Source organism: Acomys minous (assembly GCF_964271855.1).
Source record: "Acomys minous genome assembly, chromosome: 7".
Lineage (NCBI taxonomy): Eukaryota > Metazoa > Chordata > Mammalia > Rodentia > Muridae > Acomys > Acomys minous.
Window position 1 is genome coordinate 33610533 of NC_140488.1, and position 143053 is coordinate 33753585.

The window sequence follows — 143053 nt, forward strand, 5'->3', positions numbered from 1 at the left end:
AACTCCATGAATAGTTGCCTATTGCATGAGGCACTGTGTGCTGACAGTACAGGGTGGAATAGAAAGAGGCAACATTTACTAAATGCTTACTTTACACTCTAGAGGAGTTATGTACACTAACTGATAACCTGGGAGACAGGTGATGTTTTCCAAATGTAACAAAGGAAGGAACCGAGGCAGAGTGAAAAAGAAGTCACTTCTCGCGGACTTGGCTAAACATTAGATCGATACTAGGCTACGCGGCTTCAAATCCTGTCACCCTAGTAACCACAGCCAATTCTTTTTTTCTTTTCTTTTTTTTTTTTTTTAAATAAGGCGCGCTCTCCCACGGTCAATTCTTGCTCCCCAAAACGATGACTATTGCGATGACTAGCATTTTGGTTCCAGGCCAGGGAGTACTGGGAGAAACACCCTCTTGTCGCCACAGGGGTACCAATACATTGGAGTGGGTTAGTGAAATGATCCAAAAATCTACAGCAAGCTCAGAACAACTGTCTCTCCCACTCTGGAAGTTTCCACGCCCAGTAGGCAGAACAAGGAGGAGCGTGTGGGTGGGGCTAACACACGCACGCCCCTTGGGCCATCCTATTGGCTACAGTCCAGCGTGCGGGTTACGTCAGATCTGAACGGCGTGGGGCGGGCCCTTTCCGCGTTACGTCAGATCTGAACGGCAAGGGGCGGGCCTTTTCCGCGTCTGGCGGAGCCCGTTCCCACCCCCACCCCCGTCAGCTTCCTGTGCCGTCCCAGCGTTAAAGAAACCAACGAGAGGAAACCGCCTGCGTCTAGAGCAGCCTCGCCGGGACCGTAACTGAGTGGCCGGTGGACGTGAGAGGAAAGCCCACGTAAGGCTGTGCTTTCCTGCCTTCGAGCCATTCTAGATGCGGTGAGTGCCAAGACCTCGGCCCCAGGCTCCAGCGCAACCCGTAGCGGCTGCTCCTCTCCCTCCCCTGGGGAAGGCCTGGGCTCTAGCTCATTCCCAGCATGCCTCACTCGGGATGCCTTGGCAGGTGCTGCTGGAGGAGCCAGTGGGAGTGGTGGAAAGCAGCCTTCTTAGAAGCGCTCCCTTGGCCCCTCAGTGGGATCTTGAAATACTCAAGTCCATCCTGGTACCCAGTCTCCATTTTAATCTCCATCCACTTTCTCCTAAACAAAGAGAAAGTGTGTCTCAAAAACACAGTTTTCTACGTTCTCTATGTGTGCAGTTTAAATTCCCTTCCCTTCTGCTCTATACAAAATATCCTATCATGTGAATCGCTGGTGTTACTTTTTTTTTTTTCCTAACGGAGGAAAACTGTTAGGATAATTGGTGCAAATAATTTCCTGTAAAATTTGTAGACGTTTTCCGTTTTAATAGTATTTTTGCCGCTAGGAGGAATATCCCTGTCAGGAAGAATCTGACACAAACTCAAACGAAGGGACTTACCTAGATTGTTGTGTATTGGCCAGAAATAATCATTGTATGATAAGAACTGCAATTATACTAATTAATATTAAGATGCACCCAACAATACTGTTTTGAGGCATAGCTTTCCTGTTGTCTCACCTTTCCTATGGCTACTGTTTATTGACCAACTTCTCTGGATTACACAAGGAAACTACCATCGTGCCCCTCTCCACCTACCTCCCTAAACACTCTCAGAAGTTGTACCTGCTCATCCCAGAAGTCAAAGGTCAATTCTCACCCCCCCCAAAAAAAAAAAAAACAGCAGGAACCAGAAGTGGTGCCACACACGAGTAATACAGGCACATGGGCAAGTTAAGTAGGAGAATCACAAGTTCAAGACCAGCTGGAGCTACATAGTGAGACAACAAAGTCTCAAAAAAAAGGAGGGAAAGAAAGAAAACTGTCAATGTAGTATCCTTGTAGCATTATCTTGTAATTTGGTGCAAGCGCCCATGCTGCTTAGTATATCCACATTTCTCTTCCATCGGTCACTTCTACCACTGATAGCCTTTGTGACTTGTGGTCAGTTAGTTAACATTTATGTTCCTTCATTTTCCTGTTTAAAAGAAATACATGTGTGGCATTAGAGGAGTTCACAGTTGAGTAGGAGGGCCAAGTAAGGACAGACTTCAGGTATCCTGCTCTGTCAGGCTCCTCTTTACTCTCCCAAAACCAGAAAACATGCTGAAGGCCAGCAGACCCCAGTGATCTGTTTGCAACCCCACAGTGCTGGGGTTACAGATGCTCCCAGCCTTGCCCAGCTGTTTTTGTTTGTTGGTTTTGTTTTGTTTTGTTTGAGACAAGGTTTCTCTCCATGTAGCCTTGACTAGCCTGGACTCACTTTGTAGACCAAGCTGTCCTTGAACTCACAGAGATCCCCCTGCCTCTGCCTCCCGAGTGCTGGGATTAAAGGCATGCACCACCACCACCACCACCACCACCACCACCCAGCCTGTCTTTTTGGTTTTCAAGACAAGGTTTCCTCTGTGTAGCTTTGGCTGTCCTGGACTTACTTTGTAGACCAGGCTGGCCTCAAACTCGCAGAGATCCGCCTGCCTCTACACCCCCCCCCCCCGCCCCCCCAGTGCTGGGATTACAGGAGTGTTACCACCACACCCAGCTTTTCTGTCTTGGATTCTTTATCCAAACAACTTTCCATTGTGGGCCTTTATTACAGCAATAGGTGATATACTGTATTGTAAGCCATTTAGTCTTAGGGGCAGAATGATAATTGATAACATATGATATTAGCCACATGAAATGTGATGTAGATTGCTTCAAATACATCAGAACATTAACCACCAGTTAAATAAAGCACTAGATTGAAATGAGAAATTTGAGACTGGTGGTGTCGGTAGCTGTGGTAGCTGTGGCGGCTGTGGCAGCAGCGGCCTGGCAGTGGGATGCCTTTAATCCCAGCACTCTGGAGGCAGAAGCAAGTGGATGTCTATGAGTTTGAGGCTATAGAGTGGTCTATAGAGTGAGTCCAGGAAGCTAGGGCCACATAGAGAAACACTGTCTTGAAAAACCCAAAAGAAAGAAAGAAAGAGAAATTTGAGTTTAAATTGAGTATATATTCAACTTAAAGTCTGGATCTAAGAACTCTTTTATAATGGCCAGAGGTACTTAATAACAGTGCAAGTTTGCCATATAAATTTTTTAGAGAATGATGGAAAAACAATATTTATAACATTACTTTCTAGGCTATGCTTTTTTTTTTTTTTTTAGTTTTTCAAGACAGGGTTTCCCTGTGTAGCCTTGGCTGTCCTGGACTCACTTTGTAGACCAGGCTGGCCTCGAACTCACAGCGATCTGCCTGCCTCTGCCTCCCGAGTGCTGGGATTAAAGGCCACCACACCCAGCTGGACCTTTTGTTTTTAAACACTAAGAGCAACTGTAAGTATATAAGAAAGTAACAAGTGAAATTGTTAGACTATGTATCTGAAAAGTCTTTTTCTTTGCAGGAAAAATGCTATCAGAAAGCAGTTCGTTTTTGAAGGGTGTGATGCTTGGAAGCATCTTCTGTGCCTTGATCACTATGCTAGGCCACATTAGGATTGGAAACAGAGTGCACCAGCATGAGCATCACCATCTGCAAGCTCCTAACAAAGACGATATCTCGAAAATCTCAGAGGCTGAACGCATGGAGCTCAGTAAGAGTTTCCGGGTATACTGTATAGTTCTCGTAAAGCCCAAAGATGTGAGTCTTTGGGCTGCGGTGAAGGAGACTTGGACCAAACACTGCGACAAATCAGAATTCTTCAGTTCTGAAAATGTTAAAGTGTTTGAGTCCATTAATATGGACACAAATGACATGTGGTTGATGATGAGGAAAGCTTACAAATATGCCTATGATAAATACAAGGACCAGTACAACTGGTTCTTCCTTGCACGCCCCACTACTTTTGCTATTATTGAAAACCTCAAATATTTTCTGTTAAAAAAGGATCCGTCACAACCTTTCTATCTCGGACACGCTGTAAAATCTGGAGACCTTGAATATGTGAGTGTGGATGGAGGAATTGTCTTAAGCATAGAGTCAATGAGAAGACTCAACGGCCTTCTCGGTGTTCCTGAGAAGTGTCCTGAACAAGGAGGAATGATTTGGAAGCTCTCTGAAGATAAGCAGCTAGCAGTCTGCCTGAAATATGCTGGAGTATTTGCAGAAAATGCAGAAGACGCCTATGGAAAAGATGTGTTTAATACCAAGTCTGTTGGGCTTTTCATTAAAGAGGCAATGGCTAGCCACCCAAAGCAGGTAGTAGAAGGGTGCTGTTCTGATATGGCTGTTACTTTCAATGGACTGACTCCTAATCAGATGCATGTGATGATGTACGGGGTGTACCGGCTTAGGGCATTTGGACATGTTTTCAGTGATGCACTGGTTTTCTTACCTCCAAATGGTTCTGAGAATGACTGACAAAAAGCAAGAGTATGCATTTGGTAACCACGTTAAGACAGGCTATCATGGTTGCTAATTGATAACACATCTAACACAGTAGTGTGTTTCTTTTTCTTATCTGGTCACACTGGTATAATCATGCATCGAAGTCTTACTTGTACTTTGTCGAGTGGAATGGTATTTTTCCCTTAAATTGTTTGTGAGAAATTCTAATGTGTTAAAAATAAAATTTAAGAATAGAAATTTTGCAAATACTATATTTGTAAGTATTATATATTATGTGATAAAGACTAAATTATAGACATGAAAATATTTGGTTATTGGTTTAAATTTTTATGTATCTTTTTAGCCTTCTGATATATGCAAATGAGCTCTCTAGTGAGGTTGTGGTTAAAATGATACTTTTAGCCCTGTGTTTCTTTTACTTTTCTGTGGGAACAGAGATGCTTGAGAAAGACAGCAACAGGTACTCACTGTGTAGTCCAAGCTGGCCTAGAGCTGGCAGTTCTCCTTAGCTTCCTGAGTGCTAGATTTAATGCTGTGTGCCACTATGCTCAATTGTTTCCTCTACTTGTGATGCACTCTGTACTCTAAGGCACACCAGTACCAATGGATTTACTCTACAGAACATACAGGAAGTGTCCATTACTACCATTAAGACTTCAATTCTGAGCTGGAGACGTGGGGGGGGGGGCGCGCGGAGGGAGGGAGGGAGAGGGAGAGAGAGAGAGAGAGAGAGAGAGAGAGAGAGAGAGAGAGAGATTGACTTCAATTCTAAGCCAGGCGCAGTGGTGCACACCTGTAATCCCAGCACTCAAGCAGAGGCAGGCAGATCTCTGTGAGTCCGAGGCCAGCCAGGCCTTTCTGAGAAACCTTGTCTCAAAAAACAAACAAACAAAGAACAAATTATTTACATAGGTTAAGTAATAGTCCTGAAAGTTAATTAAGTGGCATTCCCAAGCATTCATGGTTTCCATTAACTCTGTACTTCAGCATTCAGATCATGCATTTAGAATGGTGTCTGTGAAAAAAATGTCATTTAACTGGCTTCCCCCTTAAGCTCTGAGCTACAGCTCAGATTAAATATATAATCTGTGATTTATTCATGCCTACTGGGCAGTGAGTTCTATGCAGATCACCTTTGAAGGGCACATGCCTTTAATCCCAGTACTCGGGAAGCAGAGGCTGGTGGTTCGATGTGAGTTCGAGGCCAGCCTGGTCTACAAAGTGAGTCCAGGACAGCCAGGGCTACACAGAGAGACCCTGTCTCAAAAAACAAAAAAAGAAAAGAAAAGAAAGAAAGAAAGAGAAAGAAAAACTTGGTTTTGTTCATCTGGGTGATTCACTTACCTAAGTTAAATTTGGGGTGCTGTTGTTTTGGTTTTGGTTACTTGTACAAGTTCTGAGATTTTTTTCCCCCCAGATCCGTGACTCTATCACAACAGGTTTGGTTTGGTTTCAGTTTTTGGTGGATATATATATATATGTATGTATTTGAGTTTTCAAGACAGGGTTTCTCTGTGGAGCCTTGGCTGCTTGGCTGTCCTGGACTCACTCTGTGGACCAGGCTGGCCTTGAACTCACAGAGATCCACCTGCCTCTGCCTCCCAAGTGCTGGGATTAAAGGCGTGCGCCACCACGTCTAGCTGACAAGATTGTTTTTTAAATTTAGTTATCAGTAGTTGTTTTTTGGAAATAGGCCAGTAATACAGAGAAGAATATTTACTGCTAGTTTTAAAAATACACATATAGGGCTGGGGAGATGGCCCAGCTGTTAAAGGCTAGGCTCACAACCAAAAATATAACCTCCAAGCCATCTCTCCAGCCAACTTGGGGTGCTTTAATGTTTTTAATCACGTTTCGTTTGTGTGCATGGATGTGCAAGTTCTTGCCACAGCACCTGTGTGGAGGTCAGAGGAAACCACCCTGTTTACTCTCCTTCCACCATATGAGTTCCTGGGATCCTGCTGGGGTCTTCAGGCTTAGCAGCAAGCACCTTTATTTACCTGCTGAGCCATCACCTCTCCAGCATTGTTTGGGTCCTTTGCTCTTGTTTATTTTTATTTATTTATTTATTTACTCTGTGTTAGCCTTGGCCTGGACTCACTCGCTTTGTAGACCAGGCTGGCCTTGAACTCACAGAGATCCGCCTGCCTCTGCCTTCCCGAGTGCTGGAATTAAAGGTGTGCGCCACCACCGCTTGGTGGAAACTGATTTTTATTTGGCTCTAGGCCACCACCTTGTATGAGTTCAATCCCAGGATCATCTTCTTCAAAATGAAATCATTGTATTTGAAGAAAAACATTAATTAGACATCTCAACTTTCCCGCTTATATAAATGAACCCAAACTACTCAGTAACTTTAATCATTAATATTTTCTCCTAGCTATCGTCAAAGCAATTGTTAGGCTTGCCCATGCATGTTGTACACTTCTCTAGTTGCCGTGCTTTTTTTTTTTTATGACATGGTTTCTCTGTGTAGTCCTGTAGCTGTCCTGGACTGTTTGCAGACCAGCCTGGCCTCAAATTTACAAAGTTCTGCCTGCCTCTGCCTCCCAAGTGCTGAGATTAAAGGCATATGCCATCACGCCTGGCAAAGTTGTTTTTTTTTTTCCAAGACAGGGGTTCTCTGTCCTGAACTCACTTTGTAGACCAGACTGGCCTGGAACTCACAGAGATCCACCTGCCTCTGCCTACAGAGTGCAATACACCACCACCACTGGCTTGTTGCTGTGCTTTTTTAAAGGCAGTCAGTGAAACCAGGTGTGGTGGCCCAAATCCCAGCAGGAGGATCTCTGTGAGTTTGAGGCCAGCCTGGTCTACAAAGAGAGTCCAGGGCAGCTAAGGCTACACAGAGAAACCATGTCTCAAAAAATCTTAAAAAAATAATAATAATAATAAAATAAAGGCAGTCAGTGAATAACTTGGGCTGGCCTCACGTGGGAGTGTTGGAATTGCTCCCACATAACTAGCTATCCCCTTGTATCTTGTTTAAAGCATCCAGGAAAAGCCTCTAGATGTCATAACCTCTATATGGCCAGGAATCGCCGGGTTTCAAGGTGATCAAGGAGTAGGAATAGCTCAACTCTCAGAACTGAGGTCAATTTCAAAGGATTCTAGTACATCCTGCTATTGAAGAGGACAAGAACAGCCCTTCAGCAGTGTAAACAATTGTGTATCCATGAGCCTCATACAAACCCCAGCCACCGTTATCCCACTTCTCTCTCATGAGCCACCAAGATGATTCAAGTGTGGACCAAGACTAGAGTTTTATGGAATGTCATACGGAAGGTTTTTTTTTTTTTTAATTTATTCACCTTTATTTCATGTGCATTGGTGTTTTGCTTGCATGTATGTTTATATGAGAATGTCAGATTTTGGAGTTATAGACAATTGTGAGCTGCCATGTGGGTGTCGAGATTTGAACCTGGGTCCTCTGGAAGAGTGGTTAAGAGTGCCCTTAACCACTGAGCCATCTTTCCAGCCCCGGGGGGAAGTTTTTTTTTTTTTTTTTTTTTTTTTGCAGAACACATACAGGGTTTGCAGTTAAGGGAACCTACGTTCAGATTCCACTTCTGCCATTTACTAGCCACGTATGTTCAGATAAGTTAAATAACCTCCGAGCATTAGTGTTCTCATCTGTAAAAATCAAACATACAAGCTTCCCCACCCCCTCCAGCCCCTGAATCCAAAAGATTAACAAAAATATGTAAGAAGAGCTTGTGCATTGTGGGCACCTGGGGAATGCTATGTCCCCTTTCCTCTTACCTATTTGGACAGTTTAGTACTCAAGTTGATTATCAATCCTGTGCATTAACTATCTTTATGGTAAAATATTAAACTACCGATTTGAATAAGAGCTGGTATTGCATATTCAAACTAACAAGGGAACTAATAGTTTTCAGATAGTAATCTGTATAATTAATCTGTATAAAATAGCTGTTCCTGAAAGTTTTTAAACAAGTATTTTTAGCAGGAAGCCATGAATTCCTTTTAAAACATAAGCTTAGATTATGTTTCCCTTTCACAGTAAATTAGATACTACTGAAGACTAAATTGCTTAAATTGATGTGGCTCTTATTTCTCCCACTCTAATCAAGAGGTTTCTGTGCACACTGGAGAAAAGTGCTGCGTAAATGAGACTCCTTCATCTTTATAAATGCTTCTGAGTGGCTGGTACTTGGGAGAGAATGGTTTGGCAACATGCAAAGGGTAATAAAGCCATGTGCCTCTCCTCAGACCTCATTCAGGAGCAAGAAAGAATTACTGTGTGAATTTCTTTCTGTATATTTAAAAAAATAACTTTAGCCGGGCAGTGGTGGCGCACGCCTTTAATCCCAGCACTTGGGGAGGCAGAGGTAGGCGGATCTCTGTGACTTCGAGGTCAGCCTGGTCTACAAAGCAAGGCTACACAAAGAAACCCTGTTTTGGGGCTAGAGAGATGGCTCAGTGGTTAAGAGCACTGCCTGCTCTTCCAAAGGACCCGGGTTCAATTCCCAGCACCCACATGGCAGCTCACAACTGTCTGTAACTCCAAGATCTGACACTCCCACATGAACGGACATAAATTAAAATTAAACAAAATATTTTTTTAAAAACCCTGTTTTGAAAAAACAAAACAAAACAAAAAACTTTAACCTTGTAAAATTCAAGTATAAGTACCCAAGTTTCTAATATATTTTATCTTGTACTGTTAAAAAAAATAAAGCAGTATCTGAAAAATGCATTGTAGTCATGTTTCAAAGCTATTTAGTAGATGCCATTATCATGCTAATTAAAATCTGTATTCACAAGCTATTTTAAATCTGTATTGTAGCATATTTAATTAAAAAACAATAGACTTTTTTTTTCTTTTGGTTTTTCCAGACAGCGTCTCTCTGTGTAGCCTTGATTGTCCTGGACTCACTTTGTAGACCAGGCTGGCCTCGAACTCACAGCGATCCACCTGCCTCTGCCTCCTGAGTGCTGGGATTAAAGGCATGCGCCACCACCGCCTGGTTAAAAAACAATAATCTTAAAGATGAATTTTCTTTTTTTCTTTTTCTTTTTTTTTTTTTAAACCAGAGCATTTGTTTTATGACTGATTGAAATCCTCAAGATGAACTGGCTGCTGCACCAGCTGCCCTCTTGGGTTGAGGCGTTGTTCCTTCACGGAATCCATGTCTGAATCTTCGGTAGACAATTTTTAGGTGTCTCATCCGCCCAGTCCCGGTTGTGTTTTGCCTCTTAGCGGTGGCACTCCAGTTATACTTTCTCTTGCGCTTGGCAGGGTAGCCACCACATTTGCCTGCCACAGGTGGCCTTCTGAAGGTGTAGGCCTTAGAGCCACAGCGGTGGCACAACGTGTGTGTCTTATTGTGACGCTTTCCAAAGGATGACGTCCCTTTCGTCATCTTGCTTCTGCCACTGAGGCCAAAGAGACCGGAAGAGCAAGATGAATTTTCTTAAGTCTAAATGCTTACACAAACTTCAAAAAATCTTCAGACATTGGGATGCAGCTTAGTTGGAACAGTGCCTGCCTACTGCAGGAAGGCCTGAGTTTGAGCCCCAGTGCTGCTTTAGAACTGCGCCTAGTGGTGCACACCTAGAGTGCCAGCACTTAGGACGTGGAGAAATTCAAGGCCACCCTCCCTACACGGCGTAAGTTCCATGCTAGCCTGGCCTCTAAGAGGCTCCATGGAAAGGGAAAGGCAAAGGGAGATAAAGGGAAATGGAGGAAAGAAAGGGAAGAACGCAGTCTCGGTAGGTTAACGTCAAGAAAGCTGTCCCGAAGGTATAGGACAGAAAATATTCCTCATCATGAGCAATTAAGGGCAGATGTATACGTGAAATGATTTTTTTTTTGCTATTAAAATTAAATTTTAATAGAAGAGCAGTTTCAAAACTTTTTTTTTAATTTTTACATTTACTTATTTAGTGCATGCATGTCACCACCTGCATGTGGTGGCCAGAGGTCAACTAGAGTCATTTTCCTCCTTCCAAGTGGGTCCTAGGACCTGAACTCAGGTTGTCAGCCTTGGCAGCAAGTGCCCTTACCTGCCAAGCCATCGGGCCAAGCCCCTGGAGCACCAACTGAACAGGTGAAAACCGTTATACACAGGAAATGTTTCACATCATGAGAAACATTAGAATGTCAATATACAAACAGAAGCTGTAAGCCCTAAAGAATAAGCAAGCAAAACTAAACAAACACTTTTTTTAACGTGTCAGGTTGGGTAGAGTGCCTCCAGGCTGTTATCCTTAACTCTGCAGGCAAGATGCTCATGAAGTCAAGGGTAGCCCACACTATATAGCAGCCCTGACTGCCCCACCGATGCCGAGGGGCTAGGGATGAATCTGTAACAAAATGTTGCCAAGTGTGGGTGAGGCCCTGGTTGAGAGCTTTAGGTTTGATTCTCAACACCATGAAAAAGTTTTCTAGGGATGGAGACATGGCTCTGAGGTTAAGGGCACCGACTGCTCCTCCAGAGGTCCTGAGTTCAATTCCTAGCAACTACATGGTGGCTAACAACCATCTAGAACGTGATCTGATGCCCTTGTCTGGCCTGCAGATGTACATGCAGGCAGAGCAGTGTATACATAATAAATAAATAAATAAATAAATCTTCAAAAAAAAAGAAAAAGTTTTCTAAATTAAGGGCTCAAGGACTATTAACGTACACTGCCCAACAAACATGCAGTTTCCTTCCTTCCTTCTTTCTTTCTTTCTTTCTTTCTTTCTTTCTTTTCCTGACCTCGAATTCACAGTGATACCTGCCTCTGCCTCCCAAGTGCTGTTGTACACTACCACCACCCGGCGAGACAGTCTCAATATTAAGGAACCTAAATAAAAATAAAATGTTTACCACATGTTTTGGGGCATACCTTCATCTCATATTTCCGTTAATACATAATCATTGTGTTTATGTTACCATGACAAACAAAAAGAATGAAATATCTTGCCATGCATGGTGTCGCACACCTTTAATCCCAGCACTTGGGAGGCAGAGGCAGAGGCAGGCAGATCTCTGTGAGTTCGAGGCCAGCCTGGTCTACAAAGTGAGTCCAGGACAGCCAGGGCTGCACAGAGAGACCCTATCTCAAAAAACAAAAACAAAATAGAATGAAATACCTCTGCTAAAGCACCATACCTAGAAATCCTCAGTTATGATGTATACAGATGGAGAACTCATCTGCATAGAATTATTATTCAACTAATATCATATGGTCTCTATTTGGGGTCCCCAAATCCCTCAATTTGGAAATGTTCATGACTACTCTTGGGATAAATCCAGCTGGTTTTGTTTGAAGTTAGTTTTTGTTGTTGTTGTTTGTTTGTTTTTTTTTAAGAGAGATAAAAGAAAACCTAACCAGGACCTAAAGTCCTAGCTTCTTGGGAGGCTTATGCTTCAGGATCACAAGTTCAAGGACTGTTGGGTTACAGAGTGAGTTCAAGGCAAGCTTAGGTAACTTAGTGAGCCCCTGTCTTATAAAGACTAGGGCTCTAACCCAGTGTGAGAGCACTTGCTTAGTGTATACAAAGTCTCGGGTTCAACCTCCAGTACCAGGGATGGGGTGGGGCAGCTGCTACCAGAGCGTCAAAACACGAGTCAACTAAAGAGGACTGATTGCTCAAGCTTTAAGCCACAGACCTGTGGGACAACCATCAAACTTGGAATGGTGAACTGTTACAACTCCAAAGCATATGGATTTTAAAAATATTTTAATCTATTATGTGTGTAGGTACTTCGCATGCATGTGTATCTATGCACCATGTATATCCTTGGTACCCATGGAGGCTCTTCTGGATCCCCTGGAGAGTTACAGACAGTTGTGAGCCACCACGTAGTTCCTGGGAACCTAGCCCTAGCCCTCTGCAATAGTAGCCTGTGCTCTTTTTCTATTTCTTTTATTTTTAGTTTTTCAAGACAGGGTTTCTCTGTGTAACCTTGGCTGACCTAGACTCTCTTTGTAGACCAGGCGGGCCTCGAAGATCCAACTGCCTCTGCTTCCCAAGTGCTGGGATTAAAGGCGTGTGCCACCATGCCCAGCTGTAGCCTGTGCTCTTAACCAGCGAGCTATCTCTCTATTCCCACATTTGGATTTTCTTTAAAACAACAACTAAAATTGGAAAAGTATTATAACTAATACTAAATTTATAAACCAGTCTTGGGGCAATCACTATTGCCCATTTTTTTTTTCAAGAAAATTTCTATACCCACTACACTACAAAGGGTTCTTGTGCCGGGCAGTGGTGGCGCATGCCTTTAATCCCAGCACTAGGGAGGCAGAGGCAGGTGGATCGCTGTGAGTTCGAGGCCAGCCTGGTCTACAAAGGGAGTCCGGGACAGCCAAGGCTACACAGAGAAACTCTGTCTCGAAAAAACAAAACAAACAAAAAAAGGGTTCTTGTATATGTTCTCCTTTGTGCCTTTTTTTTTTTTAAGATTTATTTCTTTATTATGTATACAGTGTTCTGACCGCATGCCAGAAGAGGGCACCAGATCTCATACATGTCTGTGAGCCACCATGTAGTGCTGGGAATTGAACTCAGGACCTTTGGAAGAACAGTGTTCTCCCCACCCACCCACCCACCCTTTTTGTTTTTTTGTTTGTTTTTCTTTTGGTTTTTCCAGGCAGATTTTCTCTGTGTAGCCTTGGCTGTCTATAAGCCTTCCACTGCCCCTTTGAGCTCAGATATTCTCAACTACTTTTTCTTTTGTATTTTTGAGACAAAGTTTCTCTTTGCAGCCTTGGCTACATAGTCCTGGACTCCCTTGTAGACTAGGCTGGCCTTGGATTTAAGGAGCTGTCGGTATCAAAATGGGTGCTTCTGCCTCAAAATTGAAGACACGTGAATTTGAAATCAGTAAGTCAGCACAAATGAAGACTTGGTTTTTTTGAGACAGGATCTCACTATGCAACCCTGACTGGCCAGATCAGGCTGGCCCCAAACTCAGAACTTCCAGACTGAGTGCTGGGATAAAAGGCATGAACCACCAGACCCAGCAAGCTTTTTTTTTTTCTTAGAAAGCTCCCTTGAAAGATGATTTCTAAACTGTTGAGAATATTTATACTTTTGTTGTTGTTGTTGTTTTTCTAGACAGGGTCGCTCTGTTAGCCTTGTCTGTCCTAGACTGCTTTGTAGAACAGGCTGACCTCGAACTCACAGTGACCCACGTGCCTCTGCCTCCCGAGTGCTGAGATTAAAGGCGTGCACCACCATGCCCAGCTTATATCTAATATTTTAAGGAGGAAATCTCCAAGTCTTTTTTTTCCCTTTGTTAATTTATTCTTGTTACATCTCAATGGTTATCCCATCCCTTGTATCCTCCCATTCTTCCCTCCCTCCCATTTTCCCCTTATTCCCCTCCCCTATGACTGTTCCTGAGGGGGATTACCTCCCCCTGTATATGTTCATAGGGTATCAAGTCTCTTCTTGGTAACCTGCTGTCCTTCCTCTGAGTGCCACCAGGTCTCCCCCTCCAGGGGACATGGTCAAAGGTGAGGCACCAGAGTATGAGAGAAAGTAATATCCCACTCTCCACTCTACTGTGGAGAGTGTTCTGTCCCTTGGCTAGATCTGGGTAGGGGTTTAAAGTTTACCGCCTGTATTGTCCTTGGCTGGTGCCTTAGTTTGAGCGGGACCCCTGGGCCCAAATCTGCCTATCATAATGTTCTACTTGTAGGCTTCTAGGACCCTCTGGATCCTTCTACTTTGCCATTCTCCCATGCTTCTCTCATCTAGAGTCCCACTAGAATGTCCTCCCCTCTGTCTCAGTTTCCTGGTAAGTGAAGGCTTTCGTGGGACATGCCCCTTGGGCTAATATGCAGATATAAGTGAGTATATACCATTTGAGTCTTTCTGCTTCTGGGTTAACTCACTCATTATGATCATTTCTAGCTCAATCCATTTATCCACAAATTTTGGGAATTCCTTGTTTTTAATAGCTGAGTAGTATTCCAGAAATCTCCAAGTCTTACAAGGTCCACCAGTAAAGGATGGTTTGCCAATCTGAGGGTCAGATCTTCTATGCTGATTCACCTCTGTTATGTCCTGGGAGGCCCAGCTAAACCAGCCAGCAGCTGAATGATCTCTCTCTCTCCCTCTCTCTCCCCTATCCACCCTCCAACTCCTAAATGTAACAGGAAGAGAGATAGCTGAGACACTAGCATAACAAGGTCACTGGGAAGAAAGGCCTTTATTACTAAACTCACAGGCATTCTTTTTTTTCCCCACAGGCATTCTTTTAACTCCCAAACAGATGACTGTTCTATCAGTGGCCATGACCCTCAGGTTGGGAGATAGAGACATTTTGAAGGAAATATAATAGAACCCAAATCTAAAAGTTTTAAGTATCTCATGGCATAATTTGACTTAAGAAACCACAAATGAACCTTAATTTGAAGAAACCCGGTTTTTACAGGAATATACATATACTGTATATTCCCATATAAAAAGGGCAGTGATACAGTGAAAAAAATAGAATGTGTAAACTTCATAAGACAGAACTACTAGGGCTGGAAAGATGGCTTAGCAGCTAAGAGCACTGTCTGCTCTCCAGAGGTCCTGAGTTCAATTCCCAGCAACCACTTGGTGGCTCACAACCATCTATAATGAGATCTGGTGCCTTCTTCTGGTCTGTAGGCATATATGCAGGCAGAACACTGTATATATAATAAATAAAATATTTTTACAAAACTGAACCCCCCAAAAAAAAACCTGAACCACCAACAAAAAGACAGAACTACTGTCCAAAAAACAAACAAAAATGATAACTACATTTATTTATTTATATATAATTTTTTTTCTGAGACAGGGTTTCTCTGTGTAGCCTTGGCTGTCCTGGACTATGTAGACCATGCTGGCCTCCAACTCGCAGCGATCCACCTGCCTCTGCCTCCTGAGTTCTGGGATTACAGGGGAGTGCCATATCACCCAGCAGAACATTTCTTAAATGATTTTTAAAAAAATATAAAAGGGGCCAGGTGTTGGCGGCGCACACCTTTAATCCCAGCACTTGGAAGGCAGAAGCAGGTGAACTGCTGTGAATTCAAGGCCAGTCTGGTTTACACAGGAGTTCCAGGACAGCCAGAGCTGTTACACAGAGAAACCCTGTCTCGAAAAACAAAACAAAAACAAAAAAAACACACACACTAATAAAAGTGTTTGTTTCTCTTAGCTTATTTCTTAACCTGGCTATCACACAAATAATTGAGACTCCATATTTCTTTAAATATAAGCTTCACAGGGCAGGCGGTGGTGGTGCACACCTTTAATCCCAGGACATGAGGAGGCCAGCCTGGTCTACAAAGTGAGTCAAGGACAGCCAAGGCCACACAGAGAAACTCTGTCTCAAAAAAAAAAAAGCTTCACAACAACAATCTTGACCATATTCTGTTCTTAACCCTCTATGCTACCCTGTCTTACTCCCAGCAAACATCCCAACATTAGTTGCACCTTTGTAGCTTTCCTCGGCTCCAGCTCTTCCTCCTGATCTTTGGACCTCTACCTGTGGCTCAGTCCTCTGGCTGAATCCTAACTCCTTCTCCCCTGGCTGGCAGGAATACACCCCATTCTCTCCCCTACTCAACAACTGGCTATAAGCAGCTTTACTGACATTATCAGGGGACCAATAGGGGAGCAGAGTATAACATTTAGATAGGAAATCAGAATTTAAACTACACAATAACCTTATGCCTACAGTCGTAACAGGAACCTACCAGATGCCTTTTAATGTCCAATTGCTACCCAATTATAATTTGTAGTTAAGAAAAGTTAAAATAATTTCTGAAGCTAACAGACTTTTAGCATTTGCAGACTTTATTCAGCATAACCGTAGGGGCATTGTCTTCATGCTGCCACACACAGACACAAACACAGATATGTCACAATATCCATATTTGGCCCAGCACATTCCTTTGGAGGCTCATTTGTATGTTTTCATATGCCACAGCCCATCATTTAAGTAATGGATATTTTCAATGCCAATTCCTTTGTTGACTTTCTCACTGTAGAAAGAAAAAAACAGATATGCAGGTTTAGTGAATTTTATAGGCTTGTTCATTCACGATAAACACAATCCAAAGTGTCTTGCTGCTTCATAATCATTGAGCGACATATAGGAAATTTATTGCTGTTATTGTTGAAATTAAACTACAGTACTCTGCAGCAGTTCCTGGGGTTTGGTGGTTTGCTTGGTCTGATTTTTCTTTTAGTTGGCTATTTGTTTTTGTGGTACTACAGAATCAAACCCAGGGCCTCATGCATGCTACACAAACACTCCACCACTAAGTCATGAATATGAAATTCATATTTAAAGGGATTCTAAAGCTGGGTGTGGTAGCACACACCTGTAATCCCAACACTGCAGACAGATCAGGAATTCAGGGTCATCCTTAGCCGCATAGTGAGTTTTAGGTGAACCTGGGATACAAGAGACTCTGTCTCAAAAACCCAAAAATTAGCCAGGAGGTGATGGCAACTCCCTGTAATGCCAGCACTCGGGAAGCAGAGGCAGGCAGATATCTGTGAGTTTGAAGCTAGCCTGGTCTGCAGAATGAGTTCCAGGACAGCCAGGGCTACACAGAGAAACATTGTCCCAAAAAGCAAAAGCAAAAAACTCCCCAAGGTGAATGTAAATACTGAGTTTAGCATTCTAGCAAGCAAATACAACAATACCAGCAGAATAGGCAAATATCAACATACTAAATCCCAAAGCAAAATTAATAGACTTTTGGTTATCTATTTTGGAAACATGCTACATTTCTTCTGTCACCACATCAGACTGTGAAACAGTATAGGGTGCTGAACTCTATCATTGTTTTTAAGACAATCTCACTTTGCAGTTCCAGGGAGCCTCAAGCTCACAATCCCCCTGCCTCTACCCACAAGCGCTAGGATTATAGTCATGTGCTATTACATCCAGTTTATATGTGTGTATTATATTTTTGTTTGTGAGCCTAGCCTTTAACAGCTGGGCCATCTCTCCAGCCCTATATGTGTATTTTTAAAAAACTAGCAGCAAATATCCTTCTCTGTATTACTGGACTATTTCAGAAAAACAACTACTGATAACTTTAAAAAAAAGTCTTGCCAGCTGGATTTGGTAGCCCACGCCTGAAATCCCAGCACTTGGGAGGGGCAAAAGTAGGTGCATCTCTGTGAGTTCGAAGCCAGCCTGGTCTACAGAGTGAGTTCAGGACAGCCAGGGCTCTTGCTATACAGAGAAACCCTGTCCGAAAAACCAAAAACTAAAAAAAAACAAAAAACAAAAAAAAACCCCACAAAAACCTAGCAGTAAAATCTACACCCTCTATCACCAATTTAAATCTTGATACTAAAAAGAAAATCTTAAAGCATCACATACATGGGTATAAAACACCTCACATGCACGCTTCATTTCACGATGCTTCCAGATGTAACCCTGAAGACAACCATGGGTTGCGGTGGCTTCCTGAGTGTTAGGCCAAATAAGAACCGAGCCACTTGGCTTCGATGTTTTGAAGCAAACTTCCCCTGTAAGCAATGCTTCCTGAGCTACCACTGCTACTTCAGCTAAGAGGAGCTAAGGCGCAACTTACATATCTCCTGCAGCCATCTTCATCACACCAACACATAAAGCATGCTGCTTTCCTTCTGCCATGATCGCCTGAAAACAAGCTAAGAAAACTATTTCTCAATTTGGGGAAGGGAAGTGTGGGAAACAATGATCGTTTGGCCAGTTGAGCCCATCTCTTGCCCTCTCCTAGACCACTGACTCCTTAGGTGCAGAAACCTATGAGTCTGTGGGCACAATGTAAATATCAAAAAAAAAATCCTAAATATATCAATCACTTTAGTTTCAAGCCAAATATCAGTACTGTCTCTTCATATGTATCAAACCAGGAAGTCAGGCAAAAAGAAAAGTTATTTCGAAGCAGTACTAAAACCTTTGAAATATATAGCAATTGTTTAGTTATTTTTACCACCATCTGGTGGCTTTATTTAAATAATATGTAAGATAATAATTATATTCCCAACTGGGCAAGGTACAAGCTGATAATCATCACTCAGAAAGTTAGGGAAGGAAAACCATAAATTTCAGGAGAGCCTGGGCTACCTAACTAGTTTAAGGCCAGCTCTATGTTATGTACCAAGACATTGTCTCAAAAAAATACTGTATTTCCATTCTATTTTGAAGAGCCCCTCATACCAGTTTCAACCTTTACGCAATGAAACAATGAACTTCATTTGAAGCTTCTATGTTTCATGCTGCAGTGTTTGCTTTTAAGTTAAAATATACACAGAATCTCTTCAAAAGTTCTCACAATTCCTATAAATCTATTATTTCGAATGAGTGAAACCGCATCTCCAAACTAGGAAAATCTTCAGCCAAGGAATACTGCAGAACTAAAAACACAGCACTGCTTAAATCTATAAACACAAAAGGTAACCTTGTCCTCAGAGTACTCTTCTCCGTCGGCTTTCCAGTGATCCTTTCAGTGTAGCACAAATAGCTGAGCACCTCCATGTGACTAGTATCTACGTCAATACAATGTGTGTCTAACATATACAACTTAGTCTATCCTTTAGCTATAAGTGCCACAAAAAGAGAAAGCCTTCCTTTGAGCACAAGGTACAAAACATTTTTTTTTGGTAGTGTCACACTATGTAGCCCAGGCTGATCTAGTACTATAAAGACCTCGATGGTCTTAAATTCAAAAAGACCCTTCTGCATGCTGAGACTAAAAGCACGTACCCACCACTACAGCCTGGTGTTTTTGTTGTTGACTACATAACCCAGCTGGCCTCAAACTAACAAGTCTTCCTGCCTCAGCCTTCCAAGTGCTGGGATTACAGGCATAAGCCACCACATCCAGTTAAGACATACCTTTAAACGCGTTCCAATGGTGTTTTTAACCCAGGCTGATTTCCTTGTCCCCACCAATAACTATTTCTTTTCTCAGCCTGAGGCAAATGGCCACTCTGTCTATGACAAAGCAGATGGACTCCTGTCCGAATGGATAAAGGCTATTTTCTAGATAATATAGATGAAATATTGCTTCAGAACCACTTAGTCCTATTCATGGTATAACTATATCCTTTAAATTGTATGGAACAGGAGTGCGATGGTGCACCTCTGCAATATCAGCACCTGGGAGGCTAGGGCAGGACTGGGAATTCAAAACCAGTGCAGATCTTGAAAGTGGAGAGGGGGTAGACACAGCGGCACACACCTCTAATGCGGCAGTTGCGAAGTAGAGGAAAAAAGATCAAGAGTCTCAGGCCAACCTGGGACATGAGACCCTGTCTCAAAAACAAACAAGTAAAAAAACCGGTTTCCTCCCTAGCAACCCTTTAGACAAAGCAGATAGTAGGAATCATCAGCTCTGATCATGGCTTACAAGACCAGCACGGCCAAATGTGGCGCTGCCCACCTTTACTTCCAGTGCTTAGGAGGCAAAGGCAAGAAGGTCTCTGAATTCGAAGCCAGCCTGGTCTACACAGCAACTTCTATCCCAGCCCGGGCTACCTAGTGAAACCGTCTCAAAAAGAATAAAAGGCCCAACAATACCAAGCTCTGCCATACATGAAGACTGTTCGTTAACTTGAAACTGTCACTAGTTCTCCTATTTCTGGTTTGTTTGTTTTTGAGGCAAAGTCTCCTGCAGTGGCCTTGAACTCATGGCACATATCCGATCTCAGCTTCCCAGGTGGTGGCGCACACCACTACTTACTGCCCCTGGTGCCTTTCTCTAAACAAGTTGAATGGGTTATACTGTTTTTTTTTCCCTGTGGGTATTTCTTTTGTTTGTTTGTGTTTGGTTTAGTTTGGTTTTGAGAGACAGGGTTTCTCTGTGTAACAGTTCTGGCTGTCCTGGACCTTACTCTGTAGACCAAGCTGGCCTGGAACTCACAGAGATCCACCTGCCTCTGCCTCCTAAGTGCTGGGATTAAAGGCATGCGCCACCACTGCCCAGCACTGTGGGTATTTTTCTTTTCTTTTCTTTTTTAAGATTTATTTATTTATTATTATGTGTACAGAGTTCTGCCTGTATGTACACCTGTGGGCCAGAAGAGGGCACCAGGTCACACTATAGATGACAACATGTGGTTGCTGGGAATTGAACTCAGGACCTCCGGAAGAGCAGTCAGTGCTCTTAACCTCTGAGCCATCTCTCCAGCCCACTGTGGGTATTTCTTAAGTAAGCCTCACTTGTTCCTTATTGTTTGAAGCTACATTGCAGTCTCTCTAAATGCATTTATTTGGTCTATTGCAGTCATTATTAGTATCTGCCACCTTTTCTACTGAGACCTGTAATCACACAAACTAAGATAATCAAGTTAGGGGACATTTAGTCCTAATATTGTGAACTCTAAATATAATGAGTTATATTTAAATTAACCACCGTTAGCAGGGAGTGGTGGTACATACTTTAATCCCAACACTTGGGAGGTAGAGGCAGATGGATCCCTGTGAAGTAAGCCTGGTTCCCACATGACTGATAGGACAACCAGGACTATGTAAAAGAGACCCTGTCTCAAAACAAGACAAGTCCTAACCAGGCATGGTGGCTCATGCCTGGGACCTAATATTTGAGAGCTGAAACAGGCAGATGACCAAAAGTTCAAGAGCAGACTCTTCTCAAACACTTCTCCTTCAACATTTCACTTCCCAGTTCTGCATGTGTGTATGTGTGGGGGGGAGTCAGGAGCGGTGCTGCTCACCTGTAACCCCAGAACTACAGAAGCTGAGCCAGGGGGATCTCACCATGAGCTCAAGGCTAGCTCGAGCTGCACACCAAGACTATCTTCAACAATAAAAATAGGAAACAATTTCCCTTGGAGAAAATATGCTCTCCGGTCCAAACCACCACCAAAGAGAGATTTTTTTTTTTTTGGCTGGGTATAGTAATGCATGCTTATAAGCCCAGCACTGGGAGGCTGAGACAGGAGGACGCAGGGCTATCCTCCTGGGCTACCTATTGAGTTCCAGGCTAATCCACACTACATAGCATAAGATACAACCACACACAAATACTAAATTTTTTTTGTTTTGTTTTTTTGAGACAGAGTTTGTCTGTGTAGGCCTGGGGGGTCCTGGAACTCTCAGAGATCTGCCTGCCTACGCCTCTGCCTCCCAAGTGCTGGAACTAACAGCGTGCACCGCTTCCACCCAGATAGCAAAAGTGAAATTTTAAATCATTGAGGACTGCTGGTATTTCTCTTCATACAGAGTTGTTGCGTTAGATATACCTACTGTCTCAATTCAGTTCCCTCTTAAATGCCTTTACTCCACCGTATCTGGAGAATCAAACTAAACGTTAAAGTGGCGAGTTCATGAGCAAGAGAAGGTCCACTCATAGCATGCGTAGCCCTATTCACAATAAACTTTCAGACTGCTTCCTGAGTCTGATAATAGGTCGGAAACAGGCTGCAAGGACACGGGAACTTCTTCAATTTTTCAACTAGTTCCTATGAATGAATCTATGTAAAAGAAAGCATAATTTATCATCAAGAAATAAAAAGGGAGTGCTGGAGAAATGGCTCAGAGGTTAAGAGAGCTGGCTGTTCTTCCAAAGGTTCCGAGTTCAAGTCCCAGCAACCACATGGTAGCTCTTGACCATCTATATTGAAAACTGGTGTCCTCTTGTGGTGTGCAAGTAGAACACTGTAAACATATTAAGTAAATAAATCTTTAAAAAAAAAAAAGAAGAAGAAAGCTGGGCGTGGTGGCGCACGCCTTTAATCCCAGCACTCGGGAGGCAGAGGCAGGCGGATCGCTGTGAGTTCGAGGCCAGCCTGGTCTACAAAGTGAGTCGAGGATGGCCAAGGCTACACAGAGAAACCCTGTCTCGAAAAAAAAACACAAAAAAAAAAGAAGAAGAAGAAAAGAGAGGGCAAGATGGTTTGGAAGGTAGAAGGAAGAAGTGCTTAGATACAATCCTGATGACCTGAATTCTATTCCAAAAACCTAGAGTAGAAAGGATTGACTCCTAAAAGCTGCCCTTTTATTTACACACACACACACACACACACACACACACACACACACACACACACCTTACTTACATAAAAATTTTGAAGAAATAAAATAGGCAGGCGTGGTGGTGCACACCTTTAATCCCAGAGCAAGCAGATGGCTGTGAGTTCGAGGCCAGCCTGGTCTACAAGTGAGTCCAGGACAGCCAGGGCTACACAGGGAAACCCTGTCTGGAAAAAAAAAGTTGAAAGAAATAAAAAAAGTAATCCAGCATGATAGTATATGCCAGGGTTCCCATGACCCATGAATCAGGAATTCAAGACTACCCTTGGCTATATAGTAAATTTGAGGCCAGTTTAAGATAAATAAGACTATGAAAGAATCCGGGTGATGGTGGTGCACCCCTTTAATCCCAGCAGGGAGGCAGATCTCTGTGAGTTCAAGGCCACCCTGGTCTACAGAGTAAGTTCCAGGATAGCCAGGGATAAGCAGAGAAACCCTGTCTCAAAAAAAAGACTGTGAAGGAAAGAGAAGGGGGAGAGGATGGAAGGAAGGAAGAAAAGAAAAGAGGGGGCACTGGGACCAGTGGTACACACCTTTAATTCCGGTACGCAAAAGCCAACGGCAGGATTGTAGCGAAGACAAGGATAGCATGGGGCTACACAGTAAAATCTAAACCAGTCAGACAGACAGACAGACAGACAGACAGACAGACAGACAGACAAAGATCTCCAATCTCAAAAAGATAGCAGGTTACTGTGGCACATACCTTTAAACCCAGCCTTCAGGAGGCAGAGGCAGGCAGATCTTTGTGGGTTTGAGGCCAGCCTGCTCTACATCTGGCTCTAGGCCAGCCAAGGCCACATAGTGAGACTCAGTCTCAAAATAAAAAACATCGAAGAATGTGAATATGATTACAATACATTGTGTACTTGTGTACAGTTGTAAAAAAAAATCACTTGGAAAAAAAAGATTTAAAAGGGGGAGCCAGGCATGGTGATACATGCCTGTAATTACACAACTTGGAAGGAGGGTTCGTTTCCAAAGGATCAGCATCGTTGGCTATAAGCTTAAGGCCATCTGGGCTACATGAGACACTTTCTTTAAAAAAAAAAAAAAAGAAAGAAAGAAAAATAAAAAGTTTGCTTGGTTCCAAATTCGTCTTTTACTTCTTTTCATGCCAAGAAAAAAATGTCTCCTTTACTCCAGCACAGTGGGACTCACCTATAACCTCCACCTTCAGGAAGCACAGGTAGGAGAATTGCCATTAATCTAAGACCAATTTAGAATGCATGGTATGTTCTAAGCCAGCCTGGGCACAGACTGAGTTCGAGGCCAGCCAAGGCTACAAAATAAGACCATGGCACAAACAAACAAACAAATAAATAAAATAAAAAGAAAAAAATTAAAAGTTGGTTGATCTGGTTTCTCATTTTTCACTTTGGCCAAAAGTTAAAGCTCCCTTCAACAGGGTATGGCAGCACATGACTATAACCTCAGCACTCGGGAGACTGAGGCATCAGAATCATAAGCTCAAGGCTAGCCTTGGCTACAAAGTGAGACTCCTGTCTCCGAAATAAATAACACAAATTCAAAGCATATATACTATTCTCTTGGATGATAAATCTCTCAGTAATACTAAGAATACAATGAACAGTTTTCAGCAGTTACACCCAGGGAAGGATACAACAATAGTATCTACTGCAGCAGGGTAGAGCTTAGCTCCAGGAGACGTTAAACCAGGACACATGATATTTGCTCCACTGAGTACAAATTTGATGGCTCCTTTATCAACCTGCTGATGTGGCAAGATAAAAGGATCTACGAAGAAAAGAAATAAATTATATAAATTAATATGATCCAAGACTCAAGATAAAAGCAAAGAACATAAACAACTGTTTTCCAAAATGACAGTACTCTGATGGTTGCAGAAGAAGAGCCAAACCACTCTTCTGTACAAGAAAATTGAAGGCAGGCGTGGTAGCCAGGTCTTTAATCCCAGCATTCCTGAGGAGGAGGCAGGTGGATCACTGTGACTTCTAGGCCAGCCTGGTCTACAAAGCGAGCCCAGAACAGCCAAGACTACACAGAGAAACCCTGTCTCGAAAAACAAAAAAACAAAGAGTTGTTCACTAATTTTAAATTCATATAATTTATCAATGCAAAATTTTAATAAAGAAAACTAAGCAGAGAGCCCAATTTTATTTTTTCTTATAAAGGTTATTTATTTATTTATACTGTTTTTCACATGATGTATGCCTGAACATGAGAAAATGGCACCAGATCTCATTACAGATGGGTGTGAGCCACCATGTGGTTGCTGGGAATTGAACTCAGGACCTCTGGAAGAGCAGTCAGTGCTCTTAACCTCTGAGCCATCTCTCCAGTCCAAGAGCCCAATTTTATTTTATTTTATTTTATTTTATTTTATTTTATTTTATTTTTGGTTTTTCGAGACAGGGTCTCTCTGTGTAACAGACCTGGCTGTCCTCACTTTGTAGACCAGGCTGACCTGGAACTCACAGTGCTCTGCTCCCTGGGGTTAAAGGTATGCACTGCCACCATGCCTGCCCCCTTTCTTCTTTTAAAATTGAGCACTTGCTGGGAGCGGTGGCGCACACCTTTAATCCCAGCACTCGGGAGGCAGAGGCAGGCGGATAACTGTGAGTTCGAGGCCAGCCTGGTCTACAAAGTGAGTCCAGGACATCCAAGGCTACACAGAGAAACCCTGTCTCGAAAAACCAAAAAATAATAAAAATAAAAAAATAATAATAAAAGAAAAAAAAGAAAGAAAGAAAAAAAGCTTGTGTCAATCTCTCGTTTCAGCTTCCCAAGCTCTGTGATTGCATCTGCAAGCCATCATGGCAGGTTTTCACTGAAGAGATGAAGTAATGAATGCTTCTTTGTAGGGGAGGGTTTTCCCTAATACATAAAAGAATCTGCATTTTTCAGACTTACCACAAGATGAGGATCCATTTTTCTTTTATATTCCTTATTACTTGGCACTAATAAATAAATTATCATAAGTCACTTCCCATGACTATAGTTTTCAACCCCTTTTGTGTATTTTTATTTTCCAAAATGTCTATTTCTAACAAGACTTACATTTATGAAGTAATCTTAAGGTTGGATAAAAAGGTCCTTCTCTTTGTCTAAAAAACAGTAACTCTCCATTTACTGTAAGGATTTCTATGTGTTCATGGCTGTAAGACAAATGTCACAAAGAACCAAGTTAGATGTTTTCTTTCAAAATGAATTTAGTCAAACATCCTATAAAAATTACAACATGAAATATACACATACAAAGACACATTAAGCTTATTTTTCCAGTAAAGATCCGACCAAAAAATACCTGCCCAGTAGAGGAAGAGAGGAAATATGACCTGCTACAGCCAATTTCATTCTACATCATATTATTTTAATTCCACTGTCAAGTAGAGAAATAATCTCTCAAGAGCTAACAGAAATAAACCCAATTGTAAATTAAAAACAAGTCTTTGATAAAACACTACACAAAGCCATATTTTCACATATGTAGATAAGATTTGAAAATAAAAATATTGACAAGTTTTACAGTTAATTCTCTCTATTCTCATCATTAGTCTGTCAACTGCTAATGTGGATAATTGCATTTGGAATGAGAACAGTCTACCCGTTGATATTCAGCTATTCTAATCTTTACATGGAGAAAGACAAGGACTTACCACCGGACAATCTTCACAGGATCTTTCTTAGGCATGATTTGATTAAGCCATGGTTCAATACCTGGAAATTGCTCTATCAATTGATTTTTAATACCTTTAATAACCGAGGTTTTCAACTGGATGCAGTTGGACACATTTTCTTTCTCATCAAATCTGGCAAATGATTTTTTTCAGGGGAAGAAAAAAGGGCATTGCTAAGCAGAAAAGTCAGAAAAATCTAAAAGTAAGATTCTAGTTAATCATTTATTCCCAAGCAGCACTCATGCTTAAAATAACTATGAAATAAATTGCCTTTAAAATATCGATTCCTTTTGTCTTATACAAAAAAAAAAAGCGCATTTTAAGACAGTATTAGAATACAGTCATGCATGCTGCAGTTAATGGGGCCAGAGCAATTGTTACGCTAGAATTCATTATCAGTTATACAAATGCCTTTTACTGAAAATTCTTACTCAAAGAAAAAAATACAGAATCCCATCTATAATAATACTCTGAAGATATATACACATATATGCATATATATGAAACCTCACCTACTAAAATACAAAAGACCAACCCAAGCCCAACAAAAGAATGAGCCCCGGCAGGCCACATAGTGTGCTGAGATTTTTTTTTTTTTTTAAGAAATAGTAGGGATCATTTTAAGATCCGTATCCAGCCGGGCGTGGTGGCGCACGCCTTTAATCCCAGCACTCGGGAGGCAGAGTTGGGCGGATCGCTGTGAGTTCGAGGCCAGCCTGGTCTACAAAGTGAGTCCAGAACAGCCAAGGCTACAAAGAGACCCTGACTCGAAAAACCAAAAAAAAAAAAAAAAAAAAAAAAAAAAAAAAAAGATCCGTATCCAGAGCTGCCCAATTTTTCACGCACAAAACCCACCTTCCTTTGCCCATGTTCCCCCTTTGCCTTTTACCGTCTATCAAATCTGGAAGAAAAAAAAAACACTGGAAGGGTTTCCAAGGAATTTTGTCTTCTTTACACTGACTAGCACACTGGGCTAGCACGTTGTTTCCAAGACAAAGTTAATCTGACAGCTAGGCAATAAGCTTGACAGGCCGGCCGCTTGCTTCCTGTCACCCAGACTCCTTGTCCACTGCCATGACCCAGGAAGTCAAGCCTTCCCTTTTTCAGTTCATAACTAATAAACACATGGCAGAGCGTGCAGGGCTCTCCTCTCGCTAAGAAGGATGTGCCACTAAATCACAGTGCAAGGATGGGATTCTTAGAATCTTAGGAATGGAGAGGGCAGAACAGGGCTAAGGAGAAAGAAAATGATTGACGATTAAGAAGTGTTCCAAGTCCGGAATAAGAGCATAGAACTATATTTACACACACATACACACACACACACACACACACACACAGAGATGGGGGAGAGAGAGAGAGGAAAACAAAACCAAAACCACTTAGGGAGTCAGGATGGCAGGGGCGGGGAGAGGACCATTGCTCTCGCCCTCTTCCCCACCCCCACAGCCTTTCTGAGCAGCCGATGGAAGCTACTGCGTGTCCTTACTTCTTGAACATGATCCAAGGTGAAGGGGGCGACGAAAGGGAAGAAGGGTCCGGAATGGGAAGTAAATTGAATTAGCAAAGGTCCGGCACGAGGAAGCCCGGCACGAGGAAGTCCAGCACTAAAAGCAGGAGCTGCTGTCGTTATCCGGAAGGCAAAAATACTATCCGCTTTACGGCCCTTGGTGAAATCTGACTACTTCCGCCGCTCTTAACTCCACGTTGACGCTTTTGTTGGCTCCTTTTGAGAAATAGCGTGCACTCCATTGGAGGTAGCCGAAAGGGCGGGACTTACGAAGGAAGACGTGCCCGAGCAATTCTTTCTGGTTGCTGGAAGAGAATGGAGGAGGGAGAGAATCAATCAAAGCAGCAATTGTGGCAGTTGCGTCACTTACGGGTATCTCAAAGGTTCAAGATTCTTCCATCGTGGTTGCCACCGACTGTTGTACCAAATAGTTTGTAATGTGAATAGTTTTTGCTTCCTATCTGAGGCAGCCAAGTGAATTGGTGCTTATGAAGCAGCATGGACATAGGCGAGCCTCATAGCTTCTTGTTAAAGTAATGGCAAAATTGTCAAGTTCAGCAGACAAATTACAAGACACCTAGTAAAATTTGAATTTCAAATAAAGCGAACACCTTTTTAGTGCAAGTATGTTTCATCTACGTTTTGAACTTGTTTATGCTAACATATCTATTTATCTGAACTTAATTGAACAATCAATTTGTCTTCTGGTAACCCTAATCATTGGACACCGAAGTGCTCTCATCGAATTATTAAGTTGCTCTCCCTAATGCCCTCTGATACTTAAAAGCTTAACTATAAATCAAGAGTGTAACGGGGCACAAGCCTTTAATACCGGCATAGAGGTGGAAATGGGGGGCTCTGAGTTCGAGGCCAGCCTGGTCTACAGAACTAGTTGCAGAACAGCCAAGGTTACGCAGAGAAACCATGTTTCAAAAAACAAAAACAAACAAAAAGTCTAATTTCCTGCCAGGCATAATAATTCATACCCATAATGAGAGCATTTGAAGGGTTGGAAAGAGCTTAAGACCCTATCTCAAAAAGAAAAGAAAACAAAAATGTAAAAAAAGGTCATTTCCTGCAAGAATAAAAAGACCACTGGGCCAGTAATAGTAGTCATAATTTAAACGAAAGAATAAAGAAATACATTTTGCTTGTGTGGTTTTATTTTATTATATTTTATTTTTTGTTTTTCGAGGCAGGGTTTCTCTGCATAGCCTTGGCTGTCCTGGACTTGCTTTGTTTTTTGTTTTTTGGTTTTTGGTTTTGGTTTTTTGAGACAGGGTTTCTCTGTCTAACAGCCTTGGCTGTTCTAAACTCACGTTCTAGACCAAGCTGGCCTTGAACTCAGAGATCCCTGAGCGCTGGGATTAAGGTGTGTGCCACCACACCCGGCTTCCATAGCATTCTTATTTGTTTTGGGCTCCTGGTTTGCAGACTTTTTGTATGTGACTGGTGGTGGTACAAGGTACTAGGCATTGTGTGTGCTAGGCAGGCCCTCCAGCACTGACCTGCATTGTCACTCCTCTTTTTCTATTTTTACAATTTTGAGACAGAGCTTCCCTAAATTGCCCAGGCTAGCCTTGTACTAGAGAGCTTTCTCTCTCAACTTCCTGAGTATCTGGGATTGTAGGCCTATGCTATCAGACAGGGAGTGGGGGCTGTTGCTTGAATGCTTATCCTGTTTATTGTCCTTTTGTGTTGTTGGAGTAAACAGATCCTTACTCCTTAGGGTGACCTGGAACATGACAGTCCTCCTGCTCAGCATCCCAAGTAAGCAGGCATCAACCACCACACAAATCAGTGACACACACAGGACATACCTAGTATGTGTCATGAATGAACACACACACACACACACACACTGTATCATTAGTTACCAAAATGGACTTGAAAGTTTTGTTTCTTTGTTCTGTCCTTGCCCTCTCTGACTGCAATGAATAGGCGGTTTCTATGCATCATCCCAGAAAATAAAAATAGCAAATCAGTTGGGCGTGGTGGCGCACACCTTTAATCCCAGCACTTGGGAGGCAGAGGCAGGTGGATCACTGTGAGTTCCAGGCCAGCCTGGTCTACGAAGTGAGTCCAGGATAGCCAAGATAACACAGAGAATCCCTGTCTCAAAAAACAAAAACAAAACAAAAAAATTAGAGCTAATCCCAGTACTTGGGGAAGCAGAGAGAGAGGAGGGAGAGGGGGGATCTCTGTGAATTTGAACCCAACCCGGTACAAATGGGAGTCTAGCACAGTCAAGGCTACAAACAGAAACCTTGTCTTGAAAAACAAACAGGCCTGGAAAGATGGCTCAGCGGTTAAGAGCACTGACTGCTCTTCCTAGGGGTCCTGAGTTCAATTCCCAGCAACCACATGGTGGCTCACTTACCATGTACAATGTGATCTGATGCCCTCTTCTGGCCTGCAGGTGCACATGCAGACAACACTGTGTACATAATAATAAATAAATAAATCCTTTTTTAAAAAAGAAAAACAAGCCGGGCGTTGGTGGCGCACGCCTTTAATCCCAGCACTCGGGAGGCAGAGGCAGGCGGATCGCTGTGAGTTCGAGGCCAGCCTGGTCTACAAAGCGAGTCCAGGACAGCCAAGGCTACACAGAGAAACCCTGTCTCGAAAAACCAAAATAAATAAATAAATAAATAAATAAATAAAAATAAAATAAAATAAAAAAGAAAAACAAACAAAAAATAACAAAACAGTGTTATATACATTATAATAATGAAATGGATTCTACTTCTCCAAGGTTATGTTTTAGAGTTTGTTCCTGAGAAAGAACTTACCTTTATTATACTTATTATTATGGGTATCTCCATGTGCACAGCAAGGGCATGTGTGGGCAGAGAGCAGCTTGTAGGAGTCAGATCTCCCCTTCTACCATTGAGACCTAGCACTCAAACTCATATGGTCAGGCTTAGCATAAGCATCTTTACCCGTTACACCTGGCCCAGGACCCACCTTTAAATAAATCATACTATAACAAAGCAATGCCACAGAAGATGTATTTCAAAATTCTTCTCTTCAAAAAAATAAAGTTTGAGAGGTGGAGAGATGTCTCAGAGGTTAAGAGCACTGTCTCTTCTTCCAAAAGTCCTGAGTTCAATTCCCAGCAGCCACACGGTGGCTCACAATCATCTACAATGAGATCTGGTGCCCTCTTCTGGCCTGCAGGCACACATTCGGGCAGAATACTGTATAATACCTTTTTTTGGGGGGTGGGGTGAGACAGGGTCTCTCTGTGTAGCCTTGGCTGTCCTGGACTCACTTTGTAGACCAGGCTGGCCTCGAACTCACAGCGATCCACCTGCCTCTGCCTCCCAAGTGCTGGGATTAAAGGCCACCACTATAATACATTTTTTAAAATAAAAATTAAAAAATAAAATAAATAAAAATCGAGCTGGGTGGCAATTGCTCGTGCCTTTAATCCCAGTAGCCAGGAGGCAGAAACAGGTAGATCTCTGAGTTCGAGGCCAGCCTGGTATATACAGAGTGAGTTCCAGGACAGCTAAGGCTACACAGAGAAACCCTGTTTTAACCGGGTGGTAGTGGTGCACGCCTTTAATCCCAGCACTCGGGAGGCAGAGGCAGGCAGATCGCTGTGAGTTCGAGGCCAGCCTGGTCTACAGAGAGAGTCTAAGACAGTTAAGGCTACACAGAGAAACCCTGTTTCGAAAAACAAACAAACAAAACCAAAAAAATTTTTAAAAAATCAAAAAACAAAGACAAACCAAGAAGAAGAAGAAGAAGAAGAAGAAGAAGAAGAAGAAGAAGAAGAAGAAGAAGAAGAAGAAGAAGAAGAAAGAAAGCAAGCAAGCACAGAGAGACCCTGTCTCGAAAAACCAAAAAAAAAAAAGAAAGAAAGAAAGAAAGAAAGAAAGAAAGAAAGAAAGAAAGGAAAAGAAACCCTGTCACGGAAAAAAGTTGAAGTCATGATGATTCACCCCTGTAAGTTCAACACTTGAGAGGTAGAAGGAAGAGGGTCAGGTCTAAGGTCATGAGACTGTCTCAAAAATTCAAAAAGGGCTGGGTGTGGTGGCGCATGCCTTTGATCCCAGCACTCAGGAGGCAGATGCAGGCAGATCACTGTGAGTTCGAGGCCAGCCTGGTCTACAAAGTGAGTCCGGGACAGCCATGGCTACACAGAGAAACCCTGTCTCGGAAAAAAAAAAAACACAACAAAAACAAAAAACAAAAAGAAAATTTTTAAATGAACTTCCAAGCCAGATGGGTGGTGTAGGCCTGTAATCCCAGCACTCAAGGGGATGAAGCCTTTCAAGTTTAAGGCCAGTCTAGGCAGTAAAGTGACGATATCTTAACAAAACAAACAAAAACTAACCCTGAAAATTAAGGTTCATCTATTCATGTCAGAAACAGTTCTAAAGTATTTCATGACCTTTTTGTTGTTTTCTTTCCCTTTTTTGTCCCCATTGAGACAGGGTTTCTCTGTGTAGCCTTGGCTCTCCTAGACTGGCTTTATAGACCAGGCTGGCCTCGAACTCACAGTGATCCACCTGCCTTCTGTGAGTGTTGGGATTAAAGGTATGTGCTACCATGCCCGGCTTTGTTGTTTTCTCAAGACAGGGTTTCTCTGTGTAGCTTTGGCTGAGCTGGACTAGCTTTGTGGACCAGCCTGGCCTCACAGAGATCAGCCTGCCTCCACCCCCGAGTGCTGGAATTACAAGCATGGGTCACCATGCCCAGCGTATTTTATGTTCTTGACACACATGATCGCTGTCCTATAATTTATAGACAAATATTCTCTGTATCTTATTTTACAGGGGTCCCAATGTCCACATAGGACAGGACATAATTCCCAAGCTAATAATGTAGTTTATTAAAAGCTTTAATAAGCATTAAACATGTCATGTTTGTGTTTGTCCACTTAGGATTTTGAAAGTGTTTTTATTAGGGTCATCATGATCCAAGACTCTAAAGGGCAACCCAGGGAAGCTCTTCTTAGGTGGTGAGCATAGCCCCCAAACCCTTCACAGAGTCTGCTGAAGAAAGGTTCCCTTAGGAGACAGGGTACAGGTTTGAACACTGGAGAAGGGGCTTTCACTGCAGGAAAGAATTGGGCCACTGCCAGACCCCTCGCTGGGCCTCCCGGCCTGGAATCTATAGCCTGTGAAGTCTCCTCTCTGGCTCATGTTTCCCACAAACTGCCTCCCAGCCTTCTTCTTTTTGAGACAGCTGCGTCCTAGTGCTTTCTATCTGCTACTAGATCAAAACACACCTAAGAATCACAACGGTCCCCCCCCCAAGTGTCCTCCCCACCTACACACACACACACACACACACACACACACACACACACCCCAATTCTGAAAAGCATAAGTTAGAAAGTACATTGTTAACATCTTGTCCAGCTCTTCCTCTGCCAAGCAGTGCAAGTAGGATCAGTGAGATAAGCAACTCCCACCTCCAGTCTCAAACACAGCTCCCTTTGGAGACTTGAGAGCTCCTATCTGTCAGAAGACTATCAGGACTCTGCAAGCAGCCAGGCTGGGGATGAGCCAAACTCACTGTGCCTCATTCCCACCCCTGGTCTCGCCTATCACTGCCAAACACGAAGGCGCCCACTTTGACTTGTGGAGACTGTGAGCAAGTTGCTCCCTGCCTCCCTTTTTTCTTGGAGAATTTCATACAATGAATTTTGATCATATACCATCCCACCTCCTCTGCCAAACTCCTCCCAGATTCATACCTCCCTCTCTGCCCCCCACCCCCACCAATTTCCTGTCTGCTCTTTTTTTTTAATAGCTAGCTAACTCTTATTTGTATTGCTTGTACTCTTGTGGGCGTGGGACCATCCACTGGAGCATGGTTGATGTATCAGGGGTCACGCCCTTAAAGAAACCTGAGTCTCCCCTAGAAGCTATCAAGTGTCCGTGGGGCTCAGTTACCGGTGAGTCAATTACAGGCACTGTGAGTTCCTTTGTCAGGTCCAGAAGACATGGCTTTGCTCCAGGCCTCCCCAACCTCTGGTTCTTACAATCTTTCTGTCCCTTCTTCCATTACGTTCACTGAGCCTTCTAAAAAAAAAAAAAAAGGTCTAGTATAGATGTCACATTTGTGGCTGAGCATGTCACTGACCAGTACGCTCTATTAAAGCAGTTCTGAGTTTCTGTGTTATCCATGGTTCAATGCACAAAGAAACATCATAGGTGAGATCTAAGAGCTACATTATTCTATGGGTTAAAAAATGAATTTAGCGGGAAGCAGAGCCCAGCCTGGTCTCCAAAGTGAGTCCAGGACAGCCACAGCTACACAGAGGAACCCTAGCTTAAAAAAAAATTAGGGCCAGGTGTGGTGGCACATGCCTTTAATCCCAGCACTCAGGGAGGCAGAGGCAGGCAGATGATCGCTGTGAGTTCAAAGGCAGTCTGGTCTACAAAATGAGTCCAGGACCTTGTCTATGTTTTTTAAAAATGAATTTAGCAGGCTGGAGAGATGGCTCAGTGGTTAAGAACACTGTGGGCTGGAGAGATAGCTCAGTGGTTAAGAGCACTTGCTACTCTTCCAGAGGTCCTGAGTTCAATTCCCGGCACCCACATGGCAGCTCACAACTGTCTATAACCAGTTCCAGAGGATGCGACACCCTCTCACAGACATACATACAGGCAAAACATCAATGCAAATAAATAAATTATTAAAAAAAAAAAGAACACTGTCTGCTCTTCCAGAGATCCTGAGTTCAATTCCCAGCAACCACACGATGACTCACAAACATCTATAATAAGATCTGATGCCTTTTTCTGGTGTGCAGGTGTACATGCAGATAGAACACTCACATACATAAAAATCAAACAATAAATAAATTAACATGAATTTAGAGAGCAGTTTAATATTATGTCCATTTAGCAGGTTCACCCCTGGGGCCTGTGCGTTCCCCAACTGTTGTGGCATGCTGAGGGTGGTTATCTAGGGATACAGCTAAGTTTGGCCTGTGGGATTAACAAAGAATTGTATACCTTTGCAAGAAGTGAAGGGACAGTTGCAATCTCCTAAGGGAAGAGAGTGGGATGGCCCTCAAAGCAAGAAGCAGCCCTCCCTCCCTGCCCCTTTTTAAGATTTATTAGGTAAACAGCATTCTGACTTCTTGCCAGAAGAGGGCACCCTGATGGTGAGCCACCATGTGGTTGCCGGGAATTGAACTCATGACCTTTGGAAGAATAGTCAGTGTTCTTCACCTCTGAGCCATTCCTCCAGCCCGAAGCAGCCCTTCCTAAAGAGGCCAGTCCCTGTTTTCAAAGTAGGCTCCAATTACCCTGACCCTCCTTCACATCTACAGGTTCTTAGCTAGATTTACAGTACCAACCATGTACTTTCTCCAGTGGAGTGGGCCTTACGTCCAATCAGAAAGCAGTTGCTTATCCCTGTGTCTGAGTTAGGATTTATAGTGCATTGATGGAACACCATAACCAAAAGGGCAAGCTGGGGAGGAAAGCGTTTGTTTAGCTAATTCTTCTACTATTATAGTCTCTCAATGAAGGAAGCCAGGGCAGGAACCTGGAGGGAAGAGCTCATACAGAGGTCATAGAGGATTGCTGCTTACTGGCTTGCTTTTTGTTTTGTTTTGTTTTGTTTTGTTTTGTTTTGAGACAAGGTTTCTCAGTGTAGCCCTGGCTGCCCTGGACTCACTCTGTAGACCAGGCTGGCTTTGAACTCACAGCGAGCCACCTGCCTCTGCCTCCCAGAGTGCTGGGATTAAAGAAGTGCTCCACTATGTCTGGCTACTGGCTTGCTCCTTCTGGTTTGCTCAGCCTGCTTTCTTTCTTTTTTTTTTTTTCCTCCAGTTTCTTGAGACAGGGTTTCTCTGTGTAGCCTTGGCTGTCCTAGACTCTCTTTGTAGACCAGGCTGGCCTTGAACTCACAGCGATCTGCCTGCCTCTGTCTCCCAAGTGCTGGGATTGAAGGCGTGCACCACCACGCCTGGCTCAGCCTGCTTTCTTATAGGACCCAGAACCAGCAGCCCAGTGGTGGTCCTACCAACAGTGGGATGTCTCCCACATCAATCACCAATCAAGAAAATGCAGCCGGGTGTGGTGGCGCACGCCTTTAATCCCAGCACTCTGAGAGGCAGAGGTAGGTGGACCTCTGTGAATTCGAGGCCATCCTGGTCTACAAAGTGAGTCCAGGATAGTCAAGGCTACACAGAGAAACCCTGTCTCTCAAAAAACCAAACACACACACACACACACACACACACACACACACACACACACACACACAAATGCTCGACAAGCTCACAGTCCGATTTCATGGAGACATTTTCTCAGTTGAAGCTCTCTCCTCTCAGATGACGCTAGCTTGTGTCATGGTGACATAAAGCTAGCCAGCACATCAGAGAAGGTAAAAACTCTCCATATCTGGCTGTCGGTCTCTGTGTTTGTCCCCATCTGCTGCAGGAGGAAGCTTGTCTGAGGATGACTGAATAAGGCACTGATCTATGACTATAGCAGAATGTCATTATGAGTCATTTTGTCACCAAAGGTTTTTTTTTTCTTTTTTTAGACCAGAAGTACTTGCTTCTACCGTGGGTCCCTTGCTATCTAGTTCTTGGCCACCCAAGCATGTAAGCTATGTGTTTCATCTCACGGGCCTTAGGTCAAATCAGTGATGGGTTAGTTACTCCTACGAGTTCTGTGCCATCATTGCTCTAGCATATCTTGCAGGCTGGACAGATTGGAGGTCAAAGGTTTTGTGGCTGGGTTGATGTTTAAGTTTCTCTTTTGGTAGGCTGCAGAGTGCCTTCCCATACCAAAGACACTAGTATGTGGAGGTGAAGGTTCTGTGTAGGCGACAGCGCAATTTCTCCACGGTCAATTAGTACTATGCGTGATTTCCTCAACAACGAGACACTACTGTCAGTTTGTGGAAAGCAACCCATTGTCTTGGCCACAGCCTCAGTTGTTTGGGGATATCCATAGGAAGACCCTCCTCCCCCATAGCCAAGAATTCAATTGAATGCAGCCCCCAGTCCCAGTACTGGAAGCTTCCTTTGGTGAAAAGAGATGGCCAGTTGAGACTCTGTCTCGTTCATTCTTAGGAGACTTCAGTAGGACTGTCTTCATATATTTTCGAAAGTTTCCAATGCACTAGGTTTCCTTGCCTTCCCTCAAATGCCCCTTAATTCAAGTTGTCTCTCCCCTCATTACCTTTCCTCAGTCCTTCCTCCCCTTCCTCTCTCCTCCCCACCCGCTCCTCCCACTCCTGTTCCCCCTCCAAGCCCCCAATCAACCCATAAAATGCATTCTATTTCCCCCTCCCAGGGAGATCCATATGTCCCTAATAGTCCCTTTTTCCATATCGAACCATACCTGAGTTGTAGGTTGGTTACAATTTACTTAATGGCTAATGTCTTAGTTAGGGTTTGTATTGCTGCAGTGGAGCAAGCACCAGGATCAGAAAGCAACCAGGAGAGGAGAGGGTTTATTTGCCTTACACTTCCACGTTGTAGTCTATCATTTAAGGAAGCCATAATTGGAACTCAAATGGGGTAGGAAGCTGAAGGCAGGAGCTAATGCCGAGGCCTTGGAGGGGTGCTGCTTGCTAATATGCTTCTAGTGGCTTGATTAGCCAGTCTAGGGAATAGCACCACCCATAGTAGGCTGGGCCCTTCACATCAATAACTTATTAAGGAAAATGCCCTACAGCTGGATCTTATAGAAGCATTTTCGCAGTTGAGGCTCCCTCCTTTCAGATGCCTCTGGCTCATGTCAAGTTGACATAAAACTAGCCAGAAAAAAAAACAACAACAACAACAAAGCAAAACAAACAACCAGGCATGGTGGCATATGCCTTTAGTCCCAGCACTGAGGAGGCAGAGGCAGGTGGATCGCTATGAAGTTTGAGGCCAGCCTGGTCTACAAAGTAGGTCCAGGACAGCCAAGGCTTTACGGAGAAACCGTTCCTCAAAAAAGCAGAAACAAGCCGGGTGGTGGTGGCGCACGCCTTTAATCCCAGCACTCAGGAGGCAGAGGCAGGCGGATCGCTGTGAGTTCGAGGCCAGCCTGGTCTACAAAGTGAGTCCAGGACAGCCAAGGCTACACAGAGAGACCCTGTCTCAAGAAAACCAAACCAAAACAAAACAAAAACAAGAGACTAGAGAGATGGCTCAGTGGTGAAGAGCACTGCCTGCTCTTCCAAAGGACCTGGGTTCAGTTCCCAGCACCCATATAGCAGCTCACAACTGTCTGTGGTTCCAGTTTCAGAGGATCTGAAACTCACACAGATATATGCAGGCAAAATACCAGTGCATACAAACAAAACAAAACCAGCCAGGACACTTCAAAACACTCATGCCAGCCGGGTGTGGTGTCGCAAGCCTTTAATCCCAGCACTCTGGAGGCAGACGCAGGCGGATTGCTGTGAGTTCGAGGCCAGCATGGTCTACAAAGTGAGTCTGGGACAGCCAAGGCTACACAGAGAAACCCTGTCTCGAAAAACAAAAACCAAACGACATTCGTGTCACATATGGACCTATCCTGCCACCACCATCATTAGTGCAGTTAACAAGGTTGACAACTGAGTAAAATGGTTGATGACTAGCCCCAAGCCTACATCGCCTTCCAGTACTATAAAAGCTGATTGATAGGAAGGAAGTTTCCTGGTCAGTACCAACACGTTTTTTGTTTTTGTTTTTGGAGACAGGGTCTCTCTGTGTAGCCTTGGCTGTCCTGGACTCACTTTGTAGACCAGGCTGGCCTCGAACTCAGAGTGATCGGCCTGCCTCTGCCTCCGGAGTGCTGGGATTAAAGATGTGTGCCACCATGCCCAGCTTTTTTTTTTGTTTTTGTTTTTGTTTTTTTGTTTTGTTTTGTTTTTTCAAGACAGAGTTTCTCTGTGTAGCCTTGGCTGTCCTGGAACTCACTCTATAGACCAGGCTGGCTTTGAACTCACAGTAAACCCTCCGGAATATTGGGATTAAAGGTGTGTGCCACCACGCCCGGCCAGGTGGTGCTCTTAACCACTGGGCCATTTCTCCAGCCCCGTGTTCTCCACGTCTTATGAGCAATGTGTGTGTTCTCTTCAGCAATAGGGTCTTCCCATCAAGTTCTGGTGAGCAACGAAGAGCAGTAGCAGTAGCCTGTATTGTTTGGGGGAATCCCTTATGATGGAGAGGTACCCCACACCTGACACTGGCCTTTTTATTTGGCAACCTATGGCTTCTGGGAAGAGCATAACGCCCTGTTTATGGTAACTTCAAATAAGCTTCTTGGGGGGCAAGTTACTCGTGGAAATGGACAGGTTACTTCAACTCTGTCATGTCATCTGTAAAGTGGAGTCTCTGTTTTATGAAGACACTAGGAGGACTGTGAAGTGTCCTTCTGCAGGAGATAAGGAAGTTTGGTTCAACATGACTCAGTAGCTAGTGTTGGGTTTTTGTTGTTGTTGTTGTTGTTGTTGTTGTTGTTGTTGTTGTTGTTGTTTTTCTTCAAGACAGGCTTTCTCTGTGCAGCCCTGGCTGTTCTGGGCTCACTCTGTAGGCCGGGCTGCCCTTGCTCCAACTCACAGAGATCTGCCTACCTCTGTCTCCCAAATGCTGGGATTAAAGGTGTGCGATACCACCCCCCTGTTATTTTAGGCTTAGTTAAGCCCAGCACAATTTGGAAAAAGTTTTCTGGTGATAATTAACTCAATCCTATGTGCCCAACCAAGCTTAAAATGTGACTCCATGGAAACTCTTATTAAAAGTACAAGGGGCATATTCCGTAAAGATTGGTTCTATAGACTGAGGATTCAGGCTCAAGTAAACAAGCTCCCGCATGATAAGTGTCGGGGGAGGACTGCACTATAGATTGCCTGAGAAAAACAAGCTCAAGATAAAGGGCTGGGGGGATCTGGTGTGGCCTGGCCACTCAGATAGCACAAAGGTCACCAGGCTAGTAACCACTTCTGTCCTAGGTTTCTGGTCAGAAAACATGTTATACAGCAGCTCTTTGTCTTTGAAGAGACAACCCCGCATGCTTAACATTCCTGGTTTCCCTAGTGCTTGTCTGTGAGCACAAGGACTGACATGTGTCCTACAGAGGTCTGAAGAAGAAGATTCTCTTGCTTGTTTGTTTGTTTGTTTGTTTGTTTGTTTTTTGAGACAGGGTCTCTCTGTGTAGCCTTGGCTGTCCTGGACTCTCTGTGTAGACTAGACTAGCCTCGAACTCACAGCGATCTGCCTGCCTTTGCCTCCCTGAGTGCTGGGATTACAGGCATGCGCCACCACCAAGAAGATTCTTATAAAGTTCTGTTAAACTAGTTAAGTTTTTGTTCCTCCTCTTCCTTGTTCCTTCTTCCCCATTACTACATTGCTCTGTACTTCTCTTTCCTGTACTTGATGCGCCCGACTAGCTTCACTTCCAGGTGCTTCCGCTAGACTGTAAAGGTAATTCGGTAGTAGAGCATTGGGCTAGCATGCATGACTTCCTGGGTTCAATGTCCAGTATCACACTATTTTTAAAAGTGCATCCCAGCCGGGCGTGGTGGCGCACGCCTTTAATCCCAGCACTCGGGAGGCAGAGGCAGGTGGATCGCTGTGAGTTCGAGGCCAGCCTGGTCTACAAAGTGAGTCCAGGATGGCCAAGGCTACACAGAGAAACCCTGTCTCGAAAAACCAAAAAAAAAAAAAAAAAAAAGTGCATCCCAGGCGCCAGGGTTGGTGGCCCACGCTTTTAATCCCAGCACTCCAGAGGCAGAGGCAGGCGGATCGCTGTGAGTTCGAGGCCAGCCTGGTCTACAAAGCAAGTCTAGGACAGCTAAGGCTACACAGGGACACTCTGTCTCGAAAAACAAACAAACAAACAAACAAAAAAGTGCATCCCAGATACATTCCTATAATATATAAGCACTTGAGTGGGGGAGGCTGGAGGATTACAGGATTGATGCCAACAAAAAGATGTCACTGTTGTCTTAAGTACAAAACACATACATACATACACACTCACTCAGGAAAATCCCATCAAACCCTTATACGTGAAAAAACAAAAACACTTCTTTAATCCCAGCACTTGGGAAGCAGAGGCAGACAGATCACTGTGAGTTCAAGGCCAGCCTGGTCTACAAATCGAATCTAGGACAGCCAGGGCTACACAGAGAAACCCCATCTGAAAACAAAAACAAAGACAAAAACAAAGGTGGTGGCTGGCACACACCTTTAATCCCAGCACTGGGGAGGCAGAGGCAGGTAGATGGCTGTGAGTTCGAGGCCAGCCTGGTCTAAAAAGTGAGTCCAGGACAGCCAACAAAAAAACCCTGGCTCGAAAAACTAAAACCAACCAAACAAAAATTGCCCAGTTGCTCCTGATGGACTGCTCCACCACTAACAAACTCTTCTGCATTCTTTTATTTTGTTTTGTTGCTTTTGGTTTTTTGAGACAGGTTTCAAGGACAGCTCTGGCTGTCCTTGATTCGCTGTGTAGACCAGGCTGGCCTCAAACTCAGAGTTCTGCCTGCCTCTGCCTCCTAAGTGCTGTGATTAAAGGCATGCGCCACAATGGCCCGGCCATTCTTGGCTTTTCTTTTTTTTTCTTTTTCTTTTTTTTTCTTCCAGAGCTGAGGACCGAACCCAGGGCCTTGCGCTTGCTAGGCAAGCGCTCATTCTTGGCTTTTCAATGAGTCCCCTTATATCCTTTTCCAACTAAAATGATTTCTAGCAACACCACCACTTATGGTAATCAGTCAGGAAGTGGGGATCCGGAAGTATGGTAAGCATGCTTCTTGCAAGCATCGGTGCTTTCCAGACAATTCACCTCCACCCTTAGGTGAACCCTGCAACCTTCTTCCTGATTCTTGTGACTTTCACAATCATTGGGTGCCCCTTGATTCTGCCCTCCTTGTTGCCCTAAACGGATTCAGCAAAAGACACTGGACCATGCTGCCCAGCCTTCCTCTCCTTTGTAGGCTTGCGAAGCACTGCAAGAGAAAAACTCTCTGCGCAGCTGACTGAGGTAGGGAGACCTCTGTCTTAGCCCTACTATTGTTGCAATGAAACACCACAATCAAAAGCAACTTAGGGAGGAAGGGGTTCACTGGTCTTTTACACTTCTACTCAAACAGGGCAGAACCCTGGGGGCAGGAGCTGATGCAGAGGCCATGGAGGGGTGCTGCTTACTGGCTTGCTTCCCCTCCCTTGCTCAGCCTGCTTTCTCATAGAACCCAGGACCACCAGCCCAGAGATGGCACCATCCACATCGATTACTAATTAATGCTCTACAGCTGGAATTTTAAAATTTTTGTTTTGTTTTGCTTTGTTTTTCGAGACACAGTTTCTCTGTAGCCGTGTCTGTCCTGGACTCGCTTTGTAGTCCAGGGTGGCCTCGAACTCACAGCAATCCACTCACTGCCTCTGCCTCTGCCTCCCGAGTGCTGGGATTAAAGGCGTGCACCACCACACCCAGCTACAGCTGGATTTTTTTTTTTTTTTTTTTTTTTTTTTGGTTTTTCGAGACAGGGTTTCTCTGTGTAGCCTTGGCTGTCCTGGACTCGCTTTGTAGACCAGGCTGGCCTCGAACTCACACTGATCCGCCTGCCTCTGCCTCCGGAGTGCTGGGATTAAAGGCTTGAGCCACCTACAGCTGGATCTTATAGAGGCATTTTTCTCAGTTGAGGTTCCCTCTCTCCTTTCATATAAGTCTAGCTTGTGTCAACTTGACGTAAAACTAGCCAACAGAAACTCTAATGCGCCTTTGTGCTCCTGGACGGTTCCTAGGGCTAAGCCTGACGACCCGAGTGAACTTGATCCCCAGGCCTCCCATGGTAGAAGACGCCTACACGTTGTCCTCTGACCGCCCCTCCCCGACCACCACCTACAGCATGGCAGTGTGTGCAGCCCAGGTGCATACACTCCTACACACCCATACGCCCACAATTCTCTCCTTCTCCCTAATGCTACTTGCCCTTCGCAGCTTCTTACTTTTTAAAGCTCCAGCTGCTCAACTGCCCCAAATACCTCATCCCGGAAAACAAGATGGAAATCTCTAGATGGAAATCCACCTGCTATTATAAAACTAGAACTATACGGAGGACACTCACAGCCACCGGGTCCCACCTCTGAAATGAATGGACTGACTGTGTGCATCCCAGACACACTCAAGGATGGGTCTCCTTCAGAGCTTCAGCCAACTCACTAGTACCTCTCTTGTATTTTTTTCTTCTTTTTGGGAGATAGGGTCTGTGTAACCCTGGCTGGCCTCAAACTCAGAAATCCTTCTGCCTCTACTTTCCAAGTACTGGGGTTACATGCAAGAGCCACCAGGCATGTGCTACCAACACACGGCCTCTTTTTTTTTTTTTTTTTTTTTTTGGTTTTCAAGACAGGGTTTCTCTGTGTAGCCTTGGCTGTCCTGGACTTGCTTTGTAGGACAGGGTGGCCTGGAACTCACAGTGATCCACCTGCCTCTGCTTCCCAAGTGCTGGGATTAAAGGTTTTCACCACCACACTTGGCTTTCTTTTTGTATTATTTTCTACATTTAAAAAGTATTCATGTCGGGGGTGGTGGCGCACGCCTTTAATCCCAGCACTTGGGAGGCAGAGGCAGGCGGATCTCTGTGAGTTCGAGGCCAGCCTGGTCTACAAACTGAGTCCAGGATGGCCAAGGCTCCACAGAGAAACCCTGTCTCGAAAAACTAAAAAAATAAAAAAATAAATAAAAAGTATTCATTTGTAGCCAGGTGTGGTGGCACACACTTTAATCCCAGCACCCTGGAGACAGAGGCAGGCAGATCTTTGTGGATTTGAGGCCAGCCTGGTCTGAAAAGCAGGTGCAGTACAGCTAGGGCTACCTAGAGAAACCCTATCTGGAAAAACAAAAACAGGGCTGGGCGTGATGGCGCACGCCTTTAATCCCAGCAATTCGGAGGCAGAGGCAGGCGGATCGCTGTGAGTTCAAGGCCAGCCTGGTCTACAAAGCTAGTCCAGGACAGCCAAGGCTATACAGAGAAGCCCTGTCTCGAAAAACAAAAAACAAAAAACAAAAACAAAAACAAAAACAAAAAATGTTATTCATGTATGGGTGTGTGGGAATGTTTGGATGTGGCCACACAGTGCCATGTATATGAGTGGGGGTCAGCAGACAACTTGAAGGAGTCACTTTTTCCCCCTTTAAATACAGATTTATTGCAAACCAACACTGAGGAAGGAGTCACTTTTTCCACCATGTGAGGCCCTGGGATCAAACTCACTCGAGTCATCAGGCTAGGCCAACAGGCACCTCTATATGCTGAGTCATCTCGCTGTCTCTTCTGGTTGTTTGTTTGCTTTTTAAGTCTCTTTACTAGATTTTTTCCCCTTTGCATTTTTCAGAGAAAACTGGGGCTATTTGCACATTACCAAAAAATTTGTGCAACACAAAGGTATAATAATGATAATAGCTAAATTCTCAGGCTGAAGAGGTAGTTTAGTAATGGAGCACTTGCTAAAAATGCAAAAGCCCTGGGTTATACGCCCACACTCCAAAACAAAAGAAAACAACAGCTAGTGCTTTTGGAGTAACTGTCCTAAGTGAGGCAAGCACTCATGTATTAGCTCACTTAATCCTAACAGTAGGTATTCATTAGCATCTGACTCCGTGGGGCAAGGAACAGAAGAAATGAAGGCTAAGGAACTTGGCTCTGTTTTCCCCAGCAAGGAATTTCCAGAACTTGGAGTTATAATATATAATTAGAGAGAGGGTCACAACGGGGGAGGGGCAGAGGAGAGAAAAGGAGGGAACCCAGGGCAGAGGGAGAGGAGGGGTGGGGTGAGAGAGGAGACAGGAGGCTCCAGATGGCCAGTGGTTCTTTTCTCCAGAGCACCTGGCGCAGGTGGTGACAAAGGACAACGCCCGGACCCTTAAAACGCCTGAGGGCAGGCCAGTTGAATTGCCTGCATAGCATCTCTAACACCTGGCTTTGAAGCCAAGCAGCTGTAACTTGATCCTATTCAAATTGTATCATTTTAAAGCATACTCCACACTCGTCCATGCTCTGACTTGTAAAGCATAGCTGTAATCCTCCAATTAGTAGGCTGAAACAGGAGGATTGCAAGCCGGGGCGTGGTGGCGCACGCCTTTAATCCCAGCACTCGGGAGGCAGAGGCAGGCGGATTGCTGTGAGTTCGAGGCCAGCCTGGTCTACAAAAGTGAGTCCAGGACAGCCTAGGATACATAGAGAAACCCTGTCTCGAAAAACAACAACAACAAAAAAAAAAAAAAAAAAAAAAAAGAAACAGGAGGATTGCAAATTCTAGGCCAACCTGGCTTATATTGAGCCCTTGTCTTAAAAAGAAAGAGAAACAAACAGAAACACACAAATGAGATCATGTCATACATGTTATTTGCTTTTCTAATTTTTTTGAGATATTAGATCATTTTCACCTTACATTTACTCCCTTCAAACTCTCCCATGTAACCTGTCTTTTGCTTTAAATATATAATATACCAACTTCTCAGTCTGTATAACATTACTTGCATGTATCTGTTCTCAGGGCTCACTATTTGGTATTTGATGACTAGTTGGTGTGTTCTTCCCTGGGGAGAACTATTTTATTTCTCCTGTTCTCAGCATGCCTTAATTGCCTGTTTCCACAGCCATGCTGGTAAGACTTCATGGCTGTAGCTTCTCCTAATTCTAGTAGACATGCTCTCACAGCAAACTCAAATTCTCTGTTCCTCTGGCTCTTTTTTTTTTTTTAAGATTTATTCATTTATTATTATGTATACAGTGTTCTGCCTGCATGTACACCTGTAGGCCAGAAGAGGGCATCAGATCACATTATATATAGTTGTGAGCCCCCTTCCTCTGGCTGTTACAGTATTCTTTTCTTTTTTTTTTTTTTTTTTTTGTTTGTTTTTTGAGACAGGGTCTCTCTGTGTAGCCTTGGCTGTCCTGGACTCACTTTGTAGACCAGGCTGGCCTCGAACTCACAGCGATCTGCCTCTGCCTCCCTGATTGCTGGGATTAAAGGCGTGCGCCACCACCACCAGGCTTCGCTCTTACAGTCTTTCCTTTCCCTCTTTCCCCAGTGACCCCTGAGCATTAGGTACAGAACTTGTGTGCTATAGATGTACCAGTTAGGACTGGATTCCACAGCTCAGAAAAAAAAATGAAGTAATGTGATTTTCAGGTAAATGAAGAAACTAGAAGAGATCGTTGAATGAGGGAACCCAGACCTAAAAAAGCAAGTATCACTTGTTTTCTCTCATCTCAGGTTCCTGGCTCCTCATCTTCAGATGCGAGGATACAGTCTGTATACATTTAAGCAAATCTTCAGGAAACAGGAAAGTAAAGGAAACAGGAAAGTAAAAGCGAGTCCAGGACAGCCAAGGCTACACAGAGAAACCTGGTCTTAAAAAACCAAAAACCAAAAACCAAAAAAAAAAAAAAAAAAAAAGAAAAGAAAAAGAAATCGGAAGAGGGGATATTTGGGGCAAGAAAGGGAGCCAGCAGGAGGAAAGAGGAACTGGTGAGGGTGATGCGGGGTGACCATGGGTGCATGTTATCCATACACATAAGAAAACTAGTCATTTTGTACACTGAATAAAAAAAAGAATAAGGGCCAGGCATGGTGGTGCACACCTTTAATCCCAGCACGTAGGAGGCAGAGGCAGAAGGATTGCTCTGAGTTCAAGACTAGTCTGGTCTACACAGCAAGTCCAGGATAGCAAAGGCTAAACAGAGAAACCTTGTCTCGAAAAACCAAAAACAAGCAAATAAACAAACAAAAGAACAGATGCCTCCATTTAAGTTAGTTACCATAAGAAGTCCCAGGCTCCAAAGCTACCCAAGGTCTAACCCGCATTTCCGTTTGGATCTCTCCATCCTCCACTCTGTCCACATCTCCTATGTTTTCCTAACTGCTGAAATCTTTTCGCTATATCTTCTGGAATTCATATCCATCGTGAACAAAACCTGTATTCTCAGTTTCCTTTCCCTGTGCTCCCTTCATGTTATTCTTTTTATTTTATTTATTGTTTTGGTTTTTCGAGACAGGGTCTCTCTGTGTAGCCTTGGCTGTCCTGGACTCACTTTGTAGACCAGGCTGGCCTTGAACTCAGAGATCCACCTGCCTCTGCCTCCCAAGTGCTGGGACTAAAGGCATGCATCACCACAGCCCTGCTTTCCCTTCATTCTGTTCTTTAAAATACCTGTATACTTCCTGAAGTCAGTGCTTTCTCGGCAGCTGCCAAATGACTGTTGGTTTTCTCTCCCACAGGAAGTGGGGCTAGGGAAATTGGCTTCGTCTTACTGAAACTTACACACTCCCCAGTATTATCACATATATTAATAGGATTTGGATATGGGACATTTAGAAGATATTAAGGATTGGATAAGCTTTAGAAAAGCCGAAAGAAAGCTGGCCAGCACTTGGGAGGCAGAGGCAGGCGGATCTCTGTGAGTTCGAGGCCAGCTTGGTCTCCAAAGTGAGTCCTGTACAGCCAAGGCTACACATAGAAACCCTGTCTCAAAGAAAAAAAAAGGAAAAAAGGAAAAAACAAAACAAAACAAAAAAGCTGGGCAGTGGTGGCTCTCACCTTTAATCCCAGCACTCAGGAGGCAGGCGGATGGAGGCCAGCCTGGTCTAGAGGGCGAGTTCTAGGACAGCCAGGGCTACACAAAGAAACCCTATCTCGAAAAAACAAACAAACAAAAACAAAACAAAAGGCGGAGAGAAAGACCCAGGGGCTCTCTGTGTTAGCCCTGGCTGTCCTGGACTCGCTTTGCAGACCAGGCTGGCCTCGAACTCACAGTGATCTGCCTGCCTCTGCCTCCCTGGTGCTGGGATTAAAGGCATGTGCCACCACATCTGGCTACTAGTGATAAATTTCTATAGTGATAGAAATATTCTATAATCTATGCCACCCAAAACAGTAGCTGTGAGTACATATGGCTATTTATATTTCCTTTCAAATAATTAGGTGGATTTTTTTCCGAGACAGGGTTTTTCTGTGTAGCCAGCCTTGGCTGTCCTGGACTCCCTTTGTATATCAGGCTGGTCTCAAACTCACAGATCCACCTGCCTCTGCCTCCCCAGTGCTGGATTATAGGCCTGCCCCACCTCACCCGGCTTTAAATGGATCTTTTAAATCAATTCCTTAGTAATATTAGCCATATTTCAGCTTAATAGTCACATGTGCCTAGTGGCTATGTGATTAGACAGAGTATTCTAAACAATTTGCTTTTCTACTCTTCTAGCTATTTCTATTGTCCAATGTTGTCCGCAAATTCCTATCTCTTCACCTCCCCACTTAAAGCAGCATCTGCACCCATAAACTCTTGTCTTTTGTTGATATATATATCAACAATATATATATCAACAATATATATATAATATTTGTGCATCATATATGTATGTATGTAGACACACACATACACATCAGTGGTTCTCAAGGTGTGATCTGAGGACTACAGAGTATCCATGAGGTTGATATTTTAGCCCATTTGTGCTATATCTGAGACAAGGTAGTTTATACTTAATAGGAATTCATTTCTCATTTACTTTGATCATTGCTAGTTTGTTACTGTCAGTAAGTGGAAGTCCATTTGTTGGTAGCTAAATAATATCACAAACTGGTAAATTTTTTTTTAAAAAAGACACTTGATTTGGCTCACCGTCCTAGATACCCAAGGACAATAGGATGCATCTGGTGAAGGCCAGGGCATCGCATGTTAGCATATGACAAGAGATGGAGTCTCCCTTTGTAGCCTAGGCTGGCCTTAAAGTCACTGCGCTCCTTTCTCACCTTCCCAGGTGCTGAGATCTAGAGGGTTGAGTCATTTTGCAGGAGACACAGACAGAGGTCCTCGTGCTCACAGATAAACACCAAGGCAACCAGGAATGCTAGGTATGCAGGGTTGCCTCTTCAAAGAGAGAGCTGTATAACCTGTTTTCTGACCAGAAGCCTGGGGAAAGAGGTGGTTAAAAGTCTGGCGACCTCTGTGCTGTCTGTGTGGTTATCCCTCAGGCTCTTTTCTCATTCGGTCCTCATGAACATTGGCTTGAACATGTTTCCTTAGTTAAGTTATAGAACTTTTTTATTTGTTTGTTTTTCGAGATCATTTTTCGAGTCAGTTGTGTTGAACTGGACTTCCGTCTAGAGCCTCACAGAGATAGACATTGTAATGGATACTCCGCAGGCTCTGGTATTTTCAAAGAGGAGCCAAAACCACTGTCTCTTTATGTAAACACATTGGCCGGCTGGGCGTGGCAGCACACACCTTTAATCCCAGCTTTCCTACACTTTCCTCAGGTCCAAAATATATTGAGTTCTTTTTTTTTTTTTTTTTTTTTTTTTTTGTCCTCTGCCAGCTTTTGTTTACATTTAGCTACTACAGTGTAGACCCTGGAACTGCCTCATTCTCACCCCTCCCTTCCCCCTATCCTGGGGTCAGACCTTCCCAGGAGCTGCTGCCTTTAACTGCCTGGACCCACTGGAAGTCCTGTTGCGGCAAAGTAAAGCTTTCCCTCTGTTTCTCCAACTGCTGCTCCTCCGACATCCCAAAAAGGGGATTCATAGCGCTTAATTTCTGCAGTAATACATCTAGCCTTTCCCCCACAGTAGCTGGATTCTCCTCCGGCTCCTCTTTGACCAGCACAGACCCAGAAGTTTAAAGACCACGTTGGACCCATCTAGCAAGGCCAGGTCCTCCTTCGTGATATTCTTTCCTGTTAGCTGTGCCTCAAACTTTGCTCTCTCTGACATGGCTTTACTACACAAGCCCTCCTGCAGCTGTGGCTATTGCGTCACTCTCTCTTCTGATGCCAGCCATGTTGGAATTCAAAGCCTCCAGAATTGGGCTTGTTGGCTCTCAAGATCTGGAAGACACTGAGCTCCCGTTTCTGGCCCTATTCATGCCACACACACTGCCCCCCACCCCCCACCCCGCGCCAGAGTTTCTCTGTGTAGCCCTGGCTGTCCTGGACTCGCTTTGTAGACCAGGCTGGCCTCGCACTCACAGAGATCGGCCGGCCTGAGTGCCACTGTGCCTGGCAGCTCCAGGTTGTTGTTGTTGTTGTTGTTGTTTTTACTCCAAAAAATGTCTCACTATGCAGCTCTGGCCGGCTTGGAACTCCCAGGAACTCGGAGGTCTGTCTGCTTCTGCCTCTGGAACACTAGAACCCAAGACAATCACCACCATTTCTGGCCATGTTTTTTTTTTTTAAGTGCTTGCGTTCACATGCTTGTATTAGGGGTGGGTGTGCACATGTATGCATCATGCTCAGAAATGTCGTGTACCTCCTTTGAGACACGGTCTTTCTTTGGACTGAAGCTTACCTATTGGACTGGACTGGAAGGCCAGAGAGCCCCAGGGCTCCTTCTGTCTCCTCTGCCGGCAACGGGATTACGGGTTTATGCAGTCGGCTTTTTATTTGGGGGGGGGGGGGAGGTGTTTGTTTGTTTTTTGAACAGTGTTTCTCTGTGTAACAGCCTGGCTTTCCTGAATTCACTTTGTAGACCAGGCTGGCCTTGAACTCACAGAAATCTAGCTGCCTCTGCTTCCGGAGTGGTGTGTGCCACCATGCGGGGGTGGGGTGGGGGTGGGGCTTGCACTTCTCTTTCTTTCTTTCTTTCTTTTTTTTTTTTTTGGTTTTTCAAGACAAGGTTTCTCTGTGTAGCCTTGGCTGTCCTGGACTCACTTTGTAGACCAGGCTGGGCTCGAACTCACAGCGATCTGCCTGCCTCTGCCGCCCAAGTGCTGTGTGATTAAAGACATGTGCCACAACGCCTGGCCAACTGTAGGTTTTAACTTTAGAATAATTTAAGGGGAGGAAGGTCAGGTGAGGTGGTTACAGGAGTCACCAACTGGCCTTTCTTTTTCTTTTTTTTTAAATATTTTTTATTTAACTTTAATCTATGTACATTGGTGTGAGGGTGTCCGATCTTGGAGTTACAGACAGTTATGAGTTGCCATGTGGGTGCTGGGAATTGAACCCGGGTCCTTCGGAAGAGCAGGCATTGCTCTTAACCACTGAGCCACCTCTCCAGCCCCGGCCTTTCTTTTCTGAATGCAATTCTGCCTTTAATGTTTTGTTTGCACAGTTAGTTACACATCATAACAGATCTCATCATGATATTTTCCTTTGAGGATGTAATGTATTTTGAGCATATTCATTCTCCACTACCTTCTCTTGTCCCCTCCCCACTCCTGCTGAACCCTTTCTTCCTCTCAGCTGGCCCCTCCACCTCCAGGCTTGGCTTTGGTTTTGTTGCTGTTGTTTTGTTTGGTGACACAGTGAGTTTAATTGAGGTTACTTAGGGCTGGAGAGATGGCTCAGCGGTTAAGAGCACTGGCTGCTCTTCCAGAGGTCCTGAGTTCAATTCCCAGCAACCACATGGTGGCTCACAACTGTCTGTAGCTCCAGTTCCAGAGGATCCGGCACCCTGTCACAGACACATACATGCAGGCAAAACACCAATGTGAATAAGGTAAATACTTCTTTTAAAATTAAGGTTACTTAGAAGACCATGGGTAAGGAGTTCTTTACAGGAATATGATCAACGTACCACTGATTCTGCCACAGAAGAAAATGTCTGCCCGTTCCCTAGCAACCATTCACTGTCTATAGATCCTCAGGAAGGCTTGGGCCTATGGAGCTACGCCACCAGGCAACTGTTAGTTGTCTGTAATTCCTTACAAAGGCATGGGGCTTTGTGAGCCACCACCCTTATGAAGGAGCCTTAACAGGCCCAATCTATTTTTATTTTTTGGTTTTCAAGACAGGGTTTTTCTGTGTAGCGTTGTCTGTCTTGGACTTGCTTTGTAGACCAGGCTGGCCTTGAACTCAATGAGATCCACCTGCCTCTGCCTCCCGAGTGCTGGGATTATAGATGTGTACCCCCCGCTGATAGGTCTAATTTTTTTGTTTGTTTGTTTTTGTATTTTTCGAGACAGATTTTCACTTGAAGTCCTGGCTATCCTGGACTCACTTTGTAGACCTGGCTAGCCTCAAACTCACAGAGATCTAATAGGCCTAATCTTAATGCATGTCTTGTTCAGGTAATCATATTTGCTGAGAGTTCAAGAGTGTGGTTGGTAGTCATGTACTGGGCAGATGGTAGAGATCCACAGGCTCCCAGGCCTTCTTTCTGATTCTTTTTGTTTGTTTTCAATACAGGGTTTTTCTTGTCCTGACTGTCTTGGACTCCATTTGTAGACCGGGATGGCATCGAACTCACAGAGATCTGCCTGCCTCTGTTTTTCCAAGTGCTGGAATTAAAGGCGTGCACCACTATGCCCAGCCTCTTTCTGGTTCTTAAATTGTTTCCTCCTCCTAAGACATTCCCTGAGCCCTGGGGGACAGTCTAGATGTCCCACTTAGGGGGCTGGAGAGATGGCTCAGCCATTAAAGGCTAGTCTTACAACCAAAATTACAAGATGTCCCATTTAGGGCTGATTATATGAAACAATTTAATTATCTGTAGATGCCCCTTGCTTCATTCTGAGATTTTATTTTCTCTGAATTTGCTCACGCAGTTCCCCCTGGTAGGTTTTTATTTACTTGGTTTTTTTGAAACAGGATTTCAGTATGTAACTCTAGCTGTTCTGGAACTCACTATATAGCCCAGGCTGGCCTCAAACTCATAGAGCTCAGCCTGCCTCTGCCTGTGAAGTGCCAGAACTAAAGGCGAGTGCTACCACACCTGGTGTGCTATCACTTTTCACACACTCAAACTAATAATCTGTTACTGTGCTTTTCCCCTAGAGCCCTCTGTCCTACTTGACTATACTGAGTCAGACTGTCTGCTTCCTGGATATCAAATCTTCACCTTCCTTGCTCTGGTCTCTCAGTTTAGTGGAGCATGTCCTCTGGCTACTTCCTGAGTGGTAAAAAAAAAATGGATCTATTTTACCCTAAAATTCAATTGCTATATTGGCTGAATACAGAGTTCTATGTTGGAAATTGCAGTCACTACAGCTTTTTGTTTTTTGTTTTTGTTTTTGTTTTTGTTTTTCGCTGCAGGGTTTCTCTGTTTTAGCCTTAGCTGTCCTGCCTCTGTCTCCTGAGTGCTGGGATTAAACACTACAGCTTTTAAGGCATGGATTCATTGTCTTCCATCTTTACTGATTTCTCTTTAAGAAGTTCAATGTTGGTCTTACTCCCGATTTTGGGGGGAAAGCTTATACTCCTTACCCTCTGTTATTTAACTCTATTAGTCTGAAATTTCACAGTGTGGTTGTTGGTTTTTTTTGTTTTTTGTTTTTGTTTTTTTGAGACAGGGTTTCTCTGTGTAGCCTTGGCTGTCCTGGACTCGCTTTGTAGACCAGGCTGGCCTCGAACTCACAGTGATCCACTGCCTCTGCCTCCGGAGTGCTGGGATTATAGGCGTGTGCCACCACGCCCGGCTACAGTGTGGTGTCTTTATGGACGTCTTTCATGCTCTATGAACACAGCACTTACTCTTATTTCTCTGAGTCTGCTAATTGGAGTAAAAGTCTAGTGACTGTGTTCGCAGGTTCTGGTCCTGCTTTTTTGTTTGTTTGTTTTTGTTTTTGGAGACAGGGTGTAGCCTTGGCTGTCCTGGACTCACTTTGTAGACCAGGCTGGCCTTGAACTCACAGAGGTCCACCTGCCTCTGCCTCCCGAGTGCTGGGATTAAAGGCGTGCGCCACCATAGCTGGCCTGGCTTTGTATGTGTTTCGCCACATTGCCCTTCTTTGTTTAGCTGCTTTAGCCTCTAGCTTTCACATTGGAACTCCTCTTGAATTGTTTCAGACCCTTGACTAAGGTCCTAAACAGTTGACTGGGTGATCAACCTACCAGGGAGAGGGATTGGGCTTTGTTGTACAGAAAGATGGCGGGATGCTTTTTGATTTTTGATTTTAATTCTTTGATAATTTCATACTTCAAATCATTTTTACCCCCAACCCCAGCTCCATCTCATCTCCTCAACCCAACCTCCCACTTCATGCCCTGCTTTAGCATTTGTAATTTTTTACTTTTGGCCCACATGTATATGTTCCACATGTGTGAAGTGCCCACAAAAGCCAGAAGAGTGTCAAATCTCCAAGACTGGCATTATATAGGGTTGTCACTTGAGTTGTAGATGCTGGGAACCAAACCTAGATCTTCTCCAAGAACCACAAGTGCTCTTAACTGCTTGCCATCACTCTAACCCAACTGCTTGTTTTGTTTTAGTTTTTCTGAGACAGGGTTTCTCTGTGTAACAGCCCTGGCAGTTCTAGACTTGCTTTGTAGACCAGGCTGGCCTTGAACTCACAGATTCACCTGCCTCCTGATGGCTTGGATGAAAGGCATGTGCCATCACACCCGGCAGGTTTTTTGTTTGGTTGGTTTTGGGTTTTGTTTTTAATAGTCCATCAACTCTAATTTGTGCTGCCCATATGCTCCTGGAGGTGGTGCCATCCCAGGGATTGATCAACATTTCAGGAGCCATACCTTCAAAGAAAGTTGACACCCTCCTCCCCCAGAAGGTGTCAACTTCCCATAGAGTTTCAGCTAGCAATACAGGCTTCTTCCCCCTTCGTGGTAGCATGTTGACTGGCTTGATCTTGTGTGGGTCTTGTGAAGGTGAATACAGCAGTGATGACCAGTTCATGAATGAGTGCAGCAGGCCAAGCATGTCCAGAAGACATTGTTTCACTGCTGTCCTCCTTGACCTCTGGCTTTCCCTCTTCGGCAATGGCCCTTGAGCCTCGGGGAGGGGGAGGGGGTGTGATACCTATGTCTCATTGTGGCTATTTGCACTCTGTCCAGCTGTTTCTGAAGTAATCATCTTTCTTTTTTAATGATTTATTTATTTTATTAAATTTTATGTGCATTATTGTGAAGGTGTCAGATCCCTTGGAACTGGAGTTATAGACAGTTGTGAGTTGCCATGTGGGCACTAGGACTTGAACCTGGGTCCTTTGGAAGAGCAGCCAGTGGTCTTAACCACTGAGTCATCTCTTCAGCCCCGCTAATCATCTTTCATTGCACAAAGTATATTTTCTATTGATGTCTTAGAGGATGATTAATCTATGGGTGAAGACATGAATTTGTACAATTTAAAAAATATTTATTTATTCATTATTTATACAGTATTCAGAGGGCACCAGATCTCATTACAAATGGTTATGAACCACCATGTGGTTGCTGGGAATTGAACTCAGGACCTTTGGAAGAACAGCTAGTGCTCTTAACCTCTGAGCCATCTCTCCAGCCCCTGAGACATATGAATTTAAAGAAAGTTTGGAACAGGGGTCGGGAGTGGCACAGGACTTTAATCCCAGCACTAGGGAGGCAGAGGCAGGCGGATCACTGTGAGTTCGAGGCCAGCCTGGTCTACAAAGTGAGTCCAGGACAGCCAAGGCTAACATAGAGAGACCGTGTCTCAAAAAACCAAAAAAAAAAAAAAAAAAAAAAAAAAAAGAATGCTTTACTGGTGCTAGCTAATCTCATCAAGTCACCTAATTTTATAAATGGTGATTTTTGTTTTGTTTTGTTTGTTTTTCAAGACAAGGATTCCCTGTGTAGCCTTGGCTGTCCTAGACTCACTTTGTAGACCAGGCTGGCCTTGAACTCACAGTGATCCAGCCGCCTCTGCCTCCCGAGTGCTGGGATTAAAGGTGTGCACCACCACGCCTGGCTAATGGTGATTTATAAATCAATATAAGAGTTGTCTCCTAGTTTCATGGAAGGTAGAGTCTGTGTTCCAGTTTTCCCATTTCCCACTTATTTATGTTTATGAATTTGTTTTCTAAACCCGGATTTCACTATGTAACCTAGCTGCATACTCATTGTGATCAGCCAGCGGTGTCAGCCTCCCAAGTACTAGAATAATAAGCGTGTGGCACTCACTATAGGTAAACTTTTAACTTAGGCTTTTGGGTGTGGTTTTGTACCTCACTGTTCTATTACAGTTTGTATTGTGAGGGATAGGGATCAATCCTCAGCCTTGGGCACACCAAGCAATTGTTCTAATGTTGAGAGACAACTCGAGTTTAAATTTGAGGTAAAACAATGCTCTGGATCCAATGGGAACAGACAAGAATTTCTTATTTGTTTTTGTTTTTTCAAGACAAGGTTTCTCTGTCTAGCCTTGGCTGTCCTGGAACTCACTCTGTAGACCAGGCTGGCCTCGATCTCACACTGATTGGTGTTAATGCCCTGCCGATGCTCTGAAGAGGTCCAGGGTAGGGTCTCTGGTGCTGGATGGGGATGCCCTTCCAGTTTGCTTTACATCTTAGGTGGCCAGAGGTGATGGCTCAGGCAACTGACCACAAGTTTCCTAAGGCTGAGGCAGTAAAAGTGGCTCTGGCTAGAAACTGCACGGGGGGTGGGGGTGGGGTGGGGGGTGGGGGGAGGTGGTGGTGGTGGTGGTGGGGTAGTGGTGGTGGGGGTGGTGGGGGTGGTAAAAGGAGGCTCTTTGATCTATAGATAGGCCTCCTGGCAGAGATCTCCAGTAAGCCAATGCAAATTTAGGCTTATTAGCTTATTAGGCTTACTAGGCCCTGAGTCGGCTAACTTATTTGCAAATCTACAGGGAAATAAGAAATAAGAAAGAGATAGAAAATAAACCACTCACACGCATACATTCAAGAGAAAAGGTGGATGAAACTGGGCATCTCTACTTCAACTGCAGTCAGGTTTTTCCGATCTCCACACATGCATTCAAGAGAAAAGGTTCAAGAGAGAAGGTGGATGAAGTCAGGCATCTTAACTTCAGCTGAAGTTAAGTTTCCCAATTTCAGCACATACATTCAAGAGAAAAGGGTATTACCTCATAGTTGAAAAAAGGCAAATTAATCAGGAAAACAGATGCATTCTAAAATACAACAGGTTACATGTTTTAAATCTAAACATTTCTTATCTAAGTATCCATTTCATAAGTTGACAGTGAGTTCAGAGTGACAAGGCCTAAAAGTTACAAAAATATATGACTTATCAATTAGGACTGACCTAACTATACATTATCCCACTATTTCTTAGTTCATAATGAGATCAGGAAAATAATTTTTATCTGTCTTTCATTCTAAGAAACAGAGTAAATTTAGACATCTTTAGGTAGCGCCATTCTGCCTTGGGTTCATGCGAAGTTTAAACAAACTGCCTATATTTATGGTGAAATACCAGGAATCATGGTGCCATCTGGAGTGGGGGCTTATCTGAAATCACAAATCTGCTACAAGGCTATCCTTAGTGAGGCATCTGGAGGTCCACAAAGGTATTTATTACAGCCATAAACTAACTTTAACTTTTTTTTTTTTTGGTTTTTTGAGACAGGGTTTCTTTGTGTAGCCTTGGCTGTCCTGGACTCACTTTGTAGACCAGGCTGGCCTCGAACTCACAGCGATCCACCTGCCTCTGCCTCCTGAGTGCTGGGATTAAAGGCGTGCTCCATCACCGCCCAGCTAACTTTAACTTTTAAAACCATTTGAATCAAATAAGGAATTCCATAATCAGGGATTAATTCATCTGAATAACAAGCAGTGCATCTTCAACAAAATCCTATAGGAAGTTTGCTCAACCAGAGCTGGTCAATTCCCAGAAAGTAACAGTTCACACCAATGCCAGAATTGTCTCTCCCCACTTTAAAGTATGTATTTTTTAAAAAGCTGTAAGTATAGCACATATATTTGTGTATTATAAAGTATCTCCCATTCTTTAAGGAAAGGAGATTCTTTTGGGTTTTTTGTTGTTGTTTTCTTTCCCCGCCCCCCCCTCCCCCAGGCAAGGTAGCCTTGGATGTCCTGGACTCACTTTATAGACCAGACCTCCCTAAGTCCCCCCACCACTACCTGGCTGTTGTTGTTTTGAGATAGGGTTTCTCTTTGTAACAGCCCTGGTTGTCCTGGAACTTGCTCTGTAGACCAGGCTGGCCTTGGACTCAGATTGCTTGTGTCTGCTTCCCAAGTGCATTAACACTGCACATACTCTGCCTTAGTTTTTGTTTTTAATTCTGGTTCAAGTTTGAGGGATCACGTCTGATGCTGGATAGTGTTATGGCATTAGTCTCCCTTTTGTCTTGTTTTCTAACATTTATTATAAAGCATTTCAAAATGCTGAAAAGATTAGAGTGAACTGATATAACCGTCAACTATTTCTGCTTACAATTTTATTATTCTTTTTTAAAATTTATTATTAAATTTAATTATTCAGATTACATCCCGATTGTTATTCCCTCACTTATATCTTCCCATTTCTCCTTCCCTCCCTCTTTCACCCTATTCCCCATATTCTATTCCAATTGCTTTCCCTTATCCAAGCAATAAGAGAGCACGTATCACATTCTCTGTTTTTAAAAAATATGTATATATAATATACATATATATTATTTATACAGTATTCTGCCCGCATGTATGCCTGCACATCAGAAGAGAACCGAGATCACATTACAGATGGTCGTGAGCCACCATGTGGTTGCTGGGAATTGAACTTAGGGCCTATGGAAGAACAGACAGTGCTCTTAACCTCTGAGCCATCTCTCTAGCCCATTTATCACATTCTCAAGCATGAAAAGGGTGTTCGTGAAACGCTAAAGGCACAGATAAAACTGCGAAAATTCTACTCTTTGTTGACAGAGCACCAGTAACACAGAGAATTTTAGAGCTGATAAGCTTTAGCCAAATGCCATGGAAAGATTTTACACACTCCACTAGTGGATGAGTTGGAGGGCCCTAGACTCGCATTCGTGGAAGTCCGAGACTCCCAGCTATTTGTCTTCCCTCATTTTAGGTCTCAACGGAAACCCTGTAAGGAGCCTGATTTCCCCTCCCCTCTAGCCTGACATTGTGTCTATGGAGCCTAGCTGAGAGTGAAGCCTGTTGTTACCCACCCTGCGGCAATGCGGCCACCTCTCCTCTTGTCTATCAACTTTGCCAAAACAAGGAACAGCTTAGTGCTGTCTTGCTATCCCGTAGGTATCTGGTTGGAGGAGTACAACTCAGGCTTTGGGAATGCACACAATTATCACATCGTTCTGAGAGTTTTTGTGTTTGCTGCTGGCCTTTTGTTTTGTTTTGTTTTGTTTTGTTTTGTTTTGTTTTTAGAGACAAGGACTGTAAGTAACTGATACAGTCTAGGGTGGCCTCAAACTCAACAGCCTGCGGTGCTAGCTTCTCAATGCATGCTGGGATTGCCTCAGGCATGCGGCAAGGCAACCAGCTCATTTTCACTGGATATGACATCACTCAAGTCCTTTGTTGCTCAGCAGTGTCCCTGTATGGATTGGTTAGATCTTCTGTCAGTTATCAGAAAGTTGTTATCGGCCCAGGGGATGGGCGGGGTTTAAAGTAAGGACACCGGTGTTATCAGTGCTGTGGAGGTTACGGTTGACGACGGACATCTCTTCACTGTGATTCTGAAGGTTGGACAACTCCCATCTCATGAACGATAGAGCCAAACACATTCTGTTGATCCTCCGGTGACTGTAAGGTAAAAAGCCTCTGAAAGAGTGAAAAATGTTTCCTTTAGAAATTAGGAAGGTGGGCCAGATTTAGGGCTTCTAAGTGTAGCCTGATTTTGAGGTAACTTTTGATTCTCTCTTTGTACTAAATGTCATCAAATGTTTAAAAGGGGGTATATTATCGCTGGTGTGAAGAAGTTAAGGCGAAACTTGTTAGAATCCGGTAAATGTGTCGTGTGGAGGGAAGTCCCTAGCTAAGGCTCTGGCACAGAAAGACCCTCCCTTACAGCCAGGTCTCGGTATAGTCAGAAGCAGCTTGGGGTAGCCTCGGGGACTGGAGAGAGAGCATCATGAGGAAAGCGTTTTTGGTAAACCCAAATAGGAGAACCTGAGTTTCAGTTGCCTCATTCCCCAAACTCTTCCTTTGGGGAGGTGGAAATTGGAGGATTCCTAGGGCTTCTAGCTAGTGTTCTAGCTCAGGCAGTGAGCTCCGAGTCAGTGAGCGAGCATCGCAGAAAGGTAGGGAAGATGACACTGGAGCCTCCCTGAGGCCCTCCATTTAATTCTGACTCTGGGCTCTCCTTTCCAGGGCCGCCTCACCCCTACTTTCCCAATTTTTTGTGTCCTCACCCTCCACCTCCCTCTCCTCTTCCTTTGTTCCCTCTACTCCACCCCTCTCTTGACCTAAACTTGGTCCTCCTCCACTTCTCTGTTCACATTCCTTCTTCCCCTCCCATCTCGACTTGTTACCTAGGCACTCTGCTCCCTCTCCCAGCCCCTCCTCCTCGCTGCTGGCTCCCTTATCTCTCTGCTATCTACCCTTCTCTTCCCTCCTCCCCTTTTTCCATCCTTCCTCTCCTTCCCTGTTCCTTTCCTATTCCTCCCAACGGCCTTCAGTCTTCCCATCCCCCTTCTCCCCACCCCTACCTCAATCCTCTACCTCCAGCACGCCCACCCCCCTCCCTGCCCTTCCCCCTTCATCCCCACCTTCCCAACCTTCATCCCCATCTTCTACCTTCCCCTCCTCCCTCAACCGCTCTCCTGCCCAGTCTCTCCCTTGCCCATCCCCCAATCCTCTGCTTCCCCACCCTCATCTCTAACCTGCTCCTTGCCCCTCCTCCTCCACTCCACCTCCTCCCTCACCTTCCTCCCTTAACCCCTCCTCCCCTACTCTCAGTCATCCTCCTCCTTCTCCCTCCTCCCTGCTTTATTTCTCCTTCCTCCAACCTCCTCCCTTTCCTCTTCCCCAGCTCTTCTCATAGTCCTCCCTCACTCTGCCCTCCTCCCTCACTCGAAAAGGATTAAGGAAAATCCTCCTTAATCCCCCTTCCCCCTCCTCCCTCAATATCCCCCCCCACCATCCTTAGACCCCCTCCTCTCCATCTCCTTCTTTCACACCCCTTAATCAATGTCCTCCCCTTTTCCTCCTCCATCTCTTACTTCTTAATCTCCCTCCTCCCTCCTCCTCCTTCAGTGTTCCTTCTCTCTCACCCTTCTCCATATCTCCTTTCTCCCTCACATTCCTTCATCAATCTTGAAAAACCTAACCAGAGCCGGGCGTGGTGGCGCACGCCTTTAATCCCAGTACTTGGGAGGCAGAGGCAGGCGGATCACTGTGAGTTCGAGGTCAGCCTGGTCTACAAAGCGAGTCCAGGACAGCCAAGGCTACACACAGAGACCCTGTCTCGAAAAACCAAAAAAAAAAAAAAAAAAAAGAAAAGAAAAGAAAACCCTAACCAGAGCCGGGCGTGGTGGCACACGCCTTTAATCCCAGTACTAGGGAGGCAGAGGCAGGCAGATTGTGAGTTCAAGGCCAGCCTGGTCTAGAGAGTGAGTCCAGGACAGCCAGGGCTACGCAGAGAGACCCTGTGCCTTAAAACTGCCTCACAAGTGAATTCTCTATTTTCTCACAGCCACGAAAGACAGGATGTCACGTTCAACTAGGTCTAGAGAAAGAAGAGAGAATGAAGCCAACCAAGAAGATAACAGTGAGTGAACTAGTAAATAGTAAAACCTCGTTATAGCCACATGATTGTTACCCTTGTCTCTAAACAGTGAATGACTGAGATGACGAAAGAACCAGGTGGAAATGCATTTCCCCACAGGGACCTGGAATCTTGGGAGGACAGTCAAGAGGACACCTCTGCTTTTTATTTTTTAAATACTGGGGATTAACTCGTGTAACATTTTGCAACTGTTTGTTTGTTTGTTTGTTTTGTCTTTCAAGATGGTTTCTTGGTGTAGCTTTGGCTGTCCTAGACTCACTTTGTAGGCCAGACTGGCCCTGAACTCACAGTGGTCCTCCTGCCTTTGCCTCCCCAGTGATGGGACTAAAGGGGTGGGGCACCACGCCCAGCCACTTTAAAGTTTAATAAAATTTTGCATTGGTAAGGGTGTGGGCCAATTAGCAGTCATCAGAAGATGGTGTCATATAGGAACATCTTTCTGAAGAGTTTTATGATAATTTTTCACAAGTTCAAATATACTTGTCACTTGACCAGACTTGACTGTAAATATATCCTGTGGAATTTTAAATTTTTTTTTTTTTTTTTGGTTTTTTGAGACGGCTTCTCTGTGTAACCTTGGCTGTCCTGGACTCACTTGGTAGACCAGGCTGGCCTTGAACTCACAACGATCTGCCTGCCTCTGCCTCCCAAGTGCTGGGATTACACCACCACCACCCAGATGACTTTGGGTTTTTGGTTATTGTTTGTTTGTTTTTGTTTTTCAAGACAGGGTTTCTCTGTGTAGCCTTGGCTATCCTGGACTCACTCTGCAGACCAGGCTGGGCTCAAATTCACAGCGATCCTCCTGCCTCTGCCTCCCTAGTACTGGGATTAAAGGTGTACACCACCATGCCCCACCAATTTAAGGTTTTACTTTTATTTTTTTATTTTATTATTTTTTGGTTTTTCGAGACAGGGTTTCTCTGTGTAGCCTTGGCTGTCCTGTACTCTCTTTGTAGACCAGGCTGGGCTCGAACTCACAGCGATCTGCCTGCCTCTGCCTCCCGAGTGCTGGGATTAAAGGTGTGCGCCAGCACGCCCGGCCCCAATTTAAGGTTTTAATTTATTTCTTTTTTGTTTTTTTGAGACAGGGTTTCTCTGTGTGTACTTAAGGTTTGTTTTGAGACAGGGGTTTGCTCTATATCTCAGGCTGGGTACACTCACTGACCTCCAACCTCTGCTTCTCAAATGTGGTCTTTATTCTCCCTCCTAAAGATTTAGGTGTATATTATGGAAATATGCACCCCTGAAGATGGCTTATCCCCAGTACAAAAAAAAAATTCCTTAGCATTCTTTTTTGTTTTGTTTTGTTTTGTTTTGTTTTATGTTTTCAAGACAGGGTGTCTTGGCTGTCCTGGACTCCCTTTGTAGACCAGGCTGGCCTCACAGCAATCTGCCTGCCTCTGCCTCCTGAGTGCCCTTAGCATTCTTTAAATCACCTCTTTTGTACTACAACCAAATAGTTTCCAAATCTATTTTTAGCCCTTAGTATAGTCAAGTGAGTGGATGAGTGTTTTCAATCTCCAGTTACTGGATATAATTTAGGCTCTCAGTGCCATATGGTCTCTGTCACAACTCTGAACTCTTGTTTTATAGCACAAATGCAGCCACAGAGAATATGCAAAGGAATCAGTATGGCCATGATCTAATACAATTTAATTTGCACAGACAGGAAAAGAGCTGGAAGTGGCCACTGGTCATGGTTTCCCAAACGTTGGTTTTGTTCATCTACAAGTCCCGATTCGTTAATAGCACAGCATTCTGGTTTTATCAGGTCCACCCTTGCTCCTGTCTTCGATGTTTTATCCTCTCTCCTTTGAGGTTCTTAGCTTGATTACTAAACCACTGCAAACTAGAGTAAGGCCACAGCTTCAAGAGCAAGTAGGATTTATGACTAAGGGCTAGTGCTAATGGGCCTGAGAATTGCTTAGCGAACTGGTGACAAGGCTGTTGCCTTGATTCCCTTTTTAGCTCTCCAGGACAACCTAGCTAGGATGGAAAGCTGTGTCCTAGTAACTTGTCTTTTCCTAGGATTTTGGCCTTGCTGTATTCTCTCTCTTTCCGGATTTAAATGTGTTCCCCCCCGCTCCATATTTTTCCTTGGTGCTTCTGGCTCCCTTTCATTCCTGCCTGTCCAGCCCCAAGGCTTTCAACGACTTTCTTTCTCAGAAAGTGGATCTTATCTTTGACTCCTTTTGCCACTTGATCTCACCAGTCTCTGTGACTGTCTCACACATGGCTAGGTGTCTCTGGCCCAGCACTTTTCACCACTGCCTGGTGGTAATTGGCTCCCTCATCCTCTAGGCCAACAGACAACAGTTTGAGAGCAAGGTTGTGTTTTCCGTACTCTGTGACCATATCCTAATAGGTTCTCAGGCAAGGTTTATTTGTTTTGCATTTACCTAAATTTTGCTTGGAAGAGGAGGAAGAGCTGGAGCTGGTTTCTACCTCCTTGATAAAGGTCTACCCGGGGAATGAATTGATTCTGTCGAACCAAATACCATTCCTGGCTGATAATGTGGATTTCTTGCTACGTTCCTTCTTCACAGGAGCCTGAACTGCATGCAAGCTTGATTTTCATGTTAGTTACTGTGCTCATTGCTGTGACAAAACACACACACACACACACACACACACACACACACACACACACACACACCACCCCTGACAGAAGCAGCAGCATGGTTTGGTCTGAGGTACAGTCCATCATGGTAGAACATTCCTTTTGTGCTACTAGGGATGACACTCTACCAGCTCAAGATTTAAAAAACAACAACAAAACGATGAAAAACAAAACAGAACATCCCAGGTGATTCTATTGTGACCGTCAGAGGGAGCAGCTGATTTAAATTTAAACTGGCCTTGCTTGTGTGAGACAAAACCCCTGAACCCAGTATAAGAGCAAACCTGAGAGCGGGGCGTGGTGGGGCGTGGTGGCTCACACCTTTAATCCCAGCACTCGGGAGGCAGAGGCAGGCGGATCGCTGTGAGTTCGAGGCCAGCCTGGTCTACAAAGCAAGTCCAGGACAGCCAAGGCTACACAGAGAAACCCTGTCTCGAAAAAAAAAAAAAAAAGAAAAAGAAAGAAAAGAAAAAGAGCAAACCTGAGAGCTACCAGAGGAGTGCAAGTCTGGCCTGAGAGATTTAGCCAGACCCTGAGGCCACAGTTGCTGAGGGTGGGGCTCAGGAGATTCCTCTCCTCCCTGAGGCCCTGCTGGCAGTTTCTGGTTGCTGGGGAAAGAGTGACAATTAGCAAATACTGTGGGTTATAGTGAAACACAAATTCTTCCCCCAGTCACCTTTCAGGCCTCCAGTTTTTGTCCTTTCATGGTTGTTTTTCTTCTTTCATGGCCCTGGAGCCTACATTCCATTAGAGCTTTTCAGTATGACGTCGTCAACAGCTAGCTAGCACAAAGGTGCTGAACAGTTTTTTTTTTTTTTTTTTCTGAGATAGGGTCTCTTTGGCCTAGTCTGGCCTAGAACTCATGGCAATCCTCCTGCCTCAGCTTCTCAAGTGATAGGATTATAAGTGAACCAACATGCCCAGTTTAAAATGGCAACTTTCCCGGAGAATGTACATGTTAAGGGCTTTTAGAACATAAAGGGGTGGGCTTATTTCTTAGAGAAGTGATATCTGGGGCTGGAGAGATGGCTCAGTGGTTAAGAGCACTGACTGCTCTTCCATAGGACCTGGGTTCAATTCCCAGTACCCACATGGCAGCTCACAACTGTCTTTAACTCCAAGATCTGACACTGTCACATTGACATACATGCAGGCAAAACATCAATGGACAGAAAATAAAAATAAAAATTTTTAAAGGTGATTTTTTTTTTTGCGGTGTTCTTACTCATTTAACATACAAAGCTGCTTTTACTCTATTCACAAGCCTGTTAATTCTCTGTGGATGAAAGCCTAGTTTTCCTCTTTTTTTTTTTGGGGGGGGGGTTTTTCGAGACAGGGTCTCTCTGTGTTAGCCGTGGCTGTCCTGGACTCACTTTGTAGACCAGGCTGGCCTCGAACTCACAGCGATCCGCCTGCCTCTGCCTCCCGAGTGCTGGGATTAAAGGTGTGCGCCACCATGCCTGGCCTGAAAGCCTAGTTTTCTTAGCCTTTCTGTCCACCACTTTTTTTTTTCATGGTAGACATCAAAGTTTAGTGCACCAGGCAATTTTTCTTTGTATAGAGTCTTGTTATGTAGCGTAGACATCGCTTTGAACTCAAACCGGCAATCCTGTCTCTCGTTCCAAAACCCTGGGATTATGTGTAGAGCCACACTGAGGTCCCAGAGACTTTTGAAGCTTCGTTTTTCACACTTCTAGCCTGACATCCGATCTTCTAGTTTACTGCCCTTTACATGGTAAGATAAACAAAAACCTTTTCTAGCCGGGTGGTGGAGGAGGCCCATGCGGCAGGCGGATCTTGGTGAGTTCTAGGGCAGCCTGGTCTACAGGGGACTCACAGAGGACTTCCAGGACACCAAGGCTACACAGAGAAACTCTGACTCGAGAAACCAAACCAACCAACCAAACAAAAAAAATCAAAAAACAAAAACCAAAACCAAATAAAAAACAAATCAAACCAAAAACAAAAACCCTTTCCCAGCTGAGAAATATACTTTCTCCCCCCTTCCTCTCTCTCTCAACTCCCATTTTAAGAAACATCGTAAATATTGTCTTTTTCTTGTCCCGAATATTCCTCATTTGTGCTTTTCCCCACGGTAATTTCTAGATTAAAAAAATACTATTAGGGGAAATTTGGGTTTTGTTTCTTTGTTTTTTCGAGAGACAGGGTTTCTCTGTAGCCCTGGCTCGCACTCGCTTGCTAGACCCAGGATGACCTCGATTGAACTCACAGCAATCCCTCTGCCTCCCAAGTGCCGGGATTAAAGGCATCAGGCACCACACCTGGCCAGGGAACTTTGTTTTGAGGCTTTTTCCTTCACTGGCTTTTCAGAGGTAGGTACCCTGGGGTAGTACCTCCGGACACGATGTGAGCTGTTTTACTGTTTCTGCAGTTACGATGACCAGTGTGTTGGCAACCGGTAGTTTTCTTTGAGTTTGTCTCTCCTGCTGAGAATACTTTAAGATTGACTTAAAAAAAAAAAAAAAAGAAGAAGAAGATTGATTTTGCCCCGTCTCTAGCTTAAAAAATGTCCCTCAGATTAAGTAAAAAGCCCGGAGAGACTACAAGGTTTATTGTTGGTAATTTAACCAAATTTCAATTTGTTTTTTTTTTTTCTTACCAATAATCACATGTAAAACTTGCTCTCATGGAACACACTAGTTAGGCAACAGGCTTTTTGCCAACACTGGCCCTAAACTGAGCCTTAGTTAAATGAAGGAAGTGGGTCTTAGCTTTGTTTGCTTTACAATTGATAGGGCGGGAGGAGGAGTGGACCCTGAAACTGTGCTGGGTGGGGCTGTTATTTGGCCTTCGAATGTACCCCTACTCTTAGAAGAAAGATAACAAGGTTTACAGCTAATTTGAGTGTGTGTGGGGTTTTTGTTTGTTTGTTTGTTTTTCTTTGTTGTCCTGGACTCGCTTTCTAGTCCAGGCTGGCCTCGAACTCACAACGATATGCCTGCCTCTGCCTCCCCGACTGCTGAGTTCACAGGCATGCACCACTATGCTTGGCTACAGCTGTTATTATTGTGCCAGTCACAATGCGGGCCTCGGGATGTCGTATCACAAACAAAAATGAGAAATTGGGTTTCTGCACCGAGGCAAAAATCTTTCCTCCTCTGCTTTCTCTGCTCTCTGAACACAGTGAGACTCTGTGAGACAGAAAGCATGCTTCGGTTTTCCTCTTATTTCGGGTTCCTCCAAGGCCGTGCAACTCCTTAGCGTTTTATCTCTCAAAAAGTTTCTACTTACTTTTTTTCTTCCCACCCTCTTCTTTTCCCAGATAGCTTACTCCGCCCCTAGCCCGCACCACCTACTCTGCCTCGCGGGAGGCTTCCCGCTTCTTCTCCCGCCCCACCAACCCTATCTGCCCGCCCCCCTCAGGTTCAGAAACCTCCAATCAAGAGCGCCGAAGGTGTCGCCCAGGAGCGCCCCGCCCTCCCTATCCACCTCTTTTACCCCCCGTGTTCCCTCCCCCAGCCCCCCCACCTCAAGTCCGGCGGACTCGGGGGCTTCAAGATCTTGGCGCTATGAAAAGTGTCTGCCCAGGCACTTCCGGTAAGAGCGCAACGGCGCGAAGCTGCCCGCGGGACCGTTAAGGAAAGGGTGGCTGACGGTGAGGGACCCCGGTGAGGAGGGTGCTGGCAGGGAAGGGGTGCGGGAACGGGAATCCGGAGCAAGCTGGTCAGAGCGAGCATCCCTCCCGGGCGCTTCAAGCCGCCCCATGGTGAGTCGGCGCCCCTCGCCTTGGCCGCTCGGGTCCTCCTCTCCACCCCCCACTCCGTGAGGGTGACGCCGCCTCTCCACAGGCGCCGCGTGACCGGAAGTGGCGCCATCTTTAGCCTCTTGTGCTATTGACAATAACAAGCCTTGGCTCGCTCCCCCTCCCCCCTCCAGCCCCGCGTCTCCCCTCCCAGAGAGAGGGAGAAAAAGAGGAGGAGCTGCAAGCTTCACTGGCTCCCTGAGTCGCTCCTGCAGAAAGTGGGGGAAGAGAGGCCCGGAAAAGCAGGGGAGGGGGGACGGCACGGCCGTTTACCTGTCTGCCTCCTTCGTTCCGCCCCCCCCCCCCCCCGCCGCGTCTGCTCACTGCTGGTGTCAGCCTGTCTGCCTTTCCAAGCCCTCCCATTCCCCCCGGTGTGCCCCCCTACTTTGCTTCTCGTCCTCTGTGTTTCTCCTCTCTTTCTTCCCTTCCCCCTCCAGCACTGGCACCTCTCCTCCACGCACGCAGGCACATAAACGTAGGTTTTTGATGCTCCCCTGCCTGTTGACCCGGCTATTTTCATGTTTCCAACAGGTTTTTCTTCCCCCAATCCCTCTGCTGCTTCTGCTGCTGCTCAGGAGGTCAGATCTGCCACTGATGGTAATACCAGCGCCACTCCGCCCACCTCTGCCAAGAAGAGAAAGTTAAACAGCAGCAGCAGCAGCAGCAGCACCAGCAGCAGCACCAGTAGCAGCAGTAACAGTAGTAACGAGAGAGAAGACTTTGATTCCACGTCTTCTTCCTCTTCCACCCCTCCACAAAGCAGAGATTCGGCGTCCCCTTCAACCTCGTCCTTCTGCCTCGGGGTTCCTGTGGCCACTTCCAGCCACGCACCGATACAGAAGAAGCTGCGTTTTGAAGACACCCTGGAGTTTGTAGGGTTTGATACGAAGATGGCTGAGGAATCTTCCTCCTCATCTTCCTCATCTTCGCCAACTGCTGCAACCTCGCAGCAGCAGCAGCAGCAGCAGCAGCAGCAGCAGCAACTTAAAAATAAGAGTATATTAATTTCTACTGTGGCTTCAGTGCACCATGCAAACGGCCTGGCTAAACCTTCTACCACGGTCTCTAGCTTTGCTAACAGCAAGCCTGGCTCAGCTAAGAAGTTAGTGATCAAGAACTTTAAAGGTAACCACGGCCCAAAATCCGTAATCACTAAGATGACACTTGAGCAATCACATGCGCTAATTATGTTAATATATTAGACAGTGTAGAGGGCGCCTAGTATTTTATACATTATCAGTGAGTGGAAGGGAGGGCCTATTTTTGGTGGAGGGCTCTTTTTTTTTTTTCTGGAATGTTTGTGTCCTTGCTCTGAAGCACACTCTTGAGTGTTCCCGTGCAATGTTTTTGTGGTCTGTCTATAATCTGCTCCTTACAACATTGACAGTATAATTGATCTGTATTTTACAGGTAAGAAACTTGTCTTCTAAAGAGGTACATTTCAGGTGCATAGCGAGTCTTAGTACTACTGAGATTTTTGTTTTTATGGGCCACACACACCAGTCTCTAGAAATGCAGGTAGCAAATATGGTAGTTTCATGTTTAAGTGAGATTTACGGTTAGTTTCTTAGTGTAGAGTATTGTATTTGTGAAAATAGTAGTAGTTTGTGAAAAATCTTTTGGGTTTCTGCATTTCTTTCCAAAGGTAAAGTCTGAAAATGAAAACTACTGTGTATGCACAGAAGTAGTAACTCTATCACTAGTCTAAAGATGGACACAGTTAACTACGTCTTTCCTCACTAAAATGGGCTTTAAAGTATTGACCTGCAGCTATTAGAAAATGTGTGTGTACTGTTGTGTTTGAGATTACTGATTGGGAGTGTGATGTATGCATCAATGAAAATATAAACTCAGGTAAGTTCTTATGTGGTGAACGTGTTTGGTTTTCTGATTTTTTTTCCCCACCATTCTCAGCAGGTAATAGATAGTACTTTTTTTTTTTTTTTTGGTTTTTAGAGACAAGAGTCTCTCGGTGTTAGCCTTGGCTGCCCTGGAGATGCTCCAATGTTTAAAGATAAGGGAGTGGATGAATGAACTTAAGATACCAGATCAAGTTATTAGCAGGAGGGGACTTGGTTTCTTTGTGCTTGTGTTTCAAGTGTTGGTGTGGAGAAAAGCACTGTGCTATTTGTCTCAAGCAGGGGATTGTAGTGTAGTAAATTACCCTTTCTTTCTCCGTGCCCCTCTTTGCAGCCTCAGGCTCTCCAGAGTGCTATATTCTGATTTATTAGTGGAGTTTTCTAAAGCAAATATGAACTGTATTAACAGATTCATTCATTATTTCAGTTAAAGACCACTGAGTTAATAGGGAAGGATTTTAGGAGCTGTGGTCCTAATTGCATTTGCAAATTGATTTCAGAGACTTTGTTTTTCTTTATCCTGAAGGCATTAAGGCATTTGGAGTCTTTTAATTAGTTTAACTTATGCTGGTGAATAAAGAAGGTTAAAGTCTAGATTAAGATTCTCTACGTTCTGAAAATGCTGCATAGGTTCTAGAGTCATTTGGGTGTTTGGTTTTTTTAAATTAAATTCTGTTCCTTTAAAACATTTTTGTGATTGATTGCTGCATACATTAGAGAGTCAAACAGACCTGAATTGGAATCCCAGTTTTGCGATTGACTAGCTATGGGTGACCTTGGGCAAGCTTACCAGATGAATTCAGCCTCAGTTTCTTCATTTGTAGAGGTGCTAATATTCACTGTGTGTATTTAGTTGTTGGGACAATTTCTAAAAAGTTTCTAAAATACTTTTCAAATAGCGCATACTCAGTATTTTAAATCTCCACAAGATTTATGTCAACTTTGGTTTTACACATGATAAAACAAAAACAAGGTCAGGACTACTATTTTTATCTGCCTTTTTTTGGGGGGGGGGTTGTTTTGTTTGAGACAGGGTTTCTCTATGTAGCCTTGGCTGTCCTAGGCTCCCTTTGTAGGCCAGGCTGGCCTTGAACTCACCTCAATCCACCTCCTTCTGCCTCCCCAGTGCTAGGATTAAAGGCATGTGCCACCACCACCCGGCCCTATCTGCCATTCTTGAATTTTTATTTTTGAAGCAATATAATCAATAGGAGAAAAAGCCCCTTACCTTCAATTTTTATAAGTGAGTCAAAATTACTTAACAGTACTTTGGCCTTTTAAATTTCATTTATACTGAATTTTTAAATACCATAGTTAGTAACTTTAATAATGAGGTATTAAAAAGATCCTAAAACAGCAATGTTGTTCTATTTTATGGTTCTTTTAGTTACTGTATACTGAATATTTTTCTAATAAGTTTTTTTGTATTATTTAGATAAGCCTAAATTACCAGAAAACTATACAGACGAGACATGGCAAAAGCTAAAAGAAGCAGTGGAAGCTATTCAGAATAGTACTTCAATTAAGTACAATTTAGAAGAACTCTACCAGGTATGTACAATGTGAACCAGATTTGACTAACTTAAGTTGAGGTGAGGTGCGCTTGTATTTTCCTTTCTTTGAAGATTTATTTGTGTGTGTGGGGGGGGGAGAGAAAGTATGTGTGTGTGTTAGTTTACATCTGTGTCACAGCACACATGTGGAAGTCAGAGGACAAGTTGTAGAAATTGGCCTCTTTTCCAACTTACGGGTCCTGGGGGGTCAGACTGTGGCTATCATGCTTGCTCGTAAGCACCTTTACCCAGCGAGCCATCTTGTTGGACCTGAGTTAGCTGCCATTTGGTTGCTGGGAATTGAACTTGGGTCCTCTAGAGAAACATGTTGGCAGCCCTCCTAACTGCTGTGCCATTTCTCCAGCTACCTCTGCCTCTTTTTTGTTTTTTATTTTTTTTTCTTTTTTGAGACAAGGCTTCTCTATGTAGCCCTGGCTGTGGTGGACTTGCTTTGTAGACCAGGCTGGTCTCCAACTTACAGCGAGCCACCTGCCTCTGCCTCCCAAGAGCTGGGATTAAAGGTGTGCAACCCCCCAACCCCCCACCCCCCACCCCCCAGTCTGCCTCATTTTTAGTGGTAGCTGTTTGCACTTTTTATTGAGCTGCTTCCATTTCCTTGTCTACAAGATACCTCTTACTCCAGAAATAAGCAGTAGGTGTAGCTCTACACCTTAGTTTGAGGTTCGTGTTTATTTTTCCTGATTGAAAAACAGTGTTTTGGGGCTGGAGAGATGGCTCAGAGGTTAAGAGCACTGTCTGTTCTTCCAGAGGTCCTGAGTTGAATTCCCAGCAACCACATGGTGGCTCACGACCATCTGTAATGAGACCTGATATCCTCTTCTGGCCTGCAAGTGTGCATGCAGGCAGAGCACTCGCACAATAAGTAAATAAAATAATAAAAAAGAAAAACAGTGTTTACTTGAAATGATATAATATCACTGGGAGTTGCTCATTCAGACTTCTTAGTAGTAGTAGTATTTTGTTGTTGGTTTTTTGAGTCAGAGTTTCTCTGTGTAACAGCTCTGACTGTCCTGGAATTTGCTCTGTAGTCCAGGCTGGCCTGGAACTCATGGAGATCCACCTGCTTCTGCCTCCCAAGTGCTGGGATTCAAGGCCTGTGCCACCACTGAGGGCCTATTTTTTGTTGTTGGTTTTTTTTTTTTTTTTGAGACAGGGTTTCTCTGTGTAGCCCTGGCTGTTCTGGACTCACAGTGATCCACCTGCCTCTGCATCCCTAGGGATAGGAATAAAGGTTTGCACCACTGCCTGGCCTTTTTATTTTTATTTTTTATTTTATATTTCTGAGATTAGAGTCTCATTGTGTACACCTGGCTGTCCTTGAACTGTGTTGACCAAGCTGGCCTCACTGAGATCTACATGCCTCTGTATTCCAAGTACTGGCATTAATTTGTACCTGGCCTATTGTCTTTTTAAAAACAGTACTTTAAATGATAATTGTTTCTGAATTTTAAAATTACCTTTCCTAACAACCTTGAAATTCTTTGAGAATGAAGCTGTGCATCTCAGTATAGATTATCATCAATTATAAGATGTTATTTATAGCACACTTAAAATTCTTAACAGTTTTGATAACTAACTGTTGGTTTCTCCAAATTTAATTGCTGTCACCTGTTGATGCTTATTTTGTTGTGTTTTAAAGATTTATTTTAATATATATGGGTATTTTGCCTTCATGTTTATCTGTATACCATAATGTACAGTGTTTTTGGATGCCAGAAGCACACATTAGATCCCCTTGAAACTGCAGTTACAGATAGTTGTTAGCTATCTTGTGAGTTTTGGGAATGGAACTTGGATCCTCTGCAGGAGCAGCAAGTACTGTACTCTTAATGATTGAGCCAACCCTCCAGCCTTGTTGGTCCCCCCCCCAAGACAGGGTTTCTCTGTATAGCCTTGGCTGTCCTAGACTCGCCTTGTAGACCAGGCTGGCCTCAAACTCACAGTGATCCACCTGCCTCTGCCTCACTAGCTCTGGGATTAAAGGCGTGCCCTACCACCGCCGGGCCAGCCTTGTTTTATTTATTTATTTAATTTTGTTTTTGTTGTTGTTTGGGGGTGTTTTTTTTTTTTTTTGAGACAGGGTTTCTCTGTGTAGTACTTGACTCACTTTGTAGACAACCAGCCTTGAAACTCACGGTGATCCACCTGCCTCTGCCTCCTGAGTTTAAGTGATTAAAGGTGTGAGCCACCACGCCTGGCCATATTTTTCTTTATAATGAGTCATTAGTACTGTCACTAATCATTTTTTAAGTGTATAATCTTACAATGAAGGTCCTTGATAATTTTGGTCTTTTGGAAGCAGAGTTTGCTACATGCTGTTTTGTGACAAAACTTTTCCTGGGGTGCTACAATGCACACACCTACTCACCCCAAAGAGGGAGCCCATGATGGACCAAAGTATGGATACTACCACAAAAGTCCTACATGGTTAATCGATGAGTTTTATTGGGGTTACTTAAAGGAGTCTATGAGTGAGAGGTTACTTACAGGAGCAGAAATGTCTCAAAGACAGCTGTATCACTTAAAGCCCACCCAGCCTGGGTGACAGACAGCTCACCAAGCTGGGAATCTGGAGCACATGGCACAGGCTTCAGGCCTTTCAGCAGGCTGGAGAGTGTCCTTTCCAGGTACTTCATTTGGTCTGAACCCCTTCCTGGGAAGCTAGTTTGCTCTCTTGAGTCTTATTTGTAACTCAGCTTTTCTCTCAGGGGTTTTCAGCTTTTGTTGTGCATTCCAATTAGTTTCAGGGATTTCCTGAAGTTATTTTGAGTTGTTTACCTTCCTGCTTAAGGAGCTTCCTGAGAGATGGAATGGCGAAAACTTAACACAACAATGGGGAGAAAGATAAAAACAGCTTAAGTTTCATTATATGGTTGATTTCTTTCCTGCAAATTCTCAGTGCTTTATTCTATGTGTAAAAAATTGTCCTATCCTTTTTTTCCAAAGATAATTTGTAGTTTATTGCTATATGTTACTGAATTTTTGCAGTATGTTTTATTTTTTTGTGAGGAAAGATCTTATTCTGTATAGTCCAGACAGTCTTCAGATTCAGAGTTTAGATTTTTTTTTTCAGAGTTCAGATTTTTATATTCACTCCTGAATGCTGAGCTTACAGACATGTTACCATACTTGTTTTTTTTTTTTACTTTCCGTTTTTTTTTGAGGGGGAGGTCTTGAGACAGATTTTTCTCTGTGTAACAGCTCTAGCTGTCCTAGACTTACTTTGTAGACCAGGCTGGCCTCAAACTCACAGATCCACCTGCCTCTGCCTCCCACGTGCTGGGACTAAAGGCGTGCACCACCGCTGCCTGGCTTCTTGTTCTTTTCTTTTTTCTTTCTTTCCTTTTTTTTTTTTTTTTTTTTTTTTGAAACAGGCTCTCATATATAGCCTTAGCTGGCCTTGAACTCACTATGTAGATCAGAAAGAAAGAAAAAAAAGCTTGAAAAATAATACCTAACTTAGTAGGCCTATGACAAGAGTTCTGCACCTTGGTGGGAATTCTTTATCTTTCTTACTGTTTTTGTTAATGAAACTCTTACATTCCATTTTTTGTATATGTATTTTCTCTTTTTTCAAACAAATTGTTAGGGTGGGTTTTGTGTTTTTAATATGATATATGGGCTTTGGAGGATAGAGGCTGTGATTTGGAGGAATAAGGGTTAAAAGCTTTCTAAATGTTTGTATTTTATGCCTGACTACCTTCGAAGGTTTTAAGACCCCGTGTTTACACCCTATCTTTTCTGTTACTAGGTTATGAACCTAGGCCCTCACTCCTGTTACAGTCTCCCACGAGCTGTACTAGCCCATGTCTACTCTACTACTTTCCAGCTAAGCTATATAAGAAGCTCAGCATAATTTGTTGTTGTTGTTATCATTTTCATTAGCACTCTATCCATTTCTCTCCGGGTCTTTGGAAGACGTGGAGATTTTCTTCTCTCTCTAATTATGGCTGTGTCAACATTTAGCTTACACTACAGTTTACTCATCATGGTTTTCATTCTAATAGAAGCCCTTTCTAAAATGCATACACTTTGATCACACAGTCATAAGTTATTTCACTCTGTCATTAAGCAAAGTCAAGGAGGCAGGGTATACACATAGAGTATTGATGTAGTGATAGTGTAGTGTGATGGGTGGAAGCATTAGGCAAATCTGTGGCAGGGAGAGGAGTAACCTTATTTGGGGGGAGTGGTACCCAGTTGAATAGTAACAGAAAATGTGGTAGGTATCTTCTGTGAGAGGATAAATAGATGTATCAAGAACTTTTATGAGACAAAGGAGAATACAGAAGGAAGTAGGATAAATAGTAGTTTCTCTGAATTGAAGTATCACAAGTAGGGAAAGTAGAAAAGATGAAATATATATTGTCATATTGACAGCCTAAGCTGGAAATGGGAAATGCTTGGGAAGATGAGTCAGCCATTCAAAAAGAACACAGGTACAGTAACAAGAAGTGCTATTAAAGAAGGAGGAGGGCACCCATCTACAGCAGTGTGACTAGAGGAGCACATGAAATAAATAACTGCACCCTCAGGCATCTGTGACCTAACCCTAGGTTACTGGACTATGACTGAGTCTTTTTCAGGGGAGACTCAGTTTTCCTAGTTCTCCATGGCTGCTAAATCTGATCGGTCTACAGTGTCCTGTTGAGGCTTGATGGCTTCTTTCCAGGGGAATAAGTAGGTTCCTTTTGAAAAAGCTTTATTAAAAACGTGATCACTGGACTGCATTCTAGCAATGTGACTTCCCAGCTACATATTTACAAAATTCCCGGCAGACCAACAGAATTTAAAGCCCCACCCTGGTTTCTTTTACTGGGATATTTGTCTTCTCTTATGAGAAAGGAATCTTGTTTTTACACTTGAGCCATTACCAATTGTGGAGTAAGTAACATACCTGTTTTAAACTTGAAAGGCTTTTGATAGACATAAGAAGAAACACAGAGTTGAGGATAAATTCAAGTACTGTAATGAAGTAAAACCCCATTCGTTTTCGTTGTTCAGCGTATAGAATCTGTGGCCTCCAGATGGTTAGGCAACTGTTGGACCACTAAGCCTAACTTGTAACCCTATGTTCCACTATTTGTAAACTGAAACATAGGAGAAAATTTCCTAGTGTTTAATTGTATCATACTAATTTTAGTACTATAAGCAATAATTTCCACTTTATTGTATTCTGGAAAATCCAAGGAACTATAAATAAGTTTAAATGAGTTGTTGTTCCTGGCACATCTCATCTATAAACAGGCAAGATTATTTTTAAATTTAATGGCATTCTGCATATGAAAGTTAGTATCATTTGTAGCAAGAGAGCTTTTGTAGTACTTTCTCTGAATTGGGTATCCTCACAGGGTAGAACTTCATATGATTCCCTTCAGCATCATAAACACACAAATCTGGCCAGTGTGTTGGCGAATTCCTATAATTTCAGCACTCTACCAGGCAGAGAGGCAAGCCTAGTCCCAGCCTCTCTCTCCTGAGTGCTGGTATTAAAGGCATGTGTCACCATGCCCAGCTATGAAAAGGTTTTTTTTTTTAAATTTTTATCTATTTTTTATTTTATGTGCATTGGTGTCGTGCATGCATGCATGTCTGTGTGAGGGTGTCAGATCTTGGAGTTACAGACAGTTGTGAGCTGCCGTGTGGGTGCTGGGAGTTGAACCTGGATCCTTTGGAAGAGCAGCCAGTGCTCTTAACCTCTTGAGCTATCTCTCCAGCCCATGAAAAGGTTTTTGACCCACATTGGTGTATATATTTGTAGCTGTTTTGGAGGGTGTGTGTGTGTGTGTGTGTGTGTGTATAACTAAGGTTTTCCAGGCTAGCCTCAAACTTCTGTCCTCCTGCCTCAGCCTCCTGACTTGATGCCGTGCTTTTTTAAATTAACAAATATGTTATTTTCAATGAGGTGGTAGAGCATAATAACAAAATAGTGGCTTCATGTGATAATTGAGACTGCCCTCCCCACTCTATCCTGTCCTAACTATGTTTCATCTTGCAGGCTGTAGAAAATCTTTGTTCCTACAAGATTTCTGCAAATTTGTATAAGCAGCTGAGACAGATCTGTGAGGACCACATCAGATCACAGATTCATCAGTTCAGAGAATATCCTTTTCAAAACAGAATACGTATTTCAAGATTTATTTATATTTTATGTATATGAGTGTTTTGCTTGCATGTACACCTGAATGACAGGAGAGGGCACCAGATCCCATTGCACTATGTGATTGCTGTGAATTGAACTCAGGACCTCTGGACAAGCAGCCAGTGCTCTTAATTGCTTGAGCCATCTTTCTAGCCCTCAAAACAAAATATCTCAACTTTTCTTTTTCTTTACTCCTTACCTCTCACTGCTTAGCTGGGTTTGAAATGGAATGCCTATGGTGGTAGATACATTAATTAGAGTGAAAATCTACACGTGTAGTATTTAAATAAAAATTATTTACACTTTTTCTTTATGAGACAGGCTCTGTGTAGCCTTGGCTGCCCTGGCCTCAAACACACAAAGATCCACCCGCCTCTGTCTCTGCCTCCTTAGTGCTGGGATTAAAGGCTTGCACCACCGTGCCCAGCTAAAATTTGTTGTTAACTGTCTGTCCTGGCAGATTTCCACTTGAAGGATATCTTAAATAAAAAACATAATGGTGACTTATGTTTAAGACTAGATTTAAAGGTAGTTTAAGGGGGAAATCTAATTTGTTTCTGCAGTTTAAAAAATAGAATTAATGTATAATTTAATTTCATTTAGTATATGGAGTAGTCTGTATTTAAAACAAATAATGGTTTTATATTACAGGTATTATATGAAATACTTTAAAATATCCTTAACACCTGTCTCATGGATTCATTGGATAGTGTTCTTTTTCTAAAAAAGATTGATAGATGCTGGCAAAACCATTGTAGGCAAATGGTAAGTTGGAAAATAACACTATATACTTCATTTAAAAAACAAGTGCTAGAATGTTTTGACAGCTGTGTTGAAGGAACTGGGATATTGCTGAGTGATAAAGCACTAGCTTAGCCTGAGTGATACCTTAGGTTGCGTCCTGAGCACCTTATAGTAACAGCAACAAAACTCTATAGCCAGATTGGGCACCATAGAATTGGGAGTTCCAGCATTTGGGAGGCTGAGACCAAAGCATTGTACATTCCAGGCTATGAGCCAAATAGCAAGACCTTGTAGCAACGGAAATAGGTGAATAAAATAAAAGCTTTGTAATATACATGTATGAAAATGGTATAATGAAATTATGTAATGTAATTAATATACATAATGAAAGTAGTGTTATGAAACTCTTTGCTTTGTGGTGTTATTACACTATTTAAAAACTAAAATTTGGTAACTAAGGTCTTTATAATTGTTCTTTTTCTAAATTTGGAAACTATAAGTTTTGCTTATTTTTTTTCTCTTTTTTTCCTTTTGGTTTTTTGAGACAGGGTTTCTCTGTGTCGCCTTGGCTATCCTGGACTCGCTTTGTAGACCAGGCTGGCCTCGAACTCACAGCGATCTGCCTGCCTCTGCCTCCAGAGTGCTGGGATTAAAGGCCTGCGCCACCACGCCCAGCCTTTTTTTTTTTCTTTTAAAACTGCAAATTATAGGTAATCCAGCATAGGTAAACCAGCATTTAAGAATTACTTTGAGGCCTGGCTCAGTGGTGCACGCCTTTAATCCCAGTACTCTGGAGGCAGAGGCAGAGGCAGACAGATCTCTGAGTTCAGTGCCAGCCTAGTCTACAAAGAGAGTTCTAGGACAGCCGAGGCTATTACACAGAGAAGCTGTTTTGAAAAACCAACTGACCAAACAAACAAAAGAATTACTTCCATCCTTGAGTCTTTGTTGTTGATGGCCATTTTTGATTTGAGATTGTGTCTGTCTTACTCTGTATCCAGACTAGTTTGAGCTTACTATGTAACTCATGCTAGCCTCAGATTCATGGTAATCCACCTGCGCCAGCCTCCTGTATGTTGGGGATTATATGTATCAGCCATCACACCTGACTTTCTTTCTTTTTCTGACTTATTTATTTTTGGTTTTTCTAATTTTTTATTTTATTTTATTTTTTGTTTTTCAAGACAGTTTTTGTGTAGTCCTGCCTGCCCTGGACTCTAGACCATGCTGGCCTTGAGCACACAGAGATCTGCCTGCCTCTGCCTCCCGGAGTGCTGGGATTACAGATGTGTGCCACTGTGCGGCTGCTGAATTACTTATTGACTCAAAATTATTTCTCATTAAAATTGCATCTTCTATCAGTTTTAACTTGGCAGTATTCCTATATGATATTTGATTACTTGTTGGTATTTTAGTTTAGATAATCACACAAATTTTTTCTTCCTCCCTAGTCTGCCATTAATTATTCTTTATATTAATAGAAATAGAAATCTTTAAATCCACATCCTACCCACTAAATGCCACGAGTATAGCTTAAGGCAGCTTTATGCCCTATTATTGCTGCAAAGGAAGAACTAAATGTACCTTGGAGTCTCTGTTTTGTTTTGTTTTTTTTCTGAGACTGGATCTCACTGTGGTAGCACAGGCTGCCCTGAAACTCAATATCCTCCTGCCTTACTTAGCCAGCCTCCTGAATGCTGGGATTACAGCCACACCTATTAAGTAGCAAAGGTGTCAGGATCATTTTAATTCTCTGTTCTCTAGAAACCACAGGAAGGATTGGTAGAATAGTTTAAAGATAAATCTATAGCAGATATTCTCTCAGCTAGATGTATTTGTTTGCATGTTGGATCCTAGTAGTCTGTTTATATAAAATCTTTCAAATTCTCATTTTATTAAGAGCTCATACCACAAACTTACAAAAATTTCTTGATTTTTTTTTTTGTTTTCTTTTTATTTGACAGATAATGATAAGGAGCATTTTCTTGTTTCTGGATAGAACTTATGTTCTTCAGAATTCAATGCTACCCTCCATTTGGTAAGGATGCCAGAAAATTATTATGAAAAATTTTATTATATATCATAGTCTTAATTATTATATAAAAGAACAAGCTATATCAGAATATTCTCATAAAATCACATTTGGATTATAGCCTTTTTTTGTGTTTTCTTTTTTCTTTTTTGCCTGCTCTAATATAGCAGACCTAACTTTCCCTCATAATCTATGAAAAAAATTTTTGTTAGTTAAGAAGATTAAAGTTGACTCTAGAATTTCTGTGCCAAAATCTTGTTGATGATGATTAAAAAATTTCTTTTTTTTCTTGTAAATACATACTCTAAATCTGTTTGTTCATAATGATAAAATAGTACAATGAATTGGTCCCTCACCAAGTATATAGCATGTACCTATAGTCATGATTGAAATTCACCATCTTTTAGTTCTGAAGCCAGCCAATAAATAATCAAATAAGCCTCTCAATGCCAGTGTAGTAAAAATTCTTTTATATTTTTGAAGTAATTTTATTTTTGATTTGGCTAAAAAAGAAAAAGATAGCAGGATTGAGCTTCAGCTCTCCTTAAAGATAAAACAGGTTTCCTGGGTGCTTTAGTCTAATAATGTTATTTAAAATGAAATGTGGATTTTATCCTTTTTAAATCACTGTTTCAAAGTCTGAGGCCCCAGTTAGCATGTGATAAAGTTAACTCAACCTATACACCTTGCTATTGCCAGTTTAGATGATACTTTTTTTGTTTTCTATTTTAGGGACATGGGATTAGAGTTATTTAGGGCTCATATTATAAGTGATCAAAAAGTCCAGACAAAAACAATCGATGGCATCCTTCTCTTGATTGAGAGAGAGCGGAATGGGGAAGCAATTGATAGAAGCTTACTTCGAAGCCTTTTAAGTATGCTGTCTGATTTGCAAGTAAGTTGTACTTAACACACACAGCACTCCCTACAAACCTAATTTCTGTTCCCAGTCTGATGTTTGAGATCCACTGAGTGCTGTTCAAACAGTTCAGATGGAAGTCATTCAGTAAATATTTAATGAATAAACAAATACTTAGGGTTTTTTTCCCTCCTCCTAGATTTACCAAGACTCTTTTGAACAACGATTTTTGGAAGAAACTAATCGGCTTTATGCAGCTGAAGGTCAGAAGTTAATGCAAGAAAGAGAGGTATTTAAAAATTATATTTAGTAAACTCACTGTCTCTTATGATAGACATTACATTGTAGAACAGAAACTTCCCTTTGTATTTATATTCCCAACATTGTAATTCTCTTCTCTCACTTAGGTGCTCCTTTCTTTTCTCTCTCCTTAAAGGCCAGAATTCTGGATCATAAACTCTACCTCTAATTTTACATATGATTCTACCCTGTCACATTTGACGGGGCTGTTTCCTGGATCTTTTGGACTTGACATTTTCTGAATGCTTTAAGGGGAGGAAAACAATAATGTAAAAAACTATCTTTGTAGGTTCCTGAGTATCTTCATCATGTTAATAAACGCCTAGAAGAAGAAGCAGACAGACTTATTACTTACTTAGATCAGACCACCCAGTAAGTATTATGTGCTTAGCTTAATAGTCTTAAAACTATTGGTAAAATACTTTAAGCATCTTAAACATGTAACAAATTTCGGGTATGATATATTCTTTAACAGTTTTCATAATGCAAACTTCAAGTTATTATCTTCCCTAGCTAATTAGATTTAATCAAGGATTTTATTATTATTTGGGTGTGTGTTTAGTGTATGATTTTAAAACAGTATTAGAGGTTGATAGGATCTTTAAAGCCTTTTTTGGTGTTTGAGGCAGAGTTTCACTAAAATCCAGGCTGGCCTGGAATGCATGGTCCTCTTTGCCAGCCTCCTAACTTCTGGGATTATAGGCATGCACCACCATGCCTGGCTTTTTTTTTTTTTTTTTTTTTTTTTTTTTTTTTTTTTGGTTTTTCGAGACAGGGTCTCTCTGTGTTAGCCTTGGCTGTCCTGGACTCACTTTGTAGACCAGGCTGGCCTCGAACTCACAGCAATCCGCCCGCCTCTGCCTCCCGAGTGCTGGGATTAAAGGCGTGCGCCACCACGCCCGGCTCATGCCTGGCTTTTAAAAATCTTTAGAGTGATTAAAATTCAGTGAGTGGGTGTTCAGAGAGAAAATGCTTCATTACTTTCTAAATCTTACCAACCAAGTGGTTCCATTAAGCAGCATAGATAACTGTTTTACCTTCTTAGTAAAAAGCAAAGAAACCTGGGACAAAGCTAGGCACAGAGAGACCATGGAGATGGTTGCTTTGAGCAAATTCTAAAAGGCACATTATTTTTCTTCCTCTAGGCATTATGCAGAGTAACTTTTTGAGCAGTATTAAGTTGACACATCAGATAGAAATGTCAAAATCAATGTAAAGTGAGATACTTTCATTATTCCAGAAGCTGTAATTTTTAGAAGGTCAAATCTTAATAATTCTCTTTCCCCCTCTTTTAGGAAGTCACTAATTGCTTCTGTTGAAAAACAACTTCTAGGTGAACACTTATCAGCAATTCTTCAGAAAGGTAAGATTCCTAGGCCTGGAGAGATGGCTCAGGGTTCAAGGGTACTTGTTGCTCTTACAGAGCACTCAAGTTCAATTCGCAGCACCCACATGACAGCTCACAAACATCCATAATTGCAGTTTCAGGGGATCTAATACTCTATGCTCTGTGGGTATCAGGCATGCACATGGTACACATACATGCATAAAAACACTCATACACAGTTAAAAAAAGCCCTAAGGTTACCACCAAGTCTGTTCAGAAAGTTCAGAAGACTTAAATGATTATCTCTCACATGTGCCATCCTTGTCTTAATTAGTGGTAGGGTTATGCTTTCAGAACTGTTTGTCTCAGTCATTTAAGATTAATAGTGAAAAGACTGCTTACTATTAATAGTGCATCATAGAACCATCAGAAAGGAAAGAAGAATGGTTTGTGGATTGTTTTTGTGTCTAGCACAATTTGATCAAAATTCTATCAAAGAATTTTGAGACTCATTAAAACAAAGTTTATTGGGGGAAAACTGAAACTGAATATTGACAAACCTTTCCCAAGTCCACTGTCAACTAAATTTTCTGTAGTTGCCAATTTCCTGGCTGAAAGTGGAACTGAGAGGGAGAGGTCTGCTAACTAACACCAGTAAGGAAATTGGGCTGGGTGGAATGGATCTGCGAGAGAACATTTTAGTATATGTGATTTGCCCTGACTTCATTCCTCAATACTACAAAGCAGAAATTGAAACAATGGGAGTCTCATTATGAAAGAACATAATAAAGTAAGGTTTTCCTTATGTTTCAAACTGGTGTGTGTGTGTGTGTGTGTGTGTGTGTTGTTGTTGTTGTTGTTGTTTCAAACTGGTATGTGCATGTAAGCCAAGAACTTCTAAATCTTAATGATCTTACAGGATACCCTGAGTTACAATCAGATATATTCTAGTTATAGTTCAGACCAGGATCACAATAATAATTTCAATTTACATTTTCGTTAAGTGAATGGCAATATTTTATTCACTTGTTGATTCTCATATTTTAACACCAAATATTTCAAACCAGGTTTAAACAACCTCCTTGATGAAAACCGAATTCAGGATTTGTCTCTCCTGTATCAGCTCTTCAGTAGAGTTCGAGGTGGAGTTCAGGTACTCTTACAGCAGTGGATCGAGTATATCAAGGTATGAACAGTCACCTGTTGACTTTTCTCTTAAATGCTTTCTAATTACATGCCAAGAGCATCAGAAACCTCAATTATTTTTAAGGAAGGAATTTTTAAAAATTTATATATTTATTACGTATACAGTGCCTGCCTGCATGTGTGCCTGCAGGGCAGAAGAGGGCATTAGATCACATTATACATGGTTGTGAGCCACCATGTGGCTGCTGGGAATTGAACTCAGAACCTGGAGGAACAGTCAGTGTCCTTAACCTCTGAGCCAGCTCTCCAGTCCAGATTTTTTTTAAATGAAAAATTGGAAAATCAGCCTGAGATCAGTAGTTGTAAAGCTTGAGTGATGTTTGGGATTTCTAGCTCTAGGACTTAAATCATGGGACATGAGAAGTAATGGTTAAATTAAAGACTTATTTTTACAAGTTTGAACCACAAATCCTTCCTTCCCTTCTTCCCTCCCTCACTTTACCTCTTTACCTCACCACATTGCTATTTTTTAAAAGTACAGATCTGACTTCCTTAATAAGAAAAAGCTCCTAGTGTCTTCTAATAGCACCCATTAGGATACTATGTACCCAGCAGCAACTCATTATTTTTGTTTATGAATAAATATTATCTGTTTAGGGTTTTCTTTTTTTTTTCAGAGATAGCTGTACCTTTTTATGATTGTTCAGTACATGGGCCAACTTAGAATATGCTTTGGTGGGCTGGAGAGATGGATCAGTGGTTAAGAGCACTGGCTGTTCTTCCAAAATTCCTGAGTTCCACTCCCAACAACCACGTGGTGGCTCACAGCCATCTATACTGAGGTCTGGTGCCTTCTTCTGACAGACAGGCATACACGCCTACAGAATATTATATATATATATATAATAAATAAATTAAAAAAAGAATATGATTTGGTGGTTATTTTCATTGTAAATATCAATTACCATAAAAATATTGCCATTTTCATTTTTAGGCTTTTGGAAGCACTATTGTTATTAACCCTGAAAAAGATAAAACCATGGTTCAAGAATTATTGGACTTTAAAGATAAAGTTGACCACATAATTGATACCTGCTTTCTGAAAAATGAAAAATTTATCAATGCCATGAAAGAAGCATTTGAAACATTCATTAATAAAAGACCAAATAAACCAGCTGAACTGATAGGTATGTTTCACAGTCTTTTTCTGGATGTATGATGTTCTTTTATTGATAAACTCTTAGGTAAAATCATATTATACCCATTCCTGGTTTGTTTGACCTTGCTTAGCTAGGGATAGCAAGTCTGAGAAGTGTCTCTAAGGGAATGGCTCTTAAGAAGTTAAAGTAAAAAAAAAAAATGAAGAGCTAAACAGCTTCTCAAAAGTCTTCATGTCAAATACCACATAAATTCTTTGTGAGATAGAACACTGGGTACCATTTACTTTTAGTGAGTAAGTTTGACTGTGCTTTCCAAGCCTATAGTGATTTAGAAATGGGACAGAATGCTGTTTTCTATTGAGAGCTACAGGAAAAGGGCAGCATGGAATTACTAATAGAAACAGATTAAAAGTCCAGGATGGAAAATAAATCTAAAAATACAGGTTTATAGAGTATGCAGTGTGTTGCAGTGCTTCTCACGGTTCCCACACACATACTCATTGCTGTTAGGAGAACAAGCACCCTAGGAAAGTAGGTCCTCTCCTGAAAGGAAGGAGTTGGATTTGGTTGATATCTAACTTTATCGATATTTAAACATTGTATAAATTGTACCTTCTGCTCTATTGTTTCTGGTTTATTTAAATAGAAAAGTAATGTTTAAGAATGCTGACCATGAGCCGGGCATGGTGGTGCACGCCTATAATCCTAGCACTTGGGAGGCAGAGCAGGCGGATCAATGTGAGTTGGAGGCTAGCCTGATCTACGCAGTGAGTCCAGGACAGTCAGTACTACACAGAGGGGAAAACAAAAGAATACTAACCATCTATATAAAATAGAAAACTTAGAGACTATCCATGTTTTCTGATGACTTTGTATACCCCCATACAGGGCTACTTGGAGCCTCTACCGTGACCCATCTGTACCTCAATTTTAAGTTTTTTTTCTTTCTTTCTTTCTTTTTTAAACTCCGAAGTACTAGGCGTTGAACCTAGAGCTCTACACATGCTAGGGCACAGAGTTACATGTGCAGCCCTTCCATATCCCATTTTGATGTCATTATGCTGGAAAGTATACTCAGCCTGGAGTCAGAGTTAATGTATTTAAGTTGTGGTATTTATTAGTCCTCTGGTGTTGACAAGTTAACTTAACCTCCCCTGTGTTCAAGACTTTATAAAATACATCTATATATAGCAGAAATACTGAAAAAGTATTTTATAGTTCTGTTTGAGTATAAGTAGTAGTGGTCAGTACCTTTTAGACACCCATGGGCATTAAACAACAATGCTTTTTCTCCATTTTAGCTAAGTATGTGGACTCAAAACTTCGTGCAGGAAACAAAGAAGCTACAGATGAAGAACTTGAGAAAATGTTGGATAAAATAATGATTATATTTAGATTTATCTATGGTAAGTGTTGATTACTATTTTCATAATTTTCTTTTAAAACAAAGTACTTTTAAGGCCGGGCATGGTGGTGCTGCACACCTTTTAATCCCAGCACTCGGGAAGCAGAGGCAAAGGCAGGTACATTGCTGTGAGTTCGAGGCCAGCCTGGTCTACAAAGCGAGTCTGGGACAGCCAAGGCTACACAGAGAGACCCTGTCTCGAAAAACAAAACAAAACAAAACAAAACAAAAGTACTTTGAGCCAGCTATACTGCTAGCACGTGCAATTCAGCATTCTGGAGGCTAAGGCAGTATAGATTACATAGTATGCAGATCACATAGTGAGTATCAGGCCAACACAAGGGCAGCGTAGCAAGGCCCTGTCTCAAAACCCACAAAACAAAGCATTCTTACAGGAACTACAACCTTTCTATACCCTGGAAAGACTGGGAGCTACAGTTTGCATTTTATTCATCGTATATTTTTAATTTCTTAAGAATAGTTGAGGAAGTTGGGCGTGGTGGCGCAGGCCTTTATTCCCAGCACTCGGGAGGCAGAGTCAGGCGTATCGCTGTGAGTTCAAGGCCAGCCTGGTCTACAAAGCGAGCCCAGGTCACCCAAGGCCACACAGAGAGACCCTGGCCTGGAAAAAAAAAAGTAGTCGAGGAATGTAACTTGTGCTTTGGCCTTTCAACTATTAAGAACATGGGATTTTACGGCTTGTTTTAATCTGTTTTGGTGTTAATAGTACCAGTATACAAAAGGTTTTTTTTTTTTTCCCTGAAGAAAAGTTAATACGGTCTTAATTTTTCACAGTAAAGACCTTTAGAAATGTCTGGCACAGACATGGACCTCCAGTGTTCTTGAGTTTAATAAACTTGAATAAAATGTATGAAGTTGTTAAGTAACTTGGATTGTGGTGATTAAGCCTTTTGAAGCCATTTTGTTACAGCTTGTAATATCATGAGTGTTAATATTTTTTATTTAATATAGGCAAAGATGTTTTTGAGGCCTTCTATAAGAAAGATTTAGCCAAACGCCTATTAGTTGGTAAGAGTGCATCAGTAGATGCTGAAAAATCAATGCTGTCCAAACTGAAGCATGGTATGTTTGCCACTCTTTCTTATTTCAGTTTTTCCTTTTTTAATATTTGAGGGAAATATTGGATTATTTGTACTCTAGTCATTGATTGCTTCTTTTGTCAACCATTTTATATACACATGATGAAAATATAAACTGAGAGAATGAAGAAGACGGCTCAGTGGGTAATAGCTTTGTGTACAGCATGAGTTTGAATCCCTAATGCCCATGTAAAAAGCCACGTGTATGAATATGTATATAACTTCAGTGGCCAGGGGTGGGGGTGGGTGATAAGGTCTTTGGGTACTAGTCTAGTGCTAAGTTCAATGAGAGACCCCATTTCAAGGAATAAATTATAGAGTGTGATAGAGCAGTACAGCCAACATGCGTGGTACCTATACCTGTGCACACTTAACCCTGACCCTCAACCCCCCACACAAAACCATTAATTAAGTGAAGTTATAAGGGTCCTTGCTTTTTGTTGATATCCACAATTGTTGGCTTGTTTTCAAAATAAAGAATTATTCTGTTTATTTGTACAAAAAATTCCAACTAAAGCCAGGCATGGTGGCACACACCGTCAATCCCAGCACTCAGGAGGCAGAGGCAGGTGGATCCCTGTGAGTTCTGAGGCCAGCCTGGTCTTCAAAGTAAATTGAGGACAGACAAGGCTACACAGAGACCCTGTCTCAAAAAAACCAAACCAAACCAAACCAAAATAAAACAAAATCCCTATTATATTATACCTTAAAATGGATAAGATTGCCATAGGATTAGAGAGTTAACCTCTGAATTACTAGGGCACTCACTATGGGGTAAGATTTTCTTCTTATTATTACAAATAGTTACAGATCGTATTTTGTGCCCAAGTAGGTTTTACATTTTATTTTGTGATTTTTAAGTTCTTTGTTTGTTGTTTTACCTTGAAATATAAATATGTAAACATCTTTAATAGAATGTGGAGCTGCTTTTACCAGTAAGCTTGAAGGGATGTTTAAAGACATGGAGCTTTCTAAAGACATCATGATTCAGTTCAAACAGGTAAAAGTGAGTTAAACCCTTACTAATTCTTGGAACTTAAGGATATTTAAATTGTGTTTTTATGGCAGTTTGTATTGAAGAGGATAAGTAGAACCCTCTATTTGTTACAAATACTTAATAGCAACTTAAACAGTACAGTAGAGGAGAAAGGTCAGCCATGAAATGTAAGTATATTTGACCTACTTCAGGATAAGACAGATAAAAGTTTGTATTAGACTAAAGTTAAGTGTCAGTGTAGTTAGTGCTAGACAGGAAGAACAAGGCTTTTCTAATCAGTTGGGGATTTGCATGTTCACAGCTTGTAATGGGGAGAGAGGTAGGTGATTATGGGTGGGGTTTGTTTTGGGGGGGTTGTTATATGATATCTCGAGACATTTGGGGTGAGAATTTGGATCTATAGTTTGAAGAATATTTTAAAAACGTAACCAGATTTAGTTGTGTAACTGCAGTCCCAGCTGCTTTGGTTGCAGAAATAATAATATAGTTGATACCCTGTCTCAAACAGCAGCAGCAACAGCTAGGCGATAGTTATGGCAAATTAGATTTTTATCTCTCAGAGTCTTAGTAATGACTTCTTGATCACTATATTAAACGTGGTAAGTAGAACTGAAAAACTTGAGAAAGTTCAGGGTCAGTAGGTTCATGAATCTTACAGCAGTCGCAGAGTAGGATTTATATGCCTTGCCCTTTCCCCTTCTTCTTCCTTTCCCACTTCAGGTCACCACCTTCAAACAGGGAATGGAGCAGTTGAAAAACCAGAGACTTGGGCTGGCTGGTGGGGTGAGGAATGGGAGTTGCTGCAAGGTGTTCCAGTTCATGTAGGGGGTCTCCAAAGGTGGGGGACTAAAGGTAGCATTGGGGGAAAAGAATGGAGAAGAGATGCTATAACAGCCCAGGTCTATGTGAGAAATTGAGGTAATAATGCTTAGAATGTTTTCATGGGAGTTTTGTATGCCACTCTATCAAAACAGCCACCTGTGTATTTTTCTCCTGTGTTTTCTGTATCCTTTCTTTCAAGTGTTACTAGTTGCCTTTACTTTCCAGATGGTCAGTATTCACATATATTTTTAGGATAAGGAAATTCTTAAATGAATCAGTATTATGATATGACACATACGCTTTCATAATTTCAGTGTTTGTGTTGATCTTCTTGTAGTATATGCAGAACCAGAATGTACCTGGAAATATCGAATTAACTGTGAATATACTGACAATGGGTTACTGGCCAACATATGTGCCTATGGAAGTCCATTTGCCCCCAGAGGTAAGAGTAACTGTTTCAGACTTAAGATACAGGAATAGAAACCACACTTTCCCCCCTGCTTTTCATTTGAAAATATGTGCCTTTTAAAGGCTTAAGTCAGCAAACATAACAAAATAAGAGTTTTAATATTTCATTCTTTTATTTCAATTTCCAAATGCCTTGAGCACATTATTAATGAAGGATAGATTCCTAAATTTAGTGCTGTTTTCCCCAGTTCTTCTATTTCTTAGTTTATGACCCCTTAGTCTTCCTAGCTGTCAAAAAATGTTGCCCAAATTTCACCTGAAGCAGGATTGGTGACAAATACATGAGTATCTCCTTAACACCCTGGAAACTGTCCCACTCAGGACCAGTACCTAGAAGGCTGAGTAAAGGAAGAGACTGACTGGTTATAGAAAGAATCAGTATGGTGAATACAAAGAGAAAGAGCAGAGCTTGAACCTTAGGAAAGGCTCACATGTAGTATATGGTAAGAAGAGGAAACTGAGCAGAGCGGCGGTGACGCACACCTTTAATCCCAGCACTTGGGAGGCAGAGGCCTCTGAGTTCAAGGCTAGCCTGGTCTACAGAGCAAGTTTCAGGAGAGCCAGAGCTGTTACACAGAGAAACCCTGTCTTGAAAAACCAAAGGGGGGTTGGGGGAGGAAACTGCAAAAGAAATTTGGGCAGAAGCAGCATTGAGCGAAAGGAGTCAGTAGAGTGTAGAAGCCCATCAGAGGTGAAAGGATGGTTCATTGTGCAGAAGAGATCAAAAAGTGTAAAGATCACCAAGCCCTGCTACGTTGGGTAGTTAGATTTTTTTATTTTATGTGCATTGGTGTTTATTTAGCCTGCATGTCTGTCTGTGTGAGGGTGTCAGCTATTGGAGCTACAGACAGTTGTGAGCCGCCATGTGTTTGCTGGGAGTTGGACCCAGGACCTCTGGAAGAGCAGACAGTGCTTTTAACCACTGAGCCATCTCTCCAGCCCCATCACCTTATATTAAATTGTTTGATTCCTCCTGGATATAATCGTGAAAACTATTAGAAGTTATTTTACAGGGGGTTAAGAGTGATAAGAGGGGGAGGTCACTGAGGTGGCCCAGGGGTGAAGCCACTTGCCACCAAGCTTGTATTCTGAGTTCACGTCTCTGGAACCACATAATGGAAAGAGGGAACTGACTCCTGAAAGTTGTCCTCCGACCTCCACTAGCATACTATGGCATGCACACCTCACCTTACACATGAAATACATAAGTTAAAAAAACAGAAACAAAAAACCCAATAGCGCTAAGGTTTGTATTGCATTTGCAGCTTAAAGAAACACTTATTTTATTTGCTTTAGATGGTAAAACTTCAGGAAATTTTCAAGACATTTTACTTAGGCAAACACAGTGGCAGGAAACTCCAGTGGCAGTCAACTTTGGGACACTGTGTGCTAAAAGCCGAATTTAAAGAGGTAAGTGGATATTCCAACAATTTAAGTTCTGACTTAGTCTTTATATGGGAGCCATGTCCCTTGATTTGAATGTTCAAGCTGCTATTTTATGAGTATGTCCTTGACATCTGTATGACAACAGCAATAGCTTGTTAACAGTTTTGGTTGTATTTTAAGATGGTCACCATTTCAACAATGGAGTTGGCCCTTCTGTAAAATTGAATAGTTTATTGTCTTGTTAGAAATCATAACAGAGATCCGGGCGTGGTGACACACACCTGTAATCCTAGCACTCGAAGGCCAGCATGAGCTACAAAGTGAGTCCAGGACAACCAGGGCTAGACAGAGAAACCCTGTCTTGAAAAACAAAACAAAAACAGAAATCATAGGGTGAAAGATCAAGGCAAACAATGTCCATCTTTAAAAATTCTGCAGATGTTCATGACTGACCCGAATCAAGTCAAATTCTATTTGAAAGTGGGGCATAGTGGCACTTGGCAGATAGAGGCAGGGAGATTGGGAGTTCGCGTATATATTTGGTTACAAAGTAAGTCTAGCCTAGGCCACATGAAACCCTGTCTCAAAAATATATTCAGAATAGTAATTTCTTGCTGCTTATGATTGTCTATAATGACACACAGGGCTGAGTTATTTTCATTACTTTGTTCTGTTTTAATAAGCATTATAAAAGACCTATTAATAGACTAACTAATCCTTCACCCCATTTTCTTTAGAATCACACCTAAATCTTGCACTGCACATTGTATTGCCATCTGACGCAAGGTTTGGGATAATGTTAATCTTCTGTGCTTCTTAACTCACTAACTAAAAATGGTTTCCTGTCAGAGATTATTACTTTTCGATTAATTTTTCATGTTTTAAAAAACAGGCTAAATTGCTTTTTTTTCCCAACAGGGCAAAAAAGAACTTCAAGTCTCTCTTTTTCAAACCCTGGTGCTGCTAATGTTTAATGAAGGGGAAGAGTTCAGTTTAGAAGAGATCAAGCAAGCTACTGGGATAGGTTTGTATTGTGTCTGCCAAGTAGCAAGCATTTGTTCTCTACTGTGCAGTCACTGTGTTCAGAGCTCTGGAAGGTACAAAGGATAATGCTCTCTACTTTTTTCTGTACACTGGTGGTTTTTTTTGTTTTGTTTTTGTTTTTGTTTTTTTGGGGCCTGGGTTTCTGAGAGATTGCTTCCACTGAAATCGGGCTTACAGATCCTTGTGAGGAGCTGTATGGACACGGGGAATCTAACTCAAGTTCTCTGGTTTTCTGCTAGAACAAGCAATGTTCATAACCACTGAGCCATCTCCCCAGCCTCTCCTGTACAAAAGACTTATCTATTGTGAGCCTATATGAGTGTGTCTATATTATACACATGCCGGAATCTGTAGAGGCTAGAAGGGGACATACTATCCCGTGAAACTTGAGTTAGGTGGTTGTGAGTCACTGTTATAGGTGCTAGGAACTGACCCCTGGTCCTCTGCAAGACCAGAATGTTTTTTTCAACAGTGAGCGGATTCTCCAGCCCCCTCCTCTGTATTCTTAATAATTTTTAAACCAGAAAGTACTAGTATGTAGTGCTAACAAGAACTGTGTGAAGAATTAAGCAAAACAAGTAATCATTGTGGAAGGAAGTGGGATGAGTTAGGCCTTCAGATTGTGATTGGAGAGAAGCCAGGCATATGAAAGAAAGGAAATGGTGTTAGAAATAACTTGAAAACCTGAGTGGGTAGGAAACACGAAAAGTTTGGTGGTACCTTAGAATGGCGAGATACAAAATTCAGTAGGTAAAACTGTATAGGCAGACTTTTGAATGTAGGTGAAGCCTGTGCTATAGTGACTGAAATAAGGAAATAACCTATTTAGACAACTTATTTTGCATTATAAGCTACTAACCAATAAATAACTAACCATTATTTCTTCAGAGGATGGAGAATTAAGGAGAACACTGCAGTCACTAGCTTGTGGCAAAGCTAGAGTTCTTGCTAAAAATCCAAAGGGCAAAGATATTGAAGATGGTGACAAATTCATTTGTAACGACGATTTCAGACACAAACTATTCAGGATAAAGATCAATCAAATCCAGATGAAAGAAACGGTAAACCTTTGCCTTCTCCTAGTCCAACTATATTGGGTTTACATGTGTTACAGATTAAATACTACATTACATGCTTGAGTGTTTTTACCTACATGTATGTCTGCAGCACATCAGGCCTGGGGCCCATATGTGAAACGAGAATATTGAGTCCATTGGAGCTGGAATTGCAGATGGCTGTGAACAGCAGCTACATGGGTGCTGGGGGACCTAACCCACGTCTTCTTAATTTCTAAGCCATTTTTCAGTCCTAGCCTTTACAGTTTATTTTTCTAATGCTGCCACTTCTTTTTTTGTTTGTTTGTTTTTTTTGAGGCAGGGTTTCTCTGTATAGGCTTGGCGTTCCAGGCCTTACTTTGTAGACCAGGGTGGCCTAAAACTTACAGTGATCCGCCTGCCTCTGCCTCCCACAGAGTGCCGAATTATAGGCGTGCACCAGCACACCTGGCGTGCCTATCATCTGACCAAATGCATTTCATTTTAGATTTTTTTTTTTGAGACCAGGTTTCCCTGTGTAATAACCCTGTTTTGGACTTTGTAGACCAGGCTGGCCTCAAACTTACATCAAACCGCCTGCCTCTGCCTCCTGAGAGTTTTATTGTTGTTGTTGTGTTTAGGAGTAAACAGAGGTGTTAGGTAATTTTTTTTTGTTTTTGGTTTGGTTTGGTTTCTTGGGCTTTTCTTGCATTGCGAGGGTTAGAATGCAGGACCTTGTGTGTTCTCCCAATGAGTTATTTCTTTAGCCCATCAGTTTAATTTTATATTTTGTTTTCTTTTTTTAAATTGTGACATTTTCCTGCTTACAGTGTTTCTTGCTCATACTTAATTCCTCACTACCCTCTCCCCCTCTTGCCTGTCTCCTCCTTTCTCCCAAATAGTTGTCAGTGTCTCTCTTGCACACGTCCTCTTACTTGCACAGCAAGCACTTTGACTAAATGAGTCTATAGCCGCGGTCCCCTCCCCCTCCGCCCCCCAGGCCCCAAAGGTGGTCATTTCTCTTCTGTTGTATTGCTTTAATTGGCACAGGAGAGTATGATTAAAACAGAAAGGAGTTATATTTGTCAAGTATTTTTTCCCTTGTATCTGTATATTTAAGATCCCATTTAGATAAGTCAGTGCCTTTAGAAAAGTAATTGTTATGTCTGTAATGTACAGTTTGTGTTAATAATTAAGTTTGACTTAATTTGAAATTTTTTTTAGGTTGAAGAACAAGCAAGCACTACAGAAAGAGTATTTCAAGATAGACAGTACCAAATTGATGCTGCAATTGTCAGAATTATGAAGATGAGAAAAACACTTAGCCACAATCTTCTTGTTTCAGAAGTCTACAATCAGCTAAAATTTCCAGTAAAAGTAGGTATTTCTGTGTCTCCATACTGGACTTGTTTTAAATGAAAAGGGGAATACATTTGATTATAGACACTAATCCTGGAAACATAGATGAAAGGCTTAAAACTGCTTGGAATGACGTATTATTTCCTGTATTCATACATGTGATTCACAAAAGAACTTTGTTAGCATATCCTAACTCTGATAAATTGGGAGGCAGTTTACAAAAGGTAGTCTGTGTAACTGAAAGTTTAGTGAGTAAACGTGGCTGAGAAAATTTTGAAGTTAATCACTATATATCTTTTGAATTTTATTTCTTTTCTGGAGATTCCTTATCATTAGATTGAGTTATATCTTACGCTTGGTTACCTTATATAAATGTCTACTAAAATCTGTTACAGAGGCTTCTGGGTGTATCTTAGTGGTAAAGCACTTTTTGTGGGAGTGGGAGAGATGGCTCAGTGACTGTTCTTCAGAGGACTCAGCACCTACACGGCAGCTCACAACTGTCTGTAACTAGTTCGAAGGGATCAGACACCCTCACGCAGACATACATGCAGGCAGAACACCAATGCACATGAAATAAGAATAAATATATTAGCCAGGTGTAGTGGTACACACCTTTAATCCCAGAATCAGGGAAGCAAAAGTAGGTGGATCTTTGTGAGCTCAAGGCTGGCTTGGTCTACAAAGTGAGTCCAGGACAGCCAAGGCTATACAGAGAAACCGTGTCTTTGGGCAAAAAAAAGGAATTAATGTATTAAAATAAAAGATTTTTAAAGAACCACCTTTTGTCTTTTGGAAATGTCTAGCAGTGGTTCTAGTAGAGTGAAATTGGCCAGTCCATGGCCATGATTCAGTACAAATGTCTAGTAATAAAGGTACATAGACAGGTGTGTACTGGACTATTTTCCAAATACTAAATTATTTCAAAACTTGTAATAATAAATGTTTGATAGAGGTTGCATAGGCTCCTTACTCTTAGGATTCCTAGCAGCTTTGGACTTTGATAATCCTTTAATCTTGCTGAGCTTGTTTGGAGTTGGTAATTATACATACCTCCTTAGTGTTATTTTGAGGCTTTAATGAGATGAGAAATATAAACACTTAGTATTCAGTCTGGTAAGCAAGATTGCTTACTGATGCTACTACGTAGGAACAAACTAAAGCCATTTGATACTTAAACCTTGGCGTTATTAGATGGAATTTTACTTCCTTATTTTTTTTTCTCCTTTGCTTTATATTTTCTTTTGTTTTGGGGATTGGGCCTTACTGTGTTCCAAGGCTGACTTTGAAATCAGCTCTTTCTATTCATTGATTCTGTGAATTCATGTGATATCTCTGAATTCAATAATAAAGGTTGAAAACATCCCTTAAGAATGCAGTAGCACTTAGGAGGCAGAGGCAGGCGGATCTCTGTGAGTTCGAGGACTCACTCTGTAGACTAGGACAGCCAAGGCTACACAGAGAAACCTTGTCTCAAAAAAAATGCAATAGCTGGCAGGGCGTGGTGGCACACACCTTTAGTCCTAGCACTTGAGAGGCAGAGGCAGTGGATCTCTGAGTTCGAGGCCAGTCTGGTCTACAAAGCGAGTACAGGACAGCCAAGGCCAACACAGAGAGAACTGTCTCAAAAAACAAGGAATTAAAAAAAAGAATGCAGTAGCTGGTTGAGTGCTGGTGGCTCACGCCTTTAATCTCAGCACTAGGGAGGCAGAGGCAGGTGGATCTCTTGAGTTCAAGGCCAGCCTGGTCTACAGGGTTCAAGGACAGCCAGGGGTACACACAGAGAAACCCTGCTTTTTTAAAAAAAGTAGTAGCTGGCTGAGTATAGTAGCAAATGCCTGTAATCCCAGCACTAGGGAGGCAAAGACAGCTAGTTGTCTGCCAGCCCGGTCTACAGAGTGAGTTCCAGGATAGCCAGGACTACAAAGAGAAACCCTATCTCAAAAAAAAATTCCTCCACAAACCAGACAAAAGGTGTGAGCACTAGCTTGTACTCCTAGCTAACAGCTGAAGCAGCAACATTACTTGAGCCCAGGAGTTTGATATCAGCTCTTAATGCCATGAGATTCTTATCTTAAAATTTTTTCGCCTAGTGAATATTCTTTTCAGTATTTGGATTATAAATAGCAATATAAAAGTAGTATAACATTTACATTGATTCTCAGGTATGTTTAAGTGATCTGGAGATAGTTAATTTATGTTAGGATCATTCATTCAGGAGAGGAGTATAATTATCAGTATAAGACTAATTTTTTAATTAGTCTTTAATTTCTGATCATGTGTATCTGTGTGAGTGTTTACATGTGTGTGCACGTATATGCAGAGACCAGAGGTGTCAGCTCTCTCTATCTGGAACTGAAGTTAAAGGCAGTTATGAACTGCCCTACCTGGTTATTGGGGCCTAACTCAAGAGACTATCTTTTGTAAACTGGTTCCCAATTTATCACAGTTGGGCCCTTCAAGACTAGTGCACACTGATAACCCCTAAGCCATCTCTCCAGCCCTGTAATTTTGTTGTTTTGGGTTTTAAGGTTCATTGTTCTTGTTGTTGTTTGTGTCAGGGTCTAATACATTCCAGGCTGATCTTGAATTAATTCCCTCTGTAGCTTGACTTGTGGGATATAGGCACGCTCCGCCATAACCATGCCTAGTTCTAAAATTGTCATATTGAATTGTAAACTAACTGTAAGATTCAGAGATCCAAATCACTTATGTAAATAGTTACAATTCATAGTAAAATAGAAACCTGCTGGTGTGAGTTAATGTTATGCTTTATCAAACTTCATGTAGTTGCATGGTGCAGTTCACGTGGCGCTAGGGAATATAACCTAGAGCCCCTAATTACGGTAGGTACTAGACCACCAAGTAAAAAGTCTCAACTCCTCCCGCTTTTGTTTTGTTATTACCAATCTTCTTGAACTCATAATTGACATTCCTCAGCAACCCAAATGGCTATGACTATAGGCCTATGTCATTAGGTCCAGTATTATCTGTAGTTTATATAATAATTTTTTATGCTTTTAAAATTCATTTGTTAATTGCTCAGTTACTTGATTTCAGACTTGTTGGTTTATTTGATTCAGGGTCTTACTGTGTATACCAAGCTTTGCCTCCGGTTTCCACTTACTGGGATTTTAGAAGTTTGCTACAAAGCTCTAGCTATATTTCATGTAATTTTGAGACAGGGTCTTGCCATGGCATTCTGGCTGTCCACTTACTATGTAGACCATGCTGGCCTCAAAGTCATAGAGATCTGCTTGCTTCTGTGCAGTCACTTCTGGCCTGTGTCTTTTTCAATGGGAATTTGGTAGGTGGACTTAGGCTGATGATTATGAGCTGTGCATTGAAAATATGTTTTCTCTTACAGCCTGCTGATCTAAAGAAGAGAATAGAATCCCTAATTGACCGAGACTACATGGAAAGAGATAAAGAAAACCCAAATCAGTACAACTATATTGCATAGAATGTTGGCCTTGGAACATTTGTTGTCACAATTCCTTAGCCAATGGATAAACTAACTTGATGAATCTTACGTTATTTGACGTCTTTTATACTTCCGATGACCAAATGAAGCAGTGTGATAGAAATAGTTGCGTGGACTTTTCTCAGTGGTTAACATGCCCGTTTTAAAGAGTAATACTTAACCTTTAAAAAGAATGCTGTTGAACTCTTTGCATGTTATTTAGTATGATGTGCAGAACACTCTTTAAGAAAATACCCGGTCTTTATGATTCCTTTTGGAACTGGGGAAGAGATCCCACATTAAAAAGGGGAGGGGGATTCTTATACATCACCAATAAAGTAAAAGGTTTATTTGCTTAAAACTCATTTAAAGATACTTAAACTGCATGCAAATTTTATTCACTGTACAGAGTTCTGGATGTATTTATCAAATAGAAAAACCACCCTGGACTCTGTTGTTCACCCATTTTGTGGTTTCCCATGAAAAGAAAAATAACCTGTCATTGCTGTTGGCATTCTGTTACACTGAAGGGGATGGTTTAAAAAACCATATTCGGAAGCAAGTTTTTCAATTAGGGTGACAGTTACATCCATAATACCTTATGAACTCACCTCCTAAAGGTTCCTACTTATGAGGATGGGGTGTGTACATAGGACTTAGTCCCAAATTTATTGTCTGATTAACAGGTACTTATTAAAATAGAAAAATTGCTGACCATCTTGTACTAGGAGAACATAGGGGGAAATCCAGTTCTTTTTATTAAAAATAGATGCAGTATGAAAATCACAGGACACCAAAATCAGCAAACATATTTTGTAAATTACAGGAGCACAATCTCACCAGCTACTCACCACGCGGTCTTTAAATGTTTGGATCCCTTTGTCTTTAACTTGGGCCAATTGTCAATTGTTAGAGGCTTCCTAGGATTTGCATTCCAGTTTTTTCTACTAAAGTTTTTTTTTCTTCCCCTTTTTGAAAGCATCTCTTGTCTTTGTTGATAAACAATACTTTCCTCCTCCTGGCTTGGAGAAACTTGACATACACTTCTCCCTGGCCTCTATTACACACTTCCTATTTGAAAACATCAAGTTCTGTGTTGCTTGAATTTAAGAGTTCTCATAGCCACTGGACACCTGCTTTTCAGGGAAATGTCCCCAAGTTGTTCACACATAGAAAATTACAAAGTATTTTTCTTCAAATTAAAAGTGTGAGTAAAAGACTTCTCTTCATCACCAGATGGTTTTCCTGCTTTCTTTTTCCATGAAGGCAGTTGATTCCGGGAGAGAAGTAGACAGGTTTAGGATTAATTTTAAATTAGAACTTCTTTAGTGTTTTTTCAAGCAGCATATTTCCTTGTCATTTAGGGGGCTGCTTAGGTCTGAGCCGTCAGTTTAGGAGACTTGGGGCTCTTGTGTCTACTATTGATTGTCCTCTTGAATTCTCAAAGTCCTGTGTTAAGATCTCTATATTTTTTTAAGTTGCCTATTTCTCTCTAATGCATCAACTTGCACAGTTTGACTATATATAGTATTAGGATTAACTTCCCAATTCTTTGTGAGCAGCTATTTCGTATATTTTTCCAGCGCCTTCCTGGTTTCCTTACAGGAGCTCTTCTGACACTGAAATGTGGCTGTTATGTTTACTGGACCATCAACATCAGTGTTCTGTTTCATCCCTATTGGTCTCTGGGATATGGAGACTAGTATATCACTCACTAATTATTCTTTAAACAATTTTAGGCAGAGTTGTTCCTACTAGGAGGCTCTTGATACCACCTTCATTATCTTGGAAGCAGGTCCCTGTCTAAAGTTCTTTTGGTTTTTTGACACAGGGTTTCTCTGTGTAGCCTTGCCTGTCCTGGACTCGCTTTGTAGACCAGGCTGGCCTTGAACTCAGAGTGATCTGCTTGCCTCTGCCTCCCAAGTACTGGGATTAAAGGCGTGCGCCACCACGCCAGGCACTTTCCTAAAGTTCTTAATTTGAAAATTTGATGCTGTTACAGCTAAAAAACTAGCTAGACTATTAAGGGAGTTGTTTAAGAAACTGGAAGGTACATTGGGTAATTGTGAATTTTAGTTCTTCTGTATCTGTTGGGTTTTTTTTGTGTGTGTGTTCTTTTTTTCTGTGTATGTGGTGATTCTATTTTTCTCCAATAAAACTTCTATTTTAAAAAGTTTCTGGGGGAAGATCTTTAACTCCAAATATTGTGAGAAAATTATAAAACTAGAAAACAAAATCTTCCTAATGGCTTCCTTAATTCACATTTGGTTATTTTCATTTTATTCTGTTGGTAGGTTTTGAGATACTGTGGAGGAGAGGCTATAGTAAGATAAAAGTTCCTAGCACTCTCAAAGCCAACAGTTATTTCTACTTTAGAAAAATCAAGGGCAAGTATAAACACTTCTGATTAAAACTGTCAAAGTCAGCAACTTCATAATGTCAGTATAGAAGTAGTTTAGACTGAAGTTGGAAGAAGAGATTTGCTTACTGTGTTACGGCGCTTGATACTCTGATCTCTTAATCTTGAGACTGCTCTATTCGGAACAAAATCCTGTCTCAGGTGGTACTTGATGTTTTCCTAACTTACTTCCTGACTCCTTTGAATGTTCTTAACATGACATCTTTGCCATATACTTCTACCACATGTGTATTCTTGTATTGGAGATGGCGTCAGTTTATTTTATGTAACCATTTCTATCTAAAAGATTGAAAAGTTTATGTTCTATCCTAGTATCCATAAATTTTTTTCTCTTTAAGACAGAATCTTGCTGTATATCCCTGATTGGTCTTGAGTTTGTGATGTTCCTGTCTTGGGCTCTTAAGTGCTGGGATAACAGCTTTGAACTACTATGTCTTGTCCTATACGTCTTTAATTGCATAATTTTTGTCTGTTTTAATGACCAATCTGCAATGTTGCATGTGGCAAAAATGTTACATATGTCATTCTATCATTTACATAAAATTGTCAAAGTAGTTTACTGAGAAGAAAGACCCAAGGGTAATAGAACTTTGTATAATTAGACTTTCAAATACTTAACCTTGCTTTAGGTCATACCATTATTCCCAGCACTTGGAAGGCAGAGGCAGGTGGGTTTCTTTTTCAGTTCCAGGACTGCGTAGTGAGATTCTGAGAAACAGAAACAAAATCTAATCCTTCTGTTCAATACGGTTCCAAAGTATTCTCTAGCACAGGTAAAAAAAAAATGCAGTTTAGTTTATAAAACATTTTGTTTTGTTTTTCGAGACAGGGTTTTCCTGTGTATCCTTGGCTGTCCTGGACTGCTTTGAAGACCAGGTTGGTCTGTCTGCTCACAGAGATCCATCTGCCTCTGCCTCCTGAATGCTGGGATTAAAGGCGTGCGCTACCATGCCTGGCTCCAATTTTTATTTTTCTATTAAAATTGGGCAGAGGCAGGCGGATTTTTCTGGGTTCAAGGCTATCCTGGTCTACAGAGTTTCAGGACAGCCAGGGCTACTAAGGACAGCTAAGACAGAGAAACCCTGTCTTAAAAAACCAAGAAAAGTATATATATCCAATTGAGACATTTAGTGTGTTCACTGTTGTGCAGTTAATCATTTTGTAGTTTCAGGGCTTTTTCTGCACCTATTAGTGGTTCTTTCCCATTCCTCCTCTATGCAGCCTTTGGAAACCACTAACTTTTGTCTGGATTTGTCTTTTCTAGAACTCTCATCATTGAAGTTATGACTTATGTTAGATTGCTTTCATTACTATGATGCTTTTCAAGGTTCATGTACATATTACATATCAGGTCTTCATTCCCTTTTATAACTGAGTTATATATGTGTACACACATATACACACACACATGCTGTGTGTGCCGTAAATTTACCCAAAGTAGTTAAAAATTGGAGTTGTTGGACTAGAGAGATGGCTCAGAGGCTTAAGAGCACTATGTGCTCTTCCAAAGGTCATGAGTTCAATTCCCAGCAACCACAAGGTGGCTCACAACCATCTATAATGAGTTCTGGTGCCCTCTTCTGGTGTGCAGGTGTACATGCAGGCAGAACACTATATACATAATAAGTAAATAAATAAATCTTTAAAAAAAAAAAAAGGAATTAGAGTTGTTCCTGGGCCTGGTGGCACACGCCTTTAATCCCAGGCAGAGGCAGGTGGATCTCTGTGAGTTCAAGGCTAGGCTGGTCTACAAAGCAAGTCTAGGATGGCCAAAACTATAATAGAAACCCTGTTTCAAGTAAACCAAGCCAAACAAAGAATTGCGGTTGTTTCCACTTTAGGGATTGTGTACACTTTTTTTTTTTTTTGGTTTTTTAAGACAGAGTCTTTCTGTGTAGCCTTGGTTGTCCTGGACTCACTTTGTAGACCAGGCTGGCCTCGAACTCACAGGGATCCACCTGGCTCTGCCTCCTGAGTGCTGGGATTAAAGGCGTGTGCCACCACGCCTGGCTTACACACTTGTTTAATTCCTTGTTTTAAACTCTTTTTGACAGTGAGAGTATTATTTACAGAATGAAACTGCTGAGTTAGGTGGTGAGTCTGTGCTAAATGTATGCAGGGATCTTCAAACTACATTGCTGCTAGTAGGTAGCATCCAGAAGTTTCAGTTTCTCTACGTGTTTTTGTTTTCTACTGTCTTACCATGACCATTCTAGTGAGTATGAAGTGGATTCATGAGCATTTGAGGTTTTATTTTTTTTAATAACTTGTGATTTTGCATATCATTTCCTTGTTTGCCATTTGTAGCTTTTTGGTGTCTCCACACTGGCCATTTTCATACAGGATGTCTGTCTTTTGTTACTAAATTATAAGAGTTCTCACATTCTCAGATACTAGAGTCTTATAAACTAGTTTGCTAGTATTTTATCCAGTTAAAAGTTCTTTCTCCTCTATCCTTTGCACAAAAGTATGTAATTTTTTTTTATCACATTTGTGCGGGTGTGTGCGCTTGTTGTGGCACACGTGTGGAAGTCAGGACAGCTTGTAGGAGTGTGTTCACCTTGTAGATCCCAGGGATTGAACTCAAGTAGTCAGATTTGCCAAGTATCTTTAACCTGCTAAGCCATCTCACCAGTCCAAAAGCATTTAAGGAAGTAGAGTTAATTCATTTGTTTTTTTTTATTTTGTTGCTTGTGCTTTTGGTATTTTGAAGAAATTGTTAGCAAATTCATTTGGTTTTTTGATTTACTTATTTTTTTCTAAGTTTTATTCATTTATCTAGTTTTTTTATCATTTGAGTTAAATTTTTAGGTGGTATGAGATAAGGATACTTCTTTTTTTGTATAGGGATATTAAGTTGTACTACCACTATTTGACAAAGAGATGGTTTCCCCTCTTTTTGTTTTTTCCAGACAGGGTTTCTCTGTGTGTAGCCTTGGCTGTCCTGGACTTGCTCTGTAGACCCAGCTGTCCTCCAACTCACAGAGATCTTCCTGCCTCTGTTTCCCTGAGTATTGGGATTAAAGGTGTGTGCCACCATGCCCAGTTTGTTTCCCCTCATTTAAAAAAAAAAAGATTTATTTATTTATTATCTATACAGTATTTTCTGTGTGCATGTATGCCTGCACACCAGAAGAGGGCACCAGATCTCATTATACATGGTTCGGAGTCACCATGTGGTTGCTGGAAATTGAACTTACTACTTTTGGAAGAGCACCCTGTGCTCTTCACCTCTGAGTCATCTCTCCAGCCCTCTTAAGTGGCATTCCCACTATTTTTTTTTTCTCTGTATACCTTTGGCTGTCCTGGAGCTCACTGTATAGATCAGAATAGCCTTGAGCTCAGAGATCCATGTGCCTCTGCCTCCCAAGTGCTTGGATTAAAGACATGGACCCCACACCCAGCTTATTATTTTGTATTTTTAAAAGATTTATTTATTTATTTATTTATTTTTTTATTATATATACAGTGCTCTGCCTGCATGTACACCTGTAGGCCAGAAGAGGGCATCAGCACACATTACCATGTGGTTGCTGGGAATTGAACTCAGGACCTTTGGAAGAGCAGGTGGCGCTCTTAACCATTGAGCCATCTCTCCAGCCCCCCCCCCAGCTTACTATTTTTAACATTTGTTTTTTTATTTAGTTTGGTTCTGTTGGCTTGGTTTATCTTTGGTTTTTTTTTTTTTTTTTTTTTTTTTGAGCCTCTGCCTCTCAAGTGCTGTGATTCAGGGTGCTCACCAGTATACCTGGCTGAGTCCATATATTGAATTATGCTAGCACTATACTGCTTTGATTAACTGTAGCTCTGTGATTTTAAAGTCAGGGTATGTGGTTTCCAACTTCGCCCTTCCTTTATGAGATGATTTTATTTAGTTGAATCACTTAGCAGTTCTGTGTAAACTTCAGCAGGAGTTTTTTCATTTCTGTGAAAAAGGCTTTTGGGAGTTTTAATAGGAATGTTTTAAAGAGTGTTCTCATCTACTTTAGTAATTTTAAGTCTAAATGACTACAAGTATATATTTTTAGGTCTTTTTTTAAAATTTCAGTTAGATTTCCACTTCTCATGTAGTTTTGTGTTAGTCCCTCCTCTATATGTATGAAATTATCTTCTGAACTAATTTACACATGCATTGTCAGTATATTTAACCATCTATAACCAGTGTTTCTCACTTTCCTAGTGCTGTGACCCTGTAGTACAGTTCCTCATGTTCTGCTGACCCCAGCTATACAATTATTTTTCACATATATATTTTTAAAGGTTTATTTATTATGTGTACAGTGCTCTGCCTGCATGCACACCTGTAGGCCAGAAGAGGGCATGAAATCACATCTATAGTTGTGAGCCACCATGTGGTTGCTGGGAATTGAACTCAGGACCTTTGGAAGAGCAGACAGTGCTCTTAATTTCTGAGCCATCTCTCCAGCCCCACAAAATTATTTTTCATTGCTACTTCATAACTATCATTGCTGTTATGAATTGTGATTTACATATCTTATATGTGGGATATGGAGTCCACAGGTTGAGAACTGCTGATTCTACAACTGCTTTTTTTATAAATTAGCTTTTTTAAAAGGATTTATTTATGTACAGTGTTCTGCCTGCATGTACACCTGCAGGCCAGAAGAGGGCATCAGATCTCACTACAGATGCTTGTGAGCCACCATGTGGTTGCTGGGACTTGAACTCAGGACCTCTGGAATAGCAGTCAATGCTCTTAACCTCTGAGCCATCTCTCCAGCTCCCTTATAAAATAGTTTTGTATCTTCAGTTTTATGGTGATTTGTTGATGCAAATATATTTTGGTGGGTTTTATTTATAGTATCTTAACCATCTAGGTTGGTTGGTTGCCTTTTTTGTTTTGCCTAGTGTGTAACTGGAGAGTCTAAGACAACTTTGAATATAATTGTATAGAGTGGATAACTTTGTGGGAACTTCATAAATACCCATTATAATAGGACGTTTCTTTTCACTCTTCACTCCTAGTTTGGGGAGTTTGATTTTTATAAAAGATTTATTTTTATGTGTATGGATGTTTGCTGCCATGCATAATGTGCCACATGTACGTTGATGTTACCTGCAGAGGCCAAAGGAGTCCATTGGATCTCGTGGAACTGGAGTTGCAGACAGTTGGGAGCTACCTTGTCGTTGCTGGGAGCTGAACCTGGCGCTCTCAGCAAGAGCAGCCAGTGCTTTTAACCAGGGAACCAGCTCCTGGGGCTTGATATTTTAATTATTAAACCATGTGGAACTAGATCATCCAGCTTTCTGTGTTAGCTGAGGTGATTGTGATACATTCTTTCATTATGCTAATGTGGACTAAATTGGACTCCTTTTCATATGTTCAACAATTCTAGTCTTAGTAAAATGTCATGTAAGGCATGTAATCTTTTGGTGGTGTGGGTTTGGTTATTAGTGGTGATTTCTACATGAGTGTTCATAAGAAATATTTGGTATTCTTTTTTTAGAAGCATTTTGGGACATTTGATGGTGGGGGTGTATGTGCCATGGTGCTTATATGGAACTTAGATGACAAGTCACAGGAGTCACTTTTCTTCTTCCACTATGTGGGGCCCAGGTATTGAACTCCCCCGGCTTCACCCCTTTGCTTTATCACCAGGCAACACTGCCTTCAAAATATGCCTACTATTTGCTCTTCTAATATTTGGAAGACATAGAGAAGAACTGGCTTTAAATATTAATGCCCTCCTTTTTAAATATTAAAATGTGGAGAAGTCAGTGTTGGGTATCTTCCTCTATTGCTCTGCATCTTATTCGCTGAGTCAGGGTCTCACTGCACCTGGAGCTCACCAGTTCGTCGATACTGACTGCCGGCAAGCTTCCGTGCTCCTCCTGGCTCTGGCTGCCTGGCAATGAGATTATATGAACTCTGCCATCTCTAGCTTTTTACGTGGGTTTGAGGAATTCAAACTCGGGTCCTCATGTGGACAAAAAAAGCACTTTACTGATTCTTCTCCCCACCTCACCCATTGTTGTGATTCTTGTATAAAGCTGGCTTATTGATTTGAAGCCTTCCTTTTATACTATAGGTGTTTATAGTTAATAAGGTCTCATGACACTTTTTGCTGCATCTTGTCAGTTGGCTGTGTTTGTTTTTTTGTTTGTTTGTTTTCCAAGACAGTGTTTCTCTGTATGGCCCTGGCTGTCCTGGAACTCACTCTGTAGACCAGGCTGGCTTCAAACTCACAGCAATCCACCTGCCTCTGCTGGAATCACAGGTGTGTGCCACCGTGCTTGGCTTGGCTTTTGTTTTTTATTTTTGTTTGTTTGGGGAGAGGGTCTCTCAATGCAGCTTTGGTTGATCTGAAATTCACTATGTGTAGTGCAGGCTGGCCTCAAAACTCAGCAGCGATTTGCCTGTCTCTGTCTCCCAGTTGCTGGGATTGAAGGTATGTGTACTACGTTAGGTTACATGTTAATTAGTTTCTTTTTGATGCTCTATGTGTGTGTGTGTGTGTGTGTGTGTGTGTGTGTGAGAGAGAGAGAGAGAGAGAGAGAGAGAGAGAGAGAGAGAGAGAGAGAGAGAGAGAGAGAAAGAGAGAGAGAGAGAGAGAACATGGATGTGTGGACAACTTGCAGAAGTCAGTTGTCTCCACCAAGTGGATCCTGAGGATCCAACTCAGGTTGTCAGTCTTGGCGGCAAACACCTTCATCTTCTGAGTCCTGCTGCCTTGATTTCTAATTTCTCCCTGTTATGATGGAAGGAAAGACTGCATTTGATTTCATTCTTTGTACCGTTTTTTGTTTTTTGTTTTGCTTTTTTTTTCATTCTTTGTAAACCTGAAGCTTGTATGGCCTAACAAATGATGTAGCCTGGAGAATGTTCTGAGAAGGCTTGGAGTAGATGTCATTTTTGGTGAGGTGTTGTATGTTCTAAGGAAAGTAGGGCCGGATCATTTACATGTACATAAGTTTCCCTATTCATATTCAATCTGTAGAACATTGAAGTCTTTTGAAATCTTGAACTGCAGTTGTGCACCATTTCTTGCTTCATGTGTTTTGGGATTGGCGTATATGAGTATAATTGTTCCATCCTTTTGATGGATTGGCTCATCACCTTATTATATTGTCATTCCTTATGTAAGAGAATGTATAGAGTTTCACTCAAACATCTTTTATCTGAAGTTACTAGAGATAGCCTAGCTCTCGCTGTTTTATAGTTTACATACTCTGTCTGGACCGACCCCTTTTCCTTATGTTTGTGGCTCTAGACAGTCTATATAGTTATGTTTTTAAAATCCATTTTGCTGGTCTCCTCCTATGCAAATTAGAGGGTTTAATTCTTTATACATTTAAAGTAATTCTGATAAGAGAAGGACTTCTGCCATTTTTCACTTTCTATAGTGTCTTTTTTGTTAACACTTTGTTGTGTAGTGAAGAAATTGATAGTGAATTCCTACATTGTACATTTGTTTTTAAATCTTAAACATCTATAGATAACATAATATATAACTAGTCTTTAAAGGGGGGTAAGAATATTGTATATTCTGAGCAAATATAAATGATCATGGCCCAGGAATATGAATTCAGGTTACTCTTAAGAGACTTCTTCCACTGTGGACGAGGTTATGCAACCTTTTATGGTCACTGAACAAAAGAAGTGTTATATAAATCAGTGGATGGCGACTAAGCAGGGAAGTCTCTTTTTACTAGGTTTCAGATGTCACAGCATTCAAACTTAAGTGTTGGTAGAAATGAGGAGTCACTATGCTTTAATGCCACATTCCAAGAACTTTGCTTAGTTCTCAGCTGTAACTGGTAACTAAGATGTGGAGGCTGGCAGTCAATGGCTATTTAAAATGGGTTAAAGGGCTTGAGGGGCAGCTGAGTAAAGTGCTTGCCTGGCAAATATGAGAACCTGAATTCAATCCCTAGTACTCTTTAGAGAACTGAGTATAGAACCAGGTACAGTGGTGCACACCTTTAATTGAGCACTTGGGGAGGCGCAGGCAGGCGGATCTCTGTGAGTTCAAAGACAGCCAGGACCACACTGAGAAACCCTGTCTCAAAAACAAAACATTAATCCTAGCACTTGGGAGGCAGAGGCAGGCGGATCAAAGTTGAGTTTGAGGCCAGCCTGTTTTCCAAAGCCAGTCCAGGACAGCCAAGGCTACACAGAAAAACCCTGTCTTGGAAAAACGGGGGAAAAAAAAAAAAACAAGCAGGCGGGCGTGGTGGTGCATGCCTTTAATCCCAGCACTCGGGAGGCAGAGGCAGGCGGATCGTTGTGAGTTCGAGGCCAGCCTGGTCTACAAAGCGAGTCCAGGACGGCCAAGGCTACACAGAGAAACCCTGTCTCAAAAAACAAACAAAAGAACAAAAACAAAAACAAAAAAACAAAACAAAAAAAAAACAAAAACAAAAAACCCAAAAAGCTAAAGAAAGCAGGGTGTGGCTTTGCACTCCCATACTGGGAAACACTGGGAAGGTCAAAGGGTAGGTCCCAGGGCCTTGGTGGCCAGCCACCTTAACCTACTTGATGAACTCTAGTCCAATTAGAGACTTTCTCATTAAGGTCTAGCACCTGAGGAAAGACACCTACACTTGAACTGGCCTCCACATGCATGTGGGCATTTGTGCAATGCGTTGTGTACACGCTCAAATAAAAATGAAGTGAAGATGGTCCAAGATAATGTTAGCTTTCAATCTGCAGTATAGATGTATCTTCAGAGAATGTCCACTCACACCCTTAAGTCCAAGTAGCATGAAAATTGTGGGATCTGCATCACTTTTGATGCCAATAACTGAAGACATTGCCATTTGTATGTGCGGGCACGTGGAGAGCAGAGGAGGACATCAGGTGACCTACTCTATCCCTCTCCACAGTATTCCCTTGAAACCTAGAGCTGGCAGCCAGTAAATAGTCCCACTGTTACTTCTCTCTGTGCCCCATAATGCTGGGGTGCCTGCACAGTCACACCTGACTTTTAACATGAGCGCTAGGGATTTGAGCTTGAGATCTCCTGTTTACACAGGAAACTCAACACAGCCACTTACCAAGGCATGTCTGCCCCATTTCCAGTGTTCCTTTTTTGAGGGGGGGGGGCGCTAAGCCAACAATATTCTCATTTAATGAGGATTCCCAAAGCTATCTGAATTTGGAAAACATTTGGGTTACTTCCTGTACTTTCTAAGAAAATAGTGTGTTTGCTTTAAGACAAGTAGAATTCACTTAATTAATTGTGATAGTATCAGTCAGGTAGAAAATACAGCACGTGAAGATGCAGAGATCTGACAGGTTCATCTAAAACTTTGAGCCAGGTGTCAGGTGCTAATACAAGCCATACAGTAGCTGAATCTTAAATATCTTCTAGCATACAGAAGCTCATGTGGTTAATGTTTTTTTGTCTACTTTTGTGAGAAAGACAAATACTGGCTCAGTTTTCAAAACACAATGGCCTTATGTGTTTATTATGAAAGGTGCAGACTAAGTTTCTTGGGAGTGGCCAAGGAGCTCTAACAGCTGTCTGAATGTCTCCACACTCTTGTCAGGTAGATAACGTGTTGTCTATTTCTTTTTTTCAGTGGTGCCCAAGTTCTATGTGAGCAAAAGAGCCTAAAGTTAAAGTGGCTGAGGAGTTGTAGCTGGGACAGGTAGAGAAGGGGGTGAAGGCGGTGCTGTAGATTTGGGGGGGGGATATATCTGAGGATTCAGATGAACTGAACTGAATACTGAAAGTTGTAGAAAATGAGGAGAAGCAGAGTAAAGGAGGAGCTCTTGGGAATTAATTTGGAGCGAACTCAAGTCTCCTGAACCACATATGGTGTTATAGTGCTTCAAGAAGGGTTTGGAGGCTGGGGCGGGGGGCGGGGGGTGGGTACAGAGGTAACTGGTGCTTACGTAGCAGGTAGGAGCTGAATTCAATCCCCACTATGGACGGGAAGTTTCAGTTACTTGATAAATTCTCATGGGGAGGGCACTCGAAGAGTACAAAATTGTCAGGCATGCAAGCCTGGTCTACAAAAGTGAGTCCAGGACAGCCAGGACTGTTACACAGAGACCCTGTCTCGAAGAACAAAACAAATGTCAGGCACAGTAGGTCACACCTGTAATGATGTGTGAAGGCCATGTCGAGCTGCAGAGTGAGACCCTGTCTCAAAAAATATTTCTAGCAGTAGTGAACTTTAAAAACTAGATACACCTGTGCTGGAGAGATGCTCCGCTCAGAGCTTAAGAGCACTGGCTGCTCTTACAAAGGTCCTGAGTTCAATTCCCAGCAACAATATGGTGGCTCACAACCATCTGTAATGAGATCTGGTGCCCTTTTCTGTCATGCAGGTGTACATGCAGGTAGAACACTGTATAAATAGTAAATAAGTAAATCTTAAAAAAAACAAACAAAAAACCAAAACACCCCAAAGTAGGGATACCTGTCAACTGACTAATAAATCAACCAGTATTTCAGAGTGCAAGAGGAATCTCCACAGAGCTGTGCCAAATTTCTCAAGCTACTTGGAAAGAAAACTAAAGGAGAGAAAATTTGAGCCTCGCTGTAGTCAGTAGGACCACGGCTGAAAGTGGTTATGACTCATTCCTGACTGGCCTTTCATTTGGCTGTATTTACACACAAGCCTGATCACCTCTGTGACCTGACAGAAAGCCAAGTAAACACTCAGGACACAAAATGAGGAAAGAGAAGGCGGATAGTTGCTTCTGGGAACAGTACTATTTTCTGTCAAACCATGGAATTACCTTTCACAAATGTTTTTCCTCTGTACTCTAAAATTGAGAAGGAAAAAACTTGAAATGTTTTTGCTTCCTTTTTTGTTAAAAGACAGGGTCTTGTAGCTCTGGCTGGTCTGGAACTCACTATGTAGACCAGGCTGGCCTCAAACACACAGGTCCACCTGCTTCTGCCTCCCTGAGTGCACCACCACTTCTGGCTACTTGTTTTTCTTTTTTTCTTTCTTTTTTTTTTTTTTTTTGCCTTTCTCGAGTTTTGCTCAGAGGGTCTCTGGGTCTCTAAGGTGTTAGACATCTTAGTGGTGAGGTGTGGCTTGTGCTGGCCCTGTAACAAGCGGTGAGGCAACAGGAACTTGATTCGGAGTCAGGAAACTTGCTGGCTGCAATCTCTCTGCCTTCATGATCTGGATGGAATGCGTGTGAGAGTGGTGCCGGGCACCCATGGCTGGTAGCACTGTGTGACCACACCAGTGAGGTCCCGATACGCTCCCTACATGTTGAGTGTGTCACTGCGGGAGTCATAGCGCAGCCCGATGGTGAAGTGCTTCACATGCAGCGGCAACTTCTCAAGCACCTGCCCGCAGGACACTATCTTCCCGGATGACGACTTCACCTTTGGCTGTGACATGAAGTAGCAGAAGTGGGACTTGGCCACCACCACTTTGTACTCCCGAATTGTGCCCAATGCCCTCATGGTGGTCTCTCCTTCTGAATCGGCACTCAGACAATGACCAGGCTAAACCCTTTTAACCAAGCATAGTAGGCAAAGATTTGAGTGGGCAGTATTTGATGTTGTTTTTGACCCCTTGACACCGGCCGGTGTTTCTAGGACTCTGGCAACCTCCAGAGTGAATGGGATTCCCCAGAGATGCCATCGCTGTCACCCAAAACTATAGATGCATAAAAATATTGTTCCCTCTGCAGTTTCTAGCCTGAGTCTTGCTATGCAGTCCTAGTTAGCCAGAAGCTCACTATGTAGATCAGGCCGAACTGAAACTTGTGAGCTTTCTCTCTCTGCCTGGGAATCCATGCATGGCTTACCCTTGACTTGGATCCCTGAAACAGCTCATTTGCAAGAAAAAAAACCTAAGTAATAGTATTGGTGCCTGTTGCACACTTGGGAGATACTCAGGGAAAGATGAAGAACTTTCTCTTCCTTTGTGTTCACTTGATCTAGAATACTATATGATTCATTAGAATCCTCATTGGTTTATATGTTCCTGTGTATCTCCAAATTATCTTTTGAAAAAGATTTAATTCACTTTATTTTTCTTGTATAAAAACTATGTGATAGCCTCAGCTGGAGCCAGTAAGATATATAACATGCAAACTAGCGGAGTATCCCAGCACTTGGGAGGCAGAGGCAGGTGGATCTCTGTGAGTTCCAGGCCAGCCTGGTCTACAAAGAATCCAGGACAGCCAAGGCCACACAGAAACCCTGTCTTGAAAAAACAAAACAAACAAACTAAAAGACAAGGGCAATGTGATAGAATAGTTGTAACCAAAAGCCCTCCCCACAAAAATCAGAAAAGTGATCCACAGATTGGCAGGTGAAATTCACAGTGCACATAACTATACAAGATCAACATTCAGAAAATAGGAGTGTTTTGTAAACCAAGAAAAATCTAGGTAACTTGAAAACTAGCAAAGCATGTCAACAACACAGAAGAGGAAAGCAAATTATGTGCAAAATCGGTCTGACTGAAATAGAAGGAATTCAGAGGAAAACGGTAGACAAATCACATTGCTTTAATTTAAAATCCCTCGTCTCCAGTTATCAATAAAGACTCAGGAGCCAGATACTGTGGTGAAAAACCTGCTAACTCAGGCAGAGGAAGCTCCCAGCCAGCTTTCTTACTCAGCTCACGTCAGATGGAAAAGGCCCAAAAAGGCTCATTAGCTCAGCTGACAAGTCAGGAGGAAAAGACCAAAAACCTCAAGACCGAAGGCTTGCTAGCTCAAAGGCCAAGAAGACGAGCTCAAGAGCCAAAGAGCTAAAGAGCTAAAGCTAAAGTCCCAAGAGTAAAGCCCAAGAGCTAAAAGCACGGAAGGTCCCTTCTACCTCTACATACTGTCTTAAGTACACACTTTAGTCCTTGTTACCTGGTTTCTTGCTATGCCCCTTGTCCTAGGGTTAATTTTATTAACTCCCATGTGCAGATAGCTTTGGATTAAAGGTGTGTGTTAGGGATCAACCACACCAGACAAAAGATAGATTTTTTACAGTTGACAATCTCAAGGATCACATTGGGATCAAATACCCTGCAACATCACATTCCTCTGGCTGCAAAAATGGAAAAGCCCATCATCAGCACTGGATGATGGTGGTGATGAAGGACTGCTTGAGCTCCTCTGGCAGCATATAAATTGACATGGCTACTTTTGCTATTGCTGTGCGGTAGTCGATCTGTGATTTTAAATCTAGTACCGGGGAGCAGAAGAGATGGCCCAGTGGTTAAGAACATGTCTTGGAGCTGGGCAGTGGTGGCACACACCTTTAATCCTAGCACTCGGGAGGCAGAGGCAGGTGGATTGCTGCGAGTTCCAAGCCAGCCTGGTCTACAAAGTGAGTCCAGGATAGTCAAGGCTACACAGAGAAACCCTGTCTGGAAAAACCAAACAAAATGTCATTGTTCTGCTCAAACACAAAGCAACTTGGGGAGGAAAGGGAGCATTCAGTTCATCACTGAAGGAAGCCAGAGCAAGAACCTGCAGGAGGAGCTAATGCAGAGCCATGGACGGGTGCTGCTCACTGGCTTGCTCCTCATACTTGCTCAGCCTGCTTTCTTACAGAACCCCAAACCATCATCCCAAAAGTGTCACCACCCACAGTGGACTGGGCCCCTGCCTTCAATCATTAAGAAAATGACCTACAGGCCTGCACACAACTTGCTCTTATGGAGGCATTTTCTCTTGAGGTTCCCTCCTCTCAGATGACTTCAGTTTGTGTCAGTTTGACATAAAACAAGTACAGAGCACTTGTCCTTCCAGAGAACCCAGGTTCGGTTCCCAACACCTACGTGATGCCACACAACCATCTGCAACTCCTGTTCCAGAGGAGGTTATCTGATGCCTTCTTCTGACCCCTTTGGGAATCACACATTCACATAGTGCACATACATACATGCAGGCAGAGCCCTCACACACAAAATAAATCTTATTTTTAATTGTTTCTGTGTAGCCTTGGCTGTCTTAGACTCTGTAGACCAGGCTGACCTTGAACTCATAGTGATCTGTCTGCCTCTGCCTATCTGAGTGCTGGGATTAAAGGTGTGTGACACCACACCTGGCTAAATAAATAAGCCTTTAAAAATGGTAGTAGTCCCAGCACCCACATGGTGGTGGCTCACAGCCATCTGTAATAGGATTTGTTTTCCTCTTCTGGTTTGCATTAAGACAGTGCACTCAGTCGGGTGTGGTGGTGCATCCTGTAATTCCCAGCACTGGGGAGGCAAAGGCAGGTAGCTCTCTGAGTTCGATGTGTTATGCCCAGATCTCAAGGTCCCCAAAGACCACTCAGGAGGCACTTCCAATGCAAGTGCATGAGGGTTGTTAATTTAATCTGGGGCAGGGACTCCCTCACCATCGCAATAGATTGGGTTTTTATAGGTTTTAAACAAAGAAATGGGTTTTACAGTATATGATTGGATGACATTTGTGGGGGAATGTTGCCCTTTAAACTGATTTGTACTAGTCTGGTACAAGGCTGGTGCCAAACCACAGAGGATTAACTTTTTGGGAGATCTGGGGGGAACATCTGGACTTTCAGTAATTTTCTGTTTAACAGCTGATTGGTTATTGTATGTCTCTGTGCCAAGTGTATCTTCTATGGGATTTTCTAGATCTGGAGTTCATGAGTAGGTCACCCAAATACAGAAATGGGAGTTTTAAACAAAATGGAGCTACTTTGGTCTGTCAGAGGCCAGCCTGGCCTACAGAGTGAGCCCAGGACAGGGAGGGATTCATTGAGTTTGTTGCTGTGTTATGGATGTGGCTCTTCAAAAAGTGTTTGTCCTGCCTGTCAAATTCAAGATATTACGATAGCAGTCTTCAGAAACTCTCAGTCTTCAGAGACCATAGTGTCATAAATATTTGCAGAGACTTCTGCCTGGGTGTGGAGGCAAAGGCAGGTGGAACTTGGGAACAGGGGCAGAGCGTTGTTTGATGCCAGCCTGGTCAACATACCGAGTTCTAGGCTAGTCAAAGCTACGTAGTGAGACCCTGTCTCAAGAAGAAAAAAAACTGTCTCAAAATGGTTTGGGAGTGTAGTCCATTAGGTTGGGCCAGGGAGAGAGGGAGAAAAGATAGGAATATTTATTCCAGCCACTTTGCCAGGCCCTGGGAATACAGCGGGAGTGAACCAGAGCTAGTGTCGGCTCCACTCTTAACTTGAAGTTGAGTGGGCACAAGTGAGGAAATGAACAGCGTGGTACAATGGTGAGGAACTATGAATACGGGAAGGAAGTCCACCCGACCCAGACTTTAAGAGCAGAGACTTCCCAGAAGAGGAGAAGCGAGTGACAGTCTAGTGGGAATGGTCCTCTGCAAGGGAAACCAGCCTGTTCACCCAACTGCCCGACGCAAGCTGGAGAGCTGCGTGGGGAGCCAGGCAATGCTGGCCTTCAGGAGGGAAATCCTCAGAGTCTCGGCCGCCTTTCCTAACAGTTGGAACTTGAATAGCCATCTGTGATTTTAAAGCTTCAGTTCGCTCGTTAAATGAGGACAGTACTCTTTTTTTAAAAAAGATTAATTTATTTATTATTTATACTGTATTCTGCCTGTACGTACCCCTGCAGGCCAGAAGAGGGCACTAGATCTCATTATAGATGGCTGTGAGCCACCATGCGGTTGCTGGGAATTGAACTCAGGACCTCTGGAAGAGCAGGTGGCACTCTTAACCACTGAGCCATCTCTCTAGCCCCCGAGGACAGTACTCTTAAGAATGCCAATGTTAAAGGCTTGTTAGATAGTGTACATACAACACCTAACATATGTGCTCAATCTGCAATTCCCGCGTCCTTCCTTCCTTCCTTCTTTCTTTTCTTCGAGACAAGGTTTCTCTGTGTAACAGCCCTGGCTGTCCTGGGTTGGGCTCTGCCTCCTGAGTGCCTGTATTACAGGCATGCGCCATTACCACAGCAATAAACAATTACTTTTACATTATTTCCTTTTATATGAAGCTGATATTTTCTCTGTTAGAGACTTGGTCTCACAAAACAAATTTCCGCATATGATATTTTACTGTTATGCATTTAAGACTTTCATTTTTTTTTTAATCTTAGTGTGTTGACTAAGAAACAGACATTTTATATATTATTATAGTCTTATTTGGCCTCCCTTTATTTTCATAATCTATTACCCTCGGCTTTAATACATTAAACATTCTCATGCCTCCATAGAGACATTCTTCCCTCTTCTACAGTCTCCTTAAAATGTGCTACTTATTGTTCCTTTCTGCTTAGAATCTAAATTGCTACCACTCAGGAAAGCCCGCCCTCTGGCGGTCATTTTCAGTAATTACAGGTCACCATGCTTCTGGTTCTGTGCTCTGATTCCTACTTAAAGCCTTTTCTTTCCTTCCTTCCTTCCCCCTTCCCTCCCTCCCTCCCTCTTTTCCTCCTCTTTCTTCCTTCTTCTCTCTCTGTTTCTCTCTCCCTCTCCCTCTCCCCCTCCCTTCTTTCTTTCTTTCCTTCTTTCTGTCTCTTCCTTCTTTTTAAAAAAGATTTATTTATTATTATGTATACAGTACTCTGGCTGCATGTACAGCTGTGGGATGGAAGAGGGCATCATATCATATTACAGATGGGTGTGAGCCACCATGTGGTTGCTGACAATTGAACTCAGGACCTTTAGAAGAGCAGGCAGTGCTCTTAACCTCTGAGCCCTTATTACTTCTGCCTGCCTCTGCCTCCCAGAGTGCTGGGATTACAGGCGTGTGTCGTCAGGCTCAGCTAAATAAGCAAACAAACAACAAAGGTGCAAGGTGAGGGCTGACACCCAAAGCTGTCCTCTGACTTGTGTATATGTGCCATGGACACACACACACATATATATTTCATATACATATGATATATACGCACATACATAAGATAAAAAAAATGTTTGAATATGAGTCCGGCATGGTGCCTCATGCCTGTAATTAAAACACCTGGGATCCTGAGGTAGGGAGATTGCCACGAAGTTGAGACCAACCTGAGCTACAAAGTGCGACTTTGTCTCAAAAACAGCACCCTGAAAATTGAAAGTGAGTCTGGTGTGGTAGTGCATGTCAGTAATCCCATCGTGCGGGAGGCTGAGCCAGGAGGATTGCCAGGTTGGAGGCCAACCTGAGCTGCATAGTGAGAGCCATTCTCAGCAGGCTGCACGGGTGAGGACAGATCTCAGTGGGAGAGCACTTGCTCAGTGCATGCACGGCCACGCCCTTACTCTGCAGCCACGCACACAGAGAGAATGAAGTTGTTTACATTTTCCCTTGGCTTATATCTGTAAACAATACAATTTAAAAATACACATTCTAGTATTTTTAATAGACAATTAGTGTACTTATTTATGGAGTACAACATAAAATTTCAGAACATGGATACAGTGTACTTTAATGACCTAATTAGAATACTTGGAGTATCTTCTTTTCTAATTCCCACCGTGGCCCAGGCTGGCAAAACCTTCTACTCCATGAGGTCCACTGTTAGCCTCCATATTAATGGGAGCATGCAATATTTGTCTTTCTATCCTTTATCATAACATCCTTTATACCATCCACGTTGCTGCAAGTGATAGGGTTCTATTATTGTTTTAAGATTTATTTATTATTATTATGTATACAGTGTTCTGCCTGCATGAACACCTGCAGGCCAGAAGAGGGCATCAGATCACATTATAGATGGTTGTGAGCCACCATGTGGTTGCTGGAAATCGAACTCAGGACCTCTGGAAGAGCAGACAGTGCCGTACGTGTTAAAGTATCTCTCCAGCCTGGGTTTTTACTATTTTACTGTTGATTTCTATTCTATTATGCATATACTTTATTCATCAGTCAATGGACTCTTGTCAATGGTGAATGTGCTTTAAGGAACATAGCAGTCTCTTCAACATACTGGTTTAGTTTCATCGGATACACACAGTAGTAGGACTGCTGGATCATAAGAAACCACAGTATTTCTAATTTTTTTCTTTCCTCCTCCTCCTCCTCCTTCTTTTGAGACAGGGTTTCTCTGTGTAGCCTTGGCTTTCCTGGACTCACTTTGTTGACCAGGCTGGCCTTGAATTCATGGCAATCTGCCTGCCTCTGCCTCCCTAGTTCTGGGATTAAAGTGTGTGCTGCCATGTCCAACTCTTTCTTTTTTCTTTTTTGAGACAGGGTTTCTCTGTAACAGCCCTGGCTGTCCTGGAACTAGCTTTGAACACCAGGTTGGCCTTGAACTCACAGAAATCTTCTTCTGTCTCTCCAGTGTTGGGATTAAAGGTGTTTGCCACCATGTCCAGCTACAATTTTTTTCTGTTGGTGCTAAGAATTGACCTAGGGCTTCAATGCATAATAAGCAAACAATACCAAAATACACCTCCAGATCCCCACAGGAAAAAAAAAGATTTATTTGTTTACTATTATGTATACAGTGCTCTGCCTGCATGTACACCTGTAGGCCAGAGGAGTGCATCAAATCACATTATATATAGTTGTGAGCCACCATGTGGTTGCTGGGAATTGAACTCAGGACCTCTGGAAAAGCAGACAGTGCCTTAACGTCTGAGCATCTCTCCAGCCCCATGGATTTTTATTTTAGAATGTCTACAAGTGTTGCAGTACCTTACAAGTTGTCAAGTTATGTAAACAGGAAGCTATTACCATGTACTCCTGCAGGTCAGACAAGGGTACCAGATCACATTCTAGATGGTTGTGAGCCACCATGTGGTTGCTGGGAATTGAACGCAGGACCTCTCGAAGAACAGACAGTGCTCTTAACCTCTGAGCCATCTCTCCAGCCCCATGATATTTTTTCAAAGTGGTAATATGAACACAACATTTTTCAGCAAAAGATGTGTTGAATATAATGTTCTTGAGCTGGGACTTTTCTCAGTGTCAGAGTTGTTGGTGGGCATGTAAGAAGTCCTGGGTTCCATCCTTAACACCACTGACTATGTGCATACATGCATGTATCTATGCATGCGTGCATATATACATCATGCTTATTAAGAAGTCTCTAGAACAAGTTCATAGGCAGATGTCCTGATTTCAGGTCTTCCTTATGACCAAATAAAACTGCATCCTGCATATATTCCACATGAACTTTATTCATCTGTTGCTGAAGATATATGCCGGCTAGTTTTTAATGTCAACTTAACATAAGCTAGGGACATTTGGGAAGAAGTATCTTAATCTCTTAATTGAGAAAAATTCCCATCCAGATTAGCCTGTGGTGCGCTTTCTTGAATGGTGATTGATGTGGGAGAACTCAGCTCACTATGGGCAGTACCATCCCTGGGCTGGTGGTCCTGGGTTCTATGAGAAAGCAGGCTGAGCAAGTCATAGGGAGCAAGCCAGTAAGCAGCACCCCTCCAATGGCCTCTGCATCAGCTCCTGCCCCCAGGATCCTGCCTTGAGTTCCCCACATGATGGAGTACAAGCTGGAAGATGAATTGAACCCTTTTCCATTCATGTTGCTTTGGTCCTGGTGTTTTATCACATCAATAGAGATACTAACAAAGACACAGTATATAGGCTACAGTGACTAGTGAGAACCATGAGCAGGCAGGTATGCATGCCATGCTGACTGGCACTCCTTTCCCTATAGACTCAGGACTGATCAGCTCAAGCCCATGGAAGGCCTATTTTTAGTTTTCTGAGGCACTCATATACTGATTTTCTTTTTCTTTCTTTCTTTCTTTCTTTCTTTCTTTCTTTCTTTCTTTCTTTTTTTTTTTTGGTTTTTCGAGTCAGGGTCTCTCTGTGTTAGCCTTGGCTGTCCTGGACTCACTTTGTAGACCAGGCTGGCCTCGAACTCACAGAGATCCGCCTGCCTCTGCCTCCCGAGTGCTGGGATTAAAGGCGTGCGCCACCACTGCCCGGCTCACATACTGATTTTCATCAAAGCGGTGCTGTTTCATATTCTCACCACCAGTAAATCAACCTCTTTGTCTCTCTGTGTCTGTCTCTGTCTGACTGTGTCTCTCTCTGTCTCTCTCTGTCTCTGTGTATCTCTGTCTCTCTCACTGTCTCTCTCTCTGTCTGTTTCTCTCTCTCTCTCTCTCTCTCCCCCTCCCTCCCTCTCTCTTGAACCCAGGTGACCCCAGGGGCCTCACTCAGGCTACATAAGTACTGCACCATTTATCACATTCTCAGCTCTCTATTTTAGTAAAAAAAGAAAAAAAATTAAATAGCTAAAAATTGGTCTTTTGATCCTTTTAATTGAAAAAATTTTCATACAATATATTCTGGTCATGTTTTCCCCTTCCATAATTCCTCTCTACCTCCCCACCAATGCAACATTAAAAAGAAAAAGAAAGGGGGCTGGAGAAATGGCTCAGAGCTTAAGAACACTGACTGCTCTTCCAGAGGTCCTGGAGTTTAATTCCCAGAAACCACATGATGGCTCACAACCATCTGTAACGTGATCTGATGCCCTTTTCTGGCATGCAGGTGTACACCGTATACATAATAAATAAAGAAATCTTTAAAAAAGAAAAGAAAAAGAAAGGGGAGGAGGAGGAGAAGGAGGAAGAGAAGGAAGAGGAAGAAGAGGAGGAGGCTGGGCGGTGGTGGCGCACGCCTTTAATCCCAGCACTTGGAAGGCAGAGGCAGGCGGATCTCTGTGGGTTCGAGGCCAGCCTGGTCTACAAAGCAAGTCCAGGACAGTCATGGCTACACAGAGAGGCCTTGTCTCGAAAAACAAACAAACAAACAAACAAACAAACACACAAACAAAAGGATGAGAAGAAGGAAGAGGAGAAGAAGCACAACACACACACACACAAACATAAAAATGAAAATCAGAAAAAAAAAAAAGAAAATCAGAATAAACAAGCAAAAGACTAATAAGAGAAAACCAAAGCAAAATGAAACAAACAATCCACAAAAATACCCCGGATTTCAGTTTGTATTGGACCACTGCTGGGCCCGCCCTGAAGCGTAGTTGACCAACCCAGTGAGAACCCACTGGGGAAAACTTCTTTCCCTTTTGCCAGTGAGTACCAGATAGCTTCTTTATTAGAGGAAGGACCCTGTGTCCACTTCCTTCTTCCATTGCTAGGATCACCCATTTCTCCTGAAGCTGTGCAGGCCCCGTGCGTGCTCCCACAGTCTCTGTGAGTTCAAATGTGCATGAGTCCTTTTTGTGTCAGGAAGACACTTTTCCTCAGAGTCACCCCCCCCCCCCCCCCCCCCCCCCCCCGCCTCTGGTTGTTACAATCTTTCTGTCTCCTCTTACGCATAGCTCCTTGAGCCCTGATGGGGAGGAGTTTGATGAAGGCATCTAGGACTGAGCGCTCCGAAGTCTCTGCACATTGTACAATTGTGGGTATCTGTGTTAATTCCTATCTACTACAAGAGGCAGCTTTTCTGAGGTGGGTTGATCCTCTATCAGATATATAATTGGTAAAGATTGTTTTGAATTCTGTAGGCTGCTGCTTTGCTTAAATGATGTTGTCTTTTGCCATACAGAAGAAGCTTTTTCAGTTTCAGGAGAGCCCATTTATTAACTGTTAGCATTACCGGCTGTGTTATCAGTGGCCTGTTAAGGATGTCTTCTCTGTAGCTGGACTTTTACTGCTTTAGGGGTTCTTTTCCCCACCTTTTATTCCCTTCTGTTTCACCCTCTAACACTAGACAGGAGAGAAACAAGGATAGAGGGGAGAGAGGAAATAGGAAAAATCACTAAATCTAATTTCTTTCCTTTTAAAAAAAGATTTTATATATTCTGCCCACATGACAGAAGAGGGCATCAGAACTCATTGTAGATAGTTGTGAGCCACCATGTGGTTGCTGGGAATTGAACTCAGGACCTCTGGAAGAACAGACAGCTCTTAACCTCTGAGCCATCTCTCCAGCCTCTTTTCTTTTGTTTCTTCTTTGACCATGGCTACTAGTAAACCTCAACCAACCTCCTAAATGCCCAACAACCACCCATACAACCTCTAGGGGCCTTCGCTTTTTTGTGCCCTCTGAAAAGTTCCCAGAATTCTAAACATCACACAATCTCAGAAACTATCCGCAGTTGGCAAAACCATGCTAGAACACAAGGCAAATCGTAGTGAGCTGTTGCAGACAGTCTGAAGCAGCCCCATAAGCCCACACCTGGGATTAAAATGAAAATATATAATATTTCTATGTTTTTTTAAAGAACCCAAAATTCCAGAAATCTTAAGACTGTCATTATATTTCTCCTGGGCCAATGAATTCAAGACCATTCCCCTTTTCTCTTATAGCAGACTCAGGGTATCTGGTTTTATGTTGAGGTCTTTGATCCATTGGGAGTTGAGTTTTGTGCAGGGTGATAAATATTTGTATTCTTCTCCATGCACCCAACCAGTCTGAGCAGCACCATTTGTTGAAGAGGCTGCCTTTTCTCCAGTATGTATTTTTAGCATCTTTGTCAAAAGTCAGGTGTCCGAGCTGGACAGGCCAATCTCTGGGTTTGAGGTCAGCTGGTCAACAGAGCTAGTTTCAGGACAGCCAGGGCTACACAGGAAGACTCTGCTTCAAAACCACCTGAAAAAAAATCAGGCATCCATAGGCATGTGGACTTATGTCTGGGTCTTCAATTCCATTCCATTGACTAAGGTGTCTATTTTAATGCCATGCTGTTACTGTTCAGCTCTCTATTTTGAGAGAGGTTCTCACCTAGTTGCTCAGGGTGTCCTTCGACTCACCCATTGTCTCTGCAGGCCTTGAACTTAATGCTCTTCCTGTCTCAGCCTCTTGTGTAGCTGGGATTACAATCCTATACCATTGGACCTGGCTTGTTAATTTTTTTTGAGGTTATTCATTCTTGCAAGAGTGAAATGCAGCTATTGCTTCTTCTTCTTCTTCTTCTTCTTCTTCTTCTTCTTCTTCTTCTTCTTCTTCTTTTCCTCCTCCTCCTCCTCCTCCTCCTCCTCCTCCTCCTCCTCCTCCTCCTCCTCAAGACAAGATCTCTCTATGTAGTACTGCCTGTCCTGGAACTCTGTATGTAGACCAGGCTGGCCTCACACTCACAGAGATCAATCTGCCTCTGCCTCCAGAGTGCTGGACATACAGCATTACACCCAGCTGAACTTCTAATAGCATTCAAATGCTGTCAGTGCACCCCCCCCCTTCGGCAGAAGGAGCATCCAAAATGTGATGAAGCACTGCACTGGAATGGCAGGCTGATCTCAGTGAGGTGAAGGTCAGCCCGGTCTACACATCAGATTCCAGGCCACCAAGAGCTAGATAGTTGAGACCCTGTCTCAACAAACAAACAAACAAACAAACAAACAAACAAACAAACAAAACCAAGAAAAATATTACTTTAGAGGATAAGTCTACAGTTATCTTTAATTTTTAATGTGTATGACATATGAAATCATAAAATTGGATAGATTTATGGGTCATTGTATCACATGTTGGTGCATACTATTGCATTTAAATCAGGCTAAGCATATCTGTCTCTTTTAATGTTTCTCATCTCCTCACGATGAATTTTTCAGAATGCTTTTGTCCAGTTTTCTGATATGTATGGTGCTTTAATGGTGTGTGCGGCATCCTGTTGAGACATAGCACACCTGAGCTTCTTGTTTCTTTCTATTACTCATTTATCTACCTTTCCCATTCCAAACCATGCACACGCCTTGCTCTCATCAGCTTTTGGTAACCACTGTTTGGTAACCTCAACTTCCTTGAAGTCAGCATTTTATTTAAAGTATTTTTTTAATTAAAAAAAGAGATTAATTTATTATGTATACAGTGCTCTGCCTGCATGTACACCTGCAAGGCAGAAGAGGGCACCAGATCTCATTATAGATGGTTGTGAGCCACCGTGTGATTGCTGGGACTTGAACTCAGGACCTCTGGAAGAACAGACAGTGCTCTTAACCTCTGAGCCATCTCTCCAGCCCCCTTAAAGTATTTAAAAATTTTTATGTGAGTCGGGCGTGGTGGCGCACGCCTTTAATCCCAGCGCTTGGGAGGCAGAGGCAGGTGGATCGCTGTGAGTTCAAGGCCAGCCTGGACTACAAAATGAGTCCAGAACAGTCAAGGCTACACAGAGAAACCCTGTATCGGAAAACCAAAAAAAAAATTTTTTTTTATGTGCATGATTGTTTTGCCTGCATGTGTGTCTGTGTACCATGTATGAGTCTAGTAGCTGAGGAAGCCGGAATAGGGCATCAGGTCCCCCTGGAACTGGAGTTACAGGTGGTTGTGTGTCACCATGTGGATGCTGGGAATCCAATCTTGGTCCTCCGGAAAAGACAGCTGAGCTACGTCTCCAGTCCCAGGCCAGCTTTCTAGTGTCTTCATATGAAGAGTGCCAGGCAGTGTTTGTCTTTCTGTTCCTGGCCTTTAACATAATGATCTCCAGTTTCATCCATGTGGTCATGAATAAAAAGGTTGCTCGAAAGTTAAAATTGAGATGAAGTAGATGAAATGATCTGACCGTTGTCAGTTTAACCTGAGGGCACTAATGGGAGGTTTCCCTCACATTGTTGGGTTTGCTTTGTTTGCTTTTGGTTTTTGCTGTTCTTTTTTTCTTTTGGTTTCTTTTTGCCGGGGTTGGGGGGGGGGAGTTAGAGACAGGGTTTTTCTGTGTAATAGCCCAGGCTGTCCAGGACTCACTTTGTAGACTAGGCTGGTCTCAAACATACAGAGATCTGCCTGCCTCTGCCTTCTGAGTGCTAGAAGGAGAAAAAAACAAAGGTGTGTGTGTCGCGTGGGGTGGGGTGGGGGGAGAAATAGCCACTGATTTGTGACATAAATCTTTATTTTTTTCATTAGATTGATGCGGTTTTTTGTGATAATTTTTATTATATTTATTTATTTATTATGTATGCAGGGATCTGCCTGCATGTACACCTGCAGACCAGAAGAGGGCACCAGATCACATTATTGATGGGTGTGAGCCACCATGTGGTTGCTGGGAATTGAACTCAGGACCTCTGGATGAGCAGTCAGTGCGCTTAACCTCTGAGGCACCTCTCCAGCCCTTGTGATCGTATTTAACACCGTGGTCCTCTTGGATGAGAGACATCAACAAACATTTTATAAGTTACATTCACATCATCAAATTCAGTCCAGTAAGAACATACTTTTATTTTTCTGAGGTTACTACCTCTAAGATGACTTTAAAAAAAAAAGATTTATTTATTATTATGTACACAATGCTCTGCTTGCATGTACTCCTGAACGCCAGAAGAGGGCACCATATCACATTACAGATGCTTATGAGCCACCATGTGGTTGCTGGGAATTGAACTCAGGACCTTTGGAAGAGCAGGCGGCGCTCTTAACCACTGAGCCATCTCTCCAGCCCCCTAAGGTGACTTAAAAAATTTTTTTTTCGAAACAGGGTTTTTCTGTCTAGCCCTGGCTGTCCGAGACTCACTCTGTAGAGCAGGCTGGCCTCAAATTGACAGAGATCCGCCTACCTCTGCCTTCCAGAGTTCTGGGATTACAGGTGGGTTACCACACCCAGCTTTATTACAAAATTATATTTGTTGTTGTTGTTGTTGTTGTTTTTGTTTTTCGAGTCAGGGTTTCTCTGTGGAGCCTTGGCTGTCCTAGACTCACTTTGTAGACCAGGCTGTCCTCGAACTTACAGTGGTCCGCCTGCCCTTGCTTCCTCTGTGCTGGGATTAAAGGCGTGTGCCCACCATGCCCAGCACAATTTTTTAAAACATTAAATAGTAAAATAATTGTATATTTACTGTTGTGAGAATGTTCAGACTGCCCCCCTGTACACTCTGTGGCTTCTCACACATATCTCATGTACAGCTGGCGTGCAAATTCTCAAGGCTTCTATTGCTCGTACTAACCTGATAGCTTCAGAAACGCACATTAAGAACTCCTAGCCAGTGGGTCTCAACCTTCCTAAGGCTGTGACCCTTTAATACAGTTCCTCATGTTGTGCTGACTCCAGACCATAATGTTATTTTCATTGCTACTTCAAAACTGCATTTTTGCTGCTGGGGTGAGTCATAATGTAAATATCTGATATGCAGGGTGTCTGATATGCAGCTCCTGTAGGGGTTGCAACCCACAGGTTGGAAACCACTAGGACCTGGGCCACGGAACCGCTGACCTACGTATAGTACGGCAAGCAGTAGCAGCTGGATGGTGCCAAACGCTTCCCTCCACCCCTCCTGGAGTCTTGAGTCTTGAGGTGGTTAACTATTCTTTTTGTTGTTGTTGTTGTTGTTTATTTTTCAAGAGAAGGTTTCTCTGTGTAGCCTCAGCTGTCCTGGACTTGCTTTCTAGACCAGGCTGGTCTCGAACTCTGGTTACCTGTTCTTTGCTGCTGGAATTAAGGCCAGATTTCCTCTTATCACTGATTTGTCTGCTTTCTTGATGAAGAAGTCAATTATGTTCAGTCCACAAACATGAGGAAAAGGAATGCATTACCTGAGGTTGGAGATACGGCTCAGAGGTTAATAGCACTGGCTGCTCTGGCAAGAGACCCCAGGATGGCTCATACCCATCCATGACTCTAGTTTCAGGGGATCTGACACCCTCTCTGACTTCCACAGACACTAGTCACATATGTAGTGCAAATACATGCATGTAGGTAAAACATTCAAACACGTAAAATAAGTCATTAAAAAAATGAGGGGCTGGGAAGACCCCTTGTTGCACTTGCTAAGGATCCAGGTTTGGTTCCCAGCACCCACATAGTGGCCTACACTTTTGTACCTTGAGTTTCAGGGCATCTGGCACCTTCTGACACACTCAGAGTCCTGAATACAAGCAGTGTGTGTGTGTACGCGCACATACCTACACACACACACACACTCATGCACACACACAGGCACACACACTCATGCACACACACAGGCACAGGCACAGGCACACACATATATACATAAAATAAATCAATATATTTTAAATTTTGTTTTAAGGTTTTTGAGACAAGGTCTCTCTGTGCAGCCTTGGCTGTCCTGGACTCGCTTTGTAGACCAGGCTGGCCTTGAACTCACAGTGATCCACCTGCCTCTGCCTCCTAAGTGCTGGGATTAAAGGCGTGTGCCATCACGCCCGGCAACATATTTTTTTAAAGAGATGAGTTATCAAGTGGCTGTTGCTCAGATTTCATGGTGTGAGACCTTTGTAGAAACTGGAAGTTTAAACTCTAGCTCTCTATAATGGCTGCAGAATTGATTACCTAGTACTGTGGGTCAGTAATTGAATTCATACATTGGAGGCAAGTGCTCTAACACTGAGCTATAACCCCAGCCTTTAAAATATTTACATGTCTGGGCAGTGGTGCCACATGCCTTTAATCCTAGCACTCGGGAGGCAGAGGCAGGGTCTGTGAGTTCAAGGCCAGCCTGGTCTACAAAGTGAGTTCTAGGACAGCCAGGGCTATACAGAGAAACCTCGTCTCGAAAAAACAAAGAAACAAAAATATTTCATGTTGACCAGGGGTTTTCTAAGTGGTCTCAATGCTGGAATTTGTGATACATCCCCTTAAACCTCCCAACTAGCTGTGACACCAGCCACTTGCCATCATGCCCAGCAAACCAAAAATATTGTAATACAACTTTTTGGGGGCAGAACTGAGACAGAATCCAGGATTGTGCATGAATGCTAATTGCTTTATCACTGAGCTATCTCCCGACCCTCGTCACAACTTTCAATAGTAATATTTAGTCCAAAAGCAAAGACAGTGTGTGTGGGAACTGGGATCCAGGCGGGAAACAGACTCTGGAGACCAGTGTTGAGGTGCAGATCTATTCTATTGTGCAGCAGCAAGCACTTTTCTACAGCCTTTGGACCAGTGGGGAACTGACGTGAGCTCTGGAGTAGTCCACCATCCCATGGTCACTATGGGGAGGTGCCAGGCTGCCAGCACCAGAGGAGACTTCCGAGCAAACAGGGCAAGCAACCACCGCCCTGTTCTCGGCCCATTCTGAGGCTCTACCAGTGTGCTGGGATCCTCCTTTTGTGTCACGCGGTATGCCAGCGGACATGGGCACTCGCACTATAGAGTAGTATGGAAGCCTCCTCACTGTCCACCAGGCCCCACCCAGGGGCCGCAGCACCTACAAACGTGGGATAAAATGCTAAATCGGATGAGATGTGGGGCATCAAGTGTAATCTGAGCCTGTCCAAGGCAAAGTGGTAGGCACAGTCATGCCGGGTGTGCGTCTCTCTGCCTTATTATTTCTTCAACTGGATCCCCTTCAACAGTTTCACACAGTCTTCTCCTATTTCCTCGAGTAATACCGTAATGGCAATGGTTGGCTATTGACCCAGGTAATTATACTAGCTTCCTTAAAATAACGTTTCTTCTGGCTTCTGAGGAGTTTTTTGCTACAGCTATGCTGTTCTACCTCCCCCACCTCCACCCCCACCCCACCCCCACCCCACCCCCACCCCACCCCCACCCCCATGTCCAAATGGTAGTTCCCTTCAATGCTCCATTCGGAGTCTGCTTCTATTATCACTCTTTTTATGAGCCCGCATCTAGTTTTATGGCTTTAAAATCCAGTTTTCTTGGGGTTGGAGAGATGGCTCATCAGTTACGTCAACTGGCTGCTCCTGCAGAAGACCCAGGTTTCATTCCTAGCACCTATGTAGTGACTCAAAAGCGACTATCAGTCTAGTTCTGGGGGATCTGATGCCCCTTCAGGTCTCCCAGGGCACTGTATGCACATCGTGCACTTATATGCTGGCAAAGCATTCATACACATGATAAGTTTCTTGGGGTCTGTTTATTTTTTGAGTCAGGGTCTTTCTGTACTCTTAAGATGTCTTGGAACTCACTTGTATGTTAACAAGTATTAACTATTGTTATGTCTATCGTATTTTTATTTATGTGTATGTATGTATGCGTGTGTGTGTGTGTGTGTGTGTGTGTGTGTGTGTGTGTGTGTGAGCATAGTTACCTGGAGAGACTAGAGACATCTAAAATCTTGGAGCTGGAGTTACAGGTGGTTGTAAGCTGCTTTCAGTATCCCAAAAGATAAAAAAAAAACCAAAACACTCTTAACAGCTACGCCACCTCTCCAGCCACTGTCCTATTTTTAATTTTTATAAGAACAGTGAAATTTGAAGCTATTTTCTTTAATCACTCCTCACTAGCCTCCTAAAATAGACTAGAAGCTCTCTGAAGATAGAGCTGGGCATGGTGGCGCACGCCTGTAATCCCAGTGCTCAGGAGGCAGAGGCAGCTGGATCTCGGTGAGTTCCAGGACAGCCTGGTCTACAGAGTGAGTTCCAGGACAGCCAGGGCTACAGAGAGAAATCCTGTCTCAAAAAATCAAAAAGAGAAGGAAAAAAGATAGATCTCTTCCTGCTTTATTCATCACATTATGCCTGCCTGGTCCATAGTAAGTCATCTATAAACATTTGTTGAATTAATGAAATAAAAAAAAAAAAGAACACATGATCCTATGCAAAAGATCATAAAGCAAATTTTCTTTTTGTGTCATTTCCTTATTTATTGGGTTGTGGAGACAGGGTTTCTCTGTGTGTAGCCTTGGCTGTCCTGCACTCTCATTGTAGACCAGGCTGGCCTCGAACTCACAGTAATCCACTAGCCTCTGCCTCCCAAGTGCTGGGATTACAGGCATGCACCACCACACCTGACTCTATTTTTTTTTTAAATCATGGTTTACATGGGAAAATCTTGGGAGAAATGTAGGAAGTAGCCATGTTGACTGAAGGTCTAGGTAGGGTATAAAAGACTCTATACACAGCACAGCTGTGCCACAAAGGTTTCTCTCCTCTCTGGCATGTGCCTTTGCCTGATTTAGGGTTTGATAAAGTCCTCACACCCTGACATAGACTAATTTTTTTCAAGACAGGGTTTCTCTGTGTATCCTTATCTGTTCTGGAACTTGCTCTGTAGACCAGGCTGGCCTCGAACTCAGAACTCAAAAAATCTGCCTGATTCTGCCTCCCAAGTGCTGGGAGTGGAAGTATGTGCCACCATTGCCTGGTGTTACACTAATGTTTTAAATGCATAAAGTAATTAACATTCTAAAAAGAACTAATTATATTAAGTGTAGCTATTTGAATTTTTAAAAAAGACTTATTTGGTTTTTTATGTGTACAGTGCTCTACCTGCATGTACACCTGCAGGCCAGAAGAGGGCACCAGATCTCATTATAGTTGGTTGTGAGCCACCACGTGGTTGCTAGGAATTGAACTCAGGACCTTTGGAAGAACAGCCAGTGCTCTTAACCTCTGAGCCATCTCTCCAGCCCACTATTTGAATTTTTTTTGTTTTTTTGTTTTTTGAGACTTTCTTTGTAGACCAAGCTGACCTTGAACTCACAGCAATCCACCTGCCTCTGCCTCCCAGCTACACTATTTGAATTTTTAAATAACTTTTTAAACAATTTTTATTTTATGTCCATTAGTTTTGCCCTACATGTTTGTCTGTCGCCCCAACTAATACATTTTTTAATAAGGAGGCCAGGCATAAAGACTTTTGAATCACTCAGAAGGCAGAGGAAGGTGGATCTCTGTGAATTCAAGACCAGTTTGGTCTACATAGAGAGTTCCAGGACAGCTAGGGCTAGTAGAGAGACCTGGTCTCCAAAGTATATTTAATTAAAAACACATGCTAGCACTGCAATCCGTGTCCTTTGCTAATCCATCTTCCACTGGGTTCTCAAGTAGAACTATCAGAAGAAGCAATGCTGATGCTTCTGGTGGTTAACAAGCATTGTGTTGTTGTTGTTGTTGTTGTTGTTGTTGTTGTTGTTGTTGTTTGAGACAGGGTTTCTCTGTGTAGCCTTGGCTGTCCTGGACTCGCTTTGTAGACCAGGCTGGCCTCGAACTCACAGCGATCCACCTGCCTCTGCCTCCCGAGTGCTGGGATCACAGGCATGCACCACCACTGCCTGGCCTGGCTAAGCATTGTTAAACAAACACCATTTGGGACTTGAGGGTGATTGTGTGAAGCCCTGCTTTTGTCATCTCGTTGTGAGCCACTCAGATGGCAACAGTCACTTACACTGTCCTGGGGGTTTGGCTAGAACTGATGTTGAAGTTCAGCTTTTTCTTTTCTTTTGCTTCATCTGGCTCCCCACTCCTTCCTTTCACAATGATTTCTTTCTTTCTTTCTTTTTTTTTGGGGGGGGGTTCGAGACAGGGTTTCTCTGTGTAGCCTTGACTATCCTGGACTCACTTTGTAGACCAGGCTGGCCTCGAACTCACAGAGATCTGCCTACCTCTGTCTCTTGAGTGCTGGAATTAAATCACAATGATTTCTAACCAATGTACTTCACACGCCAAATTCTACCTCAGTGTCCACTTTTGCAGAGCCCAACTTGTGACAAGCCATGCCATGACCCTTTAAGAGCATCTTAGTGACTTTTCTTTTCTTTCTTTCTTTCTCTTTTTTTTTTTGAGATAGGCTTTCTCTGTGTAGTCTTGGCTGTCCTAGACTCCCTTTGTAGACTAGCCTGGCCCCGAACTCACATCGATTTGCCTGCCTGTGCCTCCCGAGTGCTGGGATTAAAGGCATGCGCCACCACGCCTGGCCTTAGTGACTTTTCTATTGCCTTGACAAAACAGCGTGGCCAAGGCGACTTATGACCGTGGTGGTGGTGGGAATGGCAGCGGGCAGGCTGGCATGGCATTAGAGCAGTAGCTAGGAGCTTACATCTGACCCACAAGTAATAGAGAGAACCAACTGGGAGTGGCATGGGTTTTTGAAACCCCAAAGCCCACTTCTATTGACACAGCTCCTCTGACAAGGGGATACCTCCTAATCCTTCCAAAACAGGTCCACCATCTGGAGACCAAATACTCCTATATATGAACATAGAGGGCCATTTTCATTCAAACGAACTAAACTTAAACATTTGGAGGCCAAGGTGACACCTCTAGGCAACCTTACTTGCATCCTTCCCTTTAACTCAGAGCCAAGAAGTCAGGTCTCCCACACCGACCTGCACTTGGTAGTGGGCCCCATGAGGTTCCAAAACAACAAAAATGTCTGCATTTGTTGAGCTGGGGAACATGGAGCAAGGAAAGCTTTATGAAGTGGGATGGACTTGCGGGCGGAAGCGGGGGAGACACTCAGAAAGGGCAGGAGAACTAACACCATCACAGCCTTGTGTCTCAGGCTCTCGGCTGGGAACTGCACTTGCTTCATTTCATTTAATACTCTGCTCCCAGCGGTACTATGAGATAGATAGTTCTGCCAAAGTCAAACAGTACTACGTATCAGGCACTGTTCTGACTTATCATTGTCACTATTATGTCATTTGACTCTTTTTTTAAAAAAGCATTCATTTATTTATTATGTATGCAGTGCTCTGCCTGCACGTACACCTGCAGGCCAGAAGAGGGCGCCAGATCACATTATAGATGGTTGTGAACCACCATGTGGTTGCTGGGAATTGAACTCAAGACCTTTGGAAGAACAGCCAGTGCTCTTAACCTCTGAGCCATCTCTCCAGCCCTCATTTGACTCTTAAAAGTCTTCGAAGCTGGGGAAACTTTCACTCTGAGGACACTCACCAACTAGCTCCTCCCAATCCATACTCACCCCTTAATCTAGCACTAGGGCCAATGGAGTTCACCTAAGACCCACCTTTACGGTCCTCATCCTCTTATCAACTCTACACACAAACATAGTAGGCAGCGGCCCAGATCTGAGAGCCAGCTAGAGTAAAGGCACCAAGCAAAGGATCCATCCCTCACCTCCTCCTCTGCTAACACTGCTTCATTCAAGAGCTCTCTAAGGAGGCAGAGGCACAGTGAGAATAAACGACTAACCTCAGCACTCAGGCTTGGCAAAGGTAAGTGGCAGAGTTTGAATTCTGCAACGTGGCAGCCTGGAGACTTAATCAGGGGTTCTCGTTGCGAGGCTGTGTCACTGGTTTTTGTTTGGTTGTTTTGAGACAGGGTCTTAGGCAGCTCAGTTTTACCTCAGACTTACTCTGTAGCTGAGGGTGACTTTGAATTTCTCCTCCTGCCTCTACCTCTGAGGGCTGAGGTTACAGTATGTACACAGTACCTGGCTTTGCAGCACCAGAGGTTAACCCAGAGCTTCATGCATGCTAGGCAAGCCTTCTGCCAGCAATGGTTTGGTCTTTTTTTTTTAGATACCTTTTTCTTTTCTTTTATTAATTTATTCATATTACACTTCAATTTTTATTTCATCCCTTGTATCCTCCCATTCCTCCCTCCCTCCCATTTTCCCCTTACTCTCCTCCCCTATGACAGTGACTGAGGAGGACCTCCTCCCCTTGTATATGCTCATAGGGTATCAAGTCTCTTCTTGGTAGCCTGCTATCCTTCCTCTGAGTGCCACCAGGCCTCCCCATCAAGGGGACGTGGCCAGAGTTCATGTGAAGGTCAGACCCCACTCTCCACTCAACTGTGGAGAATGTCCTGTCCATTGGCTAGATCTGGGTAGGGGTTTAAAGTTTACTGCATGTATTGTCCTTGGCTGATGCCATAGTTTGAGCGGGACCCCTGGGTCGAAATCTGCCCATCATAGTATTCTTCTTGTAGGTTTCTAGGACCTTCTGGATCCTTCTATTTCCCCATTCTCCCATGCTTCTCTCACTTAAAGTCCCAATAGGATGTCCTCCCCTCTGACACACTTTCCTGGTGAGTGAAGACTTTCATGGGACATGCCCCTTGGGCTAGTGTCCAGATATAAGTGAATATATACCATTAGACCCCAAGACCTGGTTTGGTCTTTTTATTTTTCCTTTCCTTTTTTTTTTTTTTTTTTTTTGTCATTCTGGTTATTTGTGGGTGGAAGGGTGGTAAGGGTGGTAATGACATCTGGAACCTGAGTTGACCTTGAACTTGGGATCCTCCAGCTTCTGCCTCCGAAGTGCTGACAGTCACAAGCTTGTGCCACCACCTCCAGTGTCTGTCTTTCTATTGAGGCACATTGACATTCTGTTTTCTTTGGTATCATGGCTTTCAACGCAAAAGCACAGCTCTCGCCTCAAAGGAAATAGCTAGTTTATTCTGGAGACAAAATTTTGAACTGCCACAGCTCCAGAACACAGATTCAGGTAGCTTCAAACATCGTCTTTTGTGAAGTTTTTGTACTTACAAAATCAAGTAAAACCGTAAAGCAAGATGCTTTTCAAAGACAGTGGGGGAGACACCAGCTAGGCAGACTACGGGTTCTCGCCGAGGACATTCTTCCTGTTGGGGTTGGCGGAAGCCAATGATCTAAGTTACTACATCCTCAAAGGCATCACGAGACATTCTAGACATTCTAGATATTCTTCTAGGTGGACAACGGGTGGCAATTAAGGGACCTCAAGACAATTCTGGGTTTGCAAACTTTCAACTCTCCACAATGAAGATGTTACAATCCTTCAATAGCTTTAGAGCTGTTTAACACAGGGGGGCTGTCCCCCCACTGTGCTTCGTCAGTTTGTATAACAATAGCAAATAAAACATTAATGAAATGTTCTAATGGAAAAACTGTGCACGTAAGACCAGGCTCCTGTATTTATAGAAACTCAGGGGTTTTAAAGTAAACCCAGTGAAAAGAGAAATAGATGCGATTTTCAAGGAGACAAGATTTTTTGTATCTTGTTAGTTACTTAGAAGCTGGGATAATGTAGATTATTGACTCCCGGGAGGGTGCTTTTTGCAGTTAGCTTTGTTGACATGTAAATCACACATATTTCAAGCGTCCAGTTTGGTGAGAAATCAGGCACAGGAAGTGATGGTGAAGTCTCCTCTGTGGATCCACGCAAGTCATGTGCCAAGCCAGAAAAGAAGCTGGGCTTATGGGCATGCTCATGCTTGCATACCGGATGCTAGCTGAGTAGGTACGCAGAAGAAAGACTTCAAAAGCATCCCCTGCCCGTAAAGCCGGGAGCATCAACCCAAGGACAGCCCTTTTCTCAAAAAGGCCATAATTAACTGGTAGGGCTTGAAAGCTGCTCTTGGCGCCAATGCCAAGAATAAAGCAGCACTGTAAAAACAAACTGCATTTAAAGCCCAGGCCTGCAGGGGGAGAAAGCTCCTGAAAGAATGCCTAGAAGGTTTTGGGAGTCACTCTCTCAAAAGTACAATAGTCCCTTTTGCTGAACAAAATTGCATTGACATTTGGCAGCATGCACGGCCTCTCACAGCGGCGGATAAAGTTCTGGAACGCAGAAGACACCAAAAGCCAACGCCCCCCCCCCCCCCCCGCTTCTGCGCCGTAACGCTTGCCAAGGCATCCCACGTGCCCCAAGGCGCGCCACCCTCAGCCTGGGTTCCGCCCATGGGACAAAGCAAAGGACACTCGGAACCCTTAGCTCCCTAGCCCTTCACAGTGGCTCGACAGGGTGGAGGCAGCCGGAGGCTGTGTCCGCTTAAGTTTCATTTTTTTGCTCAACTATTCACGTGATTGTCCGACTCCTGACTCAGCGATTTCTCCTAACCGCCACGTTTAATTCCTTGGTTTGTCATCACCGCCTTCTCTTTTTTTCTTTTACACTCCCAGCTACCGCTTTTGAACATTCCAAACTGAACTTTCTTATTTAACTCAAAACAAATGACTTGGAAGTTTAAAAAATAAAAGACCTGAAAGCCAGGAGTAGTCACAGCCAGGGTTTAGGATCGTGAGTTGGAAGTCAGCCTAAGACACACAGTAAGACCCTGTCTGAAAAAAAGAAACCACAGCTATTTAAAACTCAAGCCAGCTAATTCCTTTAGCCAGTTTATTTCAAGCCTACAAAATGATAAGGTGTTTTAAAAGAAGCACGTGGCTCATTTCCCAGGGAAGCAATGGCCACACATTCTCTTACTCTTCTACCGTAATTCTGGATTATTATAGATATTTCTTGCTTTCTTCTCTTTTTGTTAAGGAATAAAAACCTATGTGCTTAATAATATATACATTGATTATTAAAGTTGTTTATTATGTATACTATATTTTGATATGTTGCTACATAAATGTTATGATTTTAATTATGTGTATGCCTGTGTGTCTACATGCACATGTGTACAGGTGCTGGAGGGGGTCAGAGCCTCCTGGAGTTGGAGTTACAGGTGCTTGTGGCGAAGGACGTGGGTGCTGGGAACCTAACATGGGTCATTTGGAAGAGCAATGAGTGCTTTTAGCCACAAGCCATCTCTGTAGCCCTAATGGCAACTTTTCTCTCTCTCTGTTTTAAAAAGATTTCATTTATTGTTTATACAGTATTCTGCCTGCATGTCTGCCAGCATACCAGTAGAGGGCACCAGATCTCATTATAGATGGCTGTGAGCCACCATGTAGTTGCTGGGAATTGAACTCAGGACCTCTGGAAGAGCAGCCAGTGCTCTTAACCTCTGAGTCATCGCTCCAGCCCTGCAACTTTTTTTTTTTGAAATGGCAAAATCAAGCTAATGAACATATGTACAACTTATTATTCTTAGTTTTTGTGACAAGAACACAAAAGCTACTTTTAGTGATTGGGAGTCTTAAAACATAGTTATCAAATATTGTCACTATGTATAATATCTACAGACCCATTCTTTTTTTTTTTTTGAGATAGGGTTTCTCTGTGTAATAATAGTCCTTGCTATCCTGGACTTGCTTTGCAGACCACGCTGGCCTGGAACTCACAGAGATCTGCCCGCCTCTGTCTCTGCCATCACATCTGGCTTACAGACTTATTTTTAACCCAATTGAAGAGTTAGATAAATATTTGACTAGTAATAGCACCAGATGTAGTTGTGAACACCTGTGATGCCTGGAGAGGCCGTGGCATTAAGCACCTGGAACCCAAGGCCAGCCTGTGTTACATAGCCATATCGCGACTGCCCTGCCCTCAAAAATTTTAAGAGATTTGATCAACAATTATTGTGAGAGTTTTCCCTTCTCCTTATACTTCTGTACAAATCAATTGACTTTCACTTTTAAAAGTTTATTGTAAAAGCCTGTATATATGTGCCTCTGTGTGTAGGTATTGCACATGAATGCAAGTGGCCATTGACGCCAGAGGAGGGTATCAAAACCCCTGGAGGTGGAGTCGGGGGCAGTTTTGTTTGTTTTGAGCCAGGCTTTCTCTCTATAGCCCTGGTTGGCCTGGGACTCACTACATAGGTCATGCTGCTGTTAAATTCACAGAGATTCTCCTGTGTCTGCCTTCTGAGAACTGAGATTAAAGGCCTGCGCTACCGAGCCCATCATATCGGCAGCCAGGGTGACCTGACATGGGAACAGAACAGGGGGCCTATGTAAGAGCGCCAAGTGCTCTTAACTGCTGGGCCACTTCTGCAGACCCCAAAAGTTTGCTTTTATCTTTACTTGCTCATTATTGAAAATATGAGTCGGGCATGGTGGCGCACGCCTTTAATCCCAGCACTCAGGAGGCAGAAGCAAGTGGATTGCTGTGAGTTCGAGGCCAGCCTGGTCTACAAAAGCAAGTCCAGGACAGCCAGGGCTGTTACACAGAGAAACACTGTCTTGAAAAGCCTAAAAAGAAAATATGGACCACTCGTAAGACAGAATGAAAAGCATTTTGAATTTCTGTCCTTGGGAATAATCTGTTAATAATTTGGGTGTTTTAAACTTTTTGTTGCAGACTTTTAAGGAATTATTGTCACTAAGCAATTTTGTTTCTAAAATATTTCCCCTCATCACAATGCTTGTATTTTCCAATTTTAATGAATGAAATTTATTTTCTTTTAGTGGTACTGAGAGAATTGAATTCTAAGTGTCTGTTGCATGGTAGGCAAGCACTGCACAACCGAGGTACACCCTGTCCCCCAACGTGTGCCTTAATGGCTAGTTCATGGTTCGTTTATGAGTTGAATATGGATCACATGAGCCCGGCTTCTCCATTTTGGTGTGTGTGTGTGTGATTTCAACAAGCTGAGTAAAACAGCCCTGTAGTGAATTCTTTCTATGAATCCAGGTATCCTTTGAAATGCTAATAGCCACTCCCAAAGCAGTCTGTGTTTATAAGTTTGTATTCTCATTTATTGGAGGCCAAGTGTGCTTGAGTGCATGAGCCTTACTTTTGAAGACTGAGACTTGTTTGAAGTTTTCCTTCAAATGTAGGTTTAAACAAACAAACCATGAACAGCTTGGTCTGCATAGTGAGTTCCAGGCTGGCCAGGGCTAGGTGAAGAGACCCTGTCTCTAAAAATAAACATGAGGGATGGGGGGTAGGACCAGGAGGAGATAAGGGAGGGGGGCTACAATCCAGATGTAAAATGAACAGATTAAAAAATTTTTAATTAAAAAAATGATGCCCACTGGTTGTGGTGGTGTATGCATTTAATCCCAGCACTCTAAAAGCAGAGGCAGGCAAGAGTTTGAGACCAGCCTGGTCTAAAAACAGAGTCCAGGACAGCCAAGGATGTTACACAGAGAAATCCTGTTTAGAAAGAAAAAAGAAAGAAAGAAAAGAAAGTGCCCAGCCTCATGTAATAGGTCTAAGAATTAAAAAAAATTATCTAGGATATGCATGAAACTGACTCAAAGTAAGATGTCAGGAAGTAACTCTTTTTCTCTGATATTTGTGAAAACACATATTAAGATTAAAAAGTTAAATAAAAAGCTGAATTGCAAACCAAGAAAATAAACAAACAACAAACCACAAAATTAGTTTTCTAAATAATTTCTTTTGTTGTTTGTCCACAGGGTTTCAATGCAATACATACATGTACATTTTCATAAATACGCAGGTTATGTGAAAGAGTGATTTAATTTCCTTTGCATTGCACAGTGGAGAGAAAGGGGAAAGGAGTAGGTGTTCCATTAGATTAGCAGTTACGGGAGGAAAAGCACTGGGCACCACAGAACTTAAGGGAAAGTTAAAGACAGGCAGTGTACTTGCCTCCAAGTGTTTATAGCTCAGACTGGTCAAAATACAATCAAATATATATGCAATATTTCAACAGGCAGACTTTTTTCATCCTCTCTTCCCAGTCCCTCTCTCCCCCCTCCCCTCCCCCCATCTCCCCCTCTTTTTCTCCTCAGAAAAGGGGAGGCCTCCCATGGATAGCAACCTGCCTTGGCGTATCAAGTTGCAGCAGGACTAGGAGCATCTTCTCCTACTGAGGTTAGACACAGCAGCCCGGTCAGGAGACAGGGACCCAAAGGCAGGCAAGAGAGTCAGAGACAGGCCCTGCTCCTGCAGTTAGGAGCCCCACCTGAAGATCAAGCTACACATCTGTTACATATGTGCAGGGGGCCTAGGTCCTTCCCATGCAGGCTCCCTCTATTTGGCAGTTCGGTCTCTGTGCGCCCCTATGGGCCCAGGTTAGTTGATTCTGTAGGTTTTCTTGTGGTGTCCTTGACCTCTCTGGCTCCTTCAATCCCTCCTCCCGGTCTTCCACAGGATTCCCCAAGCTCTGCCTCTTGTTTGGCCTGTGGATCTCTGCATCTGTTTCCATCAGCTGCTAGGTGAAGCCTCTCGGGAGACAGTTATGCTAGGCTCCAGGACAGGCAGAATTTTTTTAAAAAAGATTTATTTATTTATTACATATACAGTGTTCTGCCTGCATGTACACCTGCACACCAGAAGAAGGAGCCAGATCTCATGATGGTTGTGAGCCACCATGTGGTTGCTGAGAATTGAACTCAGGACCTCTGGAAGAGCAGACGGTGCTCTTAATCACTGAGCCATCAGTCTAGCCCCAACAGGCAGATTTTAAGCCACGCATTATCTGCTTTCTTCTATAGCTCTACCCTGGGATCTAGTCTCATATAGCCAAAGAAGAAAAATGGATTCATTCAATAGTATTTTCTGAAGACCAGCTATTTAGTATGCATTGTTCTCGGTTCTATACATTAATATTAGTAAATGCAAAAGACATGAATCCCTGTGCTTTGGCCATTAATGTTTTAATGAGGGAAGATGTAGTAAATATAAAAGTGTTATTTTATGGTAGAAGGAGGTGAGTGCTATGAAAAATAGACAGGAATGAGGAATTTGAGTCTCTCTGTCTCTCTCTGTCTCTGTGTCTCTGTGTCTCTGTCTCTGTCTCTCTCTGTGTGTGTGTGTGTGTGTGTGTGTGTGTGTGTGTGTGTGTGTGTGTGTGTGTTGGGGAGGCACTCAGTATTTTTTTTCTTTTTTCTTTTTTTCCAAGACAAGGTTTTTCTGTGTAACAGTCCTGACAATCCCGGACTCACATTTGTAGACCAGGCTGGCCTCGAACTCACAATGATCCACCTACCTCTGCCTCCCAAGTGCTGAGATTACAGGTGTGTACCACCACGCCTGGCACAGGGGCTCAGTATTAAATAGGGTAGTCATTAAGAAAGTGATAGTGGCCTAGAAAGATGACTCAGTGGTTAAGAACAGTTGTTTTTGCAGTGGACCTGAGTTCAATTCCCAGCACCCACACGAGGCTCACAGTCATCCATAACACCAGTTCTAGGGGATCCAGTGTCTGCTTCTGACCTCCCTGGTCACGAGACGCACACATATGATACACATAATACAGGCAGGAAAAAACACTCACGCACCTAAAGTAAAACAAGTAGATCTACAAAAAAGAAAGTGACAATCAAGCAAAGACTTTGAGCTAGCCATCTGGATGAAGAATGTTCCAGACAAAGCAGCCAGGGCCAGGGCCATGGCAAAGCAGGGAAGCTACTGACAGAGAGGAGCCTAGCTGCTTCGGTGAACGAATGCGTAGAAGCCAGTTGTGGTACCACACCACTCTAAGCCCGGAACTCGGGAAGCTGAGGCAGGAGAATCACAAGTTCACGGTCAGCCAGAGATACACAAGCAAAGTCTGTCTCTAAATAAATAAGTAAATAGATAAATCAATAGTAGAGCTGTGGCTTCCAGCAAGATTGCAGTTTCCAGGTTGCCTTCCTAGAATTTGACCTGTGGAAGGGACAATGTACCATTGTGCTTGTTATAAAATGCAGCCAGAATCCCCAAATGCCCTTGGAGTTCCTGTCCTGACTTGCAGGTTCCAGGAGGAAGACCAGCATGTTGTAAGACCCCTCGAGTGGTCCCCCCTCTTTTTCTGCATCCTTCCACTTCCCCCTTCCCTGCTCTCCCCACCTCGGCTCTCTACCCTTCCATCTCGGCTCCCTTCTAGTTATCATCCGTACCCAATTCTCCTTGCTTCCTTTTTTTTTCCTTACTGCCCCCTCTTCTCTCCTTCTGCTTTCTGCACCCCCCTATAGCTCTACAAACCTTTCCACTTCCCCTCATCTCCCCTCTACTCCTCTGCCTGTGATTCTACGCTAGCATCCCCATTCTCCCCCAACACTGCCTCATCCGGTGCCTCCGGGTTCTCCTTTCCTCCCCTCCTCTGTCCTTTCATCATGTCTCCTCTCTACTATCCCCTCTGTACCTCTTCCTCTGCCTACGTCCTCCCTTTCTGTCCTCCCTTTCCCCTCCTGTCTCACCCCTACCTCTAATGATCCCCACTCTCTGCCTAGTGTACTGTTTCCATACCTACCCCTTTCTCTTCCTGCCTCTCCCCTTTTACCCTCCAGGCCTCCCATCTCTTCTTTTCCACGCCCCTCCTTCCTCACCCCATAACTCCTCTCCTTTCTTCCTTCCCTCATTAACTCCCACCCGCCCCTACGCCAACTTTTACTTGTCGCCTCCTGCTTATTCCCTCTCCCTTCCCTCCCCTCTGCTTCTCCCTTCTCTATTCACTCCCATTTCCCTTCCCCTCCCCCTTTCCCTCCCTCCATGCCCTCTCCTTTGCCCTTCTCTCCCTGCCTCTGCTACCCATGGACCTCCCAGTGCTTGCTTTCTTCTCCCCATTCATCTCCTCCTCCCTCTTCTTCATGTTGATATTTTTCCATCTTTCTTTCCTCTGATTTTGACCCTCTTCTTTCCCACTCCCTCACCTCACCTCTTCTCCTCCATGACCTCCTCTTGATTTTTGTTAGGTGAAAAAAAAAAAAAAAGAAAAAGAAAAAGAAGAGTAGATAAAAAAACAAACAGACCCCCCCCATTTACTTTCAGCACGTTCTAAATGTCAATTTCCAAGGTGAAATAATCAAAGACCCACTGTTTCTGCTCCCCCCCAAAAGGCACACCTTTCTCTTTTGCTGAGTCATCACAGCAGCACATCTTAGCTGGCTTAAACAATGCAAGTGTACTACAGTCCCATTCTGGAAGGCCGCTCACCTAAGACCAAAGTGTCAGCATGCTGGCTCTTCTTCTGGAGGAGGTTCTTGAGGAGACGGCCTTTTCCAGCTTCTGTGAGTCAGCCTGATGCTTTTGGTTCACAGGCCCCTCTTTCACCTTCCGTCGGAACCACAGCTCGCGAGGCCCTGTTATCGAGAAGTGTCCAGTTTCCTCTGGTCTCCACTCCAACAGCAGCCTTGCTTCTTGAGCTCTGTAAAGAGATGAATCCAGAAGTGTCCATGAGCCAAGGGGCCTGCATCCTAGCTTCTCTGCTGTCCCCTCCCCTGGGCCTCCTCCTCCGAGGGAAGTCATTTCTAGAAAAGACGCACTTTCCTCAGAACCCACTTATACCAGAAATCAGTCTTAGATGTATGAAACGCAAGAATGTGCGTAGGAATTGATTGACCCCTAGAGTTGACGGGCCCAGAGAAAGGGCACCAGCCTTCTGCACATGCTCTCTTGGAGAGGGAGTCCTGAAGTTGCCTGTGAACATGAAGCACTAGCTCACATTGTTCCTGAGATCTGTTTTGGGGCCCTGGGCTAGCACAGCTGGAATTGACCATCCCACTACCTTCACCGTGAGCCTTAGGGCCCTGAGCTGTCTCACCCCATTGTTCTTCATGCCCCATCTTTGAGGCCTATTGGTCAGGCCCTCCTGGAGCTATCCTCCGACCCTTCTTCCATTGTCACATCTTTCTCTTGAGGAGGCCTGCTTAAATAATCCTAGCCTACTCCATGCCAGGCTTCAGTTTCTTGTTAGCTTAGAACAAACCTTAAGTCCCCATTCCTCAGAAGTGAGCTCAGAGGTTACTGGGAATACCACAGAAAATGGGTAGTCAATCAGAGCTGGCTTAGCCACCTGGCCAGAGGAAGATAAAATTGCTTAAGGTTGGTTTGCTGCTGGCCTAATTGCTTAAGGATGATTGTCTGCCAGACTGGAAATCTCTTGTTTTAGGATTAACAGCTGACTGCTGACTACGTTTGCCTACACTTTTTCAATTTGAATGCTCCAATAATGTTAAAGATTGCCTAACTCCCCCCCCCTTTGAAATTCCACTGAATGCCTTTAAGAAGAGCCTGCGAGCTTACCTCAGCATTGCCATTTTGTCTAAGTGGTGACCCCAGCATGCTGGATTTCTGCAGGATAAGCGCTCTTTGCTGCTTGCGTACTATTTGAGTCTAGGCTCTTTCCTTCAGTGTGTTTCAGACCCTAACACTCTGACGGATTCTGCCACTTCCTTCTTTCACTTATGATGAGCCTGTGACCA

General features: G+C 42.9%; 4 protein-coding genes and 1 long non-coding RNA gene across 13 annotated transcripts; 2 read left to right on the forward strand and 3 right to left on the reverse strand.

Moving 5' to 3' along the window:
* Nucleotides 1-680: 680 nt before the first annotated feature.
* On the forward strand, nt 681-4600 carry C1GALT1C1 (C1GALT1 specific chaperone 1). The gene is made up of 2 exons (XM_084788755.1): nt 681-883; nt 3409-4600. The coding sequence occupies exon 2, from the start codon at nt 3414-3416 to the stop codon at nt 4362-4364; it is 951 nt and encodes a 316-aa protein (XP_084644881.1). The 5' UTR covers nt 681-883; nt 3409-3413; the 3' UTR covers nt 4365-4600.
* Nucleotides 4601-9409: 4809 nt separating this feature from the next.
* LOC311601788 (large ribosomal subunit protein eL37-like) lies at nt 9410-9756 on the reverse strand. The gene has a single exon (XM_084789526.1). The coding sequence runs from the start codon at nt 9737-9739 to the stop codon at nt 9440-9442; it is 300 nt and encodes a 99-aa protein (XP_084645652.1). The 5' UTR covers nt 9740-9756; the 3' UTR covers nt 9410-9439.
* A 6375-nt stretch (nt 9757-16131) lies between these two features.
* Nucleotides 16132-27782, reverse strand: MCTS1 (MCTS1 re-initiation and release factor). 7 transcript variants are annotated; one of them, XR_014780551.1, is made up of 8 exons: nt 27506-27782; nt 26872-26917; nt 25996-26148; nt 25397-25494; nt 21569-24112; nt 17910-17988; nt 16680-16752; nt 16132-16337 (listed from the first exon to the last, which is right to left on the reverse strand). XR_014780551.1 is itself a non-coding variant. In XM_084788756.1 (7 exons), exons 2-7 carry the CDS (start codon nt 26883-26885, stop codon nt 16256-16258), a joined length of 549 nt encoding a protein of 182 aa, XP_084644882.1. In that variant the 5' UTR covers nt 26886-26917; nt 27506-27777; the 3' UTR covers nt 16132-16255. The 7 variants fall into 7 exon arrangements, 3 of the variants coding, with proteins under 3 accessions (XP_084644882.1, XP_084644883.1, XP_084644884.1); XR_014780552.1 differs by having other exon boundaries at nt 21565-24112; XR_014780553.1 differs by having other exon boundaries at nt 17910-17977; nt 23979-24112; nt 27506-27780.
* Nucleotides 27783-58662: 30880 nt separating this feature from the next.
* CUL4B (cullin 4B) lies at nt 58663-97591 on the forward strand. Of its 3 annotated transcripts, XM_084788742.1 has the most exons (24): nt 58663-58880; nt 60765-60839; nt 66865-67038; nt 67775-68368; nt 70538-70653; nt 76675-76778; nt 77514-77583; nt 79527-79600; nt 80327-80489; nt 80653-80742; nt 81043-81125; nt 82049-82116; nt 83148-83266; nt 84221-84413; nt 85688-85792; nt 86764-86874; nt 87806-87891; nt 88609-88671; nt 89048-89155; nt 90478-90591; nt 91486-91591; nt 92500-92672; nt 93870-94022; nt 97372-97591. In XM_084788742.1, the coding sequence occupies exons 2-24, from the start codon at nt 60779-60781 to the stop codon at nt 97465-97467; spliced, it is 3024 nt and encodes a 1007-aa protein (XP_084644868.1). In that variant the 5' UTR covers nt 58663-58880; nt 60765-60778; the 3' UTR covers nt 97468-97591. The 3 variants fall into 3 exon arrangements, with proteins under 3 accessions (XP_084644868.1, XP_084644869.1, XP_084644870.1); XM_084788743.1 differs by lacking the exon at nt 88609-88671 and having other exon boundaries at nt 58665-58880; nt 87806-87897; XM_084788744.1 differs by lacking the exon at nt 88609-88671 and having other exon boundaries at nt 58667-58880.
* A 694-nt stretch (nt 97592-98285) lies between these two features.
* On the reverse strand, nt 98286-112471 carry LOC311601372. The gene is made up of 2 exons (XR_014780555.1): nt 111995-112471; nt 98286-102839 (listed from the first exon to the last, which is right to left on the reverse strand). It is a non-coding gene; the product is annotated as an uncharacterized lncRNA (long non-coding RNA).
* Nucleotides 112472-143053: the final 30582 nt, after the last annotated feature.

Bases quoted from the DNA above. Each gene is read 5' to 3' on its own strand.
- C1GALT1C1 (XM_084788755.1), top strand. From the start codon at position 3,414: ATGCTATCAGAAAGCAGTTCGTTTTTGAAGGGTGTGATGCTTGGAAGC.
- LOC311601788 (XM_084789526.1), bottom strand. From the start codon at position 9,739: ATGACGAAAGGGACGTCATCCTTTGGAAAGCGTCACAATAAGACACAC.
- MCTS1 (XM_084788756.1), bottom strand. The intron at 25,495-25,995 runs GTAAGTCCTTGT...TTTGTCTTACAG, and splicing joins CCTGTGAAGATTGTCCGGTG to CCATGAACACATAGAAATCC. The intron at 16,338-17,909 runs GTAAGTTGCGCC...TTCTTTCTACAG, and splicing joins AAGATGGCTGCAGGAGATAT to TGAGAAAGTCAACAAAGGAA.
- CUL4B (XM_084788742.1), top strand. From the start codon at position 60,779: ATGTCACGTTCAACTAGGTCTAGAGAAAGAAGAGAGAATGAAGCCAAC. The intron at 85,793-86,763 runs GTAAGTGTTGAT...TATTTAATATAG, and splicing joins TATATTTAGATTTATCTATG to GCAAAGATGTTTTTGAGGCC. The intron at 86,875-87,805 runs GTATGTTTGCCA...CATCTTTAATAG, and splicing joins GCTGTCCAAACTGAAGCATG to AATGTGGAGCTGCTTTTACC.